We start from the raw sequence: 144,179 nt of genomic DNA on the forward strand, positions 1-144,179 counted from the left end.
TTCCTAGGCAAAAGAACAACTAGGTAAAGAAAATAAAACAGCAACACAAATGTGGCATGTGCTAGAAAAATAAAATGAAGCTGAATAAAATGTAACTGGGCTAAGTGCACAATGGCAGTCCTAGTTGCTAAAATGCTGTGCCTACAATTATGGCTAAAATAGCTATACAACACAGGTGGGAGTTCATGATGGTGGGAGTCTTTATGTCCCTGCTTCTCTGAACAGAAGGCTGGCAAACTACCCTTGGAGACACTCTGGTAGTCCTGGGTTCAGGTGAAGATGCCTCTGAGGGTTCAGGCAGGCTCCAGGCAGCAAAGCAGTACTTCCAGGCAGGCACAGCAAAGCTGTCTTGTAGAGTGCACAGCAGGTCATATCAGTAGGCAGTCCTTTCAAAGTCCTTCCGCAGGTAAAGGAGTGAATTGAGGAGTTGATGTCTTAGGGAGACATTTCTAGACAGTGGTTTTGAAATGCATGTAGTTTCCTGATTCTCATTCAGGCACACCTAATCCCTCTATTATATGACTGTCTGGAAGGAATTCACAAAGTCTAACTGGCAGTTATACCCAGACATGTGACCTAAGACAGGCTGCTCACACAATGGGTGATGGGAGGAAAATGCCAACTTTCCAAAGATGACATTTTCAAAACTGTAATCAAAAACCCAACTTTACCATTAAGTAGGGTTTTAATGACAATTCCAAAGACACCACACATGACATAGATATCTCTCTCAGTTGGAACTTACAGCTTATTAAATGTAATAAGGAATTATCAATGTCATTTTGTAGAAGGGCAGGCCTCACAGTAGTGAAAAGCACATTTAGGAATTTTCTCTACCGGGACATGTAGAACTATAAAGTATATGTCCAACCTTACAATCACAAGGCACCCTGCCCTGGGCTACCGAGGGCTTTCCTTAGGGTGACATATATGCATTAAAGGAGAGTTCAGGACTTGGCAAGTGGGTTTAATTGCCAAGTTGAAATGGGAGTTTGAAACTGCATTCAGGCTACAATGGCATGCCAGGGAAGTTTTAAGAGCTACTGAAATGGATGGCACAATAAGTACTGCTGGCCCACGACTAGCATTTAATTTACAGAACCTGGGTTAATCTGATATAACTTACTAGGCAGTTACAAGTAACTTAAACATGCCTATAAGGTGTGGTAAGTTTACAGGTTCTGGTTGAATGGTATAATAATCTACACAAGACTTCACAATTGAATTGTATTTCTAATCAATATTAAAACTGTGGTTGAATCATCTCTTTGCTTATCCCAAATGAAAGGTAGCAAAATTATTTTGAATGCACTTTTGTTTTTTTGGTTTGGTCAGGTATAGCCATATGCTGTGAAAATAGCTTTTCAGAGCTAGCAACTGAGGAGACATGGTACCACAACATTCTTACAAGTTACTTTGAAAACTATTTTGATAGGGTCACATGCAGGTTGAAAAGCTGCAGCAGGCAGGCTATATATACATGCAGGCCAGAAGCAACTTTTTCCCTGTCAGCCCAGGAGGTGTGGAGGGGGGCACAATAGGTACCAAAGTTGACAGGGGATATATAACTTTCAATGGCAGTGATGTATTTTTGCAAGAAAATGCCTTGTTTTGCATGTTCACCCCCACATTGTCTGGACTGATCCTGCTGATTTTTGATGCTGAGAGTGCACTGCAGCTTGCTAAAAAGACATCCGTGACAGTATTTTAACCCTATTTAAACTACATGTCGAATTGGATGCACCCAATTGGCAAAGCCTGACTTACTTATAAGTCCCAAGTATATGGTACCCTGGGTACCATGTAAAACAGAGTGTCTACTCAGGGCTGCAGCAATTTTGTGTCGCCCTTCGTGTGACAAGGTACAGAATGGCACCCAGCCTGCCACTGCAGACTGGAAAGACAGTGCTTTCACTGCCAGTTCGACTTTGCCATTCAAAACAATGGCAAAATCACTTCCTCCCTTGACATTATATGTAAGACTCCCCTAACGAAGGCTTATGGAGTCCTATGTCAGGGAGCTGTTTTTTGTTTAGCAAAACATATGTTTCCCGATATATCTTAAAAACAACACTTCTAAATTGTTGTTTTGCTACAGGTAAAGTTGGTAGCCCCATTGCCTAGCACAGGGTTACTAGATGACATCCCAGCCAGTCTAACCTTTGGCTAGGACTACCAAACTAGGCCATGTGAGGTATCAAATTAGTCCTGTCATTAAATGCGACCTGATGGCCATGGTGAAATTAATGTCACTATTAAAGGTTTGCAACTTTTAGACTGTTGCCACTCTGTGCTCTGCCTGTCCAGGAGCCCCCAAAGGCCCACACGCCAGACAGCTTTCTGATCACCTGCGGAGACATGTGAATGGCACCTCGGCTCACGAACAAAGGCAGTGCTGCAGTAAAGAGGTGTCACTTCATCTGTCTGGATGGTTAGCCCACAAGTGAGCTTCAAAGAGTAATCCACCTTTGATAGACTGCCCAGGCCAACACCACTGAGCAGGATGCTTTTTATTCCTGTAGAAAGCATGGAGACAGGTCCAGAGAGGGCAAACTCATCCACAAACCAGTTTTACTGTGGAAGTGTAGCCCTCAGTGAAACATACCTCTAGGGTGGGCTTTCAATTTCCTGATGACTGAAGAAGGGTAGTGTCTCTTTGAAAGAGTAAAGAATGTGGCATTTTAGGATAGTCAGATGCATACATCACAGAAGATGCATCACTAGGTAGGAGGGGACTAAGTAGCCCATTAGTTAGCGACTGCGAGGTCCACTTAGGACTCTTCCCTGGGATAAATATTACACCCCTAGCACCATGAAACCCTGACCCTAAGATCACTCTGTAATCGGAGAGAGGACCAAAGAAGGGCTGCCCAGCTGCCCTTGACCTGCAGAAAGAGAGACTGCATGTTTGGAAGAACTGCATCTACTGCACTTTGGTCTAGTAAAGATTGGACTGTGCCTACGGCTCCTGGCTCAGGAAAAAATTGATTCCAGTCATCAAACAACACCAGTGACTCCAAGGAGCAGTCACCTGATCTCCTGGAACCAGATCCAGGGACACAAGAGCTGAAGTCACCCAAGTCACAAAGTTGGTAGCCACTGCAGACATTTTGCTGTTACCAGTTGCCAGGCATTAAAGAGGATAGCCAAAACCTGCACCTATGTATGCTGATCCTGGAAGTGCTCCCCAAGACCTGATTCATCCTACCCAAGGGACAGCAGTCCCCACCAATGGATTTCACTGCAACCGCAGTGTAGACTGACCAGTAGTCCTACATCAGCTGGTCAGCCACTGCAACGTAGAGGACTTCAAGGGACCCAAACTCTGTGGCCATGTTTGCCCCACTTCAACTGTGTATGAAAGGATCACCATAAAGGTAACCCTGCCAGCTGCACCACAACCGAAGCACCCTATGAGCGTCTTTACACCTCAATCCCTCAGCATCCGGACCACTCCATTTATGTCTATGCCGGTGGTCCTGTAAATTTTGGATCTTGAGCTAAAAACACTCTGGTGGTCAGGGGACTGTCCACAGTATCATTTCTGACCACCTAGACCTCTTTCCTGCCAGACTTGGTCATGGAGTTGCCGAACTAACTTTTACAAACTTTTCAAAAGTTTCCAAACTTTTTGTTAGCCAATGCTTTTTTGCAGTTGATATGAAAGTTATTGATTACGTCTAAAATCTGTATCTCTGAAATGTTTTGCTGGATTTTGATGCTTGAGGTCTCTAGAAATTCACAAAAAAATAATCTATTTTTCTAAATTTGTGTCTTTTTTCTTTCCAGTTGTGTTACTTTTCTATTCGGTTGTTTAGTGCTGTAAAATGCTATACACATTGTTCCTTTGCTAAGCCTTACTGCTTGCAGCCACAGCTACCCAGTGTTGATCTTAAGGTTAAGTAAATGTACGTGACTGAACCAAGACAGCCTTTGTGAGTGTACTGTACGATAAAGCCTCTTATAATGCACACACATCCTCACATTTGTCCTACACCATGCACTATATCCATACTAGAAAGTTACATTTGAAGTTGGTCATATAGTACACCCACATCCTCACAGTTGTCCTACACCATACACTATAGCCATACTAGAAAGTTACATTTGAAGTTGGAGATTGGCCAACTTTACCAATTTTTGGGGGTCAGACCGCATAGACTGGGGACTGGACAGAAGTAGGGATTGGAGTAACTTGCTCAATTTTCAATAGCCTAATTATACAAAATTCCTGGTATAATTATGCAAAATGCATCTCACACTCAGAAACTTTGATTTCAAGTGACTTGCATTTGAAATGCTGTGGCTCATGCTAAGATTTGTAGTTTGCGCTTACATTAACTATCCACTTGGGTAAAAAATCTATCTGAAATGTTTGTTGGCTTCCACATTAAAGGGACTCTCCCTCTATTCAAAATATTGCTGTTTGCATTAAGATTTGCTGGTTTGCACTCAAAGATCACTGAACAGCCTCCTCAGGTAACACACTTCCCTGAAATTCTGCTCATGTCAAAAAAATACCTAAAGGGTACCTCTTACATTAAACTTTCTCTCTGAAATTACGTGATTTAATGTAAGATTTTTTTTTTGCGCTTTGAAATTTTTTATTAACAGTTTGTGATAATACAAAAAGATAAAGAATCAAAATTACTGTACCGATTTGAAGCATCATAATCTTTACTACAGTAGCATCGTAAGATGATAAATATGTGTACCAGCTGACCTAAACATTGGAAGTGGGCGGTAGTAGCAAGTGAAAGGGGTCTGGGGGAGGTGGGGAAGGAGAAAGGGGAGGAGAAGTGGGAGCAATAGAAAGTAGGGAAGGGAGGAAAGAGGTGGGGGAGTGTTTACTCTCAGATTGGAGAACATTGCGGGCTTGTGGTTGCATATCACATGTTAATGGGCAGTGTGCTGGAGCGATCGTGTTGCATGTGTCCGTATTGTCCCAACATGATGTGCCCCCTCGTGCCAGTAGACAAACTGTCTGGTAGTACGTCATCAAGCCTACCATCAGTGAGTAGACAGACAGGATCTGCCCTCTGTCCTTGTGGCGGCAATTTGTTGAGGGCCAGTTCAAAGGATACCATACACGGGAGAATTTGAAGAGCGAAGGCCGACAGCCGTCAACCTGGGAGTATCTACAGGACCTACGCTTACTGTTTGTTGAAGAGGAAGTGGAAGGGAACAGTAAGCGGCCAGCACTTCGGGTAAGAGGGAGGTAGTGGCATTAGGTGGATAATGAAGAAAGTTGCCTACGAGAGGGGCAGCCTATAAATCACACATTGTACTGTGAGTTAGGGCAATGGGTAGTGTAGTAGAGTAGTATAGCAGGGGCGCTGCAACGCAGCACAGAGGATGGGTGCAAGAGTGTACGAGGGCTGTAAAGCAGAGCAGCCCATCATACTAGGAGAGTAAAGTTAGGAAAGAAGAGAGGAGGGAGATGAAAGGAGGGAGGAACTGGAGTCATGTAGATAATGGGAGACACTGAAAGGAGACAGCTGGGAAAGAAGGGGGGAAGGGGTGATCCACAGAAATGAGAGGTCAAAATGAGGTAGGCAACAAAGAGATGTGTGAGTGACTAACAGGTAGTGAGAGGGAGGGAGGGGGGTCACGGGAAGGCATGGAGGAGGGAGTTTGTAGCTATCCTCAGAGGCCGTTGGCAGGCAGTCACTGTATCTTTACCATCTAGTTGAGGGGCGTATTGGACTGTGAGTGCGAGGGAGGAGGAGAGGGGGAAAGGGGGAGAAAAGGGAGAAGGAAGGAGAGGAGGGGAGGACAGGGTGGGCAGGCAGGTGTGAAAGGTATGGGGATATCTGATGTCTGTGCTAAGAGACCAATGAACAATGACGGAGGTGGGCGGGAGACAGGGATGGACGACAGTGTGTAGACTAGTACTGTGCCTCTAAGAGGAAAGGCGTCCATACCTGGTTAAATAGGGTAGACTGATCCTGTAGGTTAAAGATGACTCTTTCATGTGCGGCTATTCGAACCATTGCCACGATCCATTCTTCCGGGGTTGGAGAGATGATGATCTCCAGTGGTGGAGGATACAAATCTTTGCAGTTGCTAGTGCCATATGTAGTAGCCTTTGGCCGGGACAGGGCTGGAAGGTATTCCAGATCATGCAGTATTATAAGAGAAGGAGATAGCGGTGGCCTGAGCGGTACGGATTCAGCTAGGGTGAGTCCCACTTCATCCCACAGGGGCTGGACCGATGGGCAGCCACATATAATATGAAGCAAGTCACAGCAGGTCTCTGGGCAGCGCCAACAGTTTACATGTGGAAGAAGTCCGGCTCTATGTAATTTTGTCGGGGTCCAGTACCAGTCGTGGATGATCTTAAAGATACAGAATTTCAATCGGGCTTTGTGGGTGCCCCTGTCCAGGGCATCCAGGATGTCTGGCCAGGTTTCCGTGTCATAGGACCTTTGCAAGTGGATCTGCCATTGAGAGCGTATGTTTTCCATAAGGGGCTGCGAGTACGGGTGACGCATAAGGATCTCATAGAGGCCCACCATTACACCTTTGTGTCTCCCTCACGTTTTTAAATTAGCAACCACTGACTTGGCCTGATGTCCTCAGCAAGTGTTACCAGTGTTCTGTTGTAGACAGTGTTTGAGTTGCAGGTATTGCCATTCTTGTTGTGGATGGAGATTGTACTGCTCCCGCAGTTTAGCAAATGGTTTGGGTACTCCTTCCTCTAGAACTTGGGCTAGGTTGTCAATACCGGACATGCTCCATTGTGGCCAGTTGAGAACCGCACTCTGTATTTGCAAACTGTCGTTGTCCAATAAGGGGGCCTGGGCATGTAAGAAAGGGTGTATCCCCAGTAAATGATGGACCCTGTACCATGCTGCACGCATCGCCTTTAGAATCGGATTAGCTGGGCTGGCCGAAAAGGAGCCATTGTAGTATAATCCACCAAGTCCACATCAATGGGGAAGCAGCGTTTTCTCTATAGTCACCCATTGCAGTGGTTCTGGGAATCCAGGTAATGAGTTAGCCAGTTGTGACAGATGCAGGGCTAGGGTATAGTGTTCCACTGAAGGAAGCCCCTATCCCCCGTAAGAGCGGCGCGCCAGGAGCTTAGCTGACGCCAGCCATGGGCGAGTGGGGCCCCACACAAAGGCTCTAAGCACTGCATCAATGGGCCTCAGCGTTGAGAGGGTTACTTGAAGAGGTAGCATACCCAGAATATAGGTAAATCGTGGTAGCGTGACCATTCTCACCACCTGTACCCTGCCCCACATAGAAAGTCCCAAGTGAGCCCACTTGTCAAAATCAAGCTTCATACGTGCAATGTGGAGGTCTAAATCATCTGCCACCATGCGTTCCAGGCCCCAGTTAACTAGCGCTCCCAGATATTTTAGGTGTTTCGGGGTCCAGCGGAATGAGAAGCCGTGAATTGCGGCTTTCGTATTCACCAATAAGAGGGGGAGTGCTTTGCTCTTGTCCCAGTTCACCCGGTAACCAGAAATGAGTGCAAATCAGTCAATTGTCTCCAGTAGGGTTGACAGAGAGTGCTCCAGGTCGGTTATGGTGAGGAGGACGTCATCAGCGTATAAGTAAATTTTGGATGTCCCACCTGGCAGTGAAAGTCTTTTATCAAAGGACAATGATGGAGGGGGACCGCAAGTGGCTCCATCGCTAGCAGAAATAAAAGGGGCGAGAGAGGACATCCATGCCTCGTCCCTCTGCGAATAGGGAAAGGGTCTGATAAAAAAGCCCACAGTTATCATGTGCCGTGGGCAGGCCATACAGCAGGCGGACTTTTCCAGATGAATTGTTCTCCTAAACCAAATTTTTCCAGGGTCGCAAAGAGATAAGGCCATTCTATGCGATCGAGCGCCTTTTCAGTGTCTAGAGATAAGGCTAATGCAGCATGAGGCAGATTCTTAGATTCCCACAGAGTGTGGCAGAGGGTGCGCAGGTGATTCTTGGATGTACGCCCCGGTATAAACCCCATCTGAGTGTGGTGAGATAGGAATGGGATAACTTTGCACAAACGAGTCGCTAGGATGCTGGCCAGTATTTTAATATCTCCATTCAGGAGAGATATAGGCCGTTAACTGCTGCAGAGTAGAGGGTTCGGGGCTGGCTTTGGTACGAACCTTATTGTTGCTCTGTTGAATATTGCACCCAAAGATTCCATCTGACAGGCCTCACCCAACGCCTTGTGCATGACATCAATCACCTCCTCGTCTGTCCACCTGTAAAACTCCGCTGGGAAACTATCCTCCCCCAATTATTTAAGGTAGGGGAGGTTGGCGATGGCTTACACTATTTCCAACCGACTTATCTCTCCGTCCAGAAGAGTGAGACCGGTTTCCGAGAGGTGGGGTAGATTGGCATTAGTTAGGTAGGCCTCCATTTGGGCGGGGCTGGACACCGACTCTGGGGTACATATATATGTCAGTAGGAGGTCGCAAATTTATTGACTATTCTTCGTGATGTGTGAGTGTCTCCTCAGTGGGGGTGATGATAGCTGGTATGGCTAGGGCCGCCGTTCTCTGGTGGAGTTGAGCCGCCAGTAGTCGAAAGGCCTTCTCCCCTTGTAGATATTGTAGGGCATACTCAGCCTAGGATGTGTATAGCTCATTTAAGGCCATGCGGGCACGTTCCAGGCTTCAGCATGTAGGGAGCGAGGGGTGGGCTGTATATTGTCGCATGATGAGCTGATGTCGGCTTCCAGAATCGCTTGACAGGCCTTTCTCTCTCTGTTCATTAGCGGCACGTCTCCCATCATTTGCCCTCATATGGTTACCTTAGCTACTGCCCACAGAACCCTCTTGGAGTCTACAGTGCCAATGTTATCTTGCACATAGGTGGACGTGTGGGCCTGTAGTTGTGTCTTGCCCTGTGGAGAGTGATAGCAGTGGACAGCGAAGCGCCAGGGTTTGCAGCCCGGGGACACTAGGCCCATATGGACTGCCAGATGGACTGGGGAATGGTCCGAGAGGCCACATTCCAATATTCGAGTATCTTGGGCTTGAGCCACTTTGCCGTGTGATATAAGAAAATAATCCACTCAGGACTGGCGACAGGAAAGTATATTCTCTGACAGTCGAGTGCATCAGTCTCCAGTGGTACACCAAGCCGTTGTCTGTCATCACATTTGTCTGTAGGGCTCTGTCATTGTTGTTACTAACATCGAGGGGTCCGATCCTATCTAAGAACACATCCCTGGCCAGGTTCCAGTCTACCCTGTTATGTAGTGAGTTGCCCCTATTTCAGTCAGGAGGCAGTAGATTTGTAGAAAAAACAGTCTTTTAGGACCTGTTGGTGCATAGCTAGAGCCCACACAAAACGATGAGTCTCCCAGTTTTAATTTTGCGAATACGTATCTCCCCTCTGGGTCAGTTCATGATTTCATGACGGTGAGAGGCATGTTCTTACATTATCATATCGCCACTCCACATTTTCTTGATGCGCCACTCCCTTGCTCTTGCGGGGTGGGGCTGAAACTAAATATTGCGGTCCCCACCCAGTCACAGTGTAATTTACTGGATTCAACCCTATCAAGGTGTGTTTACTGGAGGAGGGCTATGTCAGCCCGTTTAGAGTGGAGGTAGGAGAGCATCTTCTTCTGTTTCATGAAGTGTGTTAGGCCGTTGATGATCCAGGACATTATCTGTAGTCGGGTAGGTATATTTGAGTTAGGGCCAGCCATGGTGGAACCGAGAGGTAAGGGGAGCGGGGAGAAGTGAGGTGAGGTGGAGTATATGAATGGGGAGGGAGGGGTTTCATGCGGAGCTATGCAAGTGAGTACTAGGTAGTAGGGATAACGGACGAAAGTTGGGGGGTGACAGTTGACCACCTGTGTCGGGAGAAGAGAATGGATGCAGGAAGGTATTAAGACAGGGGGTGGGGAGATAGTTAGGATTTAGAGAAAAGGGGAGTTGGTGGGATAGAGACACCAGGAAAGAAAGAGGAGGGAGAGAAAGAAAGAGGAAGAGAAAAAGAGAGAGAGAGCTTGGTGGGAGAGAAGGGGTCAAAGGAGCAGAGCCCTTATCTGTAGACTGCGGTTCTAAACCTGTGGAACCCGCACACTCGGCCAGCAAGCCCCAACCAAGGGAGGGCGTGCAGGGTATTCCAAACAGCAACAGTAGCATGATGATATAGCATGGAATAGAGTGAACATATCTTTATAAGAGGATGGTCATGGTGGTGGTGGTGGAGGGGGATGCGAGGGGGAGTGCAGCAAGCCGCCCGGGGGAATGAAGGGGGGGCATGGACCGTGGCGTACCACCTCGTGTCGCAAATCATCAGGATAGGTGTTGGGAGGGGAGGATGGAGGAAAGATTGGTGGTGGAATCCCCACCGTCACGAATATCGTGGGTTGTGCTGGCCTGACTATGGTAATGGTACCGAGCCACAATGGAGCTGTGACAGCTCGTAGTTGGGGGGGATCAACCCACAAGGGACCAGTGACAATGTGTGTAGGTGGTATATCTAAGTGGGTGTGTCATGTTATAGCATTGTGCTCCTTGATGTATCATGTGTCGGTCGTCACTCATGCTGAGGTCCTGTCTCCATATAGTATGATTGTTCCCAAGTAGCATGTGCAAGCCAAATTGCCCCACGGGGACTACGAAAAGAAGTGGGAGGGTTTGAGGGTCCATTGGCAGGGCGGTAAGTACATTGAACCTGGCTACGGGGAGGTGATGGGAGGTGATGGGATGGAGGGGGTGGAGGAGGTGGGGTTTCGGGGGAGGAAAGGGGGCCTATAACAACGAGAATAGTGCAGTGTAAACTTCTTAAGGCGTCAAACAGCAACATATTAAATATGGTCAACAGATAGGCATATAAAACTGGCAGGCACATAAAACATAAGGGCCAAAGGATTCTGTCGGGGCTTAAATATCAGAGTCTTTAAGCATTATGGAGAACATCTCAAAGCATCAAAACATCAAAGTCAACATGCGAACAGATACTCATCCGTCCGTTGGATTGGCAGGAGGTCCACTGGTTCTCGCTTGGGGCTCCAGGCTCACAAGCTTCTCGATTCATGCCATACGCAGGATGGTCGTGGCTTCAAGTGGAGCTGTGATGGGCTTCAAGAGGGAGTGAGACTTGTCCCTGTCTGATACCTGGGTATATAGCGCCACCGTGTGTGGCACATGTCCCCTGTCATTGTAAGTCTTTGCGAGTCTCTCTAAATCTCTCCCCCTGGGGTGAAAATCTGAGTCATGATGGCCTGTTTCTCTGGGGATGAGAGTTGGAGGTGGTGCACACTGCCTGTCAGTAGATAATTCCTGAGGCTGGGACGGAGTGGTAGTGTCCATGGACTGGGTCTGGAGACTCGCCAGGAAAAGACGCAGGTCTTCAGGGTTGTAGAAGTCTTTAGACACACCGTTTCTGGTGATCCACATTCCCGCTGGTTCGAACAGTCCGTACTTCACCTCCAGGTGGCGCAGTCTGGGGCTGAGGGCCAAGAATGCTTTTCTTCGATCACTGGATTCCTTCAAGAAATCAGCAGTCACCCGGATCTCCTATCCTTCCATCTGGAATGGCCCATGTGCTCGGGCTGCCTGGAGGAGTTGGCGGGTCTGCGTATGTCGTATGGGACAAGTAATGATTGGGCGGGGCTGAGTAGCTTCATCCCGATGTTTGGGGACCAATCTGTGTGCCCTCTGAAACTACAAGGGGGGGTTGAAGGTTAAGTCAGTGAGCTTAGGGAAGACCTCCCTTAAGAAGGAATGAGTGTCCGTACCTTTCAATGCGTTCCGGGAATCCGAAAAAGCAGACATAGGCCCTCATTCTGACCCTGGCGGATACAATCCGCCAGGGCCAACGGGCGCGGGAGCACCGCCGACAGGCCAGCGGTGCCCCTAAGGGCATTCTGACCGCGGCGCTAACGCCGCGGTCAGACAGGGAAAACTGGCGGTCTCCCGCCAGTTTCCCGCTGCCCTGGGGAATCCTCCATGGCGGCGCAGCATGCTGCGCCGCCATGGGGATTCCGACCCCCTTCCCGCCGGCCTGGCTCTGGCGGTTCTTACCGCCAGAACCTGGCCGGCGGGAACGGGCGTCTTGGGGCCCCTGGGGGCCCCTGCAGTGCCCATGCCCATGGCATGGGCACTGCAGGGGCCCCCTAACAGGGCCCAACTAGGCTTTTCAGTGTCTGCGATGCAGACACTGAAAAGCGTGACGGGTGCTGCTGCACCCGTCGCACGCCTTCCACTCCGCCGGCTCGATTCCGAGCCGGCTTCCTTGTGGAAGGCGCTTTCCCGCTGGGCCGGCGGGCGATCTGAATCAGATCGCCCGCCGGCCCAGCGGGAAAGTCAGAATACCCCTCGCGGTCTATTGACCGCGGGGCGGTATTCAGGCGGCTTCCGACGGGCGGGCGGCAACCGCCGCCCGCCTAGGTCGGAATGACCACCATAGTCCCTGCGGCTACTGTCTTCCAAGTCTATCAGTTTTCTGTGGAGATACAGAAGCTCCTGGTCCATGTCTTGGAAGGTGGTGATGTGATCTTCCACAGTTGCCACACATTGTTCCAGTCCTGACACCCGTGACTGAAAGCCTGCAATGTCTAGGTGCAAGGATTTTTTTCAAAGAAGTTATAGCATTGTCCATCCCCTCAAGTCTGCGACCCACCGCTGAGATCTCTTGTAGTATTCGGTCTATGGTTGCTTCATTTGTTGGGTCAGCCATGGTGCAGGGCTGGGCGGCTGATTGCAGTCCTGAGGCAGAGGGTGGATCTTGCCAATGCTGGAGGGCTTTGGAAAAAATTTGTTGTCTGGCCGGCTTGACTGAGTGCTTGCCCGATGTCCTGCCACCAGGCATTGCAGACCTTGTGAAGTGGATATGGTATGGTTATTGCCCACTGATCTGGTGACCTGGGAACCACTCAACTAATGCTATCTTATAATACAGAGGTAGCGTGGAGGCGGGTGAGAGGTGTGAGGTGAAGGGGAGGAGAAGTAGATCTTGTGTCGCTCCCAGCAAGAATTCCTGTGCTCATCAGTGGTCTGGAGCTGTCTGGATCAATGACAGTGTTCAGTGGGAAGAGAGGTCTATGCTTCACAGGTGCAGGCCCAGTAAAGTAGAGGTGTTGGGTGTGCAAAATCTCCAATGTCCCGGATATATTGTTGGCACCTATGCAGAGCAGGCACCCTGCTCTCTAGTTGACCTTGTGGATGCTGTAGATCGGTAGGGGGCTTCCTTGTCGCTATGTTGCAGTGATAGAGAGGCGGCGGGGTGAGCAGTCGAAGCAGGAAAAGCAAGAGGGGTCTCCAAGGCCAATAGATGGGGGAAGGGGTTGGTACCTCACCTTCTCTGGCACACCAGGTGTGGATCAACAGGAGGGGCGTGGGAGAGCCGGCAAAAGTAGCTCACCGCTGATGTTAATCCATAGGTATAATGCTGTCTCACCCCTGCGGCCGCACCCCGCCGCCACCACCAATCTGGATGTTGCCCTGGGGAGTCGTATCTCTTCTACGCTCCCCAGGTGTGAGAAAGTGCACCCCTCGAATGGCGCTCCACTACTACTGCCACCCGTCTCTTCAATCGAGAGCACCGGTCTCTGGGCGATGAGAGGGCACCCCGGCTCCACGACGCCACAGACCAAGGTCTGCTGTGAGGAGGGGGGGTTCAGGGACAGGGGAGACGTGTATGCCAAGGTCGGCTCGCCGCCAGGGCTGCTGTGCAGTCTTCTCCCGTTTAGGCTCTGCTCCTCCTCCCCGGCTGTGTCCAGTCGTTACGGCAGGTCGCTGCTCAGCACAGCAAAGCAGGCCACTACGCTGCACACAGCTATGTTAGCAGTGAGGGTCAGGCCCCCGGGCCCGTCCTGCAGCCCCCCCAAGGCAAGACACCCCACTGCCCTCTTCTGGGATCGATGGGAGTGGGTGCACCACCCGCCAACGCCCCTGCTCCCGGTTCAAGGCCCACCGCCTCACGGAGCTCTTAGTTCAAGTGGCCATCCGTGTTCGTGGCCAGGCCAAGCCCCGTAATGTAACATTTCACCGAGGCTCACAGAGCAGTACCCCTGTGCACGGAGTTCCAAATCTGAAGCATCAGTCCACTTAAATGGGGGAGGAGTGACCGTGAAAAAAGATGCACATTCTCACAATACAGAAAGTACATTTGAATTGAAAACATACAGGGCCGTATTTATACTCCGTTTGCGCCGAATTTGCGTCGTTTTTTTCGACGCAAATTCGACGCTAAACTAACGCCAACTAACGCCATATTTATACTATGGCGTTAGAGGCGTCTAGCGCCAAAGTTCCCGGAATGTGCGTCATTTTTTAGCGTGAACCCCTTCCTTGCGTTAATGATATGCAAGGGAGGCGTTCCCGTCTAAAAAATGACTCCCAGGCCTTTACGTGGTATTTATACTCCCGGGCAAAAGAGACGCCCGGGAGTGGGCGTGGCTAAAAACGGCGCATTTGCGCCGCTTTTTAACGCCTGGGTCAGGCATGGCGTTAAGGGACAAGTGGGCTCAAAATGAGCCCAGAGTGCCCTCCCCTGCCCCCAGGGACCCCCCCTGCCACCCTTGCCCACCCCAGGAGGACACCCAAGGACGGAGGGACCCATCCCATGGACATTAAGGTAAGTTCAGGTAAGTATTTTTTTTTTTATTTTTTGTGGCATAGGGGGGCCTGATTTGTGCCCCCCTACATGCCACTATGCCCAATGACCATGCCCAGGGGACAGAAGTCCCCTGGGCATGGCCATTGGGCAAGGGGGCATGACTCCTATCTTTACAATGATAGGAGTCATGTTGATGGGGGATGGGCGTCGAAAAAAAATGGCGCAAGTCGGGTTACGACGATTTTTTCGACGTAACCTGACTTGCCCCATTTTAAGACGCCCATACGCCATTTTCCCCCTACGCCGGCGCTGTCTGGTCTACGTGGTTTTTTCCCACGCAAACCAGGCAGCGCCGGTCTGATTGCGCCGTCTAACGCCATTCCATAAATACGGCGCCCGCATGGCGCTTCAGAATGGCGTTAGACGGCGCAAAACTTTTTGACGCTAAACTGCGTTAGCGCAGTTTAGCGTCAAAAAGTATAAATATGGGCCACAATGTGTGTTGGTGTTTTACCAAAAGATCAAATCAAAATTATTGTAGGTCACAAACATCGGGCCAGAATATTGAGATGTCAACAATATTGTGGTGCTTAGTATTGAAGATGGTAACATTGTTTTTTCATTTAGATATTTAATATTGTTTTTTAAATGTAATTGTAGATAATATGATTTTATTTACTGTAGTTATATAAAATGTTGTTTTGTAATTCATTTGATAAAAAATAGTTATTTTGCTAAAATGAAATAATAGTTCTATCATAGCATGTATGTTTAATGTTTTTAGTACAATTTGTAGGATTTTATATAACATTTAGGCCCTAATGAAGACAACGGTGCTAAATGCCACCTACCGCCATGGCGACGACCACCAAAAGACCGTCACTGAGGCTAACAGCCGCCCACCAAATTATGACCGAAGCCGGGTTTCTGCCACAAGAAGCGCAGAAATCCAGCTGTGGCCATACTGGCGGATGGTGTTAAGGTGGCGCTGCTACCACTAGCAACGCCATGCCAGTAGACCACCGACAGCCATATTATGAAAAGTAATACGGCCTGGTGGTGTTCTGCTGGCGGTAGCAGCGCCCCGTTCCTTTCCCTGCCGGAAGACCCCCTGGATGCAGGTAAGTTGGGTTTCCGACAGGGGAGGGAGGTGCGGAGTGTTGTGTGTGTGTGGGGATGTGTGCATGAATGTGTGAGTGTGTGCGTGAATGCGAATGTGTGTGTACTGTTGTTTGCGAGTGTGTACGCATGTGTGAGAATGCATGTATTAATTGAAATGTGAATGCGTGTCAGTGTGAATGTGTGTACAGATGTGTGCAAGAATGAATGGATGCATGCATGAAAGAATACGTGTATGCCTGTGTGAGTGAGTGTGTGTATGTGTGGTGCGTGTCTGCGAGTGTGCGTGTATGGGGGAGTGGAGGATCGGAAGGGGAGTTGGATGGAGGGGTTGTGGTGCGTCTGAGGAGTGTTTGGGGGTGGGTGAGCCTCCTACCAATTACAGGAAAGGAATTCCATTTCACTAGAAGGGCCTAACGCCATGGTTTTCGTGGTGTTGTGAACGCCATGAAAATCATGGCAGTAGGCAGGGTCATGATGCCGTCGGCGGTACAATAGCGGCCGCCGGGCTGTAGATTCTTATTTCCAGCCTGGCGCCTGCTACCGCCATGGCAGTCGGTGTGGTAAATTGGCAGGTTGTACTACAGATAGATTATCACCGACTGCGGGGATCATAATGACCCCCTTCATTTTTTTGAGTATTTAGAATTTGTTATTTTAGTGGTGGGTTGTTGGCTTTATAGGGGAGTAGGGTGGGAAGAATTTTTTAATTGTAAACTATTGTTTATAACTCATAATTAATTGTTCTGTATTTAAATATCTATTTAACTAAATATTTTAGTTGATAATTAGGTGAACTGATGATTGTTATTTTCTATTTTTAAATAATTGGTAATGTGTTCATCATTTTGTTTAATTATTAAATTCTGTTCATTTTATATGTGTTAACTGCTTCAATTTTAATTGCTTTGTAAATAATTAAGATAATCGTATTATATCTTCTTTTTTCATTTTTGTAGTATTCTTTATTTATGATTTGTAATTATCAGTGTTCATTTTAGACTATTAGGTAGAGAAGTGTTTTAATATAAAATATTTTTATCAAATTTGTTAAAAAAATTATTTTTGATTTGTAATATATAATTTGTATTTGTTACAATGTAATTTTCTTATATTTAATTAATGCATTTGGTATTTAAGTAGGTAGTAATGTATTTGTGGTCCATTTTTTAAAGTTTTATTTAAACAATGTATCAGCGGGAATAGTAAATCTGAACACTCCAAAGCACAACACTTTCCCTACTATTGCTTAGATTGGAGTGGGAATAGAAACTCTTACCCCTCAAAGGTGTAGCACTTTTGTTGTTGCTTAGAATGGAGTGGAAAATTCTAACTCCCCCAAAGTCCATCAATTTCCCGACCTTTGCTCTCATTAGTATGGAAACATCAAATCTAACCCCTCCAAAGTCAAACAGTTTCCCTAGCTTTGCTTATATATAGGCTGAGAACTATAAATCTGACTCCAGCAAATTCCTACTTCTGCTTATGTTAGAGGAGGAAAAGTATATTTTGCTGCTCCAATTCCCATCACTTTCCCTGCTGTTGCATAGACTGGAGTGGAATAGTAAATCTAACCCCTTCAAGGTTTAATTCTGTTACTACTGTTGCTTACGTTAGAGAGGAAAAAGTAAATCTGCCCCCTCTGGAGTCCAACACTTTCCCTGCTTTTGCTTATGTTGGAGTGTGAATAGTAAATTTGACCACTACAAATTCCAACAACTTTCCTCCAGTTGCTATGACTTGAGTTTGACTCCTTCAAATTCTAACACTTTCTCCACTATTGCTCAGTTGGGATTGTTAATATTTATTTAATTAATTCAATTTACTTGATATTTTTAAATTATGTATACAATTAAAGACTTCTTATTTTTCATTTTATATTTTATTTTCTAATATTCTTTTTAAAGTTATGTTTTATATTCTTTGTTATATGTTTTTGGTGTTTATATAAATGATGTGTTTATTAATTATAATGTTAATGTAATTCATTTTGTTAATTGCTTAAATATTTAAAACATTTTTAAAGTATTTCCTTGTTTTACTTTTTATTTTATATTTTAAATATTAGTTTAAATTATTTGAACTAGATTATTATTTCAAACTTTAATTTCGAAATTAGTTTCAGTAGAAAGCTACACGAGCTGTAAATTCAATCTTGGGTCGTTTTGACAATATTGTCATCCACAATATTTTTTTTTTCATAATTTTGCAGTTTATATATTAAGGGGCGTATTTAAGAGCCCCAGCACCACAGGAGCGTCACTTTTCGTGATGCTCTGGTTGCGCAATGCCCTTCGTCTTATTTACAAGGTGACGTTAAGCCACTTTTTGTGGCTTAACGCCACCTTGTAAATATGGCCCCTTCAGATGCAGCACTTTGCGTGGAAGCCACGTGCAATGGGTGTTGCATAGGGCGTGCCACAGCAACATCCATTGCATTTTGACGCTGCCTCAGATTTACACGTTTTTGTAAACCTGAGACTGTAGCAAAGTCTAACACCACCCCAGGGGTGGCATTAGCATGGCGCAATACTTTAATTTCTTCTAATTTTTTGGTCTTTCTATGTGTGAGGCACTCTGCAGCAAACATACAAAGAGCAAATCGCCATTTAAGATTGTTTTTGTGCAGGAAGTTGTTCCTTCCTGCACAAAAATGATCTCCCTCTTAACGCAGCAATACTTACAATATGGTGTAAGGGTTGCTGCATTGGCGCACAGCAGCAAATTTAGCGCCGGAGCACGGGGAAAGTCACGGGTGTGCTGTATTATAATAAATATTTGAAAATGACAGTGAGCGATGGCACAGCACCACGCACCACCATTTTCTATTAAATCTGGCCCCAAATATGTAAACACGATATTGTGGTTTCTGATATATATTTTTTCGCAATATTTGCTATCACATTTTGTTTCTGATATTTTTTCATAGAACACACAGATTAGGGAGTTGGTAAAGCAAATATGATTATGTGTCATGTTCCATTGAAACACATTTTCTTGCTTTGTGTATAACTTTGTCGCCTTTTGATGAATCTGCATGAAAGCCAGAATTAGATTGGCCCACCCTGCTAACACTTAGATTGTCATGTTTTGTGAAGTTCCATGCAAAAGGAAAAAAAGTTATAAAGGTAGGAAAAAGCTGCAATTTCCATTCCAGACCCATAGGATAGTTTTATCAATGCTACTGTAAAAAATGCTGAACATAACACCTTCAAGTATGGAATGAAACTTTAATTATAGTAATCACAACGGGTCCTATCAAGGTTTGAAATCTGTTAAGCAGATTTTAAGATATTTGTGTTGCAAGAGATTGTTTGCATTGTAAGGAAGGTCTAATTAGGCAAGCACCTTTGCATAACTCATCTCTATATGCAGATCAGTAACTGGGCACAGCCAATACCCAAGTGCCACTGATTTTATGATATTGTGACCATGTAGGGTCTAGAGTAAGGCCTAGCGGTTAGCAAAAGAAGTATGGATTTAACCCAGATATGTGACTGGGGATGAGAGTTTGAAAAGTTTCAGCACTCCATTCGTCATCCTTTTGTGTTGCTAAGGTCATCGTAAGTGGCCAGGGTCCCTTGCTTGCTGTGCCACAAAATTCAAGCTAGCCTGGTTGATGAGGGGTGATACCCCAAAAGTGGTCCCAAGATGCTTGTTTCCTGTCCATGGAGGATCTGACCTGGCAGTTCGGGCTAGACTGTTTCCATGTGGAACGGGATCACAGCTGATTTGCATATGGCTGTGTCCAAACAGTGGTGGCACAGTGAGCAAAAGTACAATGGATTTAACCCAGATCTATGACTGGGGGTGAGTGTTTGAAAAGATTCAGCACTCCGTCCATCATCCTTTTGTGTTGCTAAAGTCACAGTAAGGGGCCGTGGTATTCCAAGACTTGGGTCCCTTGCTTGCTGTGGCACTGGATTAAAGCTAGCCTGTCTAATGATGGGTGATACCCCACAATTGGTGCCAAGATGCTTGTTTCTCAACAAGAGTAGACCTGGCATGGCTGTTTGGCTGGACTGTTTCCTTGGGGAGCAGATTCAGGACTGATTTGCTCATGGCTGGGGCCAAACTGGGGTGGCATGGTGAGCAAAACAACAATGGATTTAACTGAGATCTGTGAATGGGGGTGAGTGTTTGAAGAGGTGCAGCACTCCTTTCATCATCCTTTTGTGTTGCTAAAGTTGCCATAAGTGGCCAGTGTATTCTCAGATGTGGGCCCCTTGCTTGTTGTGCCACTGAATTCAAGCTAGCCTAGCTGATGAGGGTTGATTCCATAAAACTGGTCCCAGGATGTCTGCTTCCAGGCCAGGGAAAAACTGACCTGGCAATTTGGGCTAGACTGTTCCCATTGGGAGCAGGTTCAGGGCTGATTTGCATATGGCTGGGCCCAAACTCAGGTTGCACGCTCAGGAAAAGAACAATGGATTTCACCCAGTTCTGTGACTGGGGGGTGTGTTCGAAAAGTTTCAGCACTCCATCCTTCATCCTTTTGTGTTGCTAAAGTCGCGGTAAGTGGCCATGATGTACCTAGCTGTGGGTCACTTGCTTGCTGTGCCACTGGATCCAAGCTACCCCGGCTGATGAGGGGTGATACCTCAAAACCAGTCCCAGGATGTTTGCTTCCACTCCAGGGAGGGCTTGGCCTGGCAGTTCAGGTTGGACTGGCCCCATGGGGAGCTGAGTCAGGACTGCTTTGCATATGTCTGGGTCCAAACTGGGGTGGCACGTTGATCAAAAGATCGATTAATTTAACTCAGGTCTGTGACAGGGGGTGAGTGTTTGAAAAGTTTCAGCACTCCGTCCAACATCCTTTTGTGTTCCTAAGGTGCCATAAATGGCCAGGGTATGCCCAGACATAAGTTCCTTTCTTGCTGTGTCACTGGATGCAAGCTACCCTGACTGATGAGAGAGGATACCATGAAACCGGTTCCAGGATGCTTGTTTCAGGTTCACAGAGGACCTAACCTTGCAACTCAGGTTGGACTGTTCCCATGGGAAGCAGGGTCAGGACTGATTTGCACATTGCTGGGTCCAACCTGGGGTGGCACAGTGAGCAAAAGAAGTATGGATTTAACACAGATATGTAACGGGTGAGTGTTCATCACTCCGCCCATCATTCTTTTGTGTTGCTAGCTGTAGGCCATGTCCTGATCTCTGTGTATGCTAAGAATGTATAAAGGAAAAGTGCACCATGTCAAGAGGCACAGTGCTTGCCTCAATGCACAATGAGTATGCTGAAAGGATTATAGAAGTCTAATCACCTAAACAAGTCTTAAGACTGCACAGTTTGTGTGTGCAGAAAAGATTGGCTGCATGGTGGATAGATTGATTGCACAAGAGCATGGGCAAAGATCGAGTCGTAGACCAGGCCCTGTGGCTAACTGCTGCTGTGAATGACACTGCACAGTGTTCCTTCAATACAGCATGGGTTTGTTACATATCCTGTGACATTTAATCTTGGCAGTGATTTCATCAGTGATATCATTTGAGATGTCATGAGTGATGCCATGTGAGGTCATGAGCAGTATATGGCAGGGTGTAAGGTATGGTTTACCTACCTAACCATGCTAGCCAATTTGCTATTTGTCCCAATGGAGAGAAGCAATCTCTTTATCACATTTCTTCCCTTATTTTAGCCGATATCCCACTCTTCAATTGTTACGCATAACAATTAGTTAATTAAGATTTCTTGCTTTGGATACTAGAATGTCAGCATCTCTTTATTCCATGTCACAGTATTAACGCCTACAGTCTCAAATCACTAAGACTGTTTTTTTGTCATTACATATCCTTAAAGTACTTTGAACAGCTTTTAAGTTGTTTTTTTAGGCATTTCATCCTGGTCAAAGGTCAGGCAGTGGTCACACAGTGGTATATATACTGACTTGCACCCCCGTCCTTAGAACAGGCTCCCCTGCAATCAGTTATCTCATAAATGGTAATTTTCTGTAATTGTATTCCACTTTACTGAGTGGAATCATGCGTCTCCTTAGGACTATAACCAAAACTCCTCTTTCTGCCAACAATACAAGGTCCTTTTTGGCTACTTGGTATTGTTTTCCGAATACTGATATTTGCAATGGATCCGCAATGGTTTGGGAAATGTGTTAGGTGACTTCGGAGAGAGGATAAGATAGTAGTACGGTAGAGTAGTGCTCACTACCCCAATTTGTACCTGCTACACCTGTCAGCCCCCAACTTTCTCGCCTCTATACTTTTCTGATCTCATTTTAGTTGGCCTCAGAACCCTGTGTACTTTACTAAGGTGAACCATTGTTAACGTATGTGTGTTCACTCTTAAAACATGGTAACATTGGTTTACTCCTGATTAGCATATTTACTTTACTTATAAGTCTCTAGCAAAGTGGTACTACCTGTACTCACAGACTGTAACTTAAACGGTGAAGTCTGATTTTTTTATAACAATTTTGAATATGCCATCTATAGAAGCCCCGAGAGCCTTCTTTTACCTCTATAACATCCTTTTTTGTATGGTAAGGCAGTGTCAAGGAGGCCTTTCCCGAGCCAGATTTGCAAAGTGGTGCAAGGAAAGTATTGCACCACTTTGTAACCCCTTGCAACACATTATGCCTGCACCAGGCATAATGTATGCAAGCGGGGTGTTCCCCCGTTAGGAGGCCCATAAAAATGGCACAGTGCAATTTACAAGATTTCCCTGCATCATCTTTCCCATCATTTTTAATGCCTGCCCAAGACAGGCACTAAAGTGACACTCCCATTGTATCCAATGGGCCTCCTCATGCATTGCTGGATTAGCGCCGTCATTTTTGGTGCTAGTTGACCAATGCGCCACAATAACATAAAAAAAAATGATGCTACTGTGCTAACATGGGACATGGTGCTCTGTATTGTAAATACAACGCCACCATGGTGACATTAGGGGACGCAAGAAAAGTGGCACATCATAGCTGATGCTCCACTTTCTTGTAAATATGCCCCTTAGTGCCTGCAGACTGTCTCTGGATCGTGTGACTGGGTGTAGTTGTCAGTTGGCCGTTGTGTATTCCTCCTAAACATTCAAACACAGTAGCGAGCTTGAGTGTGCCTGAATGAGAAATCACTCATAGGCTGGGATGGCAGATTTAGGCACAGCCCCACTTAACCCTGAATGGAATGCATCCTGCCTTGACACAAAATATTGCATACCTCCTACTATTCTGGAGCCAGGGGAGGCAGGAAACCTGTTCACTTCAAAGGGGAAATCTCTTGAAGCTTCTCCCACTTCAAAGGAGGCACTAGGTACAAATATTGGACTTCATACACCAACATTTCAGTGCCCCCCTGGAAAAGGGCTTGTGTACTGGTTGAGGGAGGACCTGGCCTGGCAGTTCGAATATGGTCAAGACTGATTTGATTATAGCTGGGTCCAAATTGGGGTGGCATAGTGGACAAAAAAATGATGGTTTGGGGTGGGGCCCTGAGCATTGTCAGTGGCTGAGATTATTTCAAGCATTCCATTCACTGCCTTGTTCTTTTTTTAATTTCCTGCTCTAAGTGCGCGGGGGATGCCCAGACTTGGATCCCTGGATCACTCTAGCACTGGAACTAAGCTATACCTCCTTGAAGAGCCCCAACTAATGTTAAACTGGTCCTAGGTTGCTTGTGTTCTGGTTCAGGGAGGACCTGGCCTGGCTGTACAGGCTAAACTGTTCCCATGCCGAGCAGGGTCAAGACTGACTTAAATATGGCTAGGTCCAGACTGAGGTGGCATGGTGGGTAAAAATATGATGGATTGGGATGTGGCCCAAGCAATTGCCAGTGGCTGAAGTTAATTAAAGCATTTCATCTATCACCTTGTTCTTTTTGCTTTTGGAAGACTATGCCAGGCAGAGGGACTGTTGTGCTACTGCAAGACTGACATTCTGCTGGACTGCTGCTTGGGACAGTCTGCCTTGCTGTGCTGACCTGCTGCCCTCCTGCCTGGGTGAAAAAGACTTGACCTTCAACCTGAACGCAGGACCCTCAGACTGACTCCAAGGGCCAAGAATCTTGTAACCAGCACCTGTACTCTGCAACTGTGAGTCCTACTCTGCCAAGTGGTGCCATCCAACTCCTGGACCCATAGAACTGGGCCTGAAGGTTCTCTGCCAGCTCATCGGTGGATCTAGCAGAACCCACGCCTCACATCTGCTGTGCAAATTTGCCTCTCCTATGCTGACTTTTCCTGGCACCAGTACTCCTCATCGCAGCCTCACAGCTCCTCTAAACTGATGTATCTTTTCTGCAGCTCGGTACATCCTTGACTCCAGACTCCACATCGCAAGCCGTTGTTGATTGGATCCTTAACACCAATGCAGGATCTTGCATAGCAGCCATGCAGTTCCTCAGAACCAACTCATTGCCTTGGCTGTGTGGTGCAACCTTGATGTCAGACTTCACATTGCAAGCCATAGTCAACTGGATCCTCAAAGATGGCACAGGACCTCCTATTGCAGCCTCGCAGCTGCTCTGAACCAAGGCATTGCTTCAGCTGTGTAACGCACCCTCGAGCCAAGACCTCTCAATGCTCCGCAACCAGAGTGTAAGGTACTCTTGTAGAGTGGACCTACCTGGGTCCCTGTATCCAGCCCACGCTCCATCGGGGTCGACCTGAACTTGAGACTTTGTGCTGGTCTGTGGAGACCAGATATCCACAGTTGGTGCTTTGTGCTTTTTGGCACTATTTTCACCCAAAAAATTAAAACTGTATGTTTCTGGTTCTACTGATTATTGTTATTGTGTTTTTGGTCATGTTTTATTTATGAAAATCACTCTATTGTTCTGATCTGGTGTGGGATCAAACAATTTGTTAATGCAACATCACTTACTTTAGAGAATACAAGCTACTTTAAATAATAAAATCCAATTGTCGATGCAAACAAAGGCATGGTGGTCTGCTGTTCCTTGGAGGCCACGACCCATCTTTTTGCACCCATTTTCAGAGGGGCACAAATAGCAACCTGCTCAGTTAATATTCATTAGAGAGTTTGTTCTGTTACCCCCTCTGTGACTGGAACTTTTATGCCACAATCTATAACTACATAGGTAGCACTAGAAAATCACAGACCAGTCACAAAATATTGATGTGCCATTTAAGGTCACTTTTTGAGGCATGTTAATTTGTAAACTGGCCCCAAATATTGTTCAAAATGCAGTACTAAATTGCAAATTAGCATTATTTCCTACACATTTGCAGAAAGTGTTCAACTTGGGGGCATATTTACAACGAATTGGCGTAGGTACAGCGCTGCAAAGTGAAAGGGCAGGAATGCACTGTATTTATGAAATACGGTGCATTGCAGTCCTTTTACCCACTGCTGGCGCACAACTTGGTGCCCTACACTAAAGCAGGCATACTTGTACCATGGTGCAAGGGTGACTGCGTTGCATGCAGGATTGGTTTTGTACAGGAAGGACACCTTCCTACACAAAAACAATCCAGAGAGGCATTTTACTCTTTGTATGTGTGCTGCAGAATACAGAACATATAGAAAGAGGAACAAATGAGGAGAAATGAATTTATTTCTCCTTGTTATGCCTCCACTGGGGAGGCGCACAGTTTTGATTCATTCCCAGGTTTACGGATTCTTGTAAATCTGGGAATGTGCCATAAACCATGGATATAGCACGGGAAACCCAATGTAATGCCCATGGAATGCCTCCTTGATGTACAGTAAGGCAAGGCAGCACTTTGCGCTGCCTTGCCTTACTCCATATCTACGAGGCCATGCAAAACCTGGCAGGATGGCTTTGTGTTGCTTTTTATATATGATTGAGAGGCCTGCACCAACAGAGTATCATATAAAGTGACTCTCCGGCGGCATAGGCCTCTTGTAAGTAAGGCCCTAAGTCACTCAGGTATATATTTACAATCTTCTGATGCAGGGCAGCGCTGCAAGCCTTCTTGCTGCACTGCCCTCCGTCAAAAGAAAAGGACAGGAATGCACTGTATCTACAAGATACAGTCCATTCTTGTCCTTTTTCCCTGTGCCTGCGCACAATAAAGTGCCATATACCATACGCCAATGCAGGCACTCTCGCACCATGGTGCAAGGGTGTCTGCATTGTGGAGATTATTGTTTTTATGCAGGAAGGGACACCTTCCTGCACAAAAACAATCACAATAGACATTTTCCTCTTTCTGTGTGTGCTGCAGAATTAGAAGTATTTTCTACACATTTGCAGAAAGTCTTCAAATTAGGGGCATACTTACAACAGTGTTGCGTAGAGCAACACTGCAAATCATTTTGCTGTGCTGCTTTATACCAATGTGAAAAGGCAGGAATGCACTGCATTAATGAACTACGGTGCATCCCTGTCCTTTCACTCATTGCTGGAGCACAATGTGGTGCCTAGCACCAACGCAGGCATCATTTCACCATGGTACATGGTTGTCTGCATTGCGGGGATGATTGTTTTTGTGTAGGAAGGGAAACTTTCCTGCACAAAAACAATCACGAGAGGTGTTTTTTTTCTCTTGCAGCACACAAAGAAAAAGGAAAACAACTAGGAGAAATAAAAGTATTTCTCTTTGTTGCGCCTCCCTTATGCCTCACATGGGGCGGTAAAGGCTTTTGACACATTCCCAGGTTTACAAATCCTTGTAAATCTGGAAATGTGTCAAAATCTATGGGAGTTGCTTGGGAACACCCACGCAGTACAAATGGAACACCTCTTTGATGCAGAGTAAGGCAACCCAGAAACTTGCGCTGCTTTGCCTTACTCTATATCTACAAAGCCATGTAAGCAAATGCAAAGCGGCTTTGTGTGGCCTTGTAGATATGGGCCTGCAGCCTGTGCCATTGGTGCGTCAAAAAAAGTGATGCACCAGCAGTGCAAGCCACCTGTAAATATGCCCCAAATATTTATACCCGTAAGTGGAGGCACTGTGGCCAAGATTCTCAAAGGTTTAGAAATGGATTAGCACTACTTTTGTAACAGTAAGCCAACGCTAAATCTTTTGGGATTTACAAACCAACACTATTTGGTATTTGCATTGGTTTGATTGGCAAAGTAAAACAAAGCCGCGTGAAACGCTACTTTGCATTACTTTGCACCAAGGGAGCATTACATGGGTGGTACATGGGCGTACCCATACTACCACCCATGCTTTATGGAGCTAAACCCTATTCTAAAACATCAGAAGAAATGGTTTAGCACCAAAAATGAATGCTTCTGAAAAGCAGGCGTTAAATGGAGAAATGTTTTTATTTCTCCGTGCCTTTCCGACTTTGCTTGTGTGCTGCACAGTACAGAACACCTACTAAGTAAGAAAAGCATTTCCACTTGTCTAGGCACACTATTTTAAACAGGAAGGGTCCCTTTCCCGTACAAAACCTATGCTAGACTCACGCATACACGCTTGCACAATGCTCTAATGTGTGCGCGTGGTGCTCAACAGCTGAAATTAGTGCCGACACTAGGGTGAGAAGAGGAGAGTGTCGTATCTATGTGAATATAGCACTTCCTGCTCCCTCCCTCCCGTGCAACGCAGCGCGACTTCTTTGGCTGCTCCACTGAATTGCGTGACACCTTGGGCCCGTGTGCCTACTCTAAAATGTGGCACACAGGGCGCCATTTACAAAGCCCGGCACACCTGAGCATCATTTATTTTTTTCCTCTGGCAGCTCACTGTGTCAGCACTTACATACAAGACCACTCAAAGTCACCTTGTGTGGCTTTTCAGGGCCTTGTAAATATGGACACCTTTCACACATAACACCGTGTGAAAGGGGCATTCCATGGGTGTTGCTTGGAATGTTTACATGCAACACCCATGGAACCCCAAGGGAATCTGATGCATTCCCAGATTTACAAGTCTGGGAATGCATCAGATTCCTACAACACATCAGGGGTGGCTTAAGAGTGACGCAATGGAGTGAAATGTCTTTATTTATACCTGTTTTTTTCCTTTTTTTATGTTTACTGCATTCAGCAGCATGCATAGAAAGAGGAAAACACCCCTTGTGATTGATTTTGTGTACAAAGATATCCCTTCCAGCACAATAACAATCATCCCCACAACGCAGGCACCCTTGCACCATGGTGCAAGGGTTGCTGCATTGGCCCCAGGCAGCAATTTGTGTGCCAGTGCAGGGGGAGAGCACAGAAATGCACCTTATCTTGTAGATACAGTGCATTTCTGCCCTTTCCTAGTGGCACAGGGCGGCGCAGCAAGCCACTTGCTGCCGCACTCTGCTCCACAGGCCTTGTAAATGAGTCCCATAGTTCCATCACCCCAAGGACACAGTATCTGCAACTACTTGTTTTCACTCACCTGAAATAAACTTGAAAAAGATCGTTGTTGTGTGACATACACACAGGCTGTGAAGTACAAACTGGAAATCCATTTTTTACCACTGTCGGTTTGAATCTGTCTCACATTAAATTATGTGCAGTCACATTCATCGAGTTCGCTCACGGTTTGCAGTGAGTTTTTTTTCTCCTTTTTTTATTTCATCTTGCTTTTTCTTTACCCCAATATTAGTATAGGCTGCCGCCAGCCTTCAGGGCCTGTGTGCTGGAGAATGCCAGACAGAGTTCATAAAGAATTCATTTGTGAGAATACATCTGAGGATGCTTAAGTAAAAGCTGTTTCTTTATTTTGAAAATCCGCAGTCACATCAAGTCTCCCAGAAAGATTCAGCACTGAGAGGCTGGAAGATTCCTAATGCACTTCTCTCAAAAGTCATGCCAGCAAATAGGTTTGTTTTGAGGGTGTGAGGAATTTGTTTAATTTTGCTTTGTGTAATTAATCAAAAAACGTTTTTTTTAAAAGAACAAAAAAATAATGAAATTACACAAAATGCAAATTTGGCATTATGCCCTATTTTTTGTGAAATTCATCCTTACATCAATTTTGAACATGAGAAACAACCTTTGCATTCGAAAAAAATACCACAAAAACACAAGTGCTGCAAACAAGAGTGCCTTTTGTTCTCCCGCAGTAGAACTTGTACCTGAGCGACCCCCAATTATGTCAAGTGGTGTAATGGCAACATTTCATGTATAAAACGCAATGCGAAAGTAGGGAATTGAGCAAATTACACTAGCATAATTGAAATTTCACCCCCGCCTACTTTATTTATTGACCTTATTATCCAGAGGGCGCCACTCCTTTCTTGAGGAAGAGAAGGGTTGGATTCGTCAGAGTGAGTGAGGTTTCTGTAGATGCAGAGAGAGAGGCAAGTGAGCAGCATGCCTCAGCGACTCAGTAAGGGAGGATTGAGAGACACAGCAAGACAGAAACAGTAAGGTGCATGTTTACAAGCCCTGTGGGCGTTGCAACGTCACTTTTTTCGGTGCTTCCACAATGCAGACTACAGACCCATATCTGTGAGGCCACGCAAAGCCAATTTGTGTGGCTTTTCATGGCCTCATAGATATGGAGTGAGACAAGGCAGCACAAGTTGATGAGTGTCTTATCTTTGTCAGGGGGGCTTTCCATGGACATTGCAGTGGGTTTTGCCATGCAACACCCATGGATTTTGACATTGCCCCAGATTTACTAAATGACGCAAACCTGGGGCAGCGCGAAAATCTTACATCTCCCCAGCGGTTGCGTAACGACGAGAAATATTTTTATTTCTCCTCATTTCTACCTCTTTTCATGTGTTCTGCATTCTGCAGCACACATGGAAAGATAACAATGGCTTTCCAGATTGCTTTTGTGCAGGAATATGCCCCTTCCTGCACAAAAATAATCCCGCATGCAACGGAGACACCCTTGCACTATCGTGCAAGTGTGCCTGTGTTTGTGCTAGACACAAAAGGTGCGCTGGGTGAAAGGACAGAAATGCACCATATTTTATAAATATGGGGCCAGATGTATCATCAAGGCCCTTTGCGATTCGGAAATAGTGATTTTTAAGAAATCGCTATTTCCAACTCGCAAAGTGCCATATATCACATTTGCGAATCGGTAATAGGGATTTCTTAAAAATCGCAAATGCTATTACTGAATCGCAAATTGCCATACCGGCCCCATTCAAACCTATGGGCCTGTTTGCCCATATCTGTGAATTTTTGGCATTTCCAAAATTTGGAAATGCAAAACCCTAGGGTGCTGGGGGCCTAACACCCCTCTGCTGCACCCCAGAATTGTTTTATGGGACATGTAAGGTGCACACATGCCAAAAGGGCATGTGTGCTTTACATGTACAATTTAAAAATGCATTTTAAATGCATTTTTAAATTTTGCACATGGTTACCACCAAGTTCAACTTGGTGGTAATTAGCGATTCCTAAATGCCCAAATTGCATTTAGGAATTGCTTCATACATGTGCTAAGGAATCGCAAATAAAGAATCCTTATTTGCGATTTCTAATTTAGAGAGTCGTAATTTGTGACTCTCTAAACAGGGTCGCAATTTTAAAGAATCGCTATTTTAGCGATTCCTTAAAATTGCGTTCAGAATGTATTTCATACATTCTGAAATTGCATTTTGCATTCGAAAACGGGCATTCGCACCGTTTGCGAATGCAAAATGCTTTCCTACATCTGGCCCATGGTACATTCCTGTCCTTTCACATTGGCATAGGGCAGTGTGACACTTCTGTTGTAAATATGCCCCTGAATGATCAAATGAGACAGAGTAGGTGAGAAGAGATAGCGAAGAGAGTAGTAGAAACTGAACAAGGGACAAGCAGTGTCATTATGGGAACAACAGAGAATAACTAATAGAACAGCATGTGCTGATAATGGAGAAGCAGTGGCACACTAAGGGAGCAGTAGAATCAGTAACTGAAAAGGGGAGGCAACATAGAGGAGCAGCAAAATTAAAAAGGAATTAGCAGACATGTGGAAAAGGAGCAACAGGACCTAAGGGAGCAGCACAGTCACAATAAAAGAGCTTCAAAGAAACTTGAAAGGACATCAGACACAGAAAGGGAACAAGAGAGGTTTGGTAAAGGGAACAACAGGTTTATGTAAGGGAGCATCAGAGACACTGAAAGAGGGAGCAGAGGCTTGGTAAGGGCCTTATTATGAGTGGAGTGGTCCAAGGACCGCCACAGTTGCAGTGAGGGTCAGACCTCTGCAGTTTTGGCAGTCCGACCGCCACATTATGACCCTGGTGGTGGGACCACCAGGGGACTGACGTCCCCACCGGGAACATGGTTCCCTGACGGCATGACGGCGATCTGAATTGGACTGAGCCAGAGCAGCATGTACTCAGTGCCGCCTGGCTAATTACAACTCCCCTTACCGCCAGCCTTTCCATGGTGGTCTGACCGCCATGGAAAGGCTGGCAGTAAGGGTGTGCTGGGGGCCACAGGGGCCCCCTGCACTGCCCATACCATGGCATGGGCCCCCTGCCCAGCACCCTCAGAATGTGCACTGTTTGATTTACAGTCAGTGCATATTCTGAGGGTGCTGGTCGGCCCTCTCTGTGCTACAGCATAGGATTTGGCTCCCTTAAGGGAACTGAGTCCTATATCGTACTGGACTGACCTGCGGGAACACTTTTTGTAATGTTCCCATGGATCAGCCAGACTGTGGAGTCCTCCCAGAGGCTGGTCCAACCTCCAATGTGGTAATGAGGCCGCAAGTAAGGCAGCAGTCGGCGCATAGTAGGATTGCAGCAGAGACCTGGTAAGGCAGCAGCACAACTACAGTAACAATGCAGTAGAAACACAGTAGGGGTACAGCAGAGTCAGTCAGGTAGCTAAGCAAGCTCAATAGGGCAGCTTCTAACACTTAGGGACAGATTTATGAGAACTGATGCATCACTGTAGCAAGGGGATGATGCATCAGAAAAAGTTGTGCTTTGCTGCGACACTTAGCTGCAGCATGAATGCACCATATTTACGGTATAGTGCACCATGCCGTAAGGTCCCAAGGTGTGTCAAAAAAATCATGCATCAGTGGGAAGATTGGAGAAAAGTGTCATAGGGCATATGATCCCCATGTGGTGCACTGCTGTATTGAGGTACGTAAAGCACACAAAAATGCCGCAATGTAGCAGTGTGACACATTGGAGTGCATCATGTGTCAAACGGCCCGTAAAAATGATGCATTGTTAAAAAAAATTATGGCAGCACAAACAAACCAGTAAATGGAGTGAGCAGGTACCACCAGCAATGAGGGCAAGAACCCCAACACCAGCCATGATTTCCAGGTAGACGTCTAGGGGAAGAGAAATTTCAGTGAGGAGGAGAACCAAATATTAATAGCAAATGTGAGAAGAAATGAACACCTCCTCTTTGTCACCTCCAAATTGCCATTAGGGAAGAAGGAAGCCATTTAGTTGTCCAAAGTGGATAAGATTAACAGGGAAGGTCAAACAAAAAGGACAGTGCCAGAGTTGATGAAGTGCTGGCATGATTATAGGTGCAGGATCAAAGAGAAACTGGCCAGGAACCTTGGGCAGCCATGTGGACTGGAGGGGGACCAGTGGCTCTGGTGCCATTGAAGGAGCAAGTGGCATCACTCATCCCAACAGTGTTGGGTGGAAGGAGTGGAAGGACATGACAGTGCTGCTGCAGATGAGGAGCAGGAACATCTAGAGGGTAAGTGACAACAAGGAACAATAAGGCATACTATGTAATGCTGTGCAGTAACACACTGTTCTCTGCTGTGCTGTGCATAAGGGAAAGGGCAGGAATGCCTCACATGTGAACTTATATAGCACATAAATGTAAGAGTCTTGCCCAGTGACAATTTGTCCAGCCCTATTTCATTCTGCCAGGTTTGCTATGTCCATGTGTGATGTGCGATCCCAGTCATGGTTGTTCCTTGAAGACTGAGACTTGCAGTATAATGTTAACATGAGTGACCAGGACTACAAGTCCCACAATACAAAGCAGACAACCTGGACAGGAGCAGCACTTCAGGCATGAACATTAGAAACCTTCCCAGCCTGACTGTGACAATGCATGCCACCTTGGTACCGTGACACATATTTACCTGCCTTTGGCCTCCACAGCCAAAAGTGGAGTAGAAAGTAACGGAATGGATGGGGCGTGCCAGAGGATCCATTCTAACCCTATAGGGGATACAGATGCTGAGTATGTGAAGGATCACAAAGTAGGACCATGTGAATAGACATGTGTACAGTCACTAGTGTAAACAATGTATTTCACACAGCACCCCTGAAATGCTGGGTGAGATGTCACAGGTGTTGCCTGCCATTTTAGAGACCACACTACCTCCTGTCTTGGACAAATGATCACTGGGGGTGGGTCTGAATGCAAGTGAAACACACCAGAGGTCCATGGGTGTGTGTTGGAAGCAAAGATGGGGTGTGAGCTTGGTGTGCCCCTGGAGGTGTAGTGCCAGTAGGTGTGGCAGAGCACATTGAACTGGCAGTGTGCATAACAGTGGAGCCATTGAAGCTCAAGGAGGTGAGGAGTAATGTGTGTGCTGCATGGTTGCCTGAATGATAGTCATGCAATGCTGTGTATAATGCTTTCGCACTTATGTAGCAGCTGTGATGGGATACTGTAGTAGAGGATATTGCTGTTCTACCGTCTACATGTTATGTGGTCCTGGGTGATGGTGTAACAGGTGTCAGGAGGAAGCCTTGAGAAGAGAAGTCCAACAATGCCACAAATGTCAAAGCAGGAGAACGGGAAACAGGAAATGTGATGTGACAGGGTGAGTCAGGTATCCAAGATGATGAGCAGGCTTTGAAGATGTTTGGAGTATAAGGTGTTTGTGCCTAGTTGTGTGGACAAACCAGGTAGTATACATGGTACTGTATGGCATCAATAACATCTTGTGAGGTACAGCATCAGACATAGTTCACCCATACTGGTGGGCATGTTGTGAAAATGCACATTGCAACTCTGTTGGTGGTGCTTGTGTCACCTGAGAGTCATGGTACCTCTCAGCGGATGAGGCCACACCTGTGTCACAGCAGGTCCCTGTTGCGACGCATCCCTCCTCAGGCTCCCGCTTGGATCCCGGTTCCCTGCAGCTCATATGCCCTAGAGTGGAGCGGCCAGCGGACCACAGAGGCCCTTTTCACAGACCTGTCATGCAGGCCACAATGGATTTTCTCCAGTCCTCAGGGGGGATGGGGCCCTCCCCAGTAGATGCCAAGGAATAACCTTATGGCTAGCCCAGACGGGCCACGCCCCATCACCTGGGGTGCTGGTCACCACCGAAGCCCTCCATTGCCACTGTGCTGCCTCCAGGATCAACGCCGAACACCCCAGGGGCAACAACCGACTCCACGTCCCTGGGGCCTCCCAAGGCCGGGTTACGGCTCCTGCCACACTCCTCGCACCACCTTGTATCCACCAGTCCTTAGGCCTTCATTTGGTCATCAGAGGCCCTGACTGTACGGCCCCACAGTACAGCCTCCAGCAGCAGGCAACACACAACGAGAGCAGCACTGGGCATCAACACTGCAGGGGATTAGTGATTTGTAGGGTGCATTGCTGGGTCTGGGTCCCAGCACTCTGGATTACGTTGCTTCCATCTTCGATGGCCAGCCACGGCCCCATCCTGAAGCAATCCTAAGATACAAAAATAAACATGATTGCAATGACATTAGGCACATACTTATGACAAGACACCTCTCGAATTTGATTCATAACCATACCATACAAGAATCTACAAGGGCAGGCACATACATTGAATGCCATCATGCATGGAATGAAAGGGATCAATGTTGTGGTACCATGGCAAATAATGAATAGAAAGCAAAGCTACACTAGGATATGTTGATCAAAAGAGTACCTCTGAATCTGACAAACATAAAATGCTTGGTGTGTAAGAGTAATCACACAATACATTTATTGTACAATGTACACACATATTACTGCATAGGGTCCAGACCACAGTACCAGGTACATACCAACACTTCCCCATGGGAAGAGGATATGGGAGACTTGTGTGATTGAAATTTAGAAAGTAGGCAAACTATGTGAAATCCATTTAGTGCCACACTTCGAAGTTGTCAATAATGATGGAGGTATTCCAGCCAAGTGTGGATACAATCTTAATTTATTTTCAGCTAACATCCATTACACACATGCATAATGGTGCAAGGGTGTGTGTGGTACTAGCTGGCAGCCAGTTTCTCCCAGCACTACCTGCGATGTGTAATACATTGTAAAAAGAATTTACTACAATACTTGCATTATCCCCTTCACACAGGGTGCAAAAGTAGTATGCTGCCTGTGGTGTAAGTGAGTAAAATTTCAAACAGAGGTACACTTTCATTGGCTACATTTTGATAAGGCTCCAAAATTGACTCAATTGTCTCAACTGTCAACTCCATCCAAGGCTACTGACAAAGCAACAATTACCTACAAAGCATGCAGGCCTATATCCACATCATGTACTCAATAGGCCTGGGCGGAGTTCGCGTAGTCACGCTACGTGGATCTTCGTGAAGTTGCAAAAAAACATTGTCACGCTTCGCCAGGTTCTGCTAGCAGGCAGAGTTTCTTGCTTATAGCTCGTACTGTGCTTGTACAGTGCCAACTGCCAAGCAATTTCCCAGTGATGTGTAGTTATGCATGCATGCATGCATCCATCTATGCATTGAGAGATTGAGCATGAGTTGAGAACTGCAGAATTAATTCATTGCAATTTATTAGTAATTCCAAAATGTAGTTTAGGAAATTTGGAGTAGGGTTAGGAAATTTGGAATAGGATGGTCCATGAAATACGGGTTCTCTGATGTAGAAATGTTACTGTGTTTGCCTTTTAGTTTTCCTTTCAAAAAATTAAAATTCTTGGAGAGATTATTTATTAACTGTACCACTAATGTTTTCTATTTTTTTCCTTACATCATCCAGCACCCAGGGGCAAGAAGAGGGCTGGTCAGGCGGGTGAGGGAGCTGATGGTTCCCCCTCCAAAAGTACTGGGGCAGATGGCTCTGCTTGCCCTAGTAAGTCCTCCTGCTGTTGTTATTATTAATATTTATTTCCTTAACTTTTACCACTTCACATTTAGAAATATTTTTTACCTTTTTAATGTGCCTGACTCCTGATTTTTTCTAACTCCTCCTTGATTTATCTGTTTAATAAAATCATCTTATCCCTGCATTTTCATATTTACTTATTTTCTACATTTCAGGTTTCTTTACTTCAAATTGGCTGGCTGCACTAGTCTGTCTGTAGCTTCCTTTCTTCTTCTTTGTCAGTGAGCTTTCCCTCTCCCCTTATATTTCTTGTGGACAGGTGGTAAAGCTCAGAGAACCCATATACTGAAGATTGCATGCCCACATAGGTTATTAGACGCATGTTTCTTGAGAAGAAAAAGACAACTGTCAGGGCACTCATGATCATATGATTAGAAGTTAGTGATGTATAGAATCTTCAGAGTGGAATGGCAATAACACCATAGAGAGTTCAAACTCAATTTATTCTTGAAGCAAAAGGTTCATCATAACAATAGAAGATCGTCCTTGAGTTCAATATTCATGTAGCAACCACAGCCAACACGTGTTTCGTCCTATGAGAAATCACTCTCACAGACTTCATCAGGGCTGGAAAAAATGAGAACAATGACTACAACTGTAGTATATATTCAAAAACTGTTCAGAGCAGAACACAAACCACTCTTATTGTGATATTTGTAAGAGCCTAAACATGCCATTTGTGAGTTAATGTGCCAAACAATCTAATAGAAACTGATCTATTATCTATTAGCCGAACAGAAAGTTACCTACAAAAAGGATAACCACATTTTCTAGACAGTAAAACACTAAACTGGAACCACAATGTGACATCTCCATGTGTAAAGGATATCATAACTGTGTGAACACCTAGTCCCGAAGTAAAGAACTAAAAACTAAAAAACGGTACGAACAACGAGCGGACAATAATGCCCCCATAATCTTATCCTTCTTATTATCAGACAAACATCAATTACCTAACGGGGAAAGTTTAAATAAGCATCTCCCTAATTTAAGGCGGGGTATTGACCACTGGGGATAACAACAAACATCCGGGCTCCATAAATCTAACCATAGCTGATAATGACAGCATCTGACATTAGGTCAAAACATATATGTATATTATTAGAATGTCAACTACACATACCAAAAGGAGAGAAATATCAAAAACTAACACAAAGGTGATTGAGTAACACTGTAGTGGAATAAAGAGAGAGAGGATATAAAGTGAGTAAATGTGACGTGCCACAATCATATCATGTATAAACCCCACAATGGCAGGTCTATATATAAAACAAAGAAAAGCAGATGTATGAAATATAAATTACTAATATTCCATTATAGTATTGTTACTAATGATATATTACAATGAATACCAAATAATACATATAGAGAAATGTTTATGCCTACTAAATATGTAGAAATGTACAACCTTAGGTTAAGCATCATTCAATAAAACAGCACATTTCTCAGTATATCAAGCATCCTAATGTAGCTAAGTCACAATATAATATAGAGGCTAATTAGAAATGGGCTAATGATCAATGCAGTATTACTGAACATAGTAAGTTAATACAAGTAGAGAACACATTACACAAACAATATGTATTAACATGCTAATTAACAAAATTTCATTATTCTCCCAAAGAGTATTCCATTTCGAAATTGGTGTTAAGACCATCTTCTACCGCTCTGAGTTTTAGAATCCAGTAGCATTCTCTTTTCCTGAGGGCTAACTCTCTGTTACCTCCCCTAGGATCTCTATTGATATGATCAAAACCAAAAAATTTGAAGCCACAAATGTTATTTTGTTTAGGGCAATGCCGCATATGGTTTACTATAGGGTATCTCTCATCTTCCTGTCTCAGGGCTCTGAAGTGTTCACTCGCCCTAATTCTGAGTGGTATAATAGTGCTACCTATATAATATAGGCCACATCTGCAAATAACGCAGTTTTGCGTCAAAAAAATTAGCGCCGGCTAACGCCATTCTGAAGCACCATGCGGGCGCCGTATTTATTGAATGACGTTAGCCGGCGTTAGCCGCCGTCACCGTCTGGTGTGCGTTAAAAAAAACGACGTACACCAGGCAGCGCCGGCGTAGGGGGATATGGGGCTTGGGCGTCAAGAAATGGGGCAAGTCAGGTTAAGGCAATTTTTTCGCCTCAACCCGATTTGCGCCATTTTTTTTCACTCCCAACCCCCATAGAAATGACTCCTGTCTTAGCAAAGACAGGAGTCATGCCCCCTTGCCCAATGGCCATGCCCAGGGGACTTCTGTCCCCTGGGCATGGTCATTGGGCATAGTGGCATGTAGGGGGGCACAAATCAGGCCCCCCCATGCCACAAAATATTTTTTTTTAAAAGACTTACCTGAACTTACCTTAATGTCCCTGGGATGGGTCCCTCCAGCCTTGGGTGTCCTCCTGGGGTGGGCAAGGGTGACAGGGGGTGTCCCTGGGGGCATGGGAGGGCACCTCTGGGCTCCTTCAGAGCCCACAGGTCCCTTAACGCCTGCCTTTTGCAGACGCTAAAAAACGGCGCAAAAGCGGCCGTACGTCATTTTTTTTGACCCGCCCACTCCTGGGCGTGAATTTTGCCCGGGAGTATAAATCCGACGCACATGCCTCGGAGTCGATTTTTTAGACGGGAACGCCTACCTTGCATATAATTAACGCAAAGTAGGTGTCCACGCTAAAAAATGACGCAAACTCCATGGACTTTGGCGCTAGACGCGTCTAACGCCAAAGTATAAATATGGAGTTAGTTTTGCGTCGGAATTGCGTCAAAAAAACCGACGCAATTCCGGCGCTAACGGAGTTTAAATATGCCCCTTAGTGTTGATTATTTAGAAGGTTTTCTCAATGATATTTGGGCGTGGGTTTAAGTACCTCTTGACTGTTTTCACTTATCTTCGGTTTTCTGGCACTCTTTTATTACTTGGTTATTGGGTGACTGTTTTCTCTAAAATGGAGACGTGCACACTCATGTTATGATATCCTTTACACATGGAGATGTCACATTGTGGTTCCAGTTTAGTGTTTTACTGTCTAGAAAATGTGGTTATCCTTTTTGTAGGTAACTTTCTGTTCGGCTAATAGATAATAGATCAGTTTCTATTAGATTGTTTGGCACATTAACTCACGAATGGCATGTTTAAGCTCTTACAAATATCACGATAAGAGTGGTTTGTGTTCTGCTCTGAACAGTTTTTGAATATATACTACAGTTGTAGTCATTGTTCTCATTTTTTGCAGCCCTGATGAAGTCTGTGAGAGTGTTTTCTCATAGGACGAAACACGTGTTGGCTGTGGTTGCTACATGAATATTGAACTCAAGGACGATCTTCTATTGTTATGATGAACCTTTTGCTTCAAGAATAAATTGAGTTTGAATTCTCTATGGTGTTATTGCCATTCCACACTGAAGATTCTATACATCACTAACTTCTAATCATATGATCATGAGTGCCCTGACAGTTGTCTTTTTCACTGTTAGTTTCCCTTGAAACATTTGAGGAATAAGGAAGATCCTCTTGCCAGGAGCACCATGCCACAATTGGAATGTTAATGCTATTATATGGACTCACTGTGAGCGCCCAAATCCTATGACTTTCTTCCTATGTGCTTTTGTTTTGATTCTTTGATGTTTCTTGAGAAGGCTTTCTTTTTTTTTGCTCCAGCTCAATCACTGAAAAAATAAAAAAAGTGTTTTTGAACATTGTCATGTAATTGTTTGGACCCTCCAATGTTGTGCATGTATTATTATAGCATACCAGCAGTTGATGACCATGCACCACGGTTGGAAGTATGAGGAAGATGGCCCTATTGCATTAGCCAACCAAGACCATATGTCCTTCATTGACCAATTCTTGCACCCTTGTATTTCTCTTGAAAAACTCAGATTCATCATTAGCTAGATCTGCCACTCCATTACAAAATGCTTTGTTTGGCTGGGCTACCTGACTTTTAGAAAACTGCCAACCAACAAAATGCCCACATGATATTTTGATAGAAGATAAGTCTGTAACTGAAATATAGTAAAGTATTGCAGATGTATTTTGCTATTAAAAAACAATAGGGGGAGGTGTATCTGGCATCTGAAATGTGTAATTTTTTTCTAGCCATATGGACCACCAATGACGAGACCAGCAGCGCCAGCGCCAGCACAGATACGACAGCAGCAGCGGATGAAATGGGAGTCTTGGTGGCAAGTCATATTGCTTGCATATTAACAATTAATAATATAATCACTGCAAGGGTATACTAGTGTTGTTGACTCACTCGTCAACACCTGCTTTAGCAGTTACAGCAGGAGTTAAGTATTAATGACCTCTTTTATCTGCAACTCAGCAGATTAAAGTTCATAAAATAAACTTTAACTATGATGTGTTTTGGAAAATTGAAAGAAGGATAGAAAAGGATGGGTAAAATATAATAGGAGTGAAAGGATGTGTGGGCAAAAGGGTGCATAATAATCATATAGATGGGTGATGATGAGAGGATGCATGGGTGGGTGAAGGATGGATGAAACGGTATACGGGTGAAAAGATGCCTGCCCAGATCGGTGAAAGGGTATGGGTGAAAGAATGCCTGCCTGGATGGGTGAACAGAATCTTTGGGTGGATTGGATCTCTTGGATGGGTGAATGGGTCAAAGGATGCATGGGAGGGGAGTGGGTAGACGGATGTTGGTGAAAGGTTCGTTGAGAGCCATGTTTGGAATTTGGATGATTTTAAATGGCAAAGGACTGGATAAGTGTAGGAGGCACCTAAGGTACTTACACATTATACCAGGTCCAGTTACTCCTTGTTAGTGAAATGTAGTCAGTGTCTAGAAGCCAGGTTGTCTAGAGGTAGCTGTAGGCAGAGCAGCCAAGGCTGAACTAAACTAGAAGACATGCAAAGCCCTTGCAATACCACTGTAGTCACACAGTACTCACACACATGATAGACAATACTCAGTGTTACCAAAAATAAAGGTACTTTATTTTAGTGACACAATTCCAAATATATCTTAGAGGCTATACTCCCTTAGGAGGTAAGTATTACACACAAAATAAACACTGGTGACCAAAATCAGGTAAGTAAACAGTCATAAAATAGTAACAACAGTGAAAATTACCATAGGTTACAAAGGGCATGCGAATGTTGGTTTTCCACCTAGGCAAGTGTAGTGTGTAGAGGGGTACTGGGAGTGTAAGAAAACACCATAGGTAAGTAAACCACCTCACCCCAGAGCCCAGGAAAGCAGGAGTAAAGCACAGCAAGTTTCCTGAAAATACACTAGAAGTTGTGATAAAGAATAATGCAAAAAACAAGCAAGACTGCAAGACACCAACAAGGGATTCCTGAACCTGAAGATCTGCGGAGAGAGGAGACCAAGTCCAAGAACTGCTGAATAGTTAAGGGAGAACAGGAGCCCCTGCTAATCCTGATGAAGGTACAAGAGTGAAACATCCGGTTGGAAGAAAAAGTCAGAAATGCACCAAAGAATACAGCTGTGGGGTTCTTCTTGGTGCAGGAGTTGTCCCACGTCGAGTATATGAATGCAGGCATGTTTTCATTGTTGGATTCCCCCAACAAGCCTTGGCACACGCAAGAGATGTGTTTGGAGGGAAAAGGTGCTATCCAGGCTTAGGAGGGACCTGGGGTCTCAACTCAGGATGAGGAGACAGAGGGGTCTCTTAGCACTTCAGAGAGCCCTCAGAGAGCCAGGCAGCACCCACAGGAGTCCCAGGACAAAGGGACCAAGGAGATTCAAATGGTGGTTGTCACAGCACTACACAAAGGGATCCCACACCGCGGGAGAACAACTCAGGGAGCTCAGCATTGCAAGATAGCTTGCTGGAGACCTGGGCTAGGCTGTGCACAAATGAATTCGTGGAAGACTGCACAGAAGCCCTAGGAGCTGCAAAACACACGGTGCACAGGTGTGGTGTGCTGTCTGGCACAGTGAGGCAAGCTCTTACCTCCACCAAATGTGGACATGTAGACCTTTGGACAGTCAAGGTCATGTTAGTCCACCACCTGTGTTCCAGGACCCACGCTTATCATCAGGCGAGGGGACTCAGAGTACTGGTTGTCGCTGCAAAGAGGTGCCTGCTGAAGCAGGGAAGTGACTCCGTCACTCCACAGGAGATTCCTTCAGTTCTTCTGATGCAGGAGGAAGACAGGCAGTCCTCGGAGTGTGTACAACTTGGAACCTGTTGCAATTTCTGTCAGGATCTGAAGTTACAGAGTTGCATTAGTCACCTTGGATACTTTGTTGCAAGTTGTAATGTTCCTGGAGCAGTTCTGCAGTTGATCCGACTGCAGAAGGTGAAGCAAAGGATGCAGAGGAGCCCTGCTGGAGTCTTGCAATCTGAATCTGATGAAACACCCATAGGACAGACCCTAAATAGCCCTCAGAGGGGGATTGGTCACTTAACCAGGTATGGAGCTATCAGGAGCGGTCTCTGACGTCACCAGCTGGCACTTGAAACTCAGATGCTCCCAGAGTATCTCACCTCCTCGGAATCCAAAATGGCAAAACCGAGGGACACTCTAGAGGAGCTCTCGGCAACACCCCGGGGGTGGTGATGGACAGGGGAGTGGTCACTCCCCTTTTCTTGGTCCAGTTTCACATCAGATCAAGGACTGGGGGTCCCTGAACCAGTGTAGACTGGATTATGCAAGGAGGGCACAATCTGTGCCCTTCCAAGCACTTCCAGAGGCTCTGGGAAGAAACCCCTCCCATGCCTGTAACACCTACTTCCAAAGAGAGAGAGGGTGTAACACCCCTGTTCCAAAGGAAACGCTTTGTTCTGACTTTCTGGGATTGGGCTGCCCAAGCCCCAGGAGGGCAGAAGCCTGTCTGTGAGGTGGCAGCAGCTGGGGCTGCAGTGGAAACCTCAGAAGACTGGCATGACAGTACTGGGGGTCCATGGTGGAGCCCCCAGGGTGCATGGGATTGCCCCTCCAATACCAGAATCAGTATTGGGGTACAATTCCCAGTTGTTAGACACCTTACATGGCCATATGCAGAGTTACCATTGTGAAGCTACATATATGCATTGACCTATGTGTAGTGCACACTCATAATGGCGCCCCCACACTCACAAAATAGGGGAAATGGGCCTGGATGACATGACTCACAGGTACTATGCACCTAGCCTTTAGGGTCTGAAGGTTAGACATATAGGTGACTTATAAGTGACATGATGCAGTGAAAATGGCTGTGAAATAGTGCTTACACTATTTCACTGAGGCTGCAATGGGAGTCCTGAAGAAGTGTTTGTATGACCTCCTTATGGGTGGTAAAAGAAACTGACAAGTAGGCCAAAGACTATGAGCACTGGGGTCCTGACTAGCAGGATCACAGAGAGACAGTAAAAACACACTGACAAACAATGAAAAGCAGGTAAAAATTGGGAGTAACCATGCTATAAAGAGGATACTTTCTCACTTTAAGAGACTGTAAAGCTTAAATGGTGTGTATCAAATCCAAGGGTTTTGATAAGAGTATTAGAGAATAAGGGCCAGATGTATGAAGAAACCACTTTGCAAATCTCAAATAGCGATTATTAAGAAATCAGTATTTCTGATTCGCAAAATGGTATGTATCATATTTGCAATTCAATAATATTGATTTATTACCGAATTGCAAATAGCCCATATTTGCGAATTTTTTGCATTTCCCAAATTGCGAATTCCTAACTGGAATTCGCAATTTCGGAAATGCAAAACCCCAGGGTGCTGCCCCCCCAAAAATATTTGAGGACATGTATGGCATACACATGCCAAAGGGGCATGTGTGCGTTACATGTCAATTTAAAAAATGCATTTTTAATGCATTTTTAAAATTTGCACATGGTTACCACCAAGTTTTACTTGGTGGTAATTGCGATTCCTTAATGCCCAATACGCATTAAGGAAATGCTTTATACATGTGCTTAAGAAATCACAAATAAGGATTCATTATTTGCGATTTCTTATTTAGAGAATGGCAATTTGCAATTCTCTAAATGGCCTCGCAATTTCAAGGAATCGCTATTTTAGCGATTCCTTAAAATTGCATAGCAAATGCCTTTCATACATAATGAAAGGCATTTTTGCATTCGCAAATGGCCATTCAAACCATTTGCGAATGCAAATTCGCTTGATACATCTGGCCCTAAGAGTATTAGAAGAACAAAATTACAAAATTGCAATCGATAAATGCTTAGCATTCTTCTCACCTACTTTACTTTCTCGGAATAGTTTTAATCAAAGGTGTGATTCAAAGGGTTGGGTGTTTTTTTTTACTATTCCCTTGACTCACAGTATTTTTGAAAGCGAGGCAGATAATGTGTATCCCAGCATCCACTAATCATCACCTCTCTCTCCCTACCTTTCACCACAGCCACCCATGATGACCTGACAACTGCATGGTTCAATTCGACAGAATCAGCACTGCAATGTTGGCTGTGCAATGTACATCTGCTTAAGTTAAGTTAATGTGTCAAACAGTTTTCAATGCATGGCAATGCAAACACAGGATGTCTGCATGATTGATGTTACTATAGTACATGGTGTGTATCATTCTTAGTAGTTATCTGCCTTGCAATCTGGGTACAATTGAGAGACATTTATTTAAGAGAAGAGCAGGGACAGTTCAATAAGACAATTTTCTAATACAGCTGCCCCAGATGCAGACAGTAACAACTATGACAAGGGCGCCAGCTGAGCTAGAATGCCTCCTTGACGTAGCACAACAGGAGAGAGAAGAAAACATGAACCACATAGTGCATAGTGGCTGTGTCTCTAATCACCTCTAAATTGAATGGCCTGAGGTGGTTAGAAAATGTACTGCTACTGTGCCACTAATTATTTTAAACAAGTGTTTTGCTCACAGCATTGTTTATAGTTTCTGTTTTTTCTTTCTTGATAATGCTATTCCTACTGGTCCACCATCATGGCAGAAAATAGCAGCTTGGGTGCGACAGGACAGAATATTGACAACTGGTGGTCCTAGAGGAGGAGGAGGTGGCAGCAGCAGCCTCTGCAAATGCTCAGGGCCTCAGCCAGCCCCCAGCGCCTCCAGCCCAAGCTCAACATGAGCGCCGCAGTTCCAGGGCAGCCACCATACCATCATTGCTGCTCCCCTCAACACCTTAAAAGGCTGGCTCACATAGAAGCCAGGCAGGCACACATAGTGGGGCTCCTCAAACAACACTTGGACCACTGTTAGTGCCCTCTTCTGCCTCTTTTTTAGCCTTTTATTTTGGTGGGTGGGACTTGTTGTAGGTGGAGAGGATGGGAATGTTTTTTTGGGACTGGGACTTTTGCACTTTGTTTTCTTTTATTCATGGACAATTGGACATACAGTTTATTTGGACAATGGCTAGGAAGGGGAGATTTGTTTGGGGATAGGATGGGCCCTTTTTGGTTGGAAGGGGTGGGTTTCAATTCTTGTTGTTAGGGACATGGTTAATAAATATTTATGTATTGTTATTTATGCCTAATATCTTTTTTGTGGTGTTTTACTTCACACTGCTGCCTTTTGGCACAGCATGTTTTTAAAATCTGCAGAGAGTGTATTACTTTTACTGCAACATGTTTTAAAATCTGCTAATAGTGTTTAACAATGAATTATGCGGTTAGACAACCTTGTCCTACTACACTCCTAGTCTCTGCACTGCGTTCTGCAACTATATTTGACCCATAAGGAGTGGGAGGGGGGATTTGCCATTATATTGCCTAAACTAAAAGTACAACAATGCTCCATAGTTCTCTTACCTAAATAGATGAAGTGAGAGCTGCATGGTTTTTCAAGGTGCCATGGTAGTGTTCTAGTAGCATGCTAGCACACTAATGGTGAAGGCAACGGAAGCGGTGTCCAACTTCACCTAGATGAACTCAAATAAAGATCCTGCACACTGAGTTGGCGTTGCTTCCACTACATTCACCCCACCAAGTGTGTGATTATATAATGGTGTAAATTATTAAGTAACACCTCAGTAAATCACACAGCCCCGGGGAAGATGGCTAGGGATTTGATGAATGGATGGGAAAGGGATTTAAGAAAAGGTGTGACAAAAAGACAGACAATACACAAATACAATATTCATCTGGACAATGATCAACAGCCTTATGTGGGAGGGGTATGAAAAAATAAATGAGTATGTATGACACAGTTAACTTTACATTCCGTCAGCCCCAGAGAGACCGAAGGTCTTATATATCTAAAAATGTTCTATCATCCACGTTTGCAAAATCGTAAATATAATTAAAGTTACAGTGAAGCTAACACACACAGGTCTAAAAAAAAAGATTATTGAAAAAAAAGATACTAGTCTGTATTGCCAAATTGTGTGGTTTATCTGCATTGCTCTTGGATTGCCCTGTCAATCTCCTTGAGTGCCTGCCTGAAGCGGTCCAATAAGGTAAGTATGAGTGTTATGGTGTAGGAAAAGAGAAGGCCTGCGGATTGTAAAACAGAAATGATTATCATGATATTGTAGGACCAAGAAGGATAGAATGGAAGGTAAGCTTCATGACGAGTAGTATACCAAGAAGTTTCAGAGGTGGCAGAGCAAGAGCAAAGTCCTTTGCAATCTTTCCTTTTATGACAGATGAGCGATCAATTACGTGAGATCAATTACAAAACCAACAATACATGTATCGGGATGATCAAACTCGAAACTGTCATGATCATCATAACAATTAGCTTAGAACACGTGCATAATGTGACATTATCCATCACATGTCTGTCTCCTCCACTTACATACAACAGGTCCCCCACTCAAACACATAGTTTCAAATTTGAGCCAGCCAGCACACACACAAAGCAGCATTGCTGTTCCCAAGTCAAGTAATTGGCGTGCCTCTCACCACCAGTCCACAGATTGGAGCAGGCCTCTTAAATTCATCATCATCCCTGTTGATTTCCATGAATTTGATAGCTTCTTTCTTTTGGCAATTATTTAAGTTCTCAATTCATGCTCTGATTCCTTCCATCATCTTGCAGACTCTGATTAAAGATTATGCCCAACTCCATACCAACTGCTCTCGAGAGTCACAGTCTCCCGACCCAATTGAGATACAGCAACTTGTAGCTCATAGTTGTGCTTACCAACAAGAGAAACATTGAGTATTTGTTTTTATGTAGAATAGATTTGTGTTTGCTAGCTAATTGGACTGGTTGGATCTTTAACGACTGTGAACCAGAAAACAAAGCCCCAGAAAGAAAAGCAATGCGAAACTGCCGGCAAACAAATATCACTAAGTGTCAAAGGGGAAGGAAAAAAATCACCTTCAGGAAAACAATGATGATCCATAATTAGGCCAGCAACATTGTAAATCAATCATGACACAAAGACAATTAACTGTATTAATTATAGTCAAACAATGAACACCCACTCTCACTATCTGCCACCACTAGACATGAGTCACATGAACCATCTCAACATTGACACAAGAATCCCTCAGATCACTTGTTGGGGCATATAGCATTACTTGCAAGTTCAAATCAAGCATGATAGTACATTGCTGATCCTCTTTGATTCACAAAACAAAACACACATCCCAAACTTCCAATACCAATTTATCCATGGGTTTTGATCCAGATAGAACACCTTTGGGTGATCCAGATAGGCTTGGACCATCCTTGCAGTATTCATTGGTGCTCCACCTTGCTCGGCCTCTTTTGCCTTCGCCTCTGCACTGGACTTAAGCTGTGCCTTTAGAAACCAATCAAATGCAGATTTGGGGGCTGCTGCTCCTGTTCCTGTTGTTGTTGCTGGTGTTGATTTTAGCTGATGCGAGTCAACAGCGCTGTCTGTAGGCTCTATGGAAGTTGTAGGCTGCACCCCAGAACTTCTACCCATGAGAGGGGCACTAATTCCCAGCCATTCTTTTTCTAGGTCAGTGACTGGTACAGATGTAGTGTTTGGAGGACACAATGGCCCTCATTTGACATTGGCACTCAGCTGACTGCCACGTCGGCTATGGCAGTAGTACCATCGTCAGGCTGGCAGTGAAGATCACCAAATTATGACCATGGCGTTGATCCCTCCAATAGACAGCCAATGTTACCACCCGAACCAACAGTGCAGTCCGTCCACTGACCACGGCGGTAGGCCTCTTCAGGCTGGTGGAAGACAACAACCCGCCCACCATATTATGACATAGCATACCACCAGGATTTCTGCGGTGGCCCACGGCCCCCAAAAGTCTGGCGGAAACAAATCATATAAAAAGGAGACACTCACCTCCAGGGACACAGAGAAGTCCGCAGCCGCCATGCAGCCCGAACTTGAAGTCCTGCCAATGCTGTACCCCATAATGGCAGTCCAGGAGTACCAATGTCAATTAAGTACAGTTTCCTAGCACACATGGGAGGAGAGGAGAATGACACACCCACATGCACAACACACCCCAAACACACATACCACACACCAAGAACCATCTGTAGAGTTAATCAACATCAACATAACCCAGGAGCAAAGAAAGCCAGGAGACATACCTCTGGTCCAACCACTGTAATTATGTGGGAACAGCGACCTCAATTTCATATCTATCTATCTATCTATCTATCTATCTATCTATCTATCTATCTATCTATCTATCTATCTATCTATCTATCTATGTACAGAAGGGTCATTGGCCAGTCCATAGTCAATTAATGGACAAAGGGCAATGTCCAAGGCCCAACTTGACTCCTGACAGCCCACGTCAATCCACTGGGTAGGGGCATCACAGTGATGGTAGGCAGGCACCTTAGAGGGAGGGGTGTTGGGGAGGGTTCCTTCTTGGGTCCTTGGGCTTGGGTTTGGGCAGGGTTGGGTTCTTACTCTTGTTTAGGGGGTGGAGGAGTGTGTTTAGAGCGGGGGTCAGAGTGGTACCCTTGTGTCCCTTACTGCTAGGTTTAGCTGCAGGGAGAGGGACATGGGAAGACTGGAAGCTGGAGGTACTGGTCTGGGGAGAGGGCTCTTACTCTTATGGGCAGGACGGGAGGAGGAAAGTGGTCAAGGCGGGAAAGGAAACATTTCTTAGGACCAATGGGGTGGGTTGTGGGAGGAGGCTTTGGAGTGGAGGCAGAGGGAGTGGTTGCAGGAGGAGTAGGTGTGCTAGATTTGGGTGTAGGCACAGTGTGCATGTGTGAGGTGGATTGCTGTTGAGTGTCTGAGTTGGAGCGTTTATGTGTTACTGGAGGGGGGCAGACAGGGTGGGAGAGGATAAATAGGACGTGTGTACGTATGTTGTGGTGGTGTCTGCAAGTGAGGTGGGTGTGCTGCATGAGGTTGTGATGGTGGTGGTGGTGACTGTGCATGTGGTGTGTAGGGTGCTAGTCTGTGTGTCTGCTGTTGTGGTGACTGTGGGCAAGGCTGTACCGGTGGCAGGATCTGGGACTGATGATGCAGTGCATGCAGGTGTGAGCGTTGATGTGACTGTGAGGGAGGAGGAGGATGGGAAGACAGTGAAGGCAGTGGCTGTTGTTGCATGTGCAGCTGTGTGTTGGCTGTGTGTATGTGGAGTGAAGTGTGGAGTCTGTGTTTGTCTATGTGAGTCCTGTCTGTTGTTTTAGGTGCATGCTTGTCAGATTGTGTGCATGGGATGGGTGGGGGGAGAGGGCTTTGGAACTGGAAACAGGTAGTTAGTGGGGGGACGGATAGACCAGGGACACTGACTGCCGTCAAAGAGGAGGCCAGAGCCTGAAATGATCTCTGTGGGGCAACCAAGCCACTGTGGATGCCCTCCAGGTAGCCATTGCATTGCTGCATTTCGGATGCATTCACTATGGTTGACTGCCCTACAGAGATGGATCTCAGGAGGTCAATAACCTCATCAGTGAGGGCAGCAGGGCTGACTAGGGCAAGGCCTGAGTTGCCTGGGGTGAAGGAGATGCCCACCCTTCTGGGTGAGCGGGCACAGGCAACCGGGTAGGGTGCGACTGAGAGGACGGTGCTGGTACGGGGGTAGCTTGTAGCTGGGGTGGTCCCAGAGGGGTCCGCCACCACCAGGGAGCATCCATTGGAGGAGGAATACAGTAACATCATCAGGCTGTGGCAGGTCAAGCCAGGACAAAAGATTGGGAAAGAGATATGAACAATATACCTTCTCTACAAAGACATCTCCAAAGCAAACAAGGATAAACAATTTAAGTGCTGGCAGTGTATTCATATGATATGGAAATGGATTCACACATTCACTCATAACCATATCATTCCTGTCACAGAGTCACAAGCATGATGATGTTTCCATATGGAACAGGACACATGGTTAAGATACAGACAATTTGGTGGTGGTGTAGCATCACACAACAGGCTTTGTCATTTGCTCAGTCACATACTTGAAATGTGAGGTAACATAAGTCAAATCAGTGTGCCTCTGCTTTGCATTACTCATCTGGAAATACTGAAGGCAACAAGCTTTGCAGTCTTAGCTAACTTAGTGCCATGCTCTCGCGGCCCAGACATGCTATCCGTCATAATCCCCCCCAGGGAAACGAAATACCATGCAACTTTCTCCTCAGTACTGGTGGATAACAGCGAGGAATATGGCTGGCCAAAAGCTCTGCAAAATGGCAAACACCGACCAGCGCTGCTGCGGCACTTGTCTGAGGCTGAACAGCGTATCTCAAATGTCGAAGACACAGTACACGCTAAAAGTGAACAACTATTGCAAATGGACAAAGATTAAAAATCACTGTGACCAAAACTGAAGACGTGGAAGAAAGGTCCAGGAGGAATTACTTACAAATAGTGGGCATTCGTGAGTACACAGATACCGGGCGCATGGAGCAGTAAGTAGAATGCTTACTTACCACACTGTTTGGAGCAGAGGTTTTTCCCAATATCTTGATGGTGGAGAGAACACAGCACACAGAGAGCCCTGATGATGAAGCCGCTGCCGGGAGCACCACCCCGTCCGATATTCGCACGCTTGCTGAAGTACAGGGTCAGGGACACTGCACTATGGCTGGCTTGTGAAAAACACCTCCTGAAATTTGAAGGTAATGAGCTCTCGATCTCTCCAGATTTCACGTTGGCAATGCAGGAAGCTTGGAAAAAATCTGCCACGGTTAAACAGAAAATGAGACAAGCAAATATCCCTATGTAATGCTGTACCGAGCCTACCTGAAGATCATGCATAGGGGAAAAGACTTAGGCCCTCATTACGAGTTTGGCAGGCGGTGGAGGACACCCAGCAAACTCGTACCGCTACCTGACCGCCAGTGCAGCCAGAACACCACCAGCCCTATTACGAGTTCACAACAGAGCCGGTGGGGCGAAACAGTGTTTCCAGCTGTTTCCGCCTACTGGCCCTGCAGTGAACAGGGCCTTAGAGGACTCGTAATCCCCAGGGCATCGCTGCTTGAGACTGTTGAGACCACCAGGCTGGTGGCTGGCGGCAACCTGGCCGTGTCAGCTGTCCGACTGTGGCGGTTCCGCCACGGTCATAATGTGGAGGAGGCCGGACTGCTGATTTGGCTAGTAAATAGTAAGTAGGAAGTTCTCCATGAGACAAATCCCTATAATTTAGGTTAAGAATGAATTTAGTGAGTAATAAAGTTCGTCACTATAATTAGATGAATAAGGACGTGCATATTGTCTTGTAGTAGCATGTACCTTGGCAGCTGTGTTTGCAGTGGTGTGCAGTGTTTTACCATGATGCATGTTCACCTATTTGGTTTGCAGTGCTTGTTATGAACATAGCATTTCTCATTAATTTTCTTGTTTCATTTTCTTGTCCCTTTATTTAAATAAATATCCTTAATCTATTACTGCCCCTCGGGTAGGCCTTGAGAATATGGTTTTTAAGTATTCCTTTCAAGTAGTGGGGTAGAATGGAAGTCAACTCACTGGTGCATGGTTAGGGATTCTTGGCCCTGAAGAATGCCCCAGACTAGGTCAGGCTCATTGTGAGGGCAGAAACATAATGGCTTTGTCTTAAGATCAGGGTAAGCCATTGCACTCATACATACCGTTAACTTATCTTTTTAACCTTACCAACGGACACCACTTTTAAAGGTGTACTAACACTTGTTGTCTGCTAGGTATTTTTAAATCAACTGGATCCCATTATTAGCCAGAAAACCTTATGTAAGAACTCCCTCTGGTTTAGTTCACCTTCAGGTTGAGTCCGTCCCGGTGGCATTGTACTACTAGAGTGGTCTATGATAAAGCATGACACTATTATGTGTGTGCGACCACTATTCCACAAGGAGGAATCCCCTGTATAGGTTCCAACACAACAGTCCGAAATAGAGACCCAAAACTTTGACAGGATCACATCCAAAGTGTTTATGACCCATAGAGTGATCTCATCTCCTCCACACCATTTATGTATACTGTATGATGTTGGGAGGACGTGTGGAGGTTTTACCTCATTTCTCTCTTTTTGTGTAAGGTGGCCTTCCTGCATGTAAACAATCATTAAATAAATAATGACGATTTGCTACGTCTATGTGTGCTGCATTCTGTAACAAATCTCCATTATTGGTTGTTTATGTGCAGGAAGGGACACCTTCCTGCACATGAACAATCATTCCCTGCAACACAGGCACCCTTGCACTTTGGCACAAGGGTGCCTGCGTTGGCGCTAGGAAGCTGAATTTAGCGCTAGCACTAGGGAAAACACAGGGGTGTACTGTATTGTCTTCAATAGGCCAGATCACTGTGTTTATGAAGTGGTACAGCGCAGCGCTGCTCTAGTAAATGAGGCACAAAGTATTTAATGGAGAAGGACCCATTTCGCTATGAAGTGACACATGTTGACATTTGTGTAAACAGAAGAGCAGAACCTGCTGTAAAATATATATATTGGTATTTGTGATAAAATACATGGGAAAAGTATCAGATTTTCATATAGATTGAACAAAATTAACAATTAAAAAATGTTAAGTGGGCACTGCAGTGTCATACATTGAATTTGTTTTCATTTTATTTGTTGTATAGTAAAATGTACAATTGTAAGAGCTTTTGTTAAAAGAGCAATACACAGACAAGTCAACACATGGGCAGCAGTAGTAAATAGTTATTTTCAACACAAGGCAATTTCTCACTGCTGATGCACATAGTGTGCATTTTCAGTGAGTGTGGGAAACCCTTCAGGGTTAGTTTCTATTTTACACTTAGGTGGTCATTCTGACCGCGGCGGGCGGCGGTCACCGCCCGCCATGCGGTTACCGGCGAATGACCGCCCCGCGGTCAAAAGACCGCAGCGGCCATTCCAACTTTCCCGCTGGGCCTGCGGGCGACTGCCAAAAGGCTGCCCGCCGGCCCAGCGGGAAAGCCCCTGCAACGAGGAAGCCGGCTCCGAATGGAGCCGGCGGAGTTGCAGGGGTGCGACGGGTGCAGTGGCACCTGTCGCGATTTTCACTGTCTGCAAAGCAGACAGTGAAAATCTGTATAGGGCCCTGTTAGGGGGTAGTGCAGGGGCCCCCAGGGGCCCCACGACACCCGTTCCCGCCATCCTGGTTCTGGCGGTGAAAACCACCAGAAACAGGCTGGCGGGAAGGGGGTCGGAATCCTCATGGCGGCGCTGCAAGCAGGTTCCCCTTTTCTGACCGTGGCTTTACCGCCGCGGTCAGAATAGCCCAGGAAGCACCGCCAGCATGTTGGCGGTGCTTCCGCTGCCCTCCGCCCTGGCGGTCAGAGACTGCCAGGGTTGGAATGAGGGCCTTAGTCTTTGTGCTAGGGAAGGTTGCACTACTACTGTCTATGTTGTGAATATGCTGTTCGTTAGTCAAGGTCTTTGAGCCCCTTTTAGCTATGCAAAATTCAAAATGATTGCACTATGAATGGAGTGGTTGAAGGAAAGGGAAGGCTTCCTGCATAGTGTACAGTAATGTTCCCCTTCTGTGAGTGCCTAATCGCAATTATCTTGTATCCTGATATTTGATTTTGGCCCTAACTTCAATCTAGTGTGTGTGCAGAGGCCTAGGCCTGTTCTTAGACATGAATATCCTGTAACCTGTAGGGGTGCATTAAGCATGTCTTTATTTGCCTGACAGTCGACTACCATCTCCATCGTAGGTTTAACATGAAGAGCTGTGGCAGCAGCAGTCCTTGTTTGTTAAGAGACTCTTTTATCTGCATCAGTGGGAAAGAGGCCTACTGACACACATGTGAAGGTCAGCTGCAATCTGTAAACACAGATCCCTGTGCTAACATTCGGAGTGCATTTAAGGTGTGTGTTTGTATGTGGCCTGTATGGTATCACTATACATAAAGGCTGTGTCTAGATATCAGCCTAGAGAGAACAAATGAAAACAGAACCAACCCAAACCAATTCTAATACTGCAGACAGAAAATTCACAATTCCTATCTGCTTTTATTGCATAAAAGTGGGAGTCATAGAGCAACTTGTAGTTCCAGTTCCAAGTAACTTTTCACCAAGGTTACCATTGACCCACAGGTCACGCAGAGGACTACTGTGCAATTAGAACGGGTATCTGCCTTACAACCAGCTTTGCAGATGTGATGAGACATCACCTGGAGTTTTGTCTTGGTAAAAAAACACTTTGAAGCCAACCTGCTGCAGAGAAAGGGAAGGAGTCTACCAACCCTGCAATGGTGACCGAACTAAAGTGATATTGCATCTTGACTCCCAGTGGTGTAAGTCCCCCAGCGCAAGGAAGACTGAGAAGAGCAATCTGTGGGAACAGAGAAGTGTAAAATGCAGTCGCTCAAGCCAAACAGTTCCAGGCAGAAACACATAAAGAAATTAGCTGAACAGATGGTGCCACAGCACCAGAAAAGTGCGCCTAAGTGTGCCTAAGAGAACTAAGCCTCTCTACAAGGGACATGTCCTGGACTGAGAAACTACACTATAGAAATGTACTAAGTTGCTACACTAGACAAGCATGCCTTAGCAGACTGAGATGCTACACCATAGAAGCATACCAAAACAAATTGTGCCACTACACCAGAGAAGTGTGCAGAGCAGACTGTGCCCATATGACAAGAAAACTGTGACCAAGCAGACCGTGCCATTTCAATCCGAAGACTGCACCTAAAATGGGGTTACAAAAGCAAACAAACACAAATGTCAGGGTAAAACACAAGCAAACTAGGGTAGCATGGTGAGCAAAAAAACGATGGATTAAACCCACATCAGGGACTGGGGGTGAGTGTTTGGAAAGTTTCAGCACTCTTTTGTGTTACTAAAATGGGGTTACGCCACTACATGGACTATGTTGAGGCTGACTGTGACCTTTGACTTATACATATTGTGTTCTGGGTTAGCACACTCCCACACATTCTCCCTTTCTCCCTGAGAAACCTGTGATTGCGTGCCATCAATACCACTGTGAATCAAGTGCTGGGGGGGCTTATGTGGCCCAGTTTTGCAGCGCTGTAGTAGCATGAACCCTGGGACATCAACACCAAATGAACTCAGCCTCCATGGCTGCGGTCGCTTAACCCCTGAAAGGAGTCTGACATTAATGCTCCCACTTTATCAACTCTTCTTCTGCTACATGCACCAATCTCCCACAACCTGAAACTTTATCAGTGGCATTTCACTCTCTCCCATCAAGATACAATGTCTTGCTTGACACCAATACCTTGTCTTAATGTCATGGTGACTGAAAACTCAGCACTCAGCTGTTAGTGCTGACTGGTCCTATAGGCAGTGATGGCTGGAGGATCTATGTATGTCTGGTTTTCTTACAGCAGGTGTGATTCTTTCAAATGTTCTTTTCTCAGTGTTCATCCTGGTTGTAGAGTGAAAATTATCTAAAAGTGGTAGGGGAGTTTGGGTAATCCTATTAGAAAGGTGTTCCCATGTAACAGGTGAAGGAAATTGGGTTACTGGTTGAGGGAGTGAAATGCTACTCAGGCAGCAACCACAATTCTTGTCAGGTTAAAACACAAGCAAGTCCCTGTGGTAGTTTGGCACAAAGCAGTTAGGGTTAGTTTAGAGACAATGTGTAAAGTATTTATGCAGCACACAAACCATAATAAAGTGAAAACACAACACACTGGAAACATCCCACACTAATTTAGACAGAGTACATTTTAGTTAATTATTTGACAGCCAAATAACAAAAATGCAATCAGTAGCACCCGAGATATAGAATTGTCAACTTTAAATAAAAATAGTACTTAAAAGCACAAAGCACCAACTGTAGTTACCTGGACATGTCAGACCGGGACAAATCCACAAGTTCAGGCCGACCCAATGGAGCATGGGCTGGACACAGTGATCAAGATAGGACTGCTGAAGAAAGTACCTTAAATCCTGGTTGCAGAGAATTACAAGATCCTGCGTTAAGGATGCATCATGCAGTGGTGGATGGGAGGACCTGCATTGGGGATGTGTCAGGCAGCAGCGATTCCGAGGAGGTGCAGGGCTATGATGTGAGGTCCTTCAAGGATGTGTCAAGCAGCTATAGTTCAAAGGAGTTGCAGAGCTGTGAAGCTGTGATGCAAGGCCTGCGCTGAGGATGCATCGAGGATGCATCACACAGCAGTGGTTCAGATAAGGTGCGGAGTTGTCATGGGAGGTCCTGCATCGAGGATGCACTACGCAGAGGCAGTTCTGAGGAGCTGAAACATCCTGCATCTGGGATGTGCAGTGCATCAGCTGTTCCGATATAGTACTGCGAGAAGATGCACCATTGTGCATCAGTTCTACTAGGATCACAGCTGGGTTGGCAGAGCACCTTTAAGCCCACTCTCTAATGTTCCAGGACTTGGGTGGCATCACTTGAGGGGTTGGACTCACATCAGGCAGAGTGCAGGGTTCAAGAGATTTGGTGCCTTTTCTATCCCTGAGGCTCTGAACATGAGGCCAGTCAACTAGACCTTGTAGTTACACTGGTGGTTCTGGGTTCAAGATGCAGGTCCAGTCCTTATCAGTCAGGCCGCAGGTCAGCAGTGTAGCAGTGTAGTGTAGCACAGTGGCAGAGTGGCAGTCCTTCTTGCAGCAGGGCAAGACAGCAGCAGTTTCTGAGTTTTCCACAGGTCCAGAGGTGTACTGAAGTGTTGGGTCTGAGCATTCAATATTTATACTTGGTTCCAGCTGTGAAGTAGGAGAGGTTTCTTAAGGGTTCCATCTCTAGAGGTGTTTGGAGTTTCATTCCTCCCTGCCCTGGCCCCAGCTTGTCTGGGTGGACAAAAGACTAGTGAGAAATCTTTAGTTACTGTTCTGAGGCAAATTCTTTGTGATGTGCAAGTGTAGGAGCTGGCAGCTCTGCCTCCATATCAAGCTAGAGATGGCCCATCCTACCAATATGGTGTCCCTATTTGTCTCACTGTCTGGGAGCAATTTACAAAGTCAACTGCCAGTTACACCTAGTCATGTGACTCAGGATACAGGCTGCAGGCACCAAATGGTTGGGACATGAAAATGCCAACTTTCTAAATGTGGCCTTTTCAGAATTGTGACTTAAAAACAATTACCATTAAAGAGAGTATTAACTTACAATTCTTTAGAGTGCCAAACTTGACCAGTCCACCTGCTCCCAAATAAAAATTATCACTTCATCATCATTATCATCATCAGCTTTATTCGATCAATGACCATAAAAGCACATAAAAACAAGATAATAAATCATTCTTAAGTCAATAAATAAATACACATCTATAAATTGGTGTAAAAACATTAAAACAATAACTTGAATTACACATATGACTCTAAAACTTATCTATAAAAGAAATGAGACCTTAAATTACTTTTTGAAGATGGCATCGTATGCGCCAAGCTGTTGCTAAATACTTGCTTACTGAATTACGTCGGCTGAATTATGGCTTTTTAGAACCCGTAGAGCCAAAGAGCAGTTCTTGAATCCCATGTCCCTGCAAATATTGCGAATCCATTTTAATCGCGGAATCGCATAGGCTGGGCAGAAGAACATGAAATGCTCAATGGTTTCGAAAGTACTGCCACAGGCAGGGCATATATCGGGAAGATTAATCGACCCCCACCTATGGATCAATGACATCAAGGGCAAAGAGCCAAAACAAAACCTTGCATATAAGCTCTTGCCCTGCAAATCCGGTATAACATCCAGATAGGATTCAAACTTTGGGGACCATTTAATATCAATGAAGGAATTAGTTAAGCGACCATGGGATTTGTGGGTTATGTAGTTATCCTTAACATAAGACCAATAGGTTAACTTTAAAACGTTTTTATGCCGTCTCTCTAATTTATGGGGATTTTCCCAATAATCACCCAGACCCAATAGCCGAAGCCAATGGGCCACATGGCGAATCCAGGGAAGAGTAATAGCGTTTTGGCATTTCAATAGATCGAGTAATGAGGTCTTATATATATCTAGTTCGGGGGTTATCCATAACCTGATCCAATAAAGGAGATGTCTTAGAGTAGCTAGATCTGCTACTCGGCTTAACCCCAGATCTAGAAATAATGGAAGCAGGGGTGTGGTGCGTGGACATGAAGTTAAAGCCCTTGCAAAATTGTTTTCCCCCACACTGATCTTGTTACAGTTAGCGTAATCCCATATCTCCGCTCCGTACAGGGCTGCACTTTGAGCCTTAGCTGTATACATTTTTATTGCTGGGGAAACAACTTTTGTAGAGGTGCTTTGATAGAAACGCAATATAGATGAGGCTCTGTGTTGTAGGAGCCCTGCACTTTTTGTAATCTGCTCTTCCCATAATAGTTTACTAGTTAGCCTAACTCCCAGGTAATCTATAGAGCTTACTTCCTTCAACGGTACTCCCTCAATATGAATGGAACATTTTTTCCTAGGTCCCTTGGATAACACCATCAGTTTTGTTTTGTTAATATTAACCTCCAACCCATGATCGCTACAAAATTGGTTAAACCGGTCAACAAGGGTTTGCAACCCCATTGGTGTCTTAGAAATGAGAAGTGAATCATCGGCAAAGAGCAGGATGGGGATTTTTTGTGTATTCAGGGAAGGGGCATCATTCTGGCCTATGGACACAGCCTTTACTACTTCGTTGATAAATATGGTAAACAGTAGGGGGGCTAGCACACAACCTTGGCGAACTCCCCTTCTAATTGGGATCTGTTCTGTCAGTTCGCCTTGTTCACCCCACCTCACTTGGGCAAAAGTGTTCTCATGTAGTCGTTTTAACAGGAGTAATAGATCCTCTGGGACTCCCAATCTACCCAGCACTTCCCACAGTTTGGCTCTTGGGACCAGATCAAAAGCCGATCGCAGGTCTATAAATACCACATACAGGCACTGCTTGGCAACAAGAACATATTTCCAATGCAATATGGCCAATCGAAAGACCTGGTCTATCGTGCTAGTTTTTGCACGAAACCCTGCCTGTAAATGGGAAAGGATTTGGTACTCCTCAACCCAATTGATTAGCCTCTGCAAAATTTGTTTAGCAAAGATCTTTTGTAGGTTGTCTATAAGGCTAATTGGCCTATAGTTAGCTGGAAGATTAGCATTTCCTTTTTTATAAATGGGTATGATCTCTGCCCCCTTCCATGTACCTTGAAATTGCCCCCCTGCAGCTATGCTATTTGAGATGGCATTAATATACCAGGACCAGATATATGGTTCCGATCTATAAAGATCTCCAGGAAGCTTGTCTGGTCCAGGTGCTTTGCCAGGTTTTAGGCTATTTATAGCCTCAAGGGTCTCTTTTACTTCCTCAGGGACACACTGGGCCTCCACTTGGAGGGCCATGCTGGAATTTGATTCCAACAGTTTTGTTGGAGAGTGGACCACATTGGTGTCCATTGGGCCCTCTGGTAGGGCATAAAGAGTAGTAAAATGCTCTACCCAGCTTTCTGGTTGAATATGGTTGCTGGGACAACTCCTACCTCCATTTTCTCTTTTAGACAGAAGTTCCCAAAAACGCTTGTTATTCTGGAAGCGTCTAATAATTCCTGCCACAGGGAATCCTCCCACCGCTTTTTTGCATTAGTCAAAGTTATTTTGTATAAGGACCTAGCTTGTTTCATTTCCCCCTGGGAACCAGACATTACTGCTACTCTTAACCCAGACTTACCCTTTGAGCACCTCTCATCAAACCATCCCTTGCGTGCCCCTTTCCCTTCATATGGCTTTGACCGCCTTGTTTTATAAAAGAACCCCCGTAGCTGAGTAGTCATGCTGTCATGTATTTTGAGAATCTGAATATTCCCCACAGCCTGATCTTCGTACTCAGCCAAACTATTTAAGAAAATTTGATATATTGCTCTAATATGGTGAGGGTTGGACATCACTTTTGGCCAAGTAATCTTAGTGAATTTGTTGTTCCAGCAAGGTGGCGGAATTATTGTAGCATAGTTGTTAAGTGTTCTCCTGAACATTTCTCCAGAAAGGGTAAGGAGCAAGGGAAAATGGTCACTATCACATCTCACTTCTACTTTCATATCTACCAAATGGGGCCAGAACCTAACATCGACCAAGAAGTAATCAATAGTGCTTATAGACATGCCCCTTTTAAAAGTTGGTGCGCTGTTCATATCAGATGGAGTTATACCATTACAGGCCCTAAGGCCATGGTTTAAACATAATGTGGCTAATTGCATGGCCACCCGAGATTTTTTGCAAGGCCGGGCAGTGGATAATTGTGGGATCCCCCACTGCTCATCTTCTTCATCAGTTAAACCACTTATGAGAATAGAAGGCTCGAAGGTACAGTTAAAATCTCCAGCTATGATTAGAATAGTTGAGAGGTGGAGGCTTCCTACAAATTCGGACAGAATAGCCAGGGTATGGGACTCAGAGACATATGGGACCGATCGTATATAAGCATTAACAATAACAATTGATAATCTTCTGTTGAACGTAATACACATGCCTTTTAGATCTACAGAATCAATTTCCAAAAGCTTAAAGTCACACTGCAGATTCTTGTTAACAAGTAATAAGAGCCCACCTTTTGCCCGGCCCCTCCCCTTCTCTGGAGGTATAGCAGGTGCGCTAAATGAGAGAAATCCATCTATATTAGTAGCATCCTCCGCCCAAGTTTCCTACATCTGTCTATTTTTTTAATAAAAGAGGCCCATTCACCATCATCTAATTTCCAGGCCGGCAACGTTCCATGACATAAGTTCTAATGTACATTTATCTTGGTTTGTCACCACGGTTGTGCATCCAGCATCTACTGCGCTCGGGTCATTACTACAAATGTCTAATGATGGTGCTTTATCATCCCCCGTCAAGTGTAAGGCCTTGGAGCGGGCCGTCACATTAGTTACTAATTCAGTAGTCAGTCATACAGGATTAGGCAGCGGCCTGAGATTAGTAGCTTCCTTTCGTACAGCACCTCCACGGGAATAAATTAAACCATCGAATCCTGCCGGTCCCATGGCTGGTCCATAATTATGTGGGTGTAACATGAGTCTTATTCCCCCCCTGGTTGTTGCGTTATCCAAGTGGGTACGAGAATCAAAATCCATTAATTGTGTCACCATATACTTGTCTTCAAAATAAATAGTTATTGTGTCAAAATTGGTCCCTGTGATGCTGCTTCTCTTGGCCGATATTATGTCAGAATGAATAACAGAGAGACAACTTCGTCGGGAGCGTATCCAGTGAATGACTTTGTTAATCAAGGAAGCTTGATTCTCAGATAACCCTGAAGATAGTTTTGGAACATTAGTCAAATAGATTTTGTTTGTTCCCTGACTTGTAGGCAGGTCCTGTTCTTTAGTAACTGTACTCTCAATATTCTTGTGTAACCTGTTAGGGGTTTGTGTAAAACTGGACTCTTTGACAGTTTCCGGTGGGTCGGGTCTACTGGTCCTACCTCTAGCTCTGTCACTGGTTAAATTACTTGACCAGTTACCTTGACGGTCTCCGTGTCTAGGTACATTTGTAGACCTCCTTCTGGGCCTCATATTATCTATGTTGGGATCACAGCGGTAATCTTCCCTCCCTTGAAGAGCTGTCCCCCCTCTAATGGGGAGACAAGAATTATCCCTTAACTCCGTCCCCTTTGTTGGGGCAGATGATGGGAAAGCTTCTTCCCCCCTGACCTCCCCACAAACTTTACAAATCCCTGCACAAGCATGGTTATTTCCATGCTGGTGCGCACGGTTGCTCTTCATAAGATCTATTAATACTAAAACCAATCCCTTAACTTCATCGACTCTCTGAAGGACTGTAGCCAGGTTGTCTCTACTAGCTGCAGGTTCTTTGCCTTCCGACTCGAACTGGGGGATCAGTGAGATAACACTAGGGTTGGGTGTTCCAACTACTGGCTTGCACTTGGGCACACTCGTGGGCACGGGCGAATCCTCTATTGCTAATAGAGGTTCAAAGCGATTAGTACAGAATAAGCTAGGGACCACCTTGATCACCGGGGTCAGTGGTAGGAGAGTTGGTGTGTGTGGTACATGTGGGAGACCCCACTGGGATACTGGAGGACTCGCTATGTTATGAGTGGGTTTTGGGAAGGGGCCCCTACAGTTATGCGGGCCCCCATCTCCATCAGCCCCTGTTATAGTATCTATAGAATCCCTTGACCCCTTCTTATTAAATATCTCTGGGATTTTCCTAATCTTAGGGGGGCCTCTCTTTGGATTATTTGCCCCTATAGTTGTTTGTGTACCTAACATAGACTCAACTTCTTTAACTAGGAGGTCTATTTCATCCAATGGGTTAGACCCGTTGGGTGTACCCAGATTCAAAGGTCTACTTGGTCGTTTTTTTGCGATTTTAGTACCCTTGGATTGCGCTGGTAAATCTGTAGCCTTTCTTTTCCCCATGTTAAGAAGATGCCCGTAAGATAAAATAAACACAAAATACAGTGGTAAAAGAAAAGAAAGAAAAGGAAGACAGCTCCCTTTCTTATGAGTTGAATGTCCTGTCACTGGAGTAACTGGCCCTGCCTAACAACCCTCTTCCGGGGGTGGCAGCGTCTCACTCGTTAGCTGGGTGCTTGTTTTGGATTTGTTTGGGAACAGCCCTCTGGATGAAATCCTCCGGATGCCAGTAGAAGCTCATGGAAGAGGCCTACTGTTGTTGTAATGCGGATGAAAGAGGGGGGGCCCAGCCCAGCCTCCTCCGGTCTCTGACGGGCTAAGGACGGGCCCGCCCTTGGCCCGGGCTTTGCCCGGGCGCCGCCCGCGCGCGTCCCGCGACGGCGGGAGCGCAACGTGAATTTAAAGGGCTCCTTGCCCTGCAGCAGTGACACCTCCTCCCGGCTCCTCCAATGCGCGTAAAAAAGTAACCTAATGATATTCTGTGAGAGAGGTAGGCCTTGCAGAGGTGTGAAACTAATTTAAGAGTTGTTCACTACCGGACATGTACAACTTAAAATTACATGCCCAATATTTAAATACATTGCACCCTGTCCTATGGGCTGTTTAGAGCCTACCCTAGGGGTGACTTAAATGTATTAAAAAGGAAGTGTTGGGCCTGGCAAAATGTATTGGTTTATTTTTCCAGATCAAAATGGCAACTTAAAACTGCACACACAGGCTACAATGGCAGGCTAGAGATGTATTTAAAAGGGCTATTCGATTGGTGGCACAATGAGTGATGCAGGCCCACTAGTAGCATTTATTTTACAGGCCCTGGGTGCATGTAACCCCATTTTACTAGGAACATACATGTGAATTAGGCATGTTGATTGGGTGTAAGCCAATTTCACCATGTTTAAGGGAGAGAGCACAAGCACGGGTTAGCATTGGTAACGTGTGCAGAGGCCTACGGCCATCATAAATAGGAGGATTGAAGGCTAAAGTTGGACAAAACCACACCAAGGATGTCTGGTCTAAAAGCAGGCTATCATCAATAACTGAGTATGATTTTTGAAGTACTTTTTAAGAGAAGAAGTCCTTCTGTTGAATTGTGAACATGCTTTATAATCTCATTGTGCCTAAAAATTGCCAATTTTCTGACATTTTGACCCAAAGGCCCCTTGTTGGCTGGATCAATGGATCACATGTTTCCAATGGCAGAGCTATTTGAGACTCCACTTTTGTATTATAGTGATTCACTTACTTCTAAATGAGGCAGGGACATTGTGAGTTTGATGGGGTGATATTCCTGTCCAATGACAGTGTGTGCACACTGCCACCCTCTAAATAGGGCCCTATGTTTTGAATTAACATGCCCGAAAAGATTTCACTTTAGTTTATCACATTACCATCAAGATTTAATGAGTACGCCCATATTACCTAAAGTGCTCAGAAAAAACAATGTAATTGTAGATTGTGTTTCAATATTACCTTAAGAAAAATGTCAAATAACTTTTGAAAGATCAAGTGCAGTTTTATATGTTTGTTCAGTTCGATGAAAAGGATGGCAACAGGGTATCAAGAAAGACATATCATTGAAATGTTTGAGAGATTTTTTGAGAGATCCGGGGTTAAGTGGGAACAAACAAGCATAGATTCATTGTCATTTAGACATGTGGCAAATGAACTATCCTTGCAAGGTTGTTTATTTTACCATGTAGAAAGAAAGTTCTACCATTTAGTACATATGACTCTGTTGAAAATTGAACACAACTTCAGTAGAAGCACGCGAGAGTGTGCAGTTACAGAGATAAGTCACTCAGGACAACAGTAGTGTACATGAACACAAAATAATTAGCAGATGGTCCCTGGTGCAGTTTGAAGTCAGACATAATTGGGCCTTTAGAAGCATTGCCTATAGGAAAGTACTGTGGTCTTTTACAGAGTTCACTGATCTCAAATCTATTGATGTCCCAACCACTGATCCTCAACGAACGGTTTACAAATAAGTAGTTGCTGCACAAATAGTTACTGACAATAGTGTCCATTTTTTTCAATGGGAATCAAGAATGTCCGGAGAGAACATTGTATTAAATAGAAATCCATTCCATTCCGTCACCCAAAAAGCAATAGTCAAGTGGACAGGTGTAAATGTAAAAGAGTGACGAGGAGTGTGAACTTATTAGTGCTATTATAATTACGGGTGGGCAACACTGCAAAATGTTTTAATTGCCTAATGCACAAAAATGTAGTAAACATGCTTATTACGTGCAAAACACTTGCCCATTGTGAAACCTGCAAATGAGTACATCAAAAGCCACATGAAACACTAGTGGAAGGGACTGGTTCAATCAGAAATGTCTTAGAGCCAAAGCACACATCGGTTTCACACTTCCACTCAGAATCAATGTCACACAGGCGAAAAATACATGAAAAAGCTTAATTTGGCCACGGGAGGGCTGACACAAAGTGTGCTTCGCCCATGTCTCCAATGTGGATTGCTATTGAGGATATGCTAAAAGCCTATCAGTATTTACCACAGATGTCTGCAGGGTTGTCTCTGTTATTGCAGGGGCGGGGGCAGGAGAGAGAATAAGTTGTCTCCATGATGATTGCAAACGAGGTGTGAAAGTTCTGTATTTTGCACTGTCATCGTTACTAAAATGAAGATAAAAGGAAGGAAGCACAGTTTGAGAATGTAGGAAAGTGAAGTATTATGCAGTGAGGGTGGGTAAGGCTCACTATGTAATATGCTCACAATACTCCAAACTGGGTCCTTTGGATACACACTAATAAATCCTTAGCTCAGTCCTGGTAGTGTGGAAAAGAGCCCTCAGGCTTTCTTAGAGGAACATGTGTTAAGCATTTCAGTGTACCAACATAAGCAATAAGTAAATGACACGATTTGAAAGAAACCCTACAGACATTTAAAAAAATAAAGCAGATTTTTATATTAATGTAGACACCAAACAAAGTCAATCAGATACATATAATCGGAGAAATGGATTTTAGAATGACTGACAAATCAGTACTGTACAAAGCTGTCAAACGCTACCATTGTGGTGAATGGAGAAATCAGCTAGTGACAATTGGTCACTTGCATGGTGAGTTCATTGAAATCCACTGGAAGTTAAGGTGAGGTTCCAAAAAAACCAAGCTTCAACAGTCAGACCAATTTTATCTGACTCATGAGGCCTAAATTCAGAGGTGCCCTGGCTGTTCTTGGTGCTGAATGAGGGAGCCATGGGTGCTGAAAAACCACACTAGTGACACTCGGTCACTTGCAGGTGGAGATTGGGGAACCCACTGGAGGTTAAGCTAGTGTGGCGCCTGGACCAAGATTCACAAGGCAGAATAACTCTATCTAGCCCTGGTGGCTTGGGTGCAGAGGTGTGCTTGGCCATCTTTGGTGCTGAACGGGAGCTGCAGGTGCTGGTTTTACCACTGAGACAGTGCTCGAGAGAAAACTGGTGCAAAGCTCAACAACAGAGCCACTGACATGGATGGTTAAAGTTTCTGTGTTGTTCCCTTGTGGTGCAGTGTCGAACAAAGGGGTCAGTAGCCGGGCCGGCTACCAACAAACCTTGGGAGTGGCAAACACAGCATTTGGATGATTCGACATCCTGGAGGAAGGCAGTAGCTGCCTGAAACTTGCTGGAGTACAGAACTACATTTCCCAGAAGCCATTAAACCATTTAAGTTTGGAAATCCCTTGGCGGGCTCAATGATCAGTAACAACTTGGTTCTGGGAGTGTGGTTTCTATCTGCAGGCTGCAGGGGACTTTTACCTCTAGCCAAAGGGAGTTCTGAAGATGCCTTTCAGTTGCAGATGGGTTCTCCTTCCTTTTCGAACCTGTCTGGTCCAGAACCTGTCGTATTCATGCAGGGTGTCTGCCTCAGGTGCATGCTAAGTTTTGTACCCTTTTCTTTGTGAAGTCTTTGAGTCACAGGCATGCGTCTCTTCTTTGTCCTTGGTTACAGTTCAGAGAGAATCTGAGGTTCTTGTGCCAGCGGTGCCCCTTAAATCCTAGATGTAAGGGTGTTATTGGTGCGAGGACAATTGGCAAATGGGCTACATTCCCCAGAGACTAATATGCCCCTGAGATGACCACATCCGGGGGGTGTCAGCTTTCCTACCTAGAAGCCTCTATTCTGCAACATTTTTAAATGGCAGAACCCATCCTTGGCTGTACAGACCAGGTAGCCCACCCTAGAGGTGTGGCTAGCCTTGTACGGATGTACACCTCCTGACTACCTAATTTTCCCACCTGCCTGGGAGAAATTATGCCTGGGGGCAGGGGGTGGCTTTGTGCTCCTCTGGGGGAGAGTCTACTTACATATCATAAGTGATGTGCTCTTTGAATCGCACCGCCTTGATGGGCCACTTCACTAGCCTTCCTGCCAGGAAGGTAGCCGATACCCCCTGTGCAGACTGGCCTTTGTTTCTGTCTCTTGGGAGGGTTCACACTTGCTTGAAGGGGGTCATAATCCTGTCTTGGTGGCAGCAGCTGCAGGCTGTCAGCCGGGGCACAAGAAATATTGGGTCAACCAAGTGGGCAACCTCTAAGGTAGCCACCTGGGTGCATGTCACACTAAATCTGACTTTGGATTCTAATCAGGTTTAATGAGACAAATTGTTTGATACTAAACATGACATACTTCAGCTGGACTATAATGGTGTTGGCAGTCTTGGGGTGCCAGATTGGAAGCCCATGTTATCCTATGACCGCTGACCACTTATAGTAGTCTTTAATTGAAAAGGCCACTATGAGCACATATACACTTACACTTACATGTCCACCCATTTAATATAGTGCACCCTGCCTCCTGAGCTCGGGAGGTCTACCTTAGGGGTGACTGGCATACATTAAAAGTAGTGATTTGACCTTGCCATACATGGTGAGGGCAAAGTTGAGGTTGAGCAGTTTACTCTGCTCTTTCAGTATTCAATAGCAGGGCTGCTGTCAGCTGTTTTCTTGGGTCACTCAGGGTGGCACAATCAGTGCGTCAGGCCTTTGTGACCCCTATAATACCAATGCTCTGGTTACCATTGGTACCATATACTAGGGACTTATAAAGTGGGTAAGTTAATTGCCAACTGGGGATACCGATATATACATATCAAATTTAGGGAGAGAGGAAACTGGAGCCTGGTTACCAGGCTCCAGTGCACCTTCAGAATCAAATAACAGCAGCTAGTAGTCCAAATGGGGTTAAATGTGTGTTAAACCTGCAAAAAGCCTGTTTTCCTATAAAGAATAAGAAGCACTTTAATAGAAAAATATTGTGAAAGAAAGGAGCTCGTGATTGGTTGGGATAAAGAGGCCAGGAATGAGATTTAAAAGGTTTATCAACGTTCTCACAGCTAATATTAATAATACAATATTATAGTAGTGTGTCAGAGGCTATTGTTTTATAAGTAAAAAACAGTTATTGTTGGCCAAGAGTGAACGCGGAGCGAGGAAAACCCATGCAAAAGCAGCCATCGCCAAGAGAGAAGGTTCGTTGCTTATACAGTGAATGCTAATGAGAAAGAAAACAGTGAAAACGCAGTGGTTCAAACTCTAAAAGTAACTTTATGCAAGCAGACTGGAAGTGGAATCTTGATAGCAAAGACGTGCTGATGTCACTGTGTCTGTAAAATGTAGCAGAAAGATGAGGTTTTAATCTCACCCTGTAAGTAAATCACCTCTCTCCTTCTTCTTCTTCGTCTCTACCTATTTGCACTTCTGCCCCTTTATTCCATGGCCTTTGTTCCTCAAATTGATCTACTTGCTTCCAGCCTTTTCTCTTCCTCCTTCACAATTGCCCTCTTTGTAACATAGCACTAGTGTATCTATGCACGGTTTAAAAATTAGAAACTAAGTAATTTTCTTTTGCACCAACTTGATTTTTGATGTCTTCTAAAACCGGCTGTTAATGCCCCTGCCTCCTTGACTTCATCTCTGCTACCTTCTGTTGAGAGAAAGGTGACATCGCCCTTCACTAAAGCATTTAATTTCACAGTCAAATTCCCCGTTTAATTGTTTGGTGATGCAGTCGCCATCTCTGGGGGTTGTGTTCCTGTCAGAAATAGAAAATCAATCATCCTGTCACTCATGAAGGCAGTCCAGCGCAGAGAGCAAGAAAAGTCGGGCACGCAAAGGCCTCAAGACTGGCAGCTGTTGGAGTACCAGGCAGGTAGATTCAGAAAGTGCCAGTGTGGAACACGCAGTACGAAATCATGCACAGGGAGGGAATGTCAGGTGCTTTTGTGATCCTTACATAGCATTGCATTTGCCTCACTCATGAATCCCTGAGATCGGACTGTCATTCAAAAAGCATGGTTGATTTGTCCTGGGGGGGAAACTCCCCACACAAACAAAATGGAGTCTGCATTTGTCTTCACATTTAGACCGTCAGTTGTCACTTTGATGTTTTGAAGAAAATACAATGTGTCAGTTGAAAACAGTGTCAAATTTATCAAAACTCTCCACTAGTTCAAAGTTACCACATGCCACACAAACCTGAGCAAAGTTTTGATCGAAAATGCATTTTCAGTACAAACTTTTTTAATTAAAAAGTTACCTAAAGTAATCCGCTACTTTGTACTACTTTCGGCCAATGGGGCGTCCTATGGGTGGTACCTGGGCATTCTCATGCAACCACTCATGGTTTTCAATGCAAAGTCTTATCTACTAGCTTTCGTGGACAGGCTGTTGAACCAAAAAACTACACCTCTTTGAGTAGGTGCAAAAAAATGAGAAACGTTTTCTTTCTTCCAAGTTTTTCTAACATTGCACGTGTGCTGTACTGCACAGCCCATATGTAAAGCAGTAAAAGATTTAAAGGAGGACAAAGCATAGTACTTTGTACTATAAGGTTACCTTTCCAGAACAACATCTAGGTTAGACTCAGAGTGCTGTAAATGTGTATGGATGGTGCTGAGCAATCAGAAAGTACGCCAGCACTTGGGGTGAGTTCCTTGTAGATATGGTACTGTCCTGCTCTCTCGCATTGACAAACCACTGCCAAGTTATTTTGATTGCTGTGCTCAGGTCCTTAAATTTTTTAAAATTTGCCTTAAGGACTTCAAATTGTGATTTCTGACTCCCAGTTGGCACCTAAGTCAATAGGCCACACACAATTGCCACCCTGAGGCCAGCTTTCTCATTATACTTTAGCACATGGCAGACATTAAAGCATTGTAGTTCTCGAAAAATCTCTTGTGATTGTGATAGATATGACGTGTATAAATCCTAACCACTTGCAATTTTATCATGGGTCCTAAATCCAAGTAGAAAGTGGTGACAGAATGGTGTTATGTCCCTCCTGAGAAAGAGTCTTAGGGGCATATTTATACTCTGTTTGCGCCAAATGTGTGTCAAAAATGTTGACACACATTCGGCACAAACCGTGCATCATATTTAAACTTTGACGCCCGAGCCCGCGGACGTCAAAATTCCTCTGTGTGCGTCATTTATTGGATGCAGGAAACTGCCTTGCATTAATGACATGCAAGGTAGGCGTTCCCGCCCAAAAAATGACTTTAAGGCCTGTGCGCCTTATTTATACACCAGCGTCATTTTGACGCACAGGAGGGGGCGGGCCTTAAAAAACGGTGCACAGCCTGATGTGCGCCGTTTTTTAATGCCTGGGTCAGGGCAGGCGTTAAGGGACCTGTGGGCTCATGTCCATGGTCTCTGAGCATGGAAGGAGTCCAGAGGTGCCCTTCCCTGCCCCCAGGGACACCTCCTGCCACCCTCGCCCACCCCTGGAGGACACCCATGGATGGGGGGACCCATCCAGGGTAAGTACAGGTAAGTTGAGGTAAGTATTTTTTTTAAGTGGCATGGGGGGCCTAATTTTGGCCCATCTACATACCACTGTGCCCAATGGCCATGCCCAGGCTTATGTCCCCTGGGCATGGCCATTGGGCAAGGGGGCATGACTCCTGTCTTTGCTAAGACAGGAGTCATTTCAATGGGGGTTGTGCGTCAAAAAATGGTGCAAGTCCGGTTTGAGGCATGATTTTTGCCTCAAACCTGGCGTGCACCATTTTTTGACGCACAACCCCCATTTTCCCCTATGACGGCGCTAATGTCATTCCTTAAATAAGGTGCCCGCATGGTGCGTAGGAATGGCGTTAGCCAGCGGTAAAATTTTTGATGCAAACCAGCGCTGGCGCTGGTTTGCGTCAAAAAGTATAAATATGTGCCTTAAAGTTTAAATAACAAAGAGAATAGGAGAGGATAGTGAAATTTGACAGTTGCTGCTACAAGGCAACCTGACGTCATTGGTTGGGGAGATTAGCATCAGTCCAAATGGTGGAAAGAAGCTAATGAAGTAGTTGGTAGGTGGCAAGAAGCAAGCTACAATATGTTAGTATGGAAAATAAAATAAGGAATTTGTTGAAGGTAGGGATACTACCAAAGGTTGGGCGGAGGAAAAGGTAAAGAATACATTAAGTGGTCCTGTAAGCTATTAATAATATAGCAAGTCACAGCGAAGTTTCCTACTCTTAGAGAGTTGCTTAACCTATATCCTCATTCTTCTGCAAAGTCTATGAGCTCCTAGGTGTCTTGCAATATAATCTAGCATGCATATTTTATTCAAAAAATGTCAAGATGATTCAATAAATGAAGTATTTGCCCTTCATTCTTCCAAGGTTGATCATCTCGAACATCATTTATTTCATATTTTTGCGGACCTTTAAAATGATTAATAGTAAAACTTTGTATTTGCAGTGCTACTAAATAGCAAAATAGTATTATTAATATATATTGTATATTGTCCCTTTTTTGTAAATTCTAACATGAACTTATCAGTTTCTAGGGATTGTAGACCACTAAGTGCTGTTTTTTTTTTACTTTAGGGTACCTAAAAGGCAACTGCTTTCTTAAACTATAGTCCAGTATGTACCCTTTTTAATTTTGAGGGGGGCACAAAACTCTGTCTTTACACACATTCCTTATTTACTTCCCACAAAACCCTGGAACGCTATAAAACGCTTTAGTACAAATCCATGTTTTTGAAAAGGGTTTATTGCAGGACCACCTCGACCATAATTTAGCAGGAATATAAGTAGCTATGTAAGTAGCAAATTAAGGAGTTACATATCTGTAAGAGGGCAGCCAAAAAGGGTCTGTGTACAGATGCTTGTGGATTTTGTTTCCACGCCATCCCTTGGCATTTAGGAGGCCAATAGTGAAAGGAATAGTGTAGCACATCGAAAAGGCACTGAGGTCAAGATTAATCTTTAGCAGATTTCACACTTACTTACAAGACTTGCAAAAAAGATAGGAAAAAAACGAGAAAAAAAAACACCTGCACCTGATTATAGAACTTGGATGAGAAGGATATACAAGTGTAATATTATTGGGTTACAGGACCGTGAAATCTGTATGGGATCATCTGCGTTAACAATGGGGAATCCTGTTGTTGGCTCTTCGACACTCATTCTCCCTCATCCTTGTGGCTGCAAGTTTAAGAGTGGATTGCATGGATTTGGAAAATGGCCCACTTGATCACTTCTAACAAAAACTGTAGACCAAGTGAAAACAAATAAGTTCCCAAATAAAAAGGTTGCAAAAACCAGCCAGCTAAATTGACAAAGAACACCAATGTTAAAGTGACCCTTCATAAGGGGGTGGGCTGTGGGCGATGGATTGTGTATATATTCTTAAACAATTTTGTCCTATAGTCAGAGGGCCAGATTTACTAGAAAATGGCACAGCGTGGTGCTGCACCAAAATCAGCAGCACCGCGCAGCACCAGGTTTGAAATGCAGGGCTGTGCCGTATTCACAAGAATACGCCACAGCCCTGCATTTCCCCCTGCACCGGCACTAAATTAAGCTGCCTGCGCTAACGTAGGCATCCTTGCACCATAATGCAAAAGTGTCTGCATTGAGGGGAGTGACTGTTTATGTACAGGAAGATATCTCTTCCTGCACATAGACAACATCCATGGCATTTTGCTCCTTCTATGTGTCCTGCAGAATGCACTGCATCCAATGCAGCACCGCTTTTCTTGTGCCCCTTAGCGTCCCCCTACTGCCACCATGTGTGCGCCGTATTTAATATACAGTGCACAAAAGCTCAGGGTAGGGGCAAAAGCATCAACATTTTTGATGCTATTGTTCTACTGTGCTGGATTAGTGCCAACATTTTGGTGCTCATCCTGCAGAGTACATATGGGCTCATTGAAACCAATGGTATGTCCCTTTTTAACGCCTGCTCTGTGCAGGCATTGAAAATAGTCGCTAAAAATGGTGCAGTGGAATGTCTTCGATCCTACTGTGCCATTTTTGCAGTCCTCCTAATGGGGGAAGCCCCCTTTTCCATACATAATGCCTGGCACAGGCATAATGTGGCACAAGGGGTTACAAAGTGGTGCAATGCATGAATTGGCGTGGCAAATTTGGCCTCGTTGGGCCATATTAGAATCATAAAAAATGACGCTAATGTAGCCCAAGGAGGCGCTCGACCCACTTAAATCTCTTAAACACTCTTAATTTTTTTTCCCAACTGGAATAAAAAGGGACGGCTTTCATTTTTTTCCCAATGGGAATAAAAATGCACAACCTGATAAGTCTTTTGAAGCTCAGGTTTTGAGGAAAGAATGAAACCGGAGAGGCACGGACGGTGATGTAGATACGCGAATGCGCCCTGCAGACGCCTTCTCTGTTCGCGCAGATGCTCCAAGTCAGCACAAGGTGACGCTTAAATAAACTGGTGATAAACTGCCGGAGCGTGCAGGAAATCTATCATTTCCCGGAGCAGTCACCTTGCCGGAGCTGATAAAGGGCGCTTTCTGTGTGCGCTGCAGACCCTCAGAACCACAATAAAGCAGTTGAAAGTATTCCGATTTCATGATGAAGAGATTTAGGCCTTAAGCAGAGGGCGTCAGCCTGGGTAGAGCCGCCACAGAAGGAGCTGATGAATAGGAAGCAAAGAAGCTGTGGCAGGAGCCAGAGAGAGAGATACATCGGCGAGGGAAATAAAAAGAGTAGGAAAATACAACGAGGAGGAAAATTCATTGAGGTGGGAGATGTAGTCAAGAGATAGATGGAGCAAAGAATGAATTACAGTGAGGCTGGAAATAATGCGACGAGTGAAACGCAGCTCGAAGGGAAATATGAGCCGAGAGATGGAGCGAGAAAGAAAATTGTGAAGACAAATACTCCGAGGAGTTGATATCTTACTAGGGCATTATTCATCTAAATTGTTGTTGGTCCTTTTATTTGACTGTTGCTATGGCTGCAGTGGAGAATGTCTGAAGTGGGACTACTTTAAAGAAGGCAGAATGCCATACACATTGTAGAAATCAAAATGGGTGGATTAATGATCAGCTGAGAGATGCACATTGGTTGAGCGGTTGCCCCAGTGAGCGGAAGAAGAAACCTAGACCTCAAACCAGAAGAAGAAACCTAGACTTCAAAGGCAATCTAGAAACAAGGCTGCTGTGATGGCTGGTCATATCAGCAGAGGTGAGGTTCCTACCAAAAACGTGGTACATAATGTGCAGAGGAACGTCACACGACCTCGGGAATGGTGCTCATGGAAAGACTGGGCCAAATGCTCTCCAGTCAAGTGAGGGTGGTGCCACTGAGCTGGAGCCAAGGATACCAAAAATACCATGACGTTAATCTGGAAAAGGAGGATTTAGAACCTGAAATACAGACCTAAAAGAAATCAGAGGGCAGGAATAAATGGTAAAAGAAAAACAAAGAGAAGAGGAGCACATAGTGACAATGCCTCAAAGATGGTGTCATTATAAAACTCCAAAGGGAGACTTTTGAAGGCAATAAGCTGCAAAATAAATAGGGTCTAAATACACAACTAGAAATAACGAAACATCCGAGAGGAAAAGGCACACCAAACGTGATGATGTTCGTTACATCATGGAGCCTATAATGATGTTGATTGCTTTTGGGAAAGCAAGTAACGAGAAAATGCTGCATTATTATGCCTACTTGCCTTGTCATAAACTTTAAAGCTCATTAAGTATAGTCTTGTATATTATTGCTTACGTACTATGTATGTGGGAAAACTGGCCTGTTGCACTATGTTCCACTATCAAGTACAAAGAGGTAAGAAGGTGCCATGAAGAATCCTTGACTAAGGCGGTCATTTTGAACACGGCGGTAAACTCCGCTGACCGCTGTGGCGGTGGTGAACAGAAGACCGCCGTTGCTGGTGAATAGAAACCTGCCATATAATGAACCGAAATCCCAACCCCGCCAAATATCACCAGACCACCAGTCACCGCCATGACCTTGTCGGTGGAAATGCTGGCCCTTCCACCCCGACACCGCTGAGCACACCCACATCCCACCTTCCAAATAATGATACACAGATCACCTTGGCGGACAGTGGAGGCCGACCGACCATTGGCGGAGCCGACCCAACTGGGCGGCAAGTGGACTTAACAGCAAAAAGTGCACACATTGGATAAGCTTGACACCACACACATGACACACATCCATAATCCCGTAAAACACTCATAGACACACCCCACAATCCTTTGCAATGAAACCAGGCCAAAGAAGACGGAGAGCACCAGAAGCAGACACCGAAAGCCACAATACACGAGACGCACACCGACCCACAGAAGAGCACCCTCACCGCGTTTCCAGCCCAACACCATTCACCACACTCACCATGTCACCCCCCAAACACCCACGCTTAACAGAAAGGGATCTAAGGACCATGGTGGATGAGATCCTGAAGGTGGAGCCACAAATATTCGGGACTCAGGTGCAGCAAACACCCCTCGCAAGGAAGATGGAGCTGTGGCAGACCATTGTCAACAGGTTCAATGCAGTGGGACACCATCCACGCAAGAGGGACGACATCCGGAAGAGATGGAACGACCTGCGGGGGAAGGTCAGGGCCATGGCATCCAGGCACCACATTGCAGTCCAGAAGACTGGGGGAGGACTGCCACCAACACCACCGAATACACTGACTGGGAGGAAAAGGTGCTGGCCATCTTGCACCCTGAGGGACTCACTGGACTCACTGGAGGAATGGATTCGGGTAAGTCATCTACATTTACCCCATATACACCATACCTGTAATGCATGCACCACCCCACCCCACTCCACCCACACCCACCAGGACCAATACCCCACCCAGGCAACAGCCACTGAATCCACCCCCTCTGCATGGCCACAAACCCACTAACAGGCCCACACCCCTCCCCCTGTGCACAGCCACCGACCCCTTCAAGGATTCACAATGGAACTACACCCCCCATGCAACCCCCACACCCTAAGCAAAATGCAGTGAAAATCTCATAAAGGCACCCTGGGTGGCCACTAAAGGTTACACCAGCACAAAATAGCCCAGTTCTGTGCACCCCAACTGTTCATGCATTTGTAACAGACATGTCAATGTCCCCCAACAGGCACTACCGCCCATGCCACCCTCACGGACGGGACAAGGAGTGACAGTGCCCCCCATGGGGACAAAGGCACCTCACATGACACTGGGGAATGATCCCTGGACACTGATGAGCAGGCAGGCCCCTCACACAGTCCTGGACTGTCACCATGCAGCAGCCCCACCCAGGATACCACTGACACCCCTCCACCCAGTCAAGAACAGCAACCCAGTGCAAGCGTCCCCACACCAGTGTATCCAGGCCACCGACTGGTGGAACACAGGTACAGAGGCCACAGTCTCCCCCTCCCAACATGAAAGAAGGCGAGGGCCCCAGTACCGCCAGACCTGTGCAGGGGACGCAGGCACAGGGGGCTAGGGGGGAGGCCACAGGATGGATGCAGCAGCCCATGACGTGATATCTGAGATATTGAGGGCCTACCAGCATAACCATGACAGTTTGGCACAGATAGTATCCACCCTTGAGCACAGTCAGAGGATGCAGCAGGAACACTACCAACAGGCCATGGAGCAGTGGAAACAGCACAATGCCACAATGGCCAGCCTAGCAGGAGTACTGCTGCAGCTGGTACAAACCCAGTCTGAGACCCACACGGGACAGGAGGCCCCCACTACAGCACCGGACACAACCCGGACAATTACACCATCATTAGCAATATCCCAGGAACTACTCTCAGAGGAAACCGAAGGGCCAACCATGTAATCCCCTCAAGGTCAACAGAAGGGGCCCAAACGTACCCTCAGGCCAAGATATGGCACTGGAACCCCAGCAAAAAACAAGGCCCCCTTCAAGAAGTAACTCAGCAACAATCTGTACAGCAACCATCCCACTCAATCAACCACCACACAGTGCTAAAAAGCAATATGAACTAATGTAAGAATTGATGGACCCATCAATACTACCAACAACGATGCCCCCATGTTGACATTGAGGACAACCACCCATGACCATTTGCCATCACTGTAAATTGCACTATTCACTCCCTGCCACCAATAAAACACACATCACACCTGTAACACTGTCCCCTGTCATAAAATGTGAACAAAGTGAAGTATAGATGCAACTAGCTGAAAACCACTTTATTGTCAATGCGTTGCATGAAAGGACTCCTGTGTGCCTAAATGTGGCCCCAAACTAAATGCACTAAATTGTATTCTGTACCATGCAGACCTGGACCCAGTTTCACATAGAAGATTCAAACCCCCCCTAGTTGACATACCACACTGACAGTATGTGTCACAAACCCCAATGTCAGCCCTTAGTCCTACATAGTTACTGGAAGCAGAGTTGTATCAGTTGGGTCCTGGAATTGACATCTTCCCCTTCCTCATCATCACCATCACTCTCCTCACCTCTCGGAGGTAGCTGGCCAGGACAAACAGCACCCTCCACCTCCAAGAGGGAATAGAATTCTTCACTGCCACGTTGTGCAGCATGCAGTATGCCAACACTATTCTACACACCTTTTCAGGCCCCGAGGCCAGGGAATCCCCAGAGATATGTAGGCAACGAAATCTAGCCTTCAGGAGACCTGTAGTTCGCTCTATCACTCTCCTAGTACGTCCATGGGCCTCATTGTAATTCCTCTCTGCATCCGTCCTCGGATTCCTCACTGGTGTCAGGAGCCAACGCAAGTTTGGATAGCCAGAATCACCTAGAAAAAGGTGCAATACAGAGTCATCATTGTTATGGCCCTTACTCAAACAGCCTGGCTGTCTGCTATGTGTCAGTTAGTGACAGGCAAACTTACCTATGATCCACCCTCGGTCCTCTTGGAGTTGTTCCATCTTCTGTGGCACACTTCTGTTCCTCAGCATAAAGGAATCATGGACTGAACCTGGAAACATGGCATTCACATGTGAGATGTACTGGTCTGAAGTACAGACCAATTGGATGTTCATGGAATGAAAGTTCTTTTTGTTTCTGTACACCTGCTCACTGACTCTTGGGGGTACGATCGATATGTGGGTGCCATTGATGGCACCTATCACATGGGGTCTGTTGGCAAAGGCATAGAAGTCTGACTTGATGGCAGGGAGGTCAGTACTTTGGGGAAACCTCACATAGGACTGCAGGTGTTGTACAAATGCATTTAGAAATCTGATCAGTACCATGCTGAACATTGGCTGTGAAATTCCAACACCCATGCCCACTGTCACTTGAAGGGAGCCTGTGGCCAGGAAATGGAGTGCGGAGAGCACCTGCACTTCAGTAGGGATGGCATGCTGATTACGATTTCCCAGAGTTAGTGCAGGATCCAGTAATGCACAAAGTGCAAGAACTGTTGCATGGGTGAGTCTTTCAGAACTGATTATGATCTGACGCTCCAACATGGTCCGCATATCCACAAGTGGTCACGGATGGTGCCCTTCCTCGCCACAAGGGTCGGTACCTACAAGGGATATCAAACAAGTGTGAGGAACACACATACATAGGCACACATTGTCATTAATTGTACACTGCATACTTGATTGTAGGGACTCAACAGTAACATGTTCTTGACAGATCTTCATCTACACCTCAATGAGAGAACAGTGTTTTTCATGTGATTTTTTTTTTTAAATGGTCACATGCATAGGTGCTTTATGTGGAAAATAGGGCCTGCATTGTGCACAATTATTTTTTATAGATGCGTAGTTAATGCCAAAATGTCTGCCCCCTGTAATCCAGGCCTGTCGTTGTGGAAGTGACCTCATACCGCTAGTGGTTGACGTAACAGCGTAAGGCGGTGTTTACCGCCGTTCGCACCGTCATTGGTTAACATGGATGCCAATGGAGAATCCTGGCATATCATGATCGCAGCCAGCGGTGATGGTGCACACCGCCGTAGTACATCTGCAACTTCGCCATCTATACTTTACTTGACTCCCTGATCTTGTGCAAACAGGTACTCCACTGTGTGTACTGCTGTGTCCTGCCTCTGGTCATGGATGTGTCTTGTGTTGCAGGGGAAAGGGCCCAGCCTTAACTCAGGAGGAACTGGAGAGGCTAGTGGACGGGGTAATGCCCCTGAATGCCAAGCTCTACGGACAGCCAGAGGTACAGGTGAGTTGGGGTTTGGGGTGCACTGTTTGGGTGTAATGGATGGTATTGTAAGGACATATGTGTGCACCTCTGAGCCTGCATAGGCCATGGTTCATGGCATGCTGCATGCGTATGTCTTGTAAGTCTGACAGTATTGTCCGTCTCATAGTGGACGAATAGCCAGCTGTACCTTTTTTGCAAGTGCCTGTCCTCAGTGTTCCATTTCTGTGTCACCCTTTTAGGTCAGCACCCACCAGAATAGGGCACTTTGGCATACCATCGCCAAGGACGTGTGGATACTGGGGGTCTACAACCGGCAGAGCACCCTGCAGGAAGAGGTGGGAGGACCTGCAACGCTAGGTGTGAAAAATCAGTGAGGCCCAGCTGGGGAAGTCCTCCCAACGTGGAAGGGGTGCTCGTCGGGCATTGACCCCCCTCATGCAACGCATCCTGCGGTGGCGTACCCAGACCTGGATGGGCACTTGAAGGCTGCACAGCAGTCACAAGGGGGTGAGTATTCATGTCACAATCTTAAGCCTGGATGGATGTGTGTGCATTAGGGTTCATGCTGTTTAGAGGCAGGGATTCTGACGGTTGTCAATCTACATGATGGCCCCCATAGGGTGTAGGGGTGTCTTGGTCAGGTCTCCCACATGTCGGGTCAATAGGTAGTTCAGGGGATGGGTGTAGAGCAGGGTTCTGGTCAGTAGTCAGGGGCATGGCCATGGGCATAGTGAACGGTGATGCCTGTTGGGGGTGTCTTCTGGGTGGGTGTATGTCTGGCCACTATGTACCTCCATTCAGCTATTTACACATCTCTATTGTTTTGTCTCCCCATCCCTGTTCTCTTGTGTTGTTTTTGTACATCAGCAACATCTGGTGAGGGATCTGAGGCACCGGCAAGTGGGGAATCAGCGGCCCATGGATCCTCGGAGGCAGAGTCATCCGACGCCAAGGTGCCCAGTGGGTGGAAGGGCGAGGGGAGTACCACGTGGGAGGTAACTACCACTGGACGTAGTGACTCCGATACCTCCTCCGATGGGGGCTCCCCGGCAGTGGGGGACCCTAGTGGTCATTCTCTGCCTCCCCCCATTCCATCACCGCCCTCCCTTTTGCTCCCCACCGAGTTGCCTGTGCCCGCTCACCCAGAAAGGTGGGCATCTCCTTCTCCCCAGGCACCTCCTCCCATGCCCCAGTCAGTTCTGCTGCTCTCACAGAGGAGGCTATTGACCTCCTGAGAACCATCTCTGTAGGGCAGACAACCATCGTCAATTCCATCCGGGGGCTAGCATCAGAGATGCAGCAGACCAATGCCTATCTGGACGGCATTCACGGTGCTGTGTCTGGCCTACAGAGATCTCTACAGGCTCTGGCCTCCTCTTGGACAGCAGCCAGTTTCCCTGGTCATTCCGTCTCCCCTCCAAGCTCTTCTACCCCTTCCAGCACCCCACTCCCTTCACCCGTCCAAAGCACACAATCAGACATGCAGTCAAGCACCTCAACACACAAGAAGCACACTTCTAAACACAAGCACAACACCTTCCACCACAAGCATTCTCACAGCCAACATACACATGCACACACAGCAACATTCACTTCCCCCAATGTGCCCACCTCTTCCGCCTCCCTGTGTGTCCCCTCTACATGCACACCCTCATGAACTGCACCTTCAGTCACTGTTGCTGCTCCTCTTACTGCAGTCACCACAATAGCAGACATCCATACATGCACCCCAGACACCACACCTGCACTCACCACAACTACTGTAGTTGACACATGCAGCACACTCACCAGACTTGCAGACACCCACACAACATACATCCACACTGGCAGCCTGTCTTCTCCCACTGTGTCCACCCCCTCCTCCAAAAACATACAAACGCACCAAGACACCCACCCATTCCACATCCACCACACCTTAGCATACTGTCCAGTCACATGCACCCACTACATGCACCCCTACACCACATACGTCCACACCCTCTGCCTCCACTCCCACGCCCTCATCTAGGACAACCGCAATTGCTCCGAAAAAACTTTTCCTCTCCCATGCTGACCTCTTCCAACCCACTGGCCCACCCGTCTTGTCCCTAAGCATGCACACCTCCTTGCCCTTTCCACTCCTTACACTTTACAGCCCACCCCTGTCCACCCTTCACATTCCCGTGCCCCTTCCCCAGAGAAGAAGAAGCCCCCGTGCAGAGCCAAGTCCATCTGGCTCCACCCACTCGAAACACCCCCCTACCTTCAAAAAACAAACCAGAACCCCCTCCACCTTCCAAGGGCAAGTCCAAGCCCCACCCTGTCACAAATCCCCACCCCACCACCTCTGCCCCCGTTCCGTGACGTGCCTGGATGCCCTTTTGTTGCCCCATTAGGTGGAGTACCGTGCACTTTTGGGAGTCAGGTTAGGGCCGTTGTGGCCCATGGGACTTCTTGCAATACGGACTGGCCATTGGCCTTATTGGAAATAGTTGGCTCTGTGAGCTGGAATAAATATTTTTGTGTGGCCTGTGTTTTGGCGGCACACTGTTGAACCCTGGTCTTTCGTTTCATTGTTTGTGGGTGTGGGGCATTTGTATGTACTATGGTCAAGTTGGATTTGCCTTATGTTGGGTAAGTACCTCTTGTGGTGGGGTGTATGGGTTGTGCTGCTGTGAAGGGTTCAGGGGGCGTTGCTGGGTGGGTATGTAACTGTGCCCTTTCCTCCCTTGTTTCGTAGGTTGTGGTACTTACCGTCATCGTCTTCATTGGCGGTCTCGGTCATGGAGGTATATGGCAAGGAGCAGGGCTGGCATGATCTGCAGCTCTCTACCCATGTCTGCTTCAGCGCGTTGTGTCGTCCTCCAGTGAGTGTTTCATTGGATTTGGTTCATTTCCACCTGGACTTGCCTGGCGGTGGTTCCCGCCCTGGAACTGGCGGCGGACTAGTGGTTCATAATTTGACGGGTGGGTTGAGCCTTTCCTTCGGCCCGTGGGTGGACTCTACCGTCGTCGTCTGCAGTCCTCTACTGGTCGTGGGTGATTTTCTCGATGCCTGTGTTTCGATTGGTTCATTATTTGGCGGTCCGGACCGCTCCTCTGTTGGCGGTTTTTACCGCCACCCCGGTGGCGTGGTAGGGACCGCCGTGTTCATAATGAGGGCCTAAGTGTTAATAGCTAAGTTGGAGCAGCCCCAGAGAAAACATCTGAGGTGTTAACTGAGATATTATGTCTAACAAAACAAACAAAAATACTGTTTATAAATTTAGGATCGGAAGATTCGCATCAAATTCAAAAGAAAAGCTACGAACTTTACAAAAGACTCTTAAAAAGGGGGAAAGTCATAGAAACACTCAAAACAGCACAGTCTCTGGGTGTAAATCTGTAGGACCTAAATAGAAGGTGGTGCCTTCTTAATAGCAAGATTTTCACTTTTTGATGCAAAACTGCACTAACTCAGTTTTGCACCAAAAAGTTTACCACCGGCTTGCACCATTTCGGTGCACCAGCCTGGCACCATATTTATCGAATGGTGTAAGCCGGTGCAAAGGGTAGGCTAGTGTAAAAAAAACGACCTCAGTCGGGTTGGGCTGACGGTATAGATGAAGGGGGTTTTGCACCAAAAAATGACGTAAGGCAGGATAGAGTAAAAAAAAAAAAAAAAAATGATAGAGTCATTTTCTGATGCAAAACCATCATGCCTACCACCCAAATGGCCAGCACAGGGGACAATGGTCCCCTGTGCATGGCCATTGCACCCTGTGTCATGTATGGAGGCCCATTTCAGGGGGCCCTATGCCACTTTAAAAAATAGAATGCAATACTTACCTGTACTTACCTGAGATGGGGTCCACCATCCTCTGCAGTCCCTCTGGTGTTGGGGGGTGGGGTCCCTGGGGCCTGGGGAGGGCTCCTGTGGGCTTATTCCATGGTGTTCCACCATGGAAATAGGCCTACAGGTTCATTAATGCCTGCCCTGACCCAGCAAGCTTTGCACCATTTTTTGACCCCTCCTCCCTCCTGTGCACCATTTTTGCACAGGAGTATAAATATGGCGTTAAGGCCATATAGTCATGTTTTGCATGGGAACGCCTACCTTGCATCTCATTAAGGCATTAAGGCAAGATAGGTTTCCACTTACAGAAATGACTTTACCTCAATAAATTTGGCACCAGACGCGTCTAGCGCCAAAGTATAAATATGGAGTTAGTTTTGCACCGAATTAGAGTAAAACAAAAATGACGCTAATTTGGTGCAAACAGAGTATAAATAAGCCCCATAGTGAGTTGAGACAAGAGGTGACACCTGATGGAGTGACTGGAATGGTGCACATTGATGGTTCTTAGTCATGATTCAGGCTGGCAGATGGTTGCAGCTCCAGCTTGTAATTTTTGAAGCGACATCCCAAAGATGTCCTACAATCTGATGGAATGTTTTCCATATACTATGGATCCTCCTTATCATCATGATGTGCTGTCCATTGAGGCAATTGCATTGTCGTGAGGGCAGGGAGAAGGTTTTTGCTAATGGAGCCATCATGAGGCCAGAGCTCAATACCGTGAAAGGCATTTTAAATTGATTCCTGACTTTATATAATTCTTGGTGCTGATCTAAAGAGTGAAAAGGGTAAAGGCAGATTTACCAGAATCCAATTTCACTGCAGATCTTCAAGATAGACTCTGAAAAGTGAGTGTATGTGGAGAGAGTGCTGAAACTGGCTCCTGCATGTAAAAAACAATGTCCTGAGCAAAACGATTCAAGTCAGAAGGAAGAAACACTACTATTGGTCCACACGCTAGTAGCAGATAGTTTCCATCAAGCAACAATGAAGTCTTTCTGCTCTCCTGTGTTCCAAGCTTGTTGGACATTTTCTCCAGATTCCACTACAACTTTACTACAGTGTGAAGTAGTTCCAGTTGTGCACAGCACAAGTGGTCTCCCATAGTACTGTATGAACAATGCTGAGTATAGCTTTAACGCCAAGAAGTATTTTTGCCCACTTTCCAACACCACCCACTTCCTATTAGTTCAGCACAGTCTGCATCAGAGGGATTGCATCACCTTCACCCAACACAATCCAAGCATATCATGACAAGCAGTGGATCTGCCTGGTAGGTGATATCAAGTTTACTCAACCACAGTAGTCTTAGTGGGTACCGATGTCAACTAACTCCTTTAACTGACTTTTCTGTATGTTCGCCTTGAACCTTTGGCACACAAGAGCCTATAGCAAAGCTACAGGAGGAATGAAATTATCAGGACCCTCAAGCCAGAGGTAGAAAAATGTGTGAAAAAAACAATTACAATCAGCTTGTGTACATAATGCTCCATTTGTTAAAAGTTGCAAAACGTAAATAGGTTGCAAATGTCTAGTCTGATACTGGAGTGTTTTTGTCCAAATTAGATTTTGGATATAATATTGCTCTTTACTGCATCCAAGATCAAACTAATACTGAAGTAATATATTGTTAAATGAGTTATAGTCTGCAGCAAAAGCAGCCAGATCTTCAGTGCTGTTCGAGATATTGTGGGATAAATTATCCAGGACCTCATTTTTCATATCTGACTACTTGTCAGTAGTGCATTAACCAGGGTCGGAAAGAGACAAATAATAGGCCTGGGACCCAAAATAAAAGTGGTCCCTATAAGTAATTAGATAGCTAAAAAAGTTACCCAAGTTTGCTAACTGGGCACGTTTGAACTTGTAAATACACGTTGTATAAATATTTCACAAGATATGGAAGACTGCATAGAGGTAAGCATGGTGAAGTCAATGTTTGTGGTAATATCAGGGAAATCAACAGTAAAAAAAACAGCCAATCAGACCATGGAACAGGCCCACAACAGCCCAAAAAACAGCTGATACACTGATCTGTCAGACCAGCCCATCGTCCTGACTGATTGCCCTTTAGGCCGGTCAAGCCCTGCTAATACCACTGACTTGCGAGGGTGTGATATATTTTGAAAGAATCATTGACAAATTAGTGCCCTGACGGAGTCAGGATAGACCACACTAAGAGGAGCTGTAACATTGAATTTGAGGTATACTATTTTTACAGTGGCTGGGTCCAGTATGGCAGGTTTCAACCCACAGCAGAGTTCTAAAAAATTAGTCTAAGGAGAAAACAAACAGGAGGAAACATACAGCGCAGTTCTGATGAACTCTATGTGGCAAGGAAATGGATTTCCTTTGGGAAACAAAAAATGGGCGCTCCTTTTCAGCTTCAGTGCTTTTGGAATAGATACTGCCAGCTAGGAGCAATAGGAACTTACTACCTATTTAAGTTAGATAAACAAAATATGCACATTTGTTCTTCTGGAGCAAGGCATCAATTAATTAAATATTTAGAAGCCTCAGTCGGTAATATACTTTAAAAACAAAAAAAATGTACGAGATTGATGCTAGTCAGATAGCTCCTTGGCATCCTTGCTCTAATAAGCAGACCTCGGAGGATGTCTGGAGGGAACTGAGAGTGCCCCGTAGTCTCTTTTGTATGTGTAATAGAAGGAGGTTGAGGTGCCCCCCTAAAACACAAATAAATCCACTTCCTGTTTGCTCATTAGAATTCAAGAATTTGACTCGAGTTAAAATACACATACATTTTCAGTACTGAACTATTCATTTACATATTCTGAATAATTCTGGAAATATCAGGGATGCGATTCAGAAATAACAAACAAGGTCTCGCCATTTTCATTGGACTTTACCTTCCTCTTTCTCATTTATCTTACTGTGCATTGTTGCCTTCCACTAGTCATTGAAAACTAATATGTAGGCTTCCACAAATCTCATATATAAATACATCACCTACACCTTCACTCTAGTCTTGCTCCGTAGCTTAACTTAAAACAATCATTTAGGATAGCTAGGGTCTATTGCGTAAAGAGAGCACAGGTAGGGTCCTCAGTTTTTGGGCTATTGGTTTACTAAGTGGTGGAAGAGCTGGAGCAAGACTTGTCTATCACCTTATATAGTGGTCAATCATTGCTTGTCACAGGAATCTTTAAAGCATTTGCTGCTTTTAGCTGAAAGTATAGCAGTGTTTGTTGATGTCTGTTAGAAATAGGGCCCTTGTTGGCAGGGGTTTGCACCCTTTCCAAGTTTGGACCCTCATTCTAGTCAGGGTAAGGGAGTCACACAGCTAAGATAACCTCTGCTCACCCACTTGGTAGCTTGGCTCAAGCAGTCAGGCTTATCTCGGAGGCAATGTGTAAAGTATGTGTACACACACACACACACACAGTACCACAGTGTAAACACAACAAAAGTACTCCACACCTGTAGGAAGTTGGCTTTATGTATACTATATCAAAATGAGATATGGTGTGCACAGAGTCCAGGGGGTTCCCAAAGGCTTAAAAGAGGCTAAAGTAGATGATACTAATGGTCTCTTTTGTGGTAGTGTGGTTGAGCAGTTAGGCTTATCAGACGGTAGTGCAAAGCATTTGTTGTACACACACAGACAATAGAAGAAGCACACACTCAATGACTTAACTCCAGACCAATGGTTTTTATAAAGCAAAAATATATTTTCTTAATTTATTTCTAGAACAACAAGATTCAAGTTGCAAGTAAATACTTCAATAGATTTATATTTCACTCATATATCAACAGTATTTTGTTTGAAATCGATAAGCTATACAGTTTTTAAAATGTTGTCAATCATCTGTTTTAAAAGTTGACAGTGAAATTTTCAGAAACGGTTCCTGGGGGAAGAAAAGTTAGTACGATTTACAGGTAAGTACTTGACTTACAGTTCCAGTCTCTGGGGTTAGGAAGTCCACAGGCTGGGGTTAAAGTTAACCCCAAACACTCACCACGAGCAACATGGGGGGGCCGGGTGCAGAGGTCAAAGATGAGGCAAATTTAACATGGCCTCCTATGGAGAATGGGGGCACTCAAATGCTGCAGGTGACGTCCGGAGGTCGACTTGGGCAAATCACAGTCTGGACAGGGAGGAGGGCTGCCTGCTGAATGTAGCTGCACCAGATGTCTGGTTCTCTAAGGCTTGGGGGCTGTAGGTGCAGTGGTCTTTTAGGCATTGGATATCTTCGTCCGAAGCTTTCACTGTTAAGGGGGTCCTCAGGATTCCCTCTGCAGGCGGTGTCATGGAGGGGTGGAGAGGTCAACCCAGGGTGGGCATTTGCTCACAATCGCCTGGGGACTCTCTCTAGCTGGTTGGGCCACCTGGTCACTGGTCAACTGCGTCGGGTGCAGGGTAGTCAGTACTCACGGATCCGGGGAGGCTCTGGAGTCCCTTGGTTGTAGTTTCTTCTTTGACAGGGCTGCTGTCCACAGGAGTTATTGATCCTTTGGAGTGCAAGGCAGTCCTCTGGAGCTTGGCAGAGGTCGCTGGTCCCACAGGATGCGTCACTTTTTTGTTGCAGGTTCTTCAAAGCAGGAGACAGGCCGGTAGGGCTGGGGACAAGTCAGTTTGCATCTTCCTTCTGCTCTGCTGTGGGTTCAGCTTAGCAGTCCTTCTTCTTTCTTGTCAGGTCACCAGGAATCTGGTGAGCTGGGTTCCGGAAGGCCCTTATATCCTGGATTTAGGGGCATTTCAGGGTCAGAGGGTAGTAGCCAATGGCTACTGTCCGTGAGGGTGGCTACACCCTTCTTGTGTCCACTCCCTTTGGGGAGGGGGCAAACACCTAACCCTATTGGTACCTACCCTCCAAACCAAGATGGAAGATTCAGCAGGGAGGGGGTCACCTCAGCTTTGGACACCTCAGGGGTGGTCCTAGCTGGGGTGGTCACTCCTCCCTATTTTCCCTAATTTTCCCTCCGGACTTGCAGCCAAAAGTGGGGCTTTGTTTGGGGGGCATGTACCTCTACTAGCTGGGGTGCCCTGGGTCACTGTAACAAGAGGCTTGAGTCTTTGAGGCTTACTGCTAGGTGTTACAGTTCCTGCAGGGGGTAGGTGTGAGTCAGAAACTCATCTGAAAGTGGCAGGCTGGCACAGACCGGTCAGTCGTGCACTAGCAGTTTGGCTAACATATAGGGGCAACTCTAAGATGCCCTCAGGGTGCATTTCTCAATAAATCCCACACTGGCATCAGTGTGTGAGTTTATTGTGTTGAGAAGTTTGATACCAAACTTACCAGTTTGCAGTGAAGCCATTTTGGAGCTGTGGAGTTCGTAATGACACAGTCCCATACCATGCTCAATATGGCTATACTGCACTTATAAAGTCTAAGAATGGACTTAGACACTGTAGAGGCATATTGCTAATGCAGCTATGCCCTCACCTGTGGAATAGTACACCCTGCCTTAGGGCTGTAAGGCCTGCTAGAGGGGTGACTTACCCATGCCACAGGCAGTATTTGTTGTGCATGGCATCGTGAGGGGGATGCCATGTCGACTTTGCCTTTTTTCTCCCCACCAGCACAGACAAGCTGAAAAGGCAGTGTGCATGTGCTTGGTGAGGGGTCCCCCTGGGTGGCATAATACATGCCGCAGCCTTTGGGAAACTGCCCTGGTCATAGGGCCCTTGGTACCATGGGTGCCATGGTGGTGCCAATTGTGAAAACAAAGTTACCGCTTTTGGGAAAGAACACTGGTGGTGGGGCCTGGTTAGCAGTATCCCAGCACACTTTTACTCAAAGTTGGCATCAATATCAGGGAAAACATGGGGGTACCCATGCCAACAGTGGCACTTTCCTACAACACCATTTTAGGAAAATAACCAATATTCATCTGAGTAAAACAATACCAAGATACACCAGTCAAAATATCTCTTTTTAAAAGTTTAAGCAAGTCTTAATACATAGGAATCAATCTCTTTAGCACAAAGTGGGGTTGTGTCAAAAATAAAGGCGATGTTGGCCACAGGGAAGGTGAAGTCCCGGAAAAGCAAAGTGATGCTTTGGTTCCTTACTACAAAGGGGGGTGATGCATCAATGCTTTCCTCGCAGGTGAGATAATGCATCAGTTCCTTACTGGGAGGGAAGATGAAGAGTCGTTTTTTATCTTGCAAGAAAGGCAATGCATCGATTTCTGGACACATTGCCTCGGTTCCTTACTGAAGGATAAATAAAAAATGGGTGCACAAGGATTATGCATGGAAAATCCTGATGTGCTGTGTTGATGGGATTGTGGTGACGTAGGCACTGCATCAATTCTTCAGCTGGGAGACAGGCATTGCATCAATTTTTCAGCCAGGAGACAGGCGCTGGGTCAGTTCTTCCAGACTGGATTTTCTTCTTCAGATCACCAGCTTACACTTCCAAGGGCCCAGGGACTGGGATTGGCACCACTTGGCAAGTTAGGACTCTCAGCAGAAGAGCCCAGGCACTGGCATATGAAGTCTTTGATGTCCCTGAGACTTCTTATCAGGAGGCAAGCTCAGTCCAAGCCCTTGGAGAACCTTTGGAAGCAGGATGTAGAAAGCTAAGACCAGTCCTTTCACTCCCAGGACAGCAGCAGCAAGCAGCAAGCAGCAAGCAGCAAGCAGCAGGCCAGCACAACAAAGCAATAGACAGAGTAGCAGTCCCTCCTACAGCACCCAGCGTTTCTTCCTGTTAGAATTTCCTAAGTTCAGAAGGATTCTAATTATGTGGTGTCTGAGGTCCAAAGAGTATACCCATTTCTGTCTTTGAAGTAGGATAACTTCAAAGAGAAGTCTTTGTAGTTCACTAACACTGCCTTTCCCAGACCTTTGCCCCAGACACACTCCAGAAGGTTAGAGACTGCTTTGTGTGAGTGCAGGCACAGCCCTATTCAGATATGAGTGTCTCTAGCTTAGAAAGACCCATCAGCCTGGTGATGGGCCATCAGGATATGCAGGGCACACCTCAGCTCCCTTTGTGTGACTGTCTAGAGTAAATGCATAAACAGCCCAGCTATCATCCGGACCCAGACATGTATTCAGCAGACAAGTAGAGGCACAGAATGAATAAGCAAGAACATTCCCACTTTCTAAAAGTGGCATTTTCAAACTTACAATTCAAAATCCATCTTGACCAAAAGATGTATTTTTAAATTGTGAGTTGAGATTCCAAACCCCAGTTTTCGCTCTGCTCCCATTTGGAAATTACACTTAAAATATATTTCAAGGCAATCTCAAAGTTACCCTATGGGAGAGATAGGTCTTGCAATAGGGAAAAACAAAACTAGCAGTATTTCACTAACAGGACTTGTAAAACACACCAGTACATGTCATACCTCTTAAATACACTGCATCCTGCCCATGGGGCTGCCTTAGGCCTACCATATGGGTGACTTACAGGTAATAAAAAGGAATGGTTGGGCCTAGCAAGTGGGTGAACTTGCCAGGTCGAAATGGCAGTTTAACACTGCACTCAGAGATGTTGCATTGGCAGGCCTGAGCCATATTTTCAGAGCTCCTCGTGGATGGCACAATCCGTGCTGCATGCCCACCAGTAGCATTTGATTTACAGGCCCTGGCCACACATCACACACTGTACAAGGGGTAGACTAGTAAATTAAATATGCCAATCATGGCAAAACCAATCACAAATACATTTTAGACTGAGAGCGTATGCACTTTAGCACTGGTTAGCAGCGGTAAAGGGCCCAGAGTCCTAAAGCCAACAAAAACAGGTCAGAAACAATAGGAGGAAGAAGGCAAAAAGTTTTGGGATAACTTTGCAAAAAGGGCCAGGTGCATTAACATCTAAAGTAAACAACTAATCATAAAACATTAAAATACACACAAAAATTTCACAATTAAAACATAACCTGCCACATGACAACAAAACAGCCAAAACAGAAGGAAATACCAAAACAGGAGTACAGCAAAACAAAATCACACTGCAATAATGCAGCAAACGAAAAGACAGCAGCACAAAAACAACAGAACACATCAACAATACAACAAAATGTCACATGAAATAGTGCTTTGTGACTCAGAACTTGGTCCTAGATCCCAGGGGCTCAGCTCTGGGGTGGAGGAGGATAGGGAGTGAGGCATTTTGGGGTGTTACACCCCCTAAAATGTATTCTGTAACAAATAGTCGGGTACAGGTGGTTTCAGTGGGGTAATGTGAATTGTCCGTTGAATTTCACCTGGGTTTTTTACATACCCACACTAACAAGAATACACACAATCTCTCTCCTCTACGTTTTGGAGGCCCTAAAAACATTGATTACTTTGAAAAATATTGTGTTTTAAGTTAAACCCTAACAATCCACACTCCTCTCTCTTTCCACCACCCCTTAAGCCCCCCTCATGTCTTGCTTCTCATATAATGTGTTGTGTCAACATGACCCAGCCTGATTGTTGGGAAATCTGAATCCACCCCCCAGTTATACTGACCAAGCTACGTCCCTGCTCGATTCTGCAGCAGCAGTGCAGATCTAACAGTCAGGGTTGTGCACATGAACGGGAGCGTTGTCATTAAAAAGTGAGTAGCCAGAGTAGCCCTTTTCAATTCAGGAGTAATGGATATAGGAGAGTGTGTATGTTGACTCTGCTGATTAACTAAATGTTTATAATGACATTGACATCAAAATGTATCTATGTTGTTGTAGCATTGCAATTTGGCCATCTAATTACAATATCATAACGTGTCCCTGCGGTTTGGTTGTGCTTACAGTTGGAGGCTGTAACACACTTCATTGCTTTCCCTCTAGTCCTTTTTAATTTGAGAAGAAACCTCACTGATTGTTAGCTTCTTTCCTTCTGATTAACAGAAGCTTTGTGGTGATGGCTAAGTAGAACACCCTGTCATTCTCTCAGATGCAGTGTCCAGGGTGCTTTGAAAGGAGGCCGTGATTACAGAACACAACACACAATTAGGCCTTCAAGTCTGCCGCCATCCTGACAAGTCAAGCTAAACATTGTCTCTGGAGACCGCCATTAAATCGCATTAAAAGTTGCATTTTTGTGACCTGGCTTTCACTGAGAAAGCTCATTAGTGCATGATTGCTTTCTTCCGGCCTTTTTAGAACTTGGCCTTTTTGGTGATCTTTACATTTTATTTTTTCCCATTGTACACTATTGCGCATACTTCCTATAGCAGTGCTTATTAGGATAAGTAAAGCCCAATTTCTTTCTCACCAAATTAAAAGCAAGAGTTTATAGAGGGTTGATAAGACTGGAGAGAAAAGACAAGCAACGGATACGATGTTCAAAGCAATATGATGTTGATGGATGGTATAAAATATTGAAATAAATGATAAACAATTAAATGAGGAAATATTTGTAAGTTTATGGGAGAGATGAGAGAAGCAGTGGCCAACACAGAAAAGGGAAGAAAAGAGAGATGATGGTAGTGACTATGAAGTGAGGGTATTGATGAAAAGAGGATTATACTTTGCGTCTTATGGGAAACAATCGAAAGCTATCTCAGGCAAGGTCTCATGTAACACCATTCAAACATAAAATAAAATATAGAGGATAAAATAAGAGAGCTGACATTAAAAATAGCTTTGACCAAGCTCATAGGTTTAAAGTTTATCTAACGTTTAAACACAGGGACACACATTTACATAGATCTAACGTGCATGCAGCTACACAGGCAGGATAATCATATACAGACACCCACGCACAAAAAGAACAGCACGCTACCAGACACAAACGCACCCAGAGAACTCATGCTCAGAGACCTATAGAAATTCTTGCATACCTACCACCAGACATGCTGTCACCAATTTACAAAGACTCTCAATTTTACAGATACTCATACACACAGACCAACACACAGTGATTCACAATATCACTGGCTGTTCAAACATACATTGAGGTCCGTGCAACGCATAAGAACTCTCTCCACATACAGGCAGGTTACCAAGGTGGCCAGGGTTACAGACAGGCATATAGATAGAAGAGTATATATGTCAATGATAGAGGCTTCCTGGGCACTTAAGGGCAGATTTAAGGAAAGTGGTGCTGCACCCATTGCAGTGCCACTTTTCTTGTGCCCCTTAGTGACCCCCCTCCACCACCTTGTGGGCTCCGTATTTAAAATATGGTGCACCATGGCGCAGGGTAGGGAGCAATAGCGTCACTTTTTCTGATGCTATTGATGTACTCTGCATATGGTGCACCACGGTGCAGGGTAGGGAGCAATAGCATAACTTTTTCTGATGCTATTGATGTACTCTGCAGGAGTAGTGCCAAAAGCACTACTCCTGCGGAGTACATAGGGGTCCATTATAAATAATGGTATCTTCCCTTTTTAGCTCCTGCTCTGAGCAGGCATAATGTGGAGCAATGGTCTACAAAGTGGCGTAATGCATGCATTGCTCCACTTTGTAAATATGGCGCGGGTGAAATGACACTTTAGTGCCACCTTAGCATCGAAAAAAATGACGCTATGGTGGTGCTAACGTGGAACATTCCCCTAAACCTTTAGGGCCATATTTATACTTTTTGATGCAAAACTGCGCTAACGCAGTTTTGTGTCAAAAAAATTAGCGCCGGCTAACGCCATTCTGAAGCGCCATGGGGGCGCCGTATTTATTCAATGACGTTAGCCGGCGTTAGCCGCCGGCGCTGCCTGGTGTGCGTGAAAAAAAACGACGTACACCAGGCAGCGCCGGCGTAGGGGGATATGGAGCTTGGGCGCCAAAAAATGGGGCAAGTCAGGCTGAGGCAAATGTTTCGCCTCAACCCGATTTGCGCCATTTTGTTCGACTCCCAACCCCCATAGAAATGACTCCTGTCTTAGCAAAGACATGAGTCATGCCCCCTTGCCCAATGGCCATGCCCAGGGGACTTCTGTCCCCAGGGCATGGTCATTGGGCATAGTGGCATGTAGGGGGGCACAAATCAGGCCCCCCTATGCCACAATTTTTTTTTAAAAAAAACACTTACCTGAACTTACCTTAATGTCCCTGGGATGGGTCCCTCCATCCTTAGGAGTCCTCCTGGGGTGGGCTAGGGTGACAGGGGGGGTCCCTGAGGGCATGGGAGGGCACCTCTGGGCTCTTTCCGAGCCCACAGGTCCCTTAACGCCTGCCCTGACCAGGCTCTAAAAAACGGCGCAAAAGCGGCCGTACGTCATTTTTTTTGACCCGCCCACTCCCGGGCGTGAATTTTGCCCGGGAGTGTAAATACGGCGCACATGCCTCGGAGTCCAATTTTTAGACGGGAACGCCTACCTTGCATATCATTAACGCAAAGTAGGTATCCACGCTAAAAAATTACGCAAACTCCATGGACTTTGGCGCTAGACGCGTCTAATGCCAAAGTATAAATATGGAGTTAGTTTTGCGTCGGAATTGCGTAAAAAAAAACGAAGCAATTCCGGTGCAAACAGAGTATAAATATGCCCCTTAGTATTCTGGAGAGTAAATGAAATATGGTGGAGGGATAGATTGGATCCATTGGATCTGATGTCTCTTCTTGGATGATTGAATATTTCAATCCCCATTCCTATTCAGTACTGGGAGTTTAAAAACTCACTGTAAGAGAACTCTGAGCAAAAACAAAAAGTCAGGTGGACTTGTGAATGAGGCACTGACTGATGTTAGAATATCCATTACCTGGTCTTTGACAGGTGTTGCTCACTACAAACTATCTTACGCCATCAGGGATTACCAAGTCATTGCTGGCAAATCTGAAAATGTCCTGAAGGTTCCTAAGTGATGGTTGACAGATCTGAGCGCTCACTGACAACTGTTGAATAACGGGAGTGTGGTTGTGATTAGGCCACTTGCACACTGCACTGGCTGAAAATTTACAAGAATTGTACTCTGAGATCCAGGCAGCACAATATAGATCAGTAAAAGGATGGTTCAGTAACAGCAATGGAATTTGATGAGGTCTCTTTATGAAGACTACACAGGTGATGGTACTACAATGCTAAACATTTTAGGTAGGGTCACACTCACCTGCAAAAAAGTAAAATTACAACGCGAGCAAAACTCCATGCTGAACGTTAAACACAAGAAACCAGGGGCCAAATTTAAGAAAAGTGTCGCTATACCCAGTTCAGCTCCACTTTTCTTGCACCCCTTAGCGCCCCCTAATGCCACCAAGTGTGTGCAGTATCTAAGATACGGTGTACCATGGAGGTAGTTAGGGAACTGGCCTCAAAAAATGTTGATGCTAATCCTCTAAAGCCCATTGAGGCTCATTGTAATCAATGGTGTGCCTCCTTTTGACACCTGCTCTAAGTTAAAAGTGCTGATAAAAATGATGCAAAGAAATCTCTTAGGGCCAGATGTATCAAAGCTTTTTGCATTCGCAAACGGTGCGAATGCCCGTTTGCGAATGCAAAAAGCCCTTTCAGAACGTATCAAAGGCATTCTGAATGTCATTTTAAGGAATCGCTAAAATAGCAATTCCTTAAAATTGCGACCCTATTTAGAGAGTCGCAAATTGCGACTCTCTAAATAAGAAATCGCAAATAAGGAATCCTTATTTGCGATTTCTAAAGCACATGTATGAAGCAATTCCTTAGTGCAAATTGGGCATTAAGGAATCGCTATTACCACCAAGTTGAACTTGGTGGTAACCATGTGCTAATTTTAAAAATGCATTTAAAATGCATTTTTCAAATTTACATGTAAACTACACATGCCCTTTTTTGCATGTGTGCACCTTACATGTTGTTAAACAATGTTTTGGGGTGCAGCAGATGAGGCCTTAGGCCCCCAGCACCCTGGACTTTGCATTTCCCAAAATTGCGAATTCCAGTTAGGAATTCGCCATTTGGGACATGCAAAATATCCACAAATATGGGCAGTCAGGCCCATAGATGCGAATGGGGGCAGTATCGCAATTTGCAATTCGGTAATAGCATTTGCGATTTTTAAGAAATCGCTATTACCGAATCGCAAATATGATAAATTGCATTTTGCGAATCAGAAATAGCGATTTCCTGAAAGTCGCTATTTCCGAATCGCAAAAGGCTTTTTTCATACATCTGGCCCTTAGAGTTTTCGTCCCCCCTAACAGGGGAATGCCCCCTTTGCATTCATTGTGCCTGGCACAGACATAATGTAACGCAAAAGGTTACTTTGTAAATTTGGCGTGACGATTTTGGCCTTGTTGCACCACATTAACATACAAAAAAACGCTAATGTGGTGCAAGGAGGCGCTAGGGGCTCTCAAATCTGCCCACAAAGGCCTTCCATTAAACTAACTTAATAAAACATTCAATGCATATGCATATACAAACTACATGATTACAAGAGCATCTTGCAATTAGAAATGGAAAAAACTATTATAAATGCAGTATTATTAAATATGCTGTAACATCATGATACAATAATCAGAATACATGGATATAAATGTGCATAAATACTACAATTCATCATGTTAATATCAAGCATTACCGAACACACATATATATGAACTGTAGTTTTCTACTGTGAATGCACCTTCAATAAATAACTTAGATGTTTTATTTCACATTAGTAATGTTAAGGCACATGATATAAGCATTGTTGATTTCATTATTATGTCACTCCTATAACACATGATGGCAACCAAAATTATGCATCCCCAGTCCCCGATGATGAATTAAGTCATCACAATCATGATATAATCTTTTAATGAGACCGACAAAAACCTTGTAGTTTTCATCAATATCCATCTAGACTCCTCCAAATGCCTGTCATCATAATATTTATACTGATTTTCTTCCAGCTACACATCCACTCTCTTTCTCTTAATTGCCTGTTTAGCTTTCATCATCTGATAAATTCTAAATCCCACAACTCTAACTAGTGCACAAATGGCAATAACCAACAACGCCTTCAGAACAAAATCCACAAACCCACTTCCTAAATTTCCAAACTATCTGCCTACAACAGCAAACCCATATCTAACAGCTTCACATTCACCTGTCTCTTCCAACCCTTCTAATTCCCTTCTTCAAGCCAGTAATGTTCTGAATGTATTTCTCTAAATCCTTACCTTTGTCTGCGATGTAAGTACAGCATTGCTGAACTTTTAGCATCTGGCAGACTCCACACTCCCTTGTGAGAAGAAAGTCTAACGTAAGTCTGTTCTGCAAAACCATACATCTTATTGCTACCAACTCAGTATTTACAACCAATAAGGAATTTGCTGTACTCGTTGCCAGTTTACCCACTATCATAGACAGCTTTCTAATGTTTAAATCATTTAGAATCACGCCAAAAATATCTCCCACTATCTTGTCCAGCACTAACATCTCTCTTAGCTCAAGGCTTTGTTTCCCATACAGGATCATTAGAATGTTCCACATGATACATATTCAGGAATGCTACACCTAAATAACATGTACCATACCATGCATTGGGCAATTTGAAATAAGCATTAATTCCACACATAAAGTATACTCCAAGAATCACAGAATCCTTTCCATCTGAAAACTAATTCTCCCTTTCCTATAACCTCAAAGGTGTGTTCTTACCTATAAATAATGGATCAAAATAACTTTTGTCAATTTGTATGCACGACTTTCCCTTATGCCGCCAATCTATAGCTAATACTGGTTAGTCTCCCTTTATTATATGTTTAATTACTTCTTTATTCCACTTGTGCTGTTTCTTAAGGTCTTTATCTGTTTCAGACTTAGGGCCTGATTTTGAGTTTGGCTGAGGGGGTTACTCCACCACTAACATGACGGATATCCCATCCACCATATTACACTTCCGTTATAGCCTAGGGAACTTGTAATATGGCGGATGGGACATCTGTCACATTTGTGACGGAGTGACTCCTCGCCAAACTCTAAATCAGGCCCTTATATTCTAGATCCTTCCTTCTTTCTTCCACTATTTCTAAGACAATCTTCTCTACTGCTGTCATTTCACAAGTCAAATTATGTCTATGTGCATATGCAGTGTCTAGTGTCATGACAAATAAGAAATATTTACCTGCTATTTCTGCACCTTTAAGATAAGGATTTTGTATTCAAATGTTTAAACAAAAGAAATTCTGGGAGAAAGTAATTCAGAATTTCAGAAGTAATATTGAAAGCTACCCTGTCTACAAAATATACTCAATAGAAAACTACAGGAAACTCCATGGGTCAAAGGGAAGTGATGGTATGTGACGTCCTCTAAAACTGAAGCAGGTAATTGTATACAGACATAGCATTTGTAGTAATGTCCTCCTTTTTGCCCTGGTCACCCCCAAACTTTTTGGACATATACTGGTGGTTACTGACTCTTAGCTGTGCCCTGGGTACTGCTAACCAGTCCCAGGGACAGTGCTCTGTGTAAAGTGGATATGCAAACTATGCTAATTATAATTGGCAATATTAACCTACCTATAGGTCTCTAGTATATGGTGGGGAATGTAGGTTTAGGGACCCCAGCATAGGTAGTACACCCATAGGTGCAATGCTGAGGTGCCCAGTGTCATTTTGAAGTCTGGTCTGCCTTGCTGGCTGCTTTTAAATTAAAGTTACATGCAAATTCAATTCTGAAATTACAAATATTTCCAAAGCCTTAAGCTAACTAATTTGTACATATTAGTCACCCCTAAGGCATGCCCTATGTGCCCCTAGGCCTGGTTGCCATGCACCTATAAGCAGGGACTTTGAGGAAAAACAGCCAAATTTGTTTTTCCCTCATTGTAGTGGATGGTGTATATAGGCTATAATGGGGAGACTTATAATTTATAAAGTCCCCTTAAGTAACAGATGTCTTAAGTTTGGTATCAAATTAATTGTTATAATAAATCACACAACGTCCAATTGTTTGATTTAATCAAACTTGTTTGGGTAAAGAGCTTTAAACTTCACCTAAAAAGTTGCCAACTTCAGCCTTGCAGTTTCTTGCTGTTTTGCTCTGATTGGCCAGACAGGCTGCCTTGATGAGGTGTGAAGTGTCCTGTCTCAACACAAAGAGATGTGCCTGGGGGAGGAGATCTTCCCTCAGCAGATGAGGAAGCAGGAGGGGGAGGGCTGCCAAACTGGTCTTCTAAGGCAGGGAAGGACATTTGGAGCAACACAGCACCTCCCTCACATCCTGCAAACCCACACAATCAGGTGCCCCCTTGATTAGATTAGGAGAGGGCATGAGAGGGGTGTATTTAGGATTTTTAGCCACAACAGTGGGTGGCTCAGCCAGATGTAACCTCCAAAAATCATTTTCAGCCATGATGGATTTTTGAGGAATTTCGCTTCCTTGGATTGATTTTTGCCACTCTTCCCAGGAAGTGGTCATCATAGGGGGAAGGACCCTGCATCTGATTGAGAACCAGGACCCCCCTGTTTTTCACCCAGGAGCAAGGATACAACTGGCAGACCTGCACCTACACCTCAGATCCCTACCAGGAAGAGCTACAGTAGAAGAAGGACTGCCCTGCTGGACACATGACCTGCACCTGGACACTTCACTCTGGAGGACTGCAGCAGCTGCACACTTGGGCTTCACCACAAGAAGGACTTTGCCTGGCTTCAACTGGTTCAAGGAGGGACTCCCTGTTTGCTACAAGTGAAAACTTTCTAACCAGAGTCCCCTGCACCAACTCCTGAAGAAACTGACCAGCTGACCACTGTCCAGTGGCCAAAAAGGAGTTTGTGTCAGGTGCACTCTGGGAGTTGAAATCCGTACCCTCAAGGAGCATCTCAGAGCTTCTGGAGCCTTGGGGTGAGCTGTAGACCTCAAAAGAACCTTGAAGGAACACCTGGAAGAAGATCCTGAAGTTTGGAGAAACTCTAACCAGCGTGCCTCAACCGCGACCCGGCCTGACTTGCAGGTTCGTCCCGGTGAAGAAAATCTAAAAAAAAGTGCAAACATAGGAAGTTGACTGGGACCTCTCAGGCAGTGTATCCGAAGAGGGATCCATGGTCGTCGGATCAAGATTCAGGTTTGCCCCGGTCGAATGATTTTCATCTTGAAAAAATTACTAAGTCCGAAGGTAAAAATCTCCACCAAGGGCTCCCGCGATGCGTATCCAAGGAAAAGTTCCAGGAGGTCGGATTGGACTGGTGACTTGGTCCCGCTGAAGAAAATCTCCAGAAAAACGACTAAGTCCTAAGGTAAACTTTTGACCGAGGCCTCCTGTGGGCTGTAGCCGAGCAGGGCTCCATCACTGTCTGCTTCAAACTTTGACTTAGCCCCGGTCGAGGTGCGACCAGATGACCAGAATGGCACTATTAATTTCTAAGCGCTAAAAAGCATTAATTCTTTAAAAATGTATATCTCAGGTTCCCTTCATCCGATTTTATTCGTTTTGGTGTCATGTTAAAGTGAAACATATTTCATATTTTTATGAATTGGTTTTGGATTTTTAAACCGTTTACTGTGTTTTGTGATATTTGAATACTTTATGCTTTGTCTCCTAAATTAAGCCTTGTCGCTCGTTGCCAAGCTACACAAGATTGAGCTGGGTTTCATTTATTGAGACCTAACTGGTCCTAAGTAGAGGTTAGTGGCCTTTTGCTAAGTGTAGGTACTTACCTGGCTTTACCAATAACCCATTTTTCAACAGCATTTCCTTGCATCCATGGTATGTATTTTCTCATAAAGCAATTTAAAATACACATTTGATTAAAGACATCCTCTAGAAGTGTCTATGTGCGAAGCCTTATCATCTAATGTGTGTAAGTCACTATCTTTAGGCCTCAGTGTTTGCAGGGGATCACTAGACTGAAGCTCATTTACTACAGAGGCTGTAGGAGAAAACAATAATACCAATAAAACATTTAACACTACAAGGAAAGCAATCAACACTGCACCTAATACATATTTGCATCTACAGATTTTGTTAGTTTCCATAACTGTTCTAAAATCAGGTAATAGGGTGAAGTGCAGCAGCAGAGTATCCTCTATCAAATTCCACCTGCCAAAACTAAGTAGCAAAAAAAAAGTTCAAGTAATGATTGGCAACAGATTTATTTACAAGGTTTTTGTTAGTCTTCTTTAGCCCTTCTCTATATTCCTCTAAGGGGCATCCCTCTCTTCTTCTGCCGCCTCAGCCTCGCTACCATTCCTAATTCCCTAACAAAGTCAATAAATAGGCCCTCATTCTGACCCTGGCGGTCCTAAACCGCCAGGGCCGCGGGCAACGGAAGCACCGCCAACAGGCTGGCGGTGCTTCATTGCCCATTCTGACCGCGGCGGTAAAGCCGCCGTCAGAAAAGGGGATCCAGCAGTTTCCCGCCGGAATACCCCTGGCAGGGCTGAACCTCCATGGCGGCGCTGCAAGCAGCGCCGCCATGGGGATTCCGACCCCCTTCCCGCCAGCCTGTTTCTGGCGGTTTTGACCACCAGGAACAGGATGGCGGGAACGGGTGTCGTGGGGCCCCTGGGGGCCCCTGCACGGCCCATGCCACTGGCATGGGCAGTGCAGGGGCCCCCTAACAGGGCCCCAGCATGATTTTCACTGTCTGCATGGCAGACAGTGAAAATTGTGACGGGTGCAACTGCACCCGTCGCACCCCCGCAACACCGCCGGCTCCATTCGGAGCCGGCCTCTGTGTTGCAGGGCCTTTCCCGCTGGGCCGGCGGGCGCTCCTTTGGCGGGTGCCCGCCGGCCCAGCGGGAAAGCCAGAATGGCCTCGCGGCCAAATGGCGGTGACCGCATGGCGGGCGGCTACCGCCGCCCGCCGCGGTCAGAATGACCGTCATAGTCTCTAAATGAGGCACAGATCATATTCACTAATAATCAATTCCAGAATGAAATGTCTCACTCTATCCAACAGTACAGAAAACTCAAAATAAAATTCAAGCACAATGTTCAGTTCAAGGAGGTTCAGTTGGATCTGTAGCGTTATCCAAAAATTCATGACATTTTCTCTCTCCATCATTTGCAGCAAAATATGTCCATTAGGGTGAAGAGTACCTCCAACAGAGCACTCTAGTTCTTTTAGATCTTCTCAGTGTCAATCCTTCATTTTCACTTTCACTAAGATCAGAGATCTCAGTATCCTTTGAAATTGTTTGAGGCACATGCTCTTTGGGTAGATTCAGTTTTCCTCTTTCTTGCCTTCTGGGACAATGGTCTCCAGCGTCCACTTGCTTTCTCACATCACTAGGTCCTTCATCAGGGGCTGAATCTGAATTTGACTCATTCGCCACTACAGGACCAGACTTTTCGGTCTCAACTTAAACTGTCGATCTCTCCAGACTCTCCTCAAACCGAGCATGTGCTATTTCAGGTGCTCTTTGGTCCCCAACAGCTTCACTAACCTGCTTCTGTTGTCTCTTTGTCATCACTGGTACTTCTGGAAGATGTGCTGTCACATCAAGGGGACACTCAGCTCTGCGAGTATGGGAAGCACGTATCTAGTTAGGGAGAACTCCTACAGCTGTTGTCACCAAGATGACTTGGTACTGCCCACACCAACCAGGCTCCAAATATGTCTTCCTTACGTGTTTCTTTACCAAAACCGATGTCACACCACTGTTCCTGATGTGGCAGGGCTGTGGCTGCTCCAACCCAATGAGACACAGAGCATACCACGTCAGCTAGCCCTTTGCCAGGCTCAGATCTTCTGAAATGTTCACGGGTGCATTTGCAGGTATAGCTGGCAATCTCATTGCTCTGGCCATGATTATATCATGAGGAGACAGGCCCGTCTTCTGATCAGGTACACTGTGAAGACTCATTAACACAAGGAGCAAAGCATCAGACCATTTCAATGATGTCAAAGTGCACACTTTTTTAGATCTGGATTCAGTGTCCCATTAATCTGTTCAACAAGACCCAAAGCCTCTGGTCTATAGCTGTAATGTAGTCTCTCTTCAACGTGCAATACTGCTCACAACAATCTCAGGACCTCATTATTAAAATGAGTCCCTCAATCTGATTCTAGAGAGGATGAGAAGCCAAACCTAGGAATGAGTTTTCTTAGCAACAATTTTGCTGCTATGAGACTGTCATTTCTTCTGGCTGGATAAGCCTTATCCCAGCGCGGGATGCACAGGACATATCTCATCCAATTACATACAGGCATTGCGATAAAGTCCAGCTGTATCCTGCTAAAGAGACCTCCTGATCTTCCTATGTTACTTAATATTATTGCAGTTTTCTTTCCAACATTGTTCTGCTGGCACACAACACATCTGTGACACAACACTTCACCCATCAATCTGAATTTGGGAATAAGCCATGTTTGTCTAAACAATCGCACCATGGCATCTCTACCAACAGGAGCTGAACCATGGAAATGACTAGCTATTAGAGGAAAAAAACTTCGTGGCAAAATAGGTATTCCATCAATTGAAACCCAAATGTCATTCTCTCTCTTGACACATCCTACTCTGAGCTAACCCTACTGTTCTTCCTTTGACAACTCTTCCTGCAGCCTCTTTACCTCGTCCCATGTGCCTGCAGTTATTAACAAACGGATGGAACTGGTCTCATCCATTCCCTCATTATTGTATTCTCCATTAAAGGTACAGACATTGTTAGTACAGTACTTTGCAACCTCACCAGCATAACTGTTGCCCCAAAGTTACATGTTCATCTCCACTACGGTGTGCAGGGCACTTGACCACTGAAACTTAGGCAGGCATCTGTAATTCCCCAAGGAGATTCCTCGTTTGTTCACCATTCCAGATAGGATATCCAGAAGATGTCATAAACCCTCCTTGAGACCACAACTGTCCAAAGTCATGCACAACCCCAAAGCTGTACTATCAGTGAAAATCGTGACCTTCAGCTGATCTGAGACACAGCAGGCTCTAGTAAGAACAATCATTTCAGCCACTTGTGCAGAAAATATTTCTTGAAGCCAGTAAGCTTCACTAATCCTGAAATTGTGCAGACTGCATAGGCAGCTCTCAAACTTCCTCCATTGTCTTGTAAACACGAGCCATCTACATGTAGCACAAACTCAGACTCATGTAGCGGCTATTGTATCTCTGGTCTTGGCTTACTGTGTAGTTCAGGGTCATGCTCTACTTCACAATTATAATTTTCATTGTCTGGTACCGCAACATTGTAGCAGGATTTAGAACAGCACAGGGGTTGACAATCACATTTTTGGCCGCAAGTATGGTTTGTTCATACTTAGTGTGGTGGTAACATGTCGAATGCTAGGTTCTAGTCCTTGTCACCAAAAACTCAACAGAATGGGGAACATAAGCAGTTAGTGGGTGGCCTATGACTATGTTTTCACACCTCTCTATGCTAACACTTACAGCATAACCAACTTGACAGCATAAAACAACCAGGCCACACAGAAGATGCAGGATCAAAACTAGCAGAGAATTAGGCCACGGGCCTTCTGGCATTTCCATGCAACTGTGTAAGCTTTTAGAGAGCACAGCTCTCCTTCACACTGTAGAAAGGTGCAAATGACTTATTGTGATCAGCCACTCCCAGTGCTGTGGCACAACAGAGACTTTCTCTCAGCCCTAGGAAGGCAATCAAGCAATCATTATCCCAGGGTAACGCATCAGACATATCCTTGTGTGTCAGCCGCTGTAAAGGCTTGGCTACTAGGGAAATGTTGGGTATCCACTGGTGACAGTAGCCCACCATTCCCAAAAACATCCTGACCTTCTCTGGGTAATTGGCAGATTTGTTTTCAGAATTGCTGAAATTCTCTCTTGTGATACTTTCCTTATGCCTCTCTCAATGTGATATCCGAGATACTGGACTTCTTTCTGACAACATTGCAACTTGCCTGCGGATAATTAATGTCTATTCTGAGCCAGCTGGTTTAACAAAGCAATAGTATCTTGCTTACATGCTTCCTCAGTATTCAATGCCAGCTCTCGGTCGACAACATATTGGACTAGGACTGAATTGCAAGGCATGACCAGGGACTTCAGATTCTTCTTGAGAATCTGGTTGAAGATGGAGGGATTCTCGGAATACCATTGTGGGACTCAGCACTAAACCAAAATGCAAAGAGGAACTGACTGTCCTCATGCAACAGTATAGAAAAGAAAGCCTGGCAAAAATCATTAATGTGAACCACTTGGCCCCACATGGAACCTGAAACAAAATCACAGCTGGATTTGGTACAATTGGACAACAGGGAGAAACGATGTTGTTCACTTTCCTCAAATCCTGAACAATGCGATATTTACCACACAGCTTCTGTAAATTGATAATGGGTGAATTGCATGGGCTCCCCATAATCTCTTTCAGAATATCTTGTTGAGTCATAGATTCAGTTACTGGGGTAATCCCAGCAATCATTTCAGGTGTCAAACTATATTGGGGTGTTCTTGGATATTTAGTGTTTGGTTTCACTGTGAGTCGAAACGGTCCAACACCTTTAATCAAACCAATATCCTTTGCTGTAAAATTGCATACCTTAAACCTGACTGCGTCTTTAAGGTCTGGCAGCAGGTCATCAATGGTCATTATGGTAAGAAATTTGAAGATGACATCTTTATCATGAGTCTGCCTTCCTACACCTTTTGGTGTACAATAGATGACACAGTTGAGCTTGCAAAGGAGGTCTCTCCCCAAGAGACTTATTGGTCTGTAATCACACACCAAAAATTGGTGTTTCTCCTCAAAATACCTTATTTTCACAGGCACTTCTGTTTCTTCTGGTGTTGTCATTTGTTCATTGGCAACTCCTTTAACTTGGATTATTTTTCCTGATAGTGTTCTCAGAGTAGAATGGGTAGCACCAGTGTCAACCAAGAATGACACAGGGGAGCCATTCACTTCACCCTTTATGAATGGACCTTTCTGGTCTACCTCCAAGACTACTTGAAGGGCGCAGTCTTCCTCCCCTCTTAAGCACTGTCAGGCTGACTGATCGGAGCCATAGTTTTCTGAGGTCTCAAACATAGGATAATGGTGGAACCAATTATCATCTTGCACTGCATTCAAATTCATGTTTGAAACTTTAATACAATTCGATCTGGAGCCATTTGCATTACGTTGTTGCAATGGGGCTGTGGAACTTGCATTATTGGAGCTTGTGGTACATCAAAATTCTACAATCTTGTCTTTGCACATTTTGCATCTGTACAGGGTTGTCACTCTGGGGCCGTACAACCCCTGCATTCTGGAGTTGATCGCCTGGGTTAAGAGAACATTCCCTCTTTCAAGGCCCCCAACTGTTTGCTAAAATGGCAAGGGTTTCTCTCATTCAGACTAAACACATCCATTCCAGTACTGGGATCAACTGGAACACCTCCCATCTACCTTGTATTGCAGTAGTTCCCTGCTGATTCACTCCTTGCATAGCACCAATATTCCCTACAAAAAGCAGGGTCTGACTACTTCTCTGCGCTGCCTTCATCTGCACAACCATGACCTTTTCCTTCAGTTTCTTATGTTTCATCTCTATTTCATCACAGCAGCACTTAGCACATCTCAAAATTTAATCAACTGATTTATTCTGTGTAGGAGGCTAGGGCAGATAAATAGACGAGAAGGCTGCATAGTTTTCTGAACGATTGAATTTAATATATATTCATAACAAAGTCAGAGAACTGATCCTGTGTTTAAGCAGTGTTTCTTGCAACATATCTCTCCTCTTCATCCTTCTGTGATTGATGGTTTTTCTTCACCTTCACGTCTACACTGTCACCATACCTGTGACAGACTCAGTGATTTATAAACAGGAAGATAACCCCTGGTCTTCTCTGTGTTCTAGACCAAGTCACCTTTAATTCCACATTGCAGTCCGGGTTAATAGTGCTATGGGTTTTAGTAGTCACCTTCCCCCAGCCCACCTTTTAGCCTTGTGAGATCACCAATTGTTTCCCTTCGGAGCAGGTTCTTGTGTTTTGCTAACGTTGCTTCAAACTGGTAGGTGTCCCCTGTAGTTCCCATCATGCGGATTTGACACCAACAAAAGAATATATAGATACAAAGAGAATCATTCTGGACCTGTGAACAAACATAAAATAAATAAATAGGCACAGTCTGGCAGCAAACCCCAAGCATGCAGCCCCAAACGCCTCCACCCCACAATGCCTTCTACGCTCTCCCTCTGATTATTCTCCAATTACACTGCAATTCTCTAGGGTTGCAGCAAGCTTTCCAGCATCCTCCAGCGGCAACCACAACTCTTCGGACCACATCTACTGAGCCTCCTTGAGGTTGATGATGTCAACTCTCTCTGCTCTGGTTCCACTTTCATTGTCCCCTGCTGCCCCATGTTCTGATTCCTTCTTGTTCTCGTCTCACTCGATTCTTCTCACACTCCTCCTTCCACCATCTTAGATGCTCTTGTTCATTTCGCTGCGCTGCTTCGATTGGTTGTTTGGTCCAGGATAATTTTGCTCCGACTGGAAAACACATTTGTCCTTTGCTACTGTTGACGACCCTCTCCAGGTCAAGCGGGATCTAACTCTGCAGCTCTCTTTTTTCCTGCAGGCATCGCAGTGGGGATGGCAGAGCAAACTTTGGGATCCTGTTGTGATGCGTATGGGGACTCCCAGGGCTCTTCCTCATGTCTCCCCCCTTACTTTCTTATTTGTAAGAAACTCTTCTAAGGGACGCCATGAAAGTAAATCATCATTGATATGTTCAATTCCTTTCCTATGGAAAATCTTGAAGCGGAAGGGCTGTAAAGCCAAAAACCATCACATGACCCGGTCATTATTCCCCATGTTGCGGGCCATCCGTTCATGGGGCGCATGATCGGTATAAAGGGAAAACTCCTGTGCTTCCAAGTAGTACCTGAGGGTTTCTATGGCCCATTGGATTGCAAGAGCTTCTTTCTCCACTACTTTGTAGTTCTGTTTACGGCAAAACAGCTTTCTGCTCACAGAAACAACTGGACATTCCTCTCCCTTACTATCTATCTGTAATAAGACAGCTCCTAAATCCACCCTTGAGGCATCGTTTTGGAGAATGAATGGATGGCCATAGTCAGGGCTTATAAGTACAGGTTCTGAGGTGAGGGACTGTTTTAGGGTTTGAAAGCCAACAAAGACTTCATGCAAGGATTTTTTTTAACTCTTGTTCTGTTTCTTTTAAAAGATCAGTTAAGGGGGCTGCTTGCTGTGAAAACCTAGGAATGAATCTATGGAAATATCCAAGGAGACAATGAAATGCTCTTAAATCCCATTTAGTCACTGTCAGAGGGACCACTGCAATGGCTGCAACTTTTTCAGACTGTGGTCTAATGTGGCCTTCACCCAAGAGGAACCCGAAATATTTCACAATCTTAGCCGTTAGGCAGCACTTCACTAGGTAAATTTTTAGTCCATAGCTCCTTAGGTGTTGTTCCCTTGAAAAGCTATAAATGAGTATGTTGTCTGTGTAGGTAGCTGCGTGCAGTCCATGGGGTTTTAGAATGCAATTCATCTTTCCTTGGAGCGTCGCTGAGGCTCCATGAAGGACAAAAAGCAAAAAAATGAGAAAGCTGTTTTCTCTTTGTCATCTTTTCTCAATGGCACCTGCCAGTAACCTTCACAGAGATCTAATGTACTGATGTATTTTGCTTCCCCCAGTTTTTCTATCATCTCATCCACTCAAGAAAGGAAATAAGCATAACATTTTGAGATTTTATTAACTTCTCTAAAGACAATACAAAAACGGGAAGATCCATTTGGCTCAGGGCGACTGATTGACCAATCGACTTTGACGAATAGTCTTCACTCAGTAAGTGACTATCTAGCACTTGTTGTATATTAGAATAGGAGAAGTAGTAGTTACGGTCCTGATGAAGCGTCATGGGATCATTTTTTGACCATCAATACGCGAAACATGTTGACCATATTGGTCTAGGATTAGGTACACTACCTTTTTCCGCCGTGTAGAGTGTAGTGGGACATTATTCCCGTATTCACTCCCTTTGTTTTCTTTTAATCTTGCCCTGAACCTTTCCCTGATTCATTAAAAGTGATGTTTAAGGCTCAGAGCCAATTTTAATTCTTTCAGACTCTCCTACATTTTCTCAATAGTCAGTATTAGTTTCAGCCCCAATCTAAATTTGGCATACAATCTTCGGTATAATAGGGGTGGCCCGCCAGACATTGCAGCACCGGTCTGACAAGGAGATTGCCCAGTGATGAAGCTTGGCATCCTATTGGGTGTTTGAGGGCTCTCCTGAAACCACTGACTCCTTCCGACCCTGCATGTTCTTATTATTTTTTGGAACAGTGTACTATTTCTATTTATATTGAGTCTTGGGAGACTGTACACTGGACCATCATCCTCCCAGTCCCTCTTTCTTTTTTGCCAGGATAATCAGTAACTTTTTTGATAGGTTGGGACAGCAGTTTTGCTGTGGGACTTGCCCCGTTTCCAAGTTTGAACGTTTTCTTTGTTCCTTCTTTTCTCTACTTTGATCATAGATAATTTCCAAGGTCTGAGTTATGATGACGAGGTTGTGTCTGCAATATTACAGGCCACCTCCATTCTCAACAATGACGGTTCTGGTCCTACGGGTAGCCTTAAGGAGGATTGGAACAAACTATCCTCTTTGAAGCGCGAGTTGATCAAGAGAATTATGCATGGCACAATAATGACGGAATATCTCATAGGAAATATTGGCCCGAACGGTCTACTGGTTTCCAATATGCCCAGGATCTTCCTACAGGACCTGGCATTTAGGAAAGACCGGGCTCAGATTGCTTGGATGTGTACCAGGGATTGGCTAGTTCTCATTATTAACACCTCCAAACGTCTAGCTGAGTCCATTACTATACAAATAAATTGTGTTGAGAGCACTATAAAAACAACAGTCACCTTATCAGCATTCAAAAGCCGTCTCCTTGAGATCAATTCCGAACTCAACTAGACCAAGGAGTTTTTGACCCAGTAGAAAATCTCCAAACTGCAAAAGGATATCAGGAGGTTTGATCGGGAGAAAGTCTATCCTTACATCAAAGAAGACTTTGAGGCTGATGACAAATCCCGTTCATCAGAGGAGTACACTGTGTCCAATAAAAAAACACAAAACTACAGCAGTTCCTCATCTGATGGATGGAGTACTGATGACAGTATGCCACAACCCCTTTTCAACCATCCACAATACCCGACTAATCAACCCTTCTTCTGGCAACCTCCGTACCCGTTCTTTCAACCTCACCCAATGTTACCCTATGTGCCATTTTTAGGCTGCAGAAAGGGCAGAGGAAGAGGCAGAAGGAGAGGCAGAGGCAGATGAGTCCATTGGGGCAGAGAGGAACCACAAATGGTCACCCGGAGTCAGGGCAAGACCCCTCCACCGAGGACCTAGTGGTCAATTGTAGGAGGCTGGCCTGGATTGTAGTGAGTACCAAGAGGTACTTACACTCTGCACCAGGTCCAGTTATCCCTTATTAGTGTAGAAGAGGTGTCTAGCAGCTTAGGCTGATAGAAAAGGTAGCTTAGCAGAGCAGCTTAGGCTGAACTAGGAGACATGCAAAGCTCCCACTATACCATTGGTGTCATATGCACAATATCATAAGAAAACACAATACACAGATATACTAAAAATAAAGGTACTTTATTTTTATGACAATATGCCAAAAGTATCTCAGTGAGTACCCTCAGTATGAGGATAGCAAATATACACAAGATTTATGTACACAATACCAAAAATATGCAGTAATAGCAATAGAAAGCAAATGCAAGCAATGTACAGTCACAATAGATTGCAATGAGAGCACATAGGTATAGCTGCAACACAAACCATATACTCCAAAAGTGGAATGCAAACCACAAATGGACCCCAAACCTATGTGAGCTTGTAGAGGGTCGCTGGGACTGTAAGACAACAGTGAGGGTTAGAAAAATAGCCCACCCCAAGACCCTGAAAAGTAGGTGTAAAGTGCACCTAAGTTCCCCAAAGAGCACAGAAGTCGTGATAGGGGAATTCTGCAAGGAAGACCAACACCAGCAATGCAACAAAGGTGGATTTCCGGGCGAGAGTACCTGTGGAACAAGGGGACCAAGTCCAAGTGTTGCGACAAAGTCGAGATTGGGCAGATACCCAGGAAATACCAGCTGAGGATGCAAAGAAGCTGCCACCGGAGGGTAGAAGCTGTGGATTCTGCAAGTACGAAGAGGACTAGGAACTTCCCCTTTGGAGGATGGATGTCCCACGTCGTGAAGAAGCTTGCAGAGGTGTTCCCACGCAGAAAGACCACAAACAAGCCTTGCTAGCTGCAAGGGTCGCAGTTACGGTTTTTGGATGCTGCTGTGGCCCAGGAGGGGCCAGGATGTCGCCAATTGCATGAGGAGACAGAGGGGGCGCCCAGCAAGATAGGGAGCCCTCACAGAAGCAGGCAGCAGCCGCAGAAGTGCCAGAACAGGCACTATGAAGAAGAGTGAACCAGAGCTCACCCGAAGACACAAAAGAAGATCCCACAACGCCAGAGGACAACTCAGGAGGTTGTGCACTGCAGGTTAGAGTGTAAGGGACAAAAACAAGAAGTGATTGACGGAATGCTGAACATTGTCAAACATTCACCCCCAGTCACAGATCTGGGTTTAATCCATCGTTTTTTTGCTGCCCATGCCATTCCAGTTTGGACCCAGCCATATGCAAATAAGTCTTGACCCTGTTCCCCATGGGAACAGTCCAGCCCGAACTGCTAGGCCAGGTCTTCCCTGGACTGGAAACAAGCATCCTGGGACCGGTTTCGGGGTTTCACCCCTCATCAGCCAGGCTAGCTTGAATCCAGTGGCATGGGAAGCACGGGACCCACGTCTGGGCATACCCTTCCCACTTAGGGCGACAAATGCAAAAACAAGAAGTGATGGACGGAATGCTGAACATTGTCAAACATTCACCCCCAGTCACAGATCTGGGTTTAATCCATCGTTTTTTTGCTGCCCATGCCATTCCAGTTTGGACCCAGCCATATGCAAATCAGTCTTGACCCTGTTCCCCATGGGAACAGTCCAGCCCGAACTGCTAGGCCAGGTCTTCCCTGGACTGGAAACAAGCATCCTGGGACCGGTTTCGGGGTTTCACCCCTCATCAGCCAGGCTAGCTTGAATCCAGTGGCATGGGAAGAACGGGACCCACGTCTGGGCATACCCTTCCCACTTAGGGCAACAAATGCAAAAACAAGAAGTGATGGACGGAATGCTGAACATTGTCAAGCATTCACCCCCAGTCACAGATCTGGGTTTAATCCATCGTTTTTTTGCTGCCCATGCCATTCCAGTTTGGACCCAGCCATATGCAAATCAGTCTTGACCCTGTTCCCCATGGGAACAGTCCAGCCCGAACTGCTAGGCCAGGTCTTCCCTGGACTGAAAAAAAGCATCCTGGGACCGGTTTCGGGGTTTCACCCCTCATCAGCCAGGCTAGCTTGAATCCAGTGGCATGGGAAGCACGGGACCCACGTCTGGGCATACCCTTCCCACTTAGGGCGACAAATGCAAAAACAAGAAGTGATGGACGGAATGCTGAACATTGTCAAACATTCACCCCCAGTCACAGATCTGGGTTTAATCCATCGTTTTTTTGCTGCCCATGCCATTCCAGTTTGGACCCAGCCATATGCAAATCAGTCTTGACCCTGTTCCCCATGGGAACAGTCCAGCCCGAACTGCTAGGCCAGGTCTTCCCTGGACTGGAAACAAGCATCCTGGGACCGGTTTCGGGGTTTCACCCCTCATCAGCCAGGCTAGCTTGAATCCAGTGGCATGGGAAGCACGGGACCCACGTCTGGGCATACCCTTCCCACTTAGGGCGACAAATGCAAAAACAAGAAGTGATGGACGGAATGCTGAACATTGTCAAACATTCACCCCCAGTCACAGATCTGGGTTTAATCCATCGTTTTTTTGCTGCCCATGCCATTCCAGTTTGGACCCAGCCATGTGCAAATCAGTCTTGACCCTGTTCCCCATGGGAACAGTCCAGCCCGAACTGCTAGGCCAGGTCTTCCCTGGACTGGAAACAAGCATCCTGGGACCGGTTTCGGGGTTTCACCCCTCATCAGCCAGGCTAGCTTGAATCCAGTGGCATGGGAAGCACGGGACACACGTCTGGGCATACCCTTCCCACTTAGGGCGACAAATGGAAAAACAAGAAGTGAGTGTTTGACAATGTTCAGCATTCCGTCCATCACTTGTTGTTTTTGCTTTGTCACCCTAAGTGGGAAGGGTATGCCCAGACGTGGGTCCCGTGCTTCCCATGCCACTGGATTCAAGCTAGCCTGGCTGATGAGGGGTGAAACCCCGAAACCGGTCCCAGGATGCTTGTTTCCGGTCCAGTGAGGACCTGGCTTGGCAGTTCGGTCTGGACTGTTCCCATGAGGAACAGGGTCAATACTGATTTGCATATGGCTGGGTCCAAACTGGGGTGGCATGGTGAGCAAAAGAACGATGGATTAAACCCAGATGTATGACTGGGGGTGAGTGTTTGACAATGTTCAGCATTCCGTCCATCACTTGTTGTTTTTAGAGTGTCAGGGACCCAGGCTTGGCTGTGCACAAAGGAAATCCTGGAAGAGTGCGCCGGAGCAGCTGCAAATCACGCGGTCCCCAGCAATGCAGTCTAGCGTGGGGAGGCAAGGACTTACCTCCACCAAACTTGGACTGAAGAGTCACTGGACTGTGGGAGTCACTTGGACAGAGTTGCTGAGTTCCAGGGACCGGTGATGCAGTCTTTTGGTGCCTGCGGTTGCAGGGGGAAGATTCCGTCGACCCACGGGAGATTTCTTCAGAGCTTCTAGTGCAGAGAGGAGGCAGACTACCCCCACAGCATGCACCACCAGGAAAACAGTCGAGAAGGCGGCCGGATCAGCGATACAAGGTTGCTTTAGTCGTCTTTGCAACTTTGTTGCGGTTTTTCAGGCTTCCAGAGCAGTCAGCGGTCGATTCCTTGGCAGAAGGTGAAGAGAGAGATGCAGAGGAACTCTGATGAGCTCTTGCATTCGTTATCTAAAGAATTCCCCAAAGCAGAGACCCTAAATAGCCAGAAAAGGAGGTTTGGCTACCTAGGAAGGAGGATAGGGTAGCAACATAGGTAAGAGCCTATCAGAAGGAGTCTCTGGCGTCACCTGCTGGCACTGGCCACTCAGAGCAGTCCAGTGTGCCAGCAGCACCTCTGTTTCCAAGATGGCAGAGGTCTGGAGCACACTGGAGGAGCTCTGGGCACCCCCCCTGGGAGGTGCAGGTCAGGGGAGTGGTCACTCCCCTTTCCTTTGTCCAGTTTCGCGCCAAAGCAGGGCTGGGGGATCCCTGAACCGGTGTAGACTGGCTTATGCAGAGATGGGCACCATTTGTGCCCATCAAAGCATTTGCAGAGGCTCGGGGAGGCTACTCCTCCCCAGCCCTGACACCTTTTTCCAAAGGGAGAGAGTGTAACACCCTCTCTCTGAGGAAGTCCTTTGTTCTGCCTTCCTAGGCCAAGCCTGGCTGGACCCCAGGAGGGCAGAAACCTGTCTGAGGGGTTGGCAGCAGCAGCAGCTGCAGTGAAACCCCGGGAAAGGTAGTTTGGCAGTAGAGACTCGGGGGATCATGGAATTGTCTCCCCAATGCCAGAATGGCATTGGGGTGACAATTCCATGATCTTAGACATGTTACATGGCCATGTTCGGAGTTACCATTGTGACGCTATACATAGGTAGTGACCTATGTATAGTACACATGTGTAATGGTGTCCCCGCACTCACAAAGTCCGGGAAATTTTCCCTGAAAAATGTGGGGGCACCTTGGCTAGTGTCAGGGTGCCCACACACTAAGTAACTTAGCACCCAGCCTTTACCAGGTAAAGGTTAGACATATAGGTGACTTATAAGTTACTTAAGTGCAGTGGTAAATGGCTGTGAAATAACGTGGACGTTATTTCACTCAGGCTGCAGTGGCAGGCCTGTGTAAGAATTGTCAGAGCTCCCTATGGGTGGCAAAAGAAATGCTGCAGCCCATAGGGATCTCCTGGAACCCCAATACCCTGGGTACCTCAGTACCATATACTAGGGAATTATAAGGGTGTTCCAGTATGCCAATGTGAATTGGTGAAATTGGTCACTAGCCTGTTACTGACAATTTGGAAAGCAGAGAGAGAGCATAACCACTGAGGTTCTGGTTAGCAGAGCCTCAGTGAGACAGTTAGTCATCACACAGGGAACACATACAGGGCACACTTATGAGCACTGGGGCCCTGGCTGGCAGGGTCCCAGTGACACATACAACTAAAACAACATATATACAGTGAAATATGGGGGTAACATGCCAGGCAAGATGGTACTTTCCTACATCAATTTATCCTGTAGACAACTTTCGGTACACTAATCGAGAGTCCTCAATAGAGGCTTGGGCTTTGTACCCACACCACCTGAGGATCTTTTCCCGTTTAAACTGTGAGCTTTCCTAGTTTTTTAGGAAAGTCTGCCTTCATTTTTTCTTTAAGGACCGGCCATTGGCTTCCGCAGTTGAGGACACTGGTTTAAAGAATCCCTCTACTTTTGTTCCTCCATTCCAGTCTCTCCGATGCGAGGTTCTGGCATTTGAGAAAGCTGTTCTGTCAGACCTCGACAAGGTCCGTCCTAAACAACCATTCATCAACATACCTACACTAGAAAGGGAGGCCCTGAAAACCCTGTCTACAGATCAATCAATAGTGATAAAACCAGCCGTCAAAGGAGGCGCTATAGTTATCATGAATACCTTTGACTATAGGCACGAATGCTTCTGCCTCCTGAGTGACACTACATACTATGCACCATTAGCTTGTGACCCCACTAACAACTTACAAACACAGATTAGGAGTATGATCGAAGAGGCCCGTAACAATTCTTGGATCTCCCCCAAAGAAGCTGAGTTCCTTGATACAGCCTACCCTCCCACTCCGTATTTTTATTGCCATCCCAAGTTACATAAGGGCACCTTTTCCCCTCCTGGTCGCCCAATTATATCAGGGATTGGCTCGGTTCTAGAACCTTTGTCTGTTTTTTGTGACTTTTTTCTCCAACCCTTGGTGAAAGATTCCAGTACCTTTTTGAAGGACACCAAGCATGTCCTCAATTTGATCGAAACTATCGATTCCACTACCCAAGTCCAGGCCCTGATCACTTTGGATGTAGAGGCCCTCTATACTAATATTCCTCAGGAAGCCACCCTACGAGTTGTGGAGTCTGCCCTTCTCTGAAGTCCTTGGTCCTCCCCAACCCCGGTGCATTTTGTGGTGCAATGTGCAACATTAGCCACAACGAAAAAAATATTTCAATTTGAGAATTCTTTGTTCCACCAAATTCGGGGCACTACTATGGGCAGTGCATTCGCACTGAGTCTGGCCTGTCTGTATATGTACCACTTCGAGAGAATGTTAATTTTACCTACATCTAATCCCTTTCATGATAACATCAAACTGTGGCAGAGATATATAGATGATATTCTCATCATTTGGCAGGGTCCTCTCTAGGATGTTGATCTCTTTACCAGCTGGCTCAATACCTTGGACCGTTTCTTGAGATTCACCGCTCACACTTCATCCACACAAGTTTCCTTTTTGGATTTAGTGATCAAGATTGATAATGGTAAGCTTGTAACCGATACTTACCAAAAAAGTACCGACCGCAATAGCTTGCTTTGTACGATAGCCATCACCCTAAGGCTCTGCGTGATAATCTTCCTTTTGGCCAGTTTCTTAGGCTATGTCGCAATTGCAGTTCGGTCCAGTCCTTTGACACTCAGGCTCTTGAACTCAAATGTAAATTATCTAATAGACATTACCCCAAGAACATCATCAATCCAGCCTACAAGAGGGCTCGTTATAACCACAGGGAGGCGCTGTTGGCACCTGTGGTCAAGGAACCAGAAATTCGTTTGACATGTGTATCTACGTACACCCCCTTGTCCAACACTGTGAAAAAACTCATCAGCAAACATTGGAACATTTTACAGAGCGGTGGTACCCAGATCCCTAGGCCCCTTTTTGCATTTAAAAGGTCTCCTAATATAAAAGATCTGGTTGTCCATACATGTCCTCGCCAGCAACAGGATCCAGTGAGACAGACCACTCTATGGAATCTACCCCCGGTTACTGGACACTAACTATGTGGTTCCTGAAACGTCTGCCCCCTCACAAAACAAATTGACCGATTGGACTTGAAATATGTTGGTACTTGGCACTTGAATAGACATACCAGTTGCAATACACGACAATGTATCTATATGATCTCCTGTCCTTGTAATTTACAGTACATTGGTATGACGAACAGACCCGTGAAACAGAGGATCAATGAACATCGGAGCAACATCAGGTGCTCTCGCATCACCACTAAATTAAGCTCACATTTTCTGGAAGCCAACCATGGTCCTGATGACTTGTGGTGGATCGTCCTGCAGGTGCGGAGATACAATAGCAATGATTCAAAATACCTATTTAGAATAGAACAACGGTGGGTGTTTAGACTTAAGACATCCAGTGATGGGCTGAATGATGAGATCCCTTGGAGCACTTTGATACCCTAACTGGATTGCAGCCCATTGATCTCAGCCAATACGACAGTTTTTTTGCTTGAAGTTTCACTTGAACAACCAGTGTACGTTGGTTCCGTGTTTATCTGCATGTGTCCACATCAACCACATTTCCTGTGGTCCCTTACATGTACATTAACTTCATGCTGGTCCTAATATCCTCTTTTAGGCTACCTTAGACTGAGTAATTATCGAGCATAGTGGTGTACTTTTGTATTTTGACTAGTAAGATGGCCGCCATCTATGCCCAACATAGTTGCTCACCATCGGGTGTGTTCTTTCTACACTCAAGATGGCCGCTATTTATTTTGCCACACAGTGTTTTACCGGGAGCATATCTACCAGCAAGATGGGCACCGTTTTTTTTAATGCAAGTCCATCTTTTATTTTTATTGCTCCTCCAAGCCGGGCCTACCTGATTATCACTTCCGGGTACCGACGCGATCGATCGTGCCTCTACATTCTTGTATATTAAGAGCCCTCACGCGCTGGTTTAGTGTCTCCAGGCGCGCAGCTGAGGGCAGGTTGTACGCAGGACCAAGGACAGAACGAAGTAAGTCCTCCTTTGTGCACATGGTTTTTTGACATAATACTGAATTCCCTTGAGAACACTATTGCTCACTTTATTTTTGTGATTGGGACTTGGCAATGACTAGCCCCTTTGTTAGAGGCTATACTGGGACTTTGTCTTTAATGCATTTTGTGACAGTTTGGACTCTTTGTGATGGGCTACATGACCAAGCTAGCAATTATGTATGTCGTTTTTCTTCTCAGCACTTCCAACTATAAATATGTCAGTGTATATTCAATTTGTGTATTACTATGTTGTTTTCATACCTAGTAATTCTCCTTTGGTTGAGGCTTGCGCGTTCCTAAGATGCCTATTCTCGACTAAGGGATGGTAAGCCTATTTTGTTACTTCCGTTTGTGCCACACTGAGGACCTGGTTTCTTGTGATTGTACCACCCTTTTGCGTCCCTTAATACCTTCTCACTAACAAACTTTTATGTTCTCACTCTCATGCAGGGCGACTGATTGACCAATCGACGTTGACGAATAGTCTTCACTCAGTAAGTGACTATCTAGCACTTGTTGTTGTATATTAGAATAGGAGAAGTAGTAGTTACGGTCCTGATGAAGCATCATGGGATCACTTTTTGACCATCAAGATGCAGAACATGTTGAACATATTGTTCTAGGATTAGGTACACTACTTTTTTCCTCCATGTAGAGTGTAGTGGGACATTCTCCCCGTATTCACTCCCTTTGTTTTCTTTTAATCTTGGCCTGAACCTTTCCCTGATTCATTAAAAGTGATGTTTAAGGCTCAGAGCCAATTTTAATTCTTTCAGACTCTCCTACATTTTCTCAATAGTCAGTATTCGTTTCAGACCCAATCTAAATTTGGCATACAATCTTCGGTATAGTACCACCCCCATAACAGGGGTGGTCTGCCAGACATTGCAGCACCGGTCTGACGAGGAGATTGCCCAGTGATGAAGCTTGGCATCCTATTGGGTGTTTGAGGGCTCTCCTAAAACCACTGACTCCTTCCGACCCTGCATGTTCTTATTATTTTTTGGAACAGTGTAATATTTCTATTTATACTGATCATCCTGCAACAGAAGCAGTATTCAGGCTGTCATTGTTGCTAAACTGCACATGTCATGGTAAAACACATTTCACCAAAAATGCACATGAAGCAGTAAACTCATCATCATAAATGCCAAACCAACATCATGAAGCCCATAAAGTGAAACATCACCAATTAGCACATACCATAACCCCAACCTGGCAGGTAGGTGTATTGTAGGAAGACAGGGATATAATTCCTCCATGATTTCTCCTTCTCTGGGTTGATAGCTCCTTGGTGCCCCTTTCATGAAATATACGATAATAGTGGCACTTCACCCCCGATCCACCAAGACGGAGCTCCTGTGCTCTGATTCCTTAAGGCACAAAGTGACTCCCACCGGGGCGGGGCCTCCGTTGAGGCTGCTGTCCATCCCGTGAAACATTGCCCCAAGAGGAAAAAAAGCCCCCCATGGTCCCAAGGGATGTTACTGCAGTGGTGGGGGGAAAGAAGCCCACACATCTTTATACCAGATGAGGAGACCTCTAGGGTTCCCCTTCTGTGGTAGGAGCCCAACCGGCAGTCACCCACATTCTTGCTGCACAACTGCTGACCCCTGCGGGCCTCCGGTGGTTGACGGTGGCATGTCATGCGTATGTAGCCCTCCAGGGTCTCTTGCACCGCCACCATCCTCCTTGTTGAGGTGGCCTAGCCCAGGCAGTCCTCCATCTTCTGCAAGGGGGAACCAGCTTTCTCTGCGGCTCGGCTGCAACGTCACAGGCTCCAAAATGGATGCCTGTTTGTGCCCTGGTGGTGCTCCTCGAAGTACTTCCCTGCCCCGGGGGTACTTGTAGAAAGCACACTCGTCCGTGTCGATTCCCCAGCCCTTGCATCCTCTCCACGTCTGGAAAAAGGAGACGGGGGTACAGCCACACAGACAAGGGGGTGCTTCGGTGCGCCCAGGGGGACAAAGAAAAAGTGACCTTTACATGCTTAGAAAAAGTAATATCTAGCACTCTACAGGTGTTTTTCTAAAAGCAATACGTAGGGGTCCCCCTGTGCTGCGCTCACAACCAGTCCCATAAAATTGTAACACTCCCCTCGCACATAAGGGGACAATTCGCTCTTCCAGCGCTTTGAGAAACACAATGTCAGGGGAAAAGGGGATACAGTACCCAGCCCCTGGAGACAGCAAGAGAGGGCCCAGGCCGTTGGGGCCCAAGAAAACAGGCCAGCACAAAGGGATGCAGTCAGTGCCAGTTCCTCCTAGTGACTCAGCAGGTCACAGGTCAGCACAATAGCAGCAGTCCCAAGGCGGTTCCTGGCAGGTCCCTCCAGCAGCATCCTGTGTCCAGTTCAGTAGTCCATTAGTGTACTTAGGACTGTACTTATACTCAGTTCTTCACAACTTTGACAAAAGGGAGAGAAGAGGTTCTGACCAGTCCTAACTGGTTCTAGAAGTGTCCCCGCTCTCATCAAGCACAGGCTCCAGACATCAGTGGGTGTAAACAAACACTTTGTGTGAGGCCACGGCAGAGCCTTTACAAATGCAGGCATGCCCCACCTCTCGTTCTTTCGGCCTAGGAAGACCTGTTGTAGTTTGGACTCTTTCCCTGGGCAAGACTGCTGGTTTGGGGATGACAGTACTTATGCTTGTAGGTGACTATGCCTGTCCTACAACAAGTCACAACTGTAGTCCCAACCCTTACGGCTCACTAGCAGTACCTCACCAACAACCCAAACAGTCAAATGTGATTTTTGGCAGCCTTTACACATGGACTCAGAAGCATGACATCTCAGGGAATGTCATGGTTAAACAAAGATGACCCCTTTCTCACAGATATATTAGATCTCAACCAAACACAGGCAATAACAAAGATGCAGTAATGTTTCAATAGTTTTTATTCAACATAACACTGTAAATCATGTTGGCTGCATTGATTAGGATAATTAACGGTACAAGAGATAAAATTGTAAAGATGAGGGTCATGATTATGAAGACCCCCACCATCTTGTAATAGCATAGGAAGACATGAAACATATCATATGTCCGTGTACCCTATCATAATAGGCCTAACCTTCTACCTAGAGGAGAGCTGGGTATGTGAAACCTAATCTGCCAATGCCATGTCCCTGGAAGGAGCCCCCAACCCTTGTTATCTTGAATGAGGTCTCGAGCTCAGACTGCGGCAGAATACGAAGTCCGGGTCAGCGTCAAGGCGAGGTGCAGCATCGAAAGCAGTGATGGTATCTGGTCGGAATCCCTCTGATTATCTGTCTAAAGTGTGATGTATTTATACAGATCTACTTGGACCCCTGACGTAGGTTGTTCCAAAACAATAGATAACGCTGCATGCTTGGGACGGTAATTTCTAATGTGAGCCCCTATAGTTTGTTTGTCTTTGTTGTATAATTTGACGCCTTAGCGAGGTGACACTGATAACATAACTCTAAACAAAAGTGACTAACTACAAACACAGCAGTCATCTTAAAAGATTTAATTAAATAAATGGTCTAAGACAGAGCAAGCTAAGTAGGTTAAAAGGCACTAGGTGACGGGGGCACGAGTCTGCAAGCGAAAGCTAAGCTAACTCCCATCATCCCATTAAAACAAACTAGGATTCACTACAGACCACTCAATATATAGATGCACCTCTGTGACACCTCCACTCTCCCTGTGTAACAGGCTGTCTGAAAAGTATGCACAAAGCCCAGCTGTAACTCTGCCCTGACATGGATTGGAATCAAGGTTCAAATCACCTGAGTCATAATCACAGAGAAAATGCTCACTTTCTAGAAGTGGCATTTCTATAATGGTAATAAAAGATCCACCTACAACAGAAAAAAACATTTCTCACTACCATTACAACCAAACCAAACATGCCTACAATACCCCTCATAGATCAGACAATACACCTAGACATAAGGTAGGGCATTTGCAATGCAATCCTAAGAGCAAGGCAGCACTTCCATCAGTGAGAATCCAAATAGGTCGTTTGTCACTACCAGGACAGGCCACACAACCAGGCACATGTCCTGCCTTTTACATACATAGCACCCTTTCAATAAGGCTAGCTAGGGTCTACCTTAGGGGTGACTTACATGTAGTAAAAGGGGAGTTCTATGCCTGGCAAGTAAATTTAGATGCCAGGTCCCTGTGGCAGTAAAGTGTGCATGCAGACTCTGAGCTGGGAGGCCTGAGACAGGTTTGAAAGGCTACTTCTGTGGGTACCTCAAGAAGCACAGCAGGCCCACTAGTAGCATTTAATAAACAGTCCCTCAGTAGGGCGATACCACTGTACAAGGGAAATACAGGTACATTAAATGTGCCAATTAGGTGTAAGCCAGTCATGCCAAATTTAGAAGGAAATTTAAATCAAGCAGCTGCAGAGGGACATTCATAGGGATATGTGTGAACATAGGAGGATCACAATACCAACATGGCCTCCTTACAGGGGTGCCAAGGAACATTAGCACCACCCTGATCAGGAATTGACAATAACACACTACCTCTTCCCTTGGCACATCTACACCAGGCCTTTCATCAGTGCCAGCCACTGAAAGGTAGGCCCTGTCAGGGGAAGAACCTGCCCCAGACACCCCTACCTCTGTAGCAGCATATCCTCCCCCACCACACAAGCAGGGACATCCGGTGAAGACTGCAGAAGGTGCAGATGCAAGACACCCACTACTGCCAGCAAGCAACCTCTTCCAAAATGACCTCCTTTATGTGCCACACATTCACTCTGTTGACTGTTCTTCAATCACCTTCCATTTCACAAACAACAAACACAAACAAAGTAGCTACATCGAGGTGGGGATATGTCAATGGCTAACTCTTCTAGCACATTTTGGCTGAATTTTCAGAGTATCTGCTCCCTAGTTGTTTCCAAAACACTCAACTCTGCACATTCTCACAACTACAGTTCTTTGTACAGTGACATTCATCACATCTCATGACATACTCACACTTATGAAAAGTAGCTATTGATTACATCTTCCTGAAAATAAGCTCCTTCCTTCTTTGACACTCTCATCCTCACTTGGCATTTCATAGGTCTCACCCGGTGGCACTACAAGCCTCCACTTCTTTAGGATGTACGGGATGTTCCTCCACAGGGCAATGTTGTGGAGCATGCCACAGTGATCTGACACACATTCCTGGGTGATTAGAGGAGGGCTGCATCAGTCCGGTTCAGACACCTAAATCTGGCCTTCAGGAGCCCAAAATCCTGCTCCTCTCCGTGGCTTGCTCTTCCATTGGGCTCATTGAAGCAGACTTCCCCTGATGTAGTTGGAATCCTTATTAGCTTCAACAACCAAGGATGGTTTAGATTTGCAGACTCTTATGTTAAGCAATGGGACATACGTGCAACAATGAGTCTCTCACTTCATGATTGTAGCACCTGACGTCACACACACAAACAGGACAGATGGGTACAGTTGTGACATCAGCTGGGGTATGGTGCTGTTCTGCATTATGAAGGAATCATGGGCTGAACCAGGAAAATGGGCACAGACCTGTAAAATGTAAAGATCTGTCGCACAGACAACTTGCATCAATGACCCCCACCACATGAGGGAGGAGAGCAAAATCATAAAAGTCAGCATTCATATGGACTAAATCCTGATGTCCGAGAAATTGGATGTAGATGTCCAGGTGTTTTAACATTGCTTCAACACCAGGCTAAACATAGGTTAGGACATGCTAGCTGACAGGGCCAGTGTATGTTAGAAGGATCCTGTGGCTAGGAAGTGCAATACTGACATGACTTGTGCAATGGGTGGTATGCTGGTTGGATAACTAATAGCTGGCATCAGATCTGGCTCCAACTGATGACATAAGTCCACTATCATCAAACACTTTATTCAGTATAAACATTTTCAACCATAAAAATAAATAATATATATGTCACATCACATAACAATCACAATAAAACATTTTTAAAAAGTCACTAATTTCCCATACAAAATTACAATAAGTCATCTTCTCTTCCAAGTAAAAACTTTTAAGTAATATTAAAAGAGAATTGCAATATTCCAAAAAATTTGACCCAACCAAGACCATACACAACCAATTTTAAGACTTTTAAAAATTACATAAAAAATTTAATTTCTCAGTTAAAATTTCAATAGTGAATAAAAACTTATAAACAGACTTAAAAAAGATTAACAGTATTCCGCCAGGTTATGGCTCCCTTTAGAAAAGATCCTACCCCCAACACACCAACACATGGGAAACCATGCACAACTGGGCGATACTGCACAAAACCCCTTTCCCCCAACAGGGGGGAGTAAAAAACGACACCTAAAGGGTGCATAAAAATCACAGAACAAAGTAAAATTAATTATAGTCTGTAAAGACATACCATCACAAGGGCACAATTGTATCAAACTGGCCTAACGGAAAGCACAAATTGCTTCTAATTACCCCTAATTGAAATCGCGAAATGAGGGTCCTTTCCCATACATTCCTTATTTCCAAAAGGTACGCCTCTGGGCCCGCTCCCATTTTTAACATTATAAAATCCCTCACTTATTTTTTCCTTAATTCCTCCGCCTCTCTCTTGGCCCCTGAGATTTTAATGAAATTCTCCTTTGCCCAACATTTATCGGAACATGTTAAGCCCTCTGGTGCATCAAAAATATCTGGCCTCCCAAGTGCAGTAGCTACTTCTCTTATGTATGCCAGCCAGGGAATATCCCTCGCATGATCACATAACATACAATCACGCAGGATTTCCCTGTTTAGAGAAGCAAACTCATTTGTCCAAATGGAAATCCATAGCAAAAAAGGAGCAACCTTAATGGCATCCTCTATAAAATCCAAATCCAGTTCAATATGCAAACAAAAACCAGAGGTATTTTGGCCTACTCCTATCAACCTTCTACAAAAACGGTTTTCCTCTATCACAGGGGCCCTATTTTCCATATAGCCCCAGAGTGATGCACCATATATTAAGACTGGCAGTCATTTACACCTGTATACTTCAAGCAGGGGCCTAATAGGTTTATTTCCCACCCTTGCAGCAAACGCAAAGGTAGCACCCACTTTAGCATTAAAACGCATCTCCTGGAGATAGAGGATTTCCAGGTATCATTTTCATCAAAATGTACCCTTAAAGAGGGGAATTCCTGTACCTTGCTAGTTACTTGATCATTTATCTTCAGCCCTCCCACCTTACTCAGGGGTTTGCCATACACCATAGAATGTGATTTACTACAATTGAACTCTAGATCTAAGGTAGACATGAAGGTTCCATACGCTTTAACCGCCTCACGGAGTCTATTCATAGTACGGGCCATAAGAACTTCATCGTCTGCATAGATCAATATTGGGACACTCTCACCATTAAGTTTAGGATCAGCCTTACATCTTTCTACTAAAAAATCATACAGCCCATTTGTATATAGAAGAAAAAGGGTAGGAGCCAGAACACCCCCTGTCTTACACACCTGTTGAGCTCAAAGGAGTCCGTGCATTCCTCATTTGGCCCACACCTCACAGTTGCATTTGTTCCTAGGTGGAGTTAATGAAGCAGCTCCACAATTTGGGGAGCCATACCCCACCGGGATAGCCTTTCCCATAACTTGCTTCGATTTACCTTATCAAAGGCACAGCTGAGATCCATAAAAGCAAGACACAGTGTACCCCTCTTTGCTTGCGTATATTTGCCAATCAGCATGAGCAGATTCAAACATTGCTCTTTCGTGCAAAGCCTTTCCCTGAAACCATATTTCACCTTGCTCTGAATCTAATTTTCAAGCATCCAATCCTCAACATGCCTTAAGACAATTTGTTCCAAAATTTTTGATGAGGAATCAAGGAGTGAGATTGGGTGGTACGACTTTGGACCATTTTGATTGCCCTTTTTGTAGATGGGTACAATGCAAGCCGATTTCCCGGTAGTGGGAATTCCTGCACTAACTGCTACATTGAGAATATTGAGCAGAATAGGTGCTCACAACTGAGGACAGTATTTATATAGATCCATTGGGATGGTATCAGGGCCCGGGCTTTATGGCTAGCACTGCCCTGCAGGGCCTCCCTCACCTCTTTGAGTGTGAACTTTATAGCAACATTTGGGGGATGGCCATACTGTTTACCCATTTCCTCCTCTTGAGGACCCCCCAAAAAGATCCTACTAAAATGGCTCACCCAAACCTCGGGCGGTATTACAGCCCAAACCCTTCGATGTTTCCGTCTTGAAGGAACCCCTTTTTACAATCTTCCAGAACAGGCCCGGGTTCCTGTTGCGTGATGCACGTTACAAGTCCTCCCATGCCTGTTCCTTGAGCTGCTGCCTCCTAGCCCTCAGAACGGTTTTGTAGTGAGCCCTTGCATCTCTTACATGGGCCTTATCTCTTGGATGTCCCTTTAGTGCCTTCTTCAGAGATTTCTTTGCCTCATAACAAGGCTTGCTAAAACACCCTCCCTTTCACTTACAAAATGGCTCAACAGCTGTAGTCATACATTCTTTAATAGCTTAATTTACTCTGAGCATGGCATATATAACTTCCCCTGGCCTGGGGGATTCAGCCAGGAGAGTCCCTACTATCAAATTTAGATTTTGACCCACCACCCTCTCTACTATTTGCTGGATATTTACCTGTCTCCATCAAAGTCTCCTTCCCTGATCTTTTATTCTCACTGAGACTGGCCCTCCCAACACTGGTTTGTGTAAAATCACAGGGAAGTGAAAGAAAATTGTAAGGGGATTATGATCACTAAAATGCTGCTCTACCACCTCACCATACAAGACCAGATTTTTAAAAAATGGAGACACAAAGATGTAATCGATTGTTGTTCCAGCCCCTCTACCTACAAAAATTGGGACCTGATGTTTACCTACCACTTCCAAATCACATATATTCCATAAGTCCACAACTGTTTCCCTATTCAGATGGTAAAGGAGAGTTATGTGGCATTCTTCCATGGTCTGAAGGTCTGGCAGTGGACGGTAGACAGGAGGTTCTCGTATCCTTCCTCTCCCTGGATACCTATGTATGAGAAGACATGCTTTCCAATATTAGTCATTGTGTCCACAGCAACATACATAATGCATGTTAATGATATCATGTGACAAGGCATTTCAGAAGGGATAGTCAAGGCAACCTGGACACATCACAACTGCAAATAACACAAGGGCCTCATGTGATCCTCATGGTTTTCCACACATGTGTACACAACATGTATCTGGAACAAACTCAAAGATGTGCAACACATTTGTCCCTCGCAATGTAACTAGATATACTGACCGCGAAAAATAATAGTCTGCGGGGAAAGACTGTGCCCCACTGTTATACGCAATTTGTGCCCTTCAACATATTACAATGGTGTTTGAGTAGTAGGACCTACACATGACAAGACAGGATTAGAATGTTTGTGAGCTCAAAACAACATTTTTGGAGGTGTGACACAGTTTGTGAAGCCCAATACAGCATTTCAGTCCTCCAAAATGACGCTGCCTGATCTACTTCACTGGACATTAGGAACCGCCTGTGACCACCGAGGGAAGTCGTCATGGCGGTAGACGATTACAACTGTGGCAGACACATCCATAGGCTAAAGTTGTTGCCAGTGGCAGTGACAGGCCGATGGCTGTGTCTGCCAGTGGTGACGACTGCGTACATAGTGGACATGACTGCCATGTTCTGCAGATTCATTCACTTGATCCCTGCCGCTGCTTTCGGTCCCTGCCTAATCTCCAGAGGAGCTGGGGAGGCTAGTGGATGAAGTCCTACCCCTGTATGAACACTTCTATGGTGCAGAAGAGGACCAGGTAAGTATGTATGTGCACTGTTTCCAATGTCCTTCATCATCCTGTCCCTCCTCACAGGCTAGAATGTGGTCATGTGTGCCAGGTTGACTACTCATGTGCCTGTTGTTTCAGTCTGTGTAGTAGTCATGAGATATACAATGTGCTGGTATTGGTGTCCAGTGCCATATGTAAAGTTCAGTCACATTGTGTTCTGTGAGGTTTGGGGGTTCCTAGATCCTCCTTGTGTTTGATGCACATAACTAGGTGAGGAGACATTAATCCCATCCACAGACATCTCTTTCCTCAGGATTGTTGTAAATGTCAGACAACATGTATGTGCATGACAGCATGAGCTGAGTATGCATGTATGAGTCAGATGAGAGTGATGTGAGCACTGTACATGGTGCCACAGAGATTTTACTAACACATCTGTCCTTGCAAAGCTGTTGTTTGGAAGACTTATCATGTGTCCTTCATGTTGCCACACGCACACCACATAGCAAATTGCTATTGGCTACATTATGTACTGTCATGCATGGAAGTGATGGAAATAGAATATTATGTAGGTTCTCTCAGCTCAGCCTGTAGAGACCAAGGGTTGTCAAAGGTATCCCACAGTTTGGTTCCTAGCCTAGGCTGGGCTTGAATCACTGGGGCTATGCAACTGAGGCACTGTGCCCACTCTTGTGGCAATTCCTGCACAGAATGCCTAATTATTTTATTAGATTAGGAATGGGCACAGAGGTAAATTATTAATCTAAGCCATATGTGCACTTGGTATACTTGTTAATGTGTGTCTTTGACTCATGACAGGTCCCTTACTCCCACAGCCCTGTTGTCACATTCCCACTGGTCATACTTGACCAGTAGAGGCATATTGCATAATTGACAGTCCCACAGTGCAGACAATGTATTGGTTCCTGGGAGGCCATGATATGTGACTCAGTAGCTTGGTCACATAGCAGAGACTGTACAAAGCATGCCTTTGTTTGTTGGATTAACAAAAGACTACAATGCCCACTCGGGAACACATATCTTATTGTAAATATGCAGCATAATAAAAACAATTTAGAAAACACATCATTTATTGTTATACAAAAATTGTTAATCACATACAAAATTACACAACCCCACTATCAAAGCCTTAAAATCCAGGGGGCAGAAGAAAGTGCTCAGAAATAAAGTGCACATGATTCTAGGAGAAAAGGACAGAAAAGTCCATCCAGTAGAAACATAAATTCACAAAGAAGGAGCTTGCTGTTTCAACTATTAAATCATTGAATCATTAAGATAAAAGCATGGATAATAAATCCTCATTCAAGTCCTCCCTTCATCCTAAAAGAAAGACTACATCCAGGCTCAAAATATTATCGTCGACGTTTCAACCCATCCAATTTTCGGGCTAAATCTGAGCTCACATACGGGTCTTCATCAGGACTACGACGATAGGGGTGCTGGTTGCAGTTCCATTATCAAAATCTTCTTCCAAGTAACCACAGTTTGGTTCCTAGACTAGGCTGGGCTTGAATCACTGTGGCTATGCAACTGAGGCAATGTGCCCACTCTGGTGGCAATTCCTGCACAGAATGCCTAATTCTTTTATTAGATTAGGAATGGGTACAGAGGTAAATTATTAATCTAAGCCATATGTGCACTTAGCATAATTGTTAATGTGTGTCTTTGACTCATGACAGGTCCCTTACTCCCACAGCTCTGTTGTCACATTCCCACAGGTCATACTTGACCAGGACAGGCATATTGCATAATTGACAGTCCCACAGTGCAGACAATGTGTTGGTTCCTGGGAGGCCATGATGTGTGACTCAGTAGCTTGGTCACATAGCAGAGACTGTACAAAGCATGCCTTTGTTTGTTGGATGCCATCTTTGTAGGGTGGACACATATATCCAAAGGAGTGTTCTGTGATACAGGTACATTGCACAGAACCCCATCCCCTGAAGTGGCATGAGTCTGCATGTGTTATGGCGAATGTCCACACATGGACAAAGAAGACACTTCCTGTACCCACCATACCACTCCCTTCATTGTTACCTGTGTGTAATGTTTGAGTTTATACTCTGACAGTGGCCTGCAGGGACTGTATGCAGAGAGTCATTCTCACAGAGTGGGAATGTGTTGGTCCATTCATGCCTAAGGTGTTTATCCTTCAGAAGCCACATAGGTGTGATATATTTCATAGTAGCTCACATCACAGTCAGGTTGCTAGAGCATGGGCTACATTATGTCAGGAAGCTTGCTTAATCATTGTAGGGCCAGAGCATGGTAGTGTGTTAGCTCGCATATGGATACATATATGTCTGTAGCCAACTCCCTGTACTTAATTGGCTTGCATGTATTATACTTGTGGAGTATTGGCAAATAGGAAAGTCCTAGCTTGATGTTACAGACATGTATGTGACTCAAGCATTTGTGATGAAACTTGTGATCATAATTTCTTGATTTGTCTTTTGCATCCAGGCAGGTCCAGGCTCATCAAAAGAAGGGACTATGTAGAGCCATTGCCAAGAAGGTACGGACTCTGAGGGTCCACAGCCGACAGAGCGCCCACTGCAGGAATAGGTGGGATGACCTGATAGGCTAGGCCCAGAAGATTGCTGAGGTCCAGCGGGGAATGACCTCTCAACATGCGCGGGTTGCCTGTCAGACATAGTCATAGCCCCACCTAATGATTTGCATTCTGATGGTGGCCTATCCAGAGTTTGGTGGCTATTTGAAGGCAGCACAGCAGCCATAATGGGGTGAGTACAGGGCATATTCCTGACTGTCACATTGCCAAGTGAATGAGTTAGGTTTGACAGCTCCCCCTAACAATTAGGGGTGAGCCATGTGTCACACAGTAGATGAGTGGTTGTTTGTGTAGACAAGTCATGTGGTGCATATTGAAGTGCCTTGCCTATTGGCCCAGGGATGTAGGGCACAACTGGATACAATCCACTAACCACTCTGTAGGATTGACATATGGCTGGGTACATTGTTCAAACAAATACTGTTTGTTGTTGTAATGTGTGTAATTTCTATGCAACAGATCATTACCCCTAAATGTTACAGGCCAAAGGTAAGTAGGTGGTGGATCACTGTCCTCAGCCATGTGTCCGGGTAAATGTTTATGTAGGCATCTGCCATCCAGAGGCCAGTTGTCCTCAGTGTATGACGGGTGCTGGTGCATCACTTCAGCCTGTAATGTGAAGATGGACATGTGGCAGAGCTTACATTGTACTTTGGGTGGAACTATAGGTCAATAAATTCCCTTGGGAAGTGGGGAATGTACATTGACATGATTTATGTGCCATCACTGTTGCCAACATTCATTGTGCCTACATGTCAGCATGTGTCCCTTTTTTTTGGGAAAAATCTTTGTAAGTAACTGTTTCATGCATGGTCTACCTATGTTGACGGGATGATGTTTGTATTCCCTCACATATATCTGCATGGCAAACTGTGTGTGGAATAGGACATTTACAATGGGGGTACGTTTCATGTTGTGCCACATACAGGAGTATGTCACCATTGTTTATTAAAAACACGTACCCTCACCTGTCCTGTCATAGCATGTCAATTGGCATGTGCAACTGAAGTAGCAACCAGGGACATGACATGTAGGCCTAACGTTTTGAGCCACAGTGTGCATTTCTCTCCCATTGGTGTAGAATCGTGTAGCAAAGTGCTTTGCACATGTGAAATGGGTAAGGGTTGTGAACCAACAGTTGGCCAGCATCATGGAGTGACTTGCAGTTATGTTGGAGTCACTTATGTTTGGGGACAAGCATTGATCCACAGACAGTCATCTGGGTCTGCATGATCATAATGAAGACAATGATGTAGCTTCTAATTGGACAACATGTTGAGGGCCTTCAACAAGTACTTGCAAATCACTCGGCCTCTCCAACATCCAAGGGGCTAATGGCATCTACTGATGCACTCAGAGTATGTCATTGTAAGGGGTGACAGACATTATTGGTGATTTCCCAGGGGCTTGCTGGTTCATTGAATTGTGTATCTTAGAGACATCTTTCTCTGACATATTGCACATGCTATCTACAGTGTCCATTTCCATGCCACATGTGTGGCCTATCTGAGAAACATTAATACTACCTCCATGACTCTACTGGGACAAATGTAACTTGGTGACGTGTGCATAGTGGAACGGCTTCCAGTGTGACATGAGTATTTCCATGTCACCACTGCTTCCAGTGGGACATGAGTATTTCCATGACACATTCTCCTGGCGATGTACCTTTCTCATCAATGTGGCAGGGTTTTGGAGTATCATTTAATTGTTGGGTCATCATATATATAACAAATAGATCTGTGCATAGCTTTGTGTGGGATCTGTTGGAATGCATTTGGCATTGCCCTACCTTTGCATGCCAACAACTAACTGAGGTCTGCTTCATGGGGCAAAGCTTTGAGGGTGATGGGGTCTCCCACTAGTTGGATGATTATTGTTATTGCGTGACTTCAGCCATGCTATTGTAGTTGTCTGAGATCCTGATTTTCCTGTGGACAACTGTTGACAGTTCATATGGCATAGATGCATATGATATGGTACATGTATGGGCCTCTTAGGTGGATTTTGTTGCTGGGTCCTACATGATATCATGGTAATATTTGTTAAGAGCTGTTGTACAAGTGTGATCATGGATAGGTGGTGACCCTATTTTTCTTTGTATTTGCAGCATCAGCAATGGCAAGCGAAGGAGACTGGGCACAGCAGAGTGGGGAAGCATCTGGCCATGGGACCCCGGGCCAAGAAGTGACTGGCACAGAGGGACCCAGTGTCCTGGAGGGAAAGGAGAGTGCACAGGGAAGACAGGAACATTGTCTTCATCATCGGATTCTTCCTCCAGTGGACACTTCCTAGTGGTGGCGGACACATCAGGTCATCCCTCTGTACCATCTTTGTCTGCCACCCCATTCTATCACTTCCCTCCCTGTTGCTCTACACCCAGTTAGCTGTGCCTGCTCACCCAAGAGTGTTGGCATCTCCTTTGTCGGAGACACCTCCACCCCTGCACCTGTTACCCCTGCTGCCCTCAGTGAGGAGGTGACTGACCTCCTGAGAAGTATCTCTGTGGGTCAGTCAGCCATTGTGAATGCCATCCAGGGATTGGCCACTCAACTCCTAAAAACTAATGCATTCCTGGAAGGCATTCATGGTGCAATAGCTGGCCTTCAGAGATATTTTCAGGCTCTGGCCTCCTCACTGATGGCAGCCAGTCACCCCCCACCTTGCATCCCCCTTCCACATCCCTTTTCCCAATCCAAATTCCCCATTCCCCCACCGAACCAAAGCACACAGACAGATACGCACCCATCACATCAACATACAAGAGAAGCACACACAAACAAAAGCACCACAAAACACACTAGCATGCAAGCAAATAACAGCCACGCACCAACAAAACAACAGTCACCACTTCCCCAGATACCCCCACCACCCACAGCATTACACACACCACATCAAGCATACCCACAGGTACCATGAATTTTGAAGTACAATAGAGAATAATAGGAATGGTCATTAGTGTTGACGATAATGGCGTCGAACTAGTGGGGACTTCAGGTCCACATAGACACATGAGAGTAATTACTTGATAATGGATTTTTATGAGATGGTATCGTACACAGGGAAAGAAATGGAATGTAGTTATATCTTTGCCCAGCTTTTGGCGGTGTCTATAAAATAGTAAAATATGGTTACACTGACATACATGACAGAGTTGAATACTTGAGTTTGAAGTCTCTTCTCTATGTTTCGATATTCCTACTTAGAATTAATGAGCTGGGAAAGTAAGAGAGTATGCCTAAATTTGTCAGTTTTAATATACTTTATTTTATTATTATTTTTGTTTCAACTTGATAGTCCTTCTGTAAATATGAATAGTCCGGTTTAGACCGAATGAGAGATTGGAGTTATTTCTTTACTGATCTGGTCTGTGGTATACTGTTAGAAGAACATGGTGATGATTTCAAATGGGAGAGCTTCAGTGTGCCAGTCCCTTTTCTATGTTTTACAAGTCCGAATTAAACCGAATGGGTGATGGACTACTGTTTAGCTTGGTGTTACACACAATACGGCTATAGCACGTTTTACCATTAGCGGTTCTTCAGAAAAATACGGAGTTACGGGTAAGCACAAATGCCTATAAAGTGGTTTTGAGTAATGAGGTAGGGTAGAATGTCTTGGAGATAACATTGATACTGGGATGATTTGTTCTAGCACTTTTTATCATTTATTAAGGATGTCATTATAGATGGACTATTCCCGTAGACAGGGTAATGGTAAGGATAGCCGAGTTGTCATATATTGGCACATAGTGCGTAGCATATTGATGGTACAGATATTTGCAGCATGTGTAGTGAGGGATTCATATCAATGGCTGTAGTGTAGTTTACATTTATATTACTTATGATTCAGGTTTATGTTTACTATTATACTTACGGGTCATCACAGGGAGTGTGAACACAATATCACACTAGATACAATTTTGAAAATATTGAATTGGTGGTGAGTTTTGAAGTTTTTGTTTTACATTTGAGGGTACTCACCTAAATAATAATAAGAGATGGAATATATTCACTTACATTGGTAATGACTATGCATGTCTCGGGAGAGGCACTAATGAGAGGGAGTGAGTTAACGACCCATACTCCGTTACTAACATGTACTTTCCATTGTATACAGGGTGTGCGGGTTTTCATGGAGCATGAAGGACTAGTGCCCATTTGGTTATCTAGGATCGATGGGGACTCCACATGTGTGTGCATGAATAATCATATAAGTTACATGTTGGTATGAACTAGGATATTACAACTAATGTGTATATAATGTATTTCAAGGAGAATATTTTGTCTCAAGAGGTGTGTTGAAAGTTAATTCAAGTCATGTTATATAATGACAGATAATAATGCATGAAACACAGAATTATGGTGTAACTATGTGGGGTTTCTACAGGGTTTGAGATAGGTAGGTATCGGTGATGTGTCTAAGACTGTGTTATCAAAGTGTGTTATGACATGCAGTTTACATAATATTCACAGCCCTGAGGAAGTCATGGGGACACATCCCAAAGATGAAACATGTGTTGGCTGGTGGAATTGAGCTGTATATCTGAAGATTGATGGAATGGAATTAAAAATAGTGAATTGAAATACCTGATTTCTGGATCGGATGTTGACTGAATGGATATGTGGGTTTAAATACAATAGTGGTGAAAGGCATTGTGAACTGTTTGTTATGATAAGTATTTAGGGCCTGAATACAACTTTGGAGGAAGGTGTTAATCCGTCCCAAATATGACGGATATACTACCAGCCGTATTACGAGTCCATTATATCCTATGGAACTCTTAATACGGCTGGTGGTATATCCGTCACATTTGGGACGGATTAACACCTCCTCCAAAGTTGTAATCAGGCCCTTAACCTTTTGTTGTCCAATCTGAGCATGTATGGTGTTAGACTTGTTCCCCTGTATGGATCATGTATTCATCTGATGTGTGTCAGCTTGAGTTTTGTTTGTAAAGACATAGAGGACCCCATTACAACCTTGGTGGGCGGCCGCACTCCCGCCGGCCCCATTTTGACATCCCTGCTGGGCCGGTGTTTCACGCCCACCGGCCCAGCGGGGATGTCGGGCGCAACATGGGAGCCGGCTCCTAATGGAGCCGGCGGTGTTGCGGGTGTGTGACGGGTGCAGCTGCACCCGTCGCGCTTTTCACTGTCCGCTGTGCAGACAGTGAAAAGCAGTGTGGGGCTGTGTCTGGGGGCCCCTGGTCTCTACTGCCATCGACAGGCTGGCGGGAAGGGGACTCGTAATCCCCTGGGCAGTGCTGCAAGCAGCGTTGCCCTGGAGGATTAAAACCGCCGGGACAACCATGGCGGTAAACCGCCGGTCCCGGCGGTGCGACCGCGGCGCTTCCGCGGCGGTCGTAATTCGCAAGATTGTACCGCCAGCCTGTTGCCGGTACAATCGCCAAAACAGCCCAGGCGGTTGTAATGAGGCCCAGGGTGTGTTCAGTTGTGCTACCTTGTTTGCAATTGACTGTGCATGTGTCCATTTAGCTGTGTGTGTACCTTGCAGCTAGTTCATGTAGAAGTACGTCCCATGCAGTTGTAGTTGTATGTCGTTTGTTGACTTGCACTTCTACATTGTGCTGATAGGCATGTCATTTGGGTCAAGTATTGTTTGTCCCTGAGATACATGTGGGGCTATTTCCTATGCAAATGTTGTTTTATGGGCATGTGCAAAGCGATATGTGTCCTTCCCTGAGTGCTCCTGATGGGCTTATCCCTATTGTGCAGGTACTGTTTGCATACTAAGGTTTTTATATTTTCGCTCTGTCTACTGTGCAAGCCATTGTCCTTCCATTATGCTGTAATCTGTGCGATGTGTGTGTCCATTGCAGGGATGTTTACTGGGAGTTTTGTTGGTGTTCCATGTCTCATCCATACATATGTGTGCTAAATGTGACAACAGTCCATGGCCTGTGAGGAATGTGAGTGTGTGAATTGTATTTGTAGATGTGATGTTGGTGTGTTGTTGGTGTTGTGAGAGACAATGTTGTGTACCCTTCACTGTCCCTGTGCCTGAGATAGTCAGACATGTGTTTTTGTGTAGTGTTGCGGTGCAGTGTGAGTGACCTGCCCAAAAGGGGTGTATTGTAACTGTGAATGTGACCATCTTTATGTATGATTCTGACCGTGTACAAAATGACACATGTATTTGGTGCCCATAGCTTGACCCCCATATTATGTAACGGTTGATGAGACAGGTGTGTGTTCTTACGGTTGGTTGCACCAACAGTAGTGTGGACTTTCTGCACATTCGATGAGCAGCTGCAGGACGTGCGATGTAGGCTCTATGGTGGCACCGGATGTGTGAGGCGGTCTGCAGGTGAATGTCTCCCTTCATAGTCCCCATTTCCACCTGCTAGTACGTGGTGGTTGAACCGCAATGGTCATGTTGATGGTGTGAAACCTCGTAATGTGTCCGAAGACAACACAGTCTCTGCTGACCTGTTTGTGCTGCCTCTGGACCATGGTGGTCTGTGCTGCCTGGCAGGGCCGGCGGGACCGCAGTGTTCTTTGCTTCTTAGGCCCACATGACTTGTAATCTAGCAGGCCGAAGCCAATTGAACCGCCACCATGGCAGTCAATGGACCAACAAACTCGTAATGAGGCCCTAAGAAGGTTATTTGTTAATATTTTGGAAAGGGCCTAAAATGGTACAAATGGTGGAAAGAATAGACTTGGTTTATTTCCAAAAGGCCCAAGAGCTGAGAACAAAATAGTGCAATGCTGCACGAGTACTCGCACAACCCTTAGTAAATCTAGGCCATCACATTTTATTTTGAAAGTAATTAAGACAAATGTATCTGATACTGTTTTGAAGCAGGAAATGCTGAAATTGTAAGCCTTAAAGAAGCTCTCTTTTGATTAACAATTTTCTTGTATTGCATATGTATGTCTTGAACTGAATTATCCTAGTCCCAGAATGCCATGGGGTTAGGATCTCTGAAACAATAGATTGGCAAGGATTCCTGAAACATTTCCAACATGACAGAAATCAAGGCAATATATGTTTGAAGTCCGAATCTATAATAAGGACTATGGGTCAGGATGAGGGCCTTGATAGTCTACCTAGTGTGGACTGTGGGGTTGAAAAGTGGGATCTCAAGGTAGAAGTCTTAATAGAAATTTGACCTTTTGTAAGATCCTCCCTCATGGAAAATGTAAGAGCTAAGGGAAAGTGTTTGTATTGTATTTCTTACGAGGTGTAATCCTTCATAAATTATAAAGGGAATACAAAGGAAACGGGCATTGGCGATGCCCATAATCTTGCCTTTCTCTTTAGAGCAGAGATGTGCAGGGGACCCAGATCCATGCCAACATATCATCCCTACCACTTTATGTGAATGAATTGCATTTATTATATATTTATATATAAATTTATGTTATGAGGATATCCTGTGTCATAGTTGGACTCTCGCTTCTTAGTGAGACTGCTGGTTTAGGGGTGACAGCACTTTTGTTTGTAGGTGACTGAGTCTCTCCTACAACAAGTCGCAACTGTCAACCAAACTCTCCCGACTCACAAGCAGTATCTCACAAAAACTTAGACAGCAAAGGTGATTTCTGTCAGCCTTACGCATGGACTCTAGATAAGACCTTTCAGGGATGTCGTGGTGGAACAGAAGTTACCCTTTTCTATTGTGGGTGATAAGTTTCATACATATGAATACAATGAAGGAGATGCAGGAGAAATTTCAATAGATTTCTTAAAAAGACTGGAGTCTACGATAAAATGCTTGTGATGCAATGATTAGGATAAAGAATAGTAATAGAAGCAGAATTGTGAAGATCATTGTTGTGAACATAAAATTCCCCCACCGTCTTACAATAAACATGAGATATAAAATTCCTAGCCAAGAAAGCCTAATTCTTTACCCTACTGAGAGCTAGGTATTATAAACCTAATCTGCCACTACCAGGTCCATGAGAAGTGCCCCCCAAACCTTGTTACCTGGAATAAGGTCGCTAGGCCAAACTCTGTGGTGACACAAAGGCTGAGTTCTGCAGCGAGGCAATGTGTGGTATAGATGGCATCTGGAAGGAACCTCTCTAAAGACCTTGTTTGTGTGAAATATATTTATACAGATCATGTTGGATCTCTGACACTGGTATGTTCCTATACAACTGATTTTGTGGAAGAGTTGTCTCCAATTTCATTAACAATCTCTATTAAGTGTGTATGATGCTCCTTTTACATGTAAGTAGGAAAGGGACATGATGACAATACCTACGTGTATCACTGATAGTGACGCTGATAATGACGCCTTTTCAGAATGTAACTGATAATGAAAATCAAAAAAATTCTTATAAAATGTAAGCACATAGAAGCTAAGAGAAACAATAAAATAAAATAAATGAAACAGAGCATGCTAAGTAAGTAAAGGGTTACTAGGTGAGAGGGCACAGACCTGCAAGTCAAAGGCTAAGCTGATTCCTGTCTCCCAAAGGGAAACTAAAAGGAATTCACCACACCCTTCCCATTGTCGTAGCAATGAGGCTAACTCACTAGCGAAGGTGCATGAGTCCAGAACTAAAAGGCTCTGAGCTAAAATCTAAAATCTAATTAAAAACCAAGTTAAAAACATAAAAAGAGATATAGGGCCTCATTACGAGTTTGGCGGGTGGCAGAGGCCGCCTGCCAAACCTCTTCCACCATCAGGCCGCCTGTGAAGCCTGATCATTGCCGGCCCTATAAAGAGTTCACCGCTGGCCCAGCACTGAACAGGGCCTTAACATTGACACCAGCTCCTAATGGAGCCAGCGCCAATGTGGCGGTGCGGCGGGTGCAGCGGCACCTGTCGCAACTTCTAGTGCCTGTGATTCGGACAGTGGAAAGCACAATGGAGCTCTTCATGGGGGCTCCTGCACTGCCCATGCACTCCATCAGCCTTTGCATGGCGGGGCTACTGCTATGCAAAGGCAGGCAGAATGGAGACTCAAAATCCCCAGGGCAGTGCTGCAAGCAGCGCTGCCCTGGAGGATTACAACCACCAAGAAAGTCAGGCTGTCTGCTGGCAGAAACCTGGCAGTGACGGCGGACTGACCGTGGTGGCTCTCCCGCAGGCTTAATGTCACAGCTAGACTGCCACTTTGGCCACTTTGACCGCCAGGATCATAATTGGGGCCATAATGTCAAACATGACAAGCAAGGCAGGCCAAATGCGAATCAAATTAATAAGGCGATTTTGTATCACTTTTATACTTTACAAAAAAGACAGTGGTCAAATTCATTCAACACTAGGTATGATCGTGTAGAACATCTCCGAAGTCATTGTCGTGTAGGCTCTCATTATTCTAATGAGACTACTGGATTTTGAGCGGCAGAATCGCCACTGCGGGTGACACCTGTCGCTCAAATCTGGGTTTTGCTTCAGCTAACTAGCAGTGCCTCATCTCTACCAAAGGATAGTGATGATTGGGTAGCCGAGCGCATGACATATTGGGCTTCTCAGGGAAGTCGTGATCACTTAGGTCGCATCCGGTTTTCTCAGTTACAATTCAGTCTCATATATAAATGACATACAGAGGCAGTATATGTTTCAATAATGAGTTTAATAAAACAACTGCATCTTAGATAGCAAAGCGTGAGCTGCAATAACCAGGACGACACTACATGACAGTATTAAAATTGTGACGAGAAGAGTGAAGCATAAAAACAATGCTATCATATTGTCACTATGATCGATTGGCTATTTCCTATCTAGGTTATAATTGAGCACAGCATGTTAAGCTCTAATTCTGCCTTTCAGGTTCCCCTGGGAAGACATCAACCCCCATACCTGAGCAAAGGCCTGTGGTCTGCGTTAGCATCTGTAGCGAAGCATTCAGCAATCAGCATACAGTCGTGGTTCCCTGGCTGGAATCTCCCTCTAACGTGTAAGGGACAAGGAAGTGTTTATATAAAAACACAGCTGATGTTCTTAGAAAATGTCCGCACATAAGGATGTGTATTTTCTACGAATATTGGAGACTAAACTTCTACCATGTTCACTGGCAATGTACCGAGCTGCAGCCTTGAATGAAGCACAGAGTGATCAAGAATGTCTTGTTTAAGAACAGAGTGCTGGCCTAGGCAAAAACAGTTAGATGGATGAAAATAAAACAAGACCGTAAAAATTGTTTTTGTAATAATAATAAAGTGAAGCTGAATAAAATATATCTAGGTTAAAGTGCACAGCGCCCTAGTGTGTTAAAATAACGTGCATGGAGCTGTATCTAAAATGGCTACACAACATCATCAAATGGGATTGTGTCCAGGAAGGACTTCACTTCAGCAGATGTCAGATCGATCACAGGATTGGCAGATGGATCCACAGAGCAGAAGTGTGCAGCTGCCTCAGATGCAGGATCACCCATGCAGGCAACACCATCCATGGTGCCGAATGTTGTTGGAGCCAAGTAGTTCACAAGTGGTGGCTCATAGGTAGCCTTGTGAATCAAACTCAGTCTCATGGGACATGACCGTGAATGAACCCTCATCAGGAACATTAATAGTTCCTTGTCCACAGAAGGCACAGGCTGTATAGCGAGACACAATGACTGTAGACACTTGAAGAGGCACCAGGTGTAATGAAGGACTGGTTGCATGCACCACAGGAATGGTTGGAATTACAATGACCAAACATTCACCAATTCTCCAAGCAACAGAGCACCAAAGAATTGCATCATGCGATCACAATACAGCTGGGCTGGAGGTAGCACCATCACTCCTCTTAGCTAAGAAAGCACAACTACTGCATATCAGGAATAGCAGTATTCTGCCATCCAGCACCAAAGTTATAGGAAATCTGCCAGACACAATCGAAAAGAGTGAATGGATAGCAGAAGGAATCACTCCAAATAGAGTCTAGAAGATGGAAACAAATCCAGACCCAACAGCCTTAAAAAAGTGTACAATTCCTGCAGCGCTTGAGGTGTTGAAAGTTCTGCAGACCAGCTCTCCAAATTGCCTGGGTAAGTTGGTATTTAATAAGGATTATGGGGGTCATTTTGACCCTGGCGGTAAATACCGTCAGGGCCGGGGTCGGCGGTAGCACCGCCAACAGGCTGGCGGTTCACCGCCGGGCATTCTGACCGCGGTGGTACAGCCGCGGCCAGAAGCGGAAAGCCGGCGGTGTACCGCCGACTTTCCGCTGCCCATGGGAATCCGCCATGGCGGCGCAGCTTGCTGCGCCGCCATGGGGATTCTGGCACCCCATACCGCCATCCAGTTCCTGGCGGTTCACCCGCCAGGAACAGGATGGCGGTATGGGGTGTCGTGGGGCCCCTGGGGGCCCCTGCAGTGCCCATGCCAATGGCATGGGCACTGCAGGGGCCCCCGTAAGAGGGCCCCATAAAGAATTTCAGTGTCTGCTTTGCAGACACTGAAATTTGCGACGGGTGCAACTGCACCCGTCGCACCTTCCCACTCCGCCGGCTCCATTCTGAGCCGGCTTCCTCGTGGAAAGGGTGTTTCCCGCTGGGCTGGCGGGCGGCCTTTTGGCGGTCGCCCGCCAGCCCAGTGGGAAACCCAGAATGACCGCCGCAGTCTTTTGACCGTGGTACGGTCTTCTGGCGGTTCCGGAGCCGCCCGCCAAGCTTAGAATCAGGGCCTATATCTTGGCTGATGATCTCGCTATCTGGAGAGTGTCCGTCTCCTTGGTCGATGTCACTTCCACTTGTGTTTGGAACAGTAGCACCTTTAATCTGCTCAGCTTGTCAAAATTTACATTAGTAGTATCAATGTGAGGCGACATTTCTGCTACACTTATCTCTTGTTTGGGGGGAATAAAACATGTCCGCAAGAAGTTACAATTTGAGAAAATGAAATTGCGTAGGCAATTCCTGGTCTCACTCCGCAGCAACTCTGATCATTCAGAACCATACAACTTCAATTTGGAAGTATAAGAATTGCTGGATAAATCAAAGGGATCGGTGTACCATTCAGAAAGCATGCCATGTTTGTATCTTTCCCTTTGCAGAAGCACTGATGGGAGACCTGTTTGCAAATCATTGAATGACTAACTGTAGTCTCACATTTGCTTCTGCTCTGAAAGACCTCTGCTTTGCAGTTCCATCATTTGAACTTGAAAGGCTCTTCTTTTATATAGCTATGCCCTAGCCACTCATATCTGGCCATAGCTAAATGTTTCAAGCATTTTGAGAAAAGAAAGGTGGAAATAGGCAGATTTTTAACCTTGTGTACTAACCATAATGTTGATGTAGTCTCTGCTATGGTGAAAGGCTGCTTTTCTACATTTTCAGTATTAAGCATGGTGTAACTTGCTTCCTTTTCAGCCATTATCTGTAGCTCTTTGGATAAATTAAAAGCAGCAACAAGTCACTACTGCTTATGTGTTTCCAAAGGACATGGACATTTTTCAGAATCTGCAATATCCAACCCAAATGCATGATGGAATACAGCTGACTTTGCCCATGTTGTGAAAGGGACATGTCATTCTGAATTATGTCAATCGCAGATGACACAATATTATTAAGTGTGTATATTCTGTTGAACAGAGTATTCATAACATTATTGACAACAGCTAATGCCTTTTCCATATTTTCCTTATCTATCTGCCTTAAATGTGCAGCTGCTTCCATTTGAGAAAGCTTCCAGATTTCATTCTAAGTGGCATACAAGAGTCATTTAGATTGGGGTTTTCTTGGACCTAGCAAGAAATCCTGCAAGTCTACTTCCTCTGAAATGTGACTAAGATGTTCTTTAACTGCTACTAAGGTGTTAGTGCTTAACCATTGTTGGCACAGTTTTCCCACACTGTACGTAGTAATTATACCAGAGTGTTTACCCGAGACATAGCGAGGGTCTGGCCGGCTAACCTTAAAACCCCCTGAGGAATTAAAAAAACATGCCTGATACCCATTTGTGTCCAAAGGCCACAATAACCACCTGTCGGGTCTCGAAAGTGTAGAATTATAGGCACCATTGTAAACCCAAACATTTAGGGCCAGATGTAGGTACATTCTGAATTGCGACCCGTAAATTGCGAGTCGAAATTCAGAATGTTGGATGGTGTCCCTGACACCATCTGCGATTCGCAGGGGGGTCACAAAGGCCCACCTCATGAATATTCATGAGGTGGGTCGCAATTTGCAACCCCCTTGAGAATCGCAGCACTCACAGGGATGGTGATCTGCTGGAGTCAGCAGACCACCATGTCTGTGACTCCTTTTAAATAAAGCATTTTTTTTTTTGTAATGCAGCCCGTTTTCCTTAAAGGAAAATGAGATGCATTACAAAACTAAAAAATGAAACGTTTTCGTTTCATTTTTTCAGAGCAGGCAGTGGTCCATAGGACCACTGCCTGGTCTGGATTTTTTTTTTAATGCCATTCACAAAGGGGAAGGGGTCCCATGTGGACCCCTTCCCTTTTGCGAATGGGTTAGCACCCATTTGAAAAGGGTGCCAACTGCGATTGTTTTGCGACCGCGTTCGTGGTCACAAAACAATACAACATCGTGCTGCGACTCGCAATTAGGAAAGGAACACCCTTTCCTAATTGCAACTTGCAGTCCCGTTTTTCGATTCGGTAACCAGGTTACCGCATCGCAAAACAGGGTTTGGGCATCACGATGTGCTTTTTGTACATCGCAAACACCACAATTCGCTGTTTGCGACGTGCAAAAAGTTTACTACACCTGGCCCTTAGTTCTTACTTGGTGACATTTAGGAGTGTTTACACATTGGTGAATTTGGCTGGTGGGGGGCACTGGGTGCATTCTTTTCTTTTATTTTTGCTAACCCTAAGCAGGATGTTTGTTTAACTGTGTCATTTAAACATATCATTTGGGCAGGAGTAAGGCATTGTCTAAGCAAAGCTTTCCTACTCTGAATTTGACACTCTTGTGTTCCCCATACACTTTTCACATCAATAGTACTCTTCTAGTATTCATAACCTTCAACAGCAAGCCGGGAAACAAAGGAATCTGAAAAATTTGCAAATTCTTCTGCATTTTAACAGGTGGTAACTTAAAATACTAAGATAGCATTTGTAGTGTCATGCCCAGAAAAGTATGCAAATTTGTCTAAATATGTTTTGGGGTTCTCCACAGAAGGAGTTGAACAATTAAATACTGCTCTATGTCCCATTTGTGTGAACCAACATTTTTAGACTGATGAGCATGACTGTCCCACATGGCACTTTAAACATTCCCCTATGGGAACGCACTCAACAGAATGCTGGATGCCAACTTTGTGAGCTTCCCATCCCTGGAAGTCAAGGGGGTCCCTATGTTTTTGAGTGGAAGTGCACAATCCACAATTGATTTTATAGTTTATTAAACATATTTATCCCCCTCTGTAGGGAAGTTTAGTGTGATGCTAACTTGTATGAGTAATCATAACCCCTTAATTCTGGAAACTAGGATGGGTTTGGATAAGGGTTCTGGCGTTGAAGTCCAACAACTGGAGTTGAGGCTTAATGGACAGAAAGGCTTGAACATAAAGTGGGAAAATATTGATAAATATACCTTTTATAGAGACCTGATGACAAATAAGAAGGAAGAGGTTATGGCTGCTCCGGGGGAAAATACCCCTGTGCGTAAAATTATTGAGCCATTTTCTGCCTTAACAAG

This window comes from Pleurodeles waltl, chromosome 4_2 (assembly GCF_031143425.1).
Source record: "Pleurodeles waltl isolate 20211129_DDA chromosome 4_2, aPleWal1.hap1.20221129, whole genome shotgun sequence".
NCBI lineage: Eukaryota > Metazoa > Chordata > Amphibia > Caudata > Salamandridae > Pleurodeles > Pleurodeles waltl.